A 113,245-nucleotide genomic window follows, 5' to 3' on the forward strand; every position below is an offset into this window, starting at 1 on the left:
CCGAGCACCACCCAGGGCTTCCTGCATCCCTGCGGAAGAGGTCCAGCTCCCAGAGAAGATGCAGGGATGGGAACCATGCATGGAGGCAGGTGCTCAGGACCCATAAAGAGTCTGCTCAGAGCAGCCTTGACTTCGGCTTTTCTTACAGGCTAGCTCGCCTGTACCAGCCCTTATACTTCCCCTACCCATAACCCTGGTTCTCCACAGGCACTCTGCAGCCTAATCAGGCTGCGGGACTCAGGAACCTGAAACACAAACGTCACAGCACTGGGACCTTGGAGGTCAGCCCAAACGTACCTCTCACCACCTGAGCAAACAGGCTCCCAGTTGACTGCTGCTGGGCATCCATCCGCTAAAACAGACATAATCTGGAAATCACATTTTCTTTTAATATATTTTCTGCTATTTTCATACTACTAATTGGTTCTACATTATCAACATACAAAGCTACTTCAGTTTTTTGGCTGTCTTCAGGAAATACCTCTGGGTAGCCTTCCAAAGTACCGCTCACCCAGTATTTTGAAGAACTTCTTTTCTTTGCTCTCCATCTATCACACTCTTGTTGTGTCCATCAGTTTGCTGTATGCCAAACTATATGACAGAGGTCATCTGTTATGCAGAGGTATTTGGAGACATAAGACATATTTCCAGTTTTTAAGAAAATGAGGTGCCATGCCTATTTCAAAACAAGGATTTTGCAGGTTTCCAGACAGAGCCACAACCACCCTGTGCTCTGGCCACCCAGAAGGCACCAAACCTGCCCATGCTGAGGCTGTGCCACCCCCCAGCATGTCCCCAGCCATCGGGACCGCTATAGGTGCCCCAGGGCTGGGGTTCTCAAGTACCCTACAAGGCACAGGCTGGACTACGGGGGCTCGGGAAGAGAGAGGAATGGGATCTCCAGTGCTCACTGTTGGACAGCTTCTGCTTCATTTCAGCTCACCAGGAGAGAAAATATCCTGTCACAGCCCACCAGGTGCAAGCCATCACTGGCAGGCTGTTGTGAGGAAGTTAGGGTTTAACATCCCGGCACTGGAATTTCCCGTAAGGAGGGAAAACTGCTTTGCTCATCTCCAAGGATAAGGTCCTTTGAGAGAGGCTGGGCAAAAGGACACGCGTGTTGGTGCACTTCATTGCGGGAAAGGTCCAGTAAACCTTGTCTTGCCTTGTTGAGAGAAATGCATGGATACATGTCTTGTGCCTAGGTCTAGCTAGTGCTAATACACTGAAATAAGGGGGTTGTTTTTTTCTGTTTATTTTTTTTCTTCCTTTTTTTTTTTCTTTTTATGTAAGGGAAACATTCCTGGGAATGGGACCAAGTCATTGCAGAAGCAGCTAGAGTTTGCTTCCTGTATGGAGGTGGAAAACACTGTGCTGGGATGCAAAGATACATATTTAACTGCTTGTTACAAAAAAAATAATAAAAAAAATAATTGTGTTTAACAGTTGGGCAAGAATCTGAGCAGGAAATGAAGCAGATCATTATCATATGCCATAAAAATATCAAGATTTTTGTATTCATTCCACAAAAGACAACGCCAGGATATATTCTGCACAGGTAGTTCAGGCTTTGCATTCAGCTTCTGCCTCTCTCTGTAGCTGTTGCCATGAAATATTTCAGACATGGCAGCGCATTTCAGAAAGAGAAACCAGTCCATTCCAAATCTTTTCAGTTATTCAAAGCATCAGAAGCTTTTTCTTCAGTGCAGGTAGTTCTCCTGATTTATCGCCTATCAAAACTCCATAGTTTTAAAAAATAGGAAAATTCTAATGACCTATTTTCTAGGGTTTTTTTTCACTAGAAAAATTACATGTTTCATGAGTTTCTTGCAGGGATTATTTCTATTGTGTTCTTTTGCAAGTGTATACTTTTTTTAAACCAACGTTTTAGAAGCTTGAATACAGCAGAGTTGTAAACACTCATGAAAAAATCATTTTTACTAAAAATGAAAATCCTGATCATACAACAATGTCAGTATTTGAAAAGTGTGTGTTGACTCCGACAGAGCCACCAAAACATCTTCAAATAATTAGATATTTCCAATATCTGACTATTCTCTGACTTTCCAGACTTGAACATGATTGAAAACAGGCATCCCAAGCTGATTTTCAAGTACACACACAGCTATTTTAATAATTCCTCCTAAATTATCCTCAGATTGCACTTCTTGCTCATCTGTAAGTTTTCTTCAGTGTAGCAGTACCAGCTTAGCATTGATGGATTCAGAACGGACTGTGTAAGTCTTCTGCCTGTGCTGCAAGATGCCTTTTTGTCTTTTTTGCAAAAGAAAGAAACGCCCCATACTAGGGGAGCAGCCCCCAAAACAAGGTGCTTCCTACTGCTGTGAAATACCCACGTTTACAGACTTCGAGTTGAATTCCTCTCTAACATCCAAACAAAGTTACCTGGATATGCCACGTAGAGCATGGCTGAGCCTTGGCAATGCAGGTATGACCAGGATGGTCTGGAGACGCCTGTGGCAAGCCCCACCACAGCTGACCATGCTCGCCCAGAGCAGTGTGTTTAGGCAACAGCTTCGATGGGAAATGATTTGCTTTCTTCAGGTTTTGTTTCAACCCAGCGGTTTCTGCCATGTCACGGTGTCCGTTTGAAGAAAGGGAGCAAAGGCTGGGCAGCAATGGCACTTGAGAGGGAATAGCTGTTTCTTAGCAATATCCCATTATTCCAATAATGATAGTCCAGAAACATTGCTGATGCTGTAGGCCTTTTAGCATGACTTAGGAACTCCAGCAGACACCAAAACCCTAGTGCAATAGGTGATTGCAAGCACAAGGCAACAGAAAACCCCCACTCTTCACTTGAAAGCAAGTAGGCGACTTACACAAAAATTGCAACAGGGAGTTGTACTAATGCTAAGAAGACTTTTGTAGAACTCTAATAAGTATAGGATGCATGGTAACTCATGCTTACACGAAGTTTGCTCTCCCGTTTGCAGATTTTGGGCAGAAGAGTTATCAAAGGAAGAAGAAACAAAGGAAATACCATAAACAAAAAAGCAGTAAAACCAACCAAATTTCATCTCAACAGCTGGAATTACAGGAAAAGAACAGATTGGTTCAGAGAGAACCATAGGGTAATAAAATTTGTCTGCCTCACATCTGCTCTACTGTGGGGAAGATCGTCAAATTAGATGCACTCTCTTACCTTATATCAATTCAGGTGATATTCTTCCAATGCTGAACTCATCATGAGGTTTGCACCTGTGGGCACAAGATGATCTTTGTTTCTTTGGGTCTTAGCATCCAATCTTTAACAACTGTTAGCCAACAGACTGGCCACCTGGTTTGTTTTCAGCTTATAACTTACACAAGTGTCAGTATAAAGATTCTTTTCTATTTATAGAAATTATGTTACATTTTCACTTCTTTCATGTGCTATTTTTATGACATCATTTTACATTAATTTCCTGTATGTTCCATGATTAATAGTTTGAATAAATTTCCTTTAAAATCAGCCTTTCTGAGTACTTTATTTCTCTGGGGCTGGTTCCTTGAACTCCTTGTTCCCATCTCACAGCTGGGACTAAAAGGTCAAGCAAAGCATACTGAGGTGCACAACCCCCTGTTGAGAGGACTCTCTCCGTCGGCTCTCTGGTGTCTCCGTGTTTCCATTTGACAATGTCCTCTCTGATGTTTGCGAAGCCTTCTGGTTGAATAGTATCTTACAGGGGTTGCTAACAAAAATGCAGTGAGCAATGGGAGAAGGGATGGATAAGGTGAAAGCTGGCTGGACTCTTCTCCCCCACTGTTCAAAGGGCTAAGTTTTTCCCTAAAATAAGTATTCCTCACACTTGTCATGATGAAACATAGCCTATGAGTGAGTATGACTTGTTCCCTGTTTCTGCAGGTGGAGAAATCCTGTCTCCAGGCTGGGAGGCCCCTTCTCTTTCATGGGGAACTCAGCAAGAAGCTGGCAAGCTGGTTAGCTGGACAAAAACACCCCTGTGAGCTCATACCTACTCACCAAGTAACAGGACAACATCGATACCACTGACTCACTCTGGGTAAGTCAAGCCTGCAACTGGATTAAGGGAGAAGGGAATATTTCCATCCGTTTTGGCTCCTCCTGCCAAAACAGCCTCCTGGCTGTGAAGGAACCACTTTGTGCTCTGCTCTGCCTTTTACTCCTGCTAGGAAGTCCCCAAAATACCCCCCTATCCCCTAGGAATGCCACCGATCATAAAATAATCCCTCCCCTTTAGCTTTCCCTAACTCGGCTGGCACAACACCGGCTGGACGCGCTGCCAAAGCTAACAGGCAGGCACATGAACCCGTCTTCTTGCTGGAGAGCCTTTCCAGACCTGCCTGAGCTTTCTGCCCGTGGCTGTGTACAGGGGCAGGTTTGTCTCAGGGCGATTCCTCGCAAGCCTGTCCGCTGGGAACGGCAAGCCAGCGCCTCGTCTGAGAGGGCTACGGCGCTCAGAGGCCGGGGAGCAGCTTCGCCGTGCAGCCGGGTGGCTTTTTCCTTTGCAGCTTCGGGTGGTTTACTTTGGCCGGCTGGCTGTGGTAAACATGACACACCACTGAAACCAGGAAGTGCCTGGAAATAAATAAAGAAGTTACGGTTACTAACAGTTCTTCCTCGGGCCTCCCGAGAATTGGCCTTACACGGGCCAGATCCTACCATCCCAAGAGGAGGAAAAGCGGCGCGGGGAGCTGCCGGGGGCGCAGGACACCCCCAGCTGGGAGGCAGCCGGGACGGGGGGACATGCCGGGGGCCAGCAGGGCGCTGCCAGCCGTGGCTCTGCCTGCCTTGCCCATGCCTGGCTGCACAGGCGTCTGGAAATCGGGAGCAAGCTCCAGGCTCAGGGAGATGAGGCGCCCACCACCCTGCCTCGCGCCTCAGAGGCTTCCCTGTCCTGTTTCACCCTTACAGTTCTGCACTTACTGCTCCAGAGTTCAGCCAGGGGTTTTCCTGCCCCTCCGACCCTTGCTTTTCCCTATAATTTTTCAGCATGAAAGAGAACAACTTTGTAGATAAAGCCGTGCCTTTAACAGTGTATTTACTCTCTAATTAGATGGACCCCTACTGCATTTTAAAGAGGAAATCAGACGGCGAAGGCGCTGCGGTGCTGCAGGGCCGTCTGTCTGGGTAGGGGCTTGAATCCAGCCCTCCTTGCTCTGTTCCCCCTCCTCCAGGGCGGGAAGCCAGAAGACGGGACAGGCCAGAGACAGCGAGATCCCCCAGCTCCCCATCCCTACTGGTGGCCAAGCAGCTGAGAGCCAGGTCGCTGCAGGCGCACACGTGTAATGGACATTTGGTGGACAGCAGGACGAGACCGTCCCTGCGTGCAGAGACGCTGCCTTTGCCTGACTCTGGAATGCCATAATCTTCCATCTGAGAGGCTGCAGCAGGGGGAAGTCACCGAGACAAGCTGTCACAATTGCTCCTTTTCCTACGATAAGCACGATACATACAGAAATTCAGGGCAGATACCACATGATTGCTTTGGTCCCATGGCACAGGGGATTATTTTGGAGCCAAAGGACTCCCTAAACCTCTGTAAATGTTCCTACAACTGAGATACAGAAGAAAAGGAGGTGCTACTTTCTACTTTTCTGGATGTTTTCTGAAGGAGCCAGGTGATTAGGAACCGGACTAAGCCTTGCAGAAAAGGTAGGCGGGGAAGATATGAGCGAGAGCTTAACCCCAGGACACCAGCAGAGGTGGCTGGCACCAGCTGCACTGAGAAATCCTGAGCATCTTCAGATGCAGAGCCAGAAGCCCAACAGGAACGGTGGTATCTAAACGCCAGGGCCTCCAGGTATGAGGTACCAGCCGAATACGGGACACCTGAGAACAAAATGCTAAACACTTGCATGTCTAAAGGGGCCCCAGGATCCAAAAATTTGGTTAAGTCTCTTTCTTGGTTGTCCCTGACATAAGACTGCATTGCCTAATTCTTAAAGCATATTACAAATATCACTAAATGTGACTTGCTGACGATCTACCTACCAAAAGAAAGCTGACCTTCTTTCCTTCTTTCTTTATTGTAGGAGGCGCATTAAGGTCTAATGGGTAAGATGGAATTCAAAGAATGAATCCCTGCCATGATTTTTTTGCACCATTTTCAGAAGTGACATTGACCTCCAGCTTCTTGCATAGGCCTTCTGGAAGCTCGACTCCAGGCCATTTTGATGGGGAATGCAGAAGAAAGATATCATTACCAGATCCAGAGGTTTCTTAACTGTGCTCTATATTTCCATCTCCACCACCAAAACCAGGCATTTCAACCAAGCCAAGTAAAAGGCTGAACTCCTTAAAAACAAAAAACTACACACATAACAAACGAAAGAAACAGAATCCCATGTCCTGGGAAGCCAAGCTTCAGGAAGGTGGAAGGAGCTGAGCGTGATGGTGCACACAGCAGCATTCCCCTCTGGAAGCACGGGGTTCAGCTTACAGCGCAGAGCACCGAGGCGCAGGAGGGAGATGGACTTTCAACCAGTGTTCAGTGTTTGTGGAAAGCAGAAGCAGCTGTTTTGCAGGCGCACTAATAAAAGTTGGCATCTTGCATAAGAGCAACTTTTAGCTCAACTGTAACTCTAAAAAAGTCTGGACTCCCAAAGGTTTATCCCAGCTGGGGAAAAGTGGTCTCTCCTACACTCAGAATAAATTATACAACTGGAAAACAGTTTTCAGAATAAACTGTACCACTGGAGAAATCAGCAGTTTGAGCAGCTGGCACACAATTTTCCACCTGCTGCTGGGCAGTGCTGGAGCTCCGGTGGGTTTGGTCGTGTCAGGCATCATACGTACAACGTGTCCAGAGACCACATCGCAGCACAGAGCCAGCTCGTACCAGTCTAAGTCAGGCATGCTATGGTCCGTCTCCTCCCTGGCTTTTTCTGGGAGTTAAAGCAGATACCCACGAGTAAGCGGATTGATCTAAACATGAGGGAATGCTGACATACTCAGCCCCTTGAGGGGACCTGGGCAGCTCAGGGGCTTCCTACCTCTTCCTGTCATGAAACATTCCTCACCAGGCCCTCCCTCAGACCGCAGACTTGCAGGCTTCTCTTAATATCTGCAGTATGTTCGAGGGAGCGCTGGGTCCACAGTAGTAGTAATTTAAAAAAAAAAAAAAAAACAAAAAAAAAACCACCACCAAAAAAACACCAAACCAGAGCAGTCATTAGGCTTTATTCACTGCAGGAATACACGGGGGAATTCGAAATCGGCAAGTCACTCCCATTACTGTAAGGATATATTTGGTCTGTCATCTATTAAAACGCATGGCTGCATGTGCCTGGCAAGTGTTTCAAAGTTGTTCTTTTGATCTTTGCAAAGATAAAACTGTAATATTTTTGTAGGTATACGACAACATTAGTTACTGGACTAGTTAAAAACCACTTAACTTTTGAAACTGGTGCCATCTGTTTCCTATTTTTATTTATAGAACTCAATACTCAGTCTCTTGAAGACTTATCTAACTCTCACTGTAAGAAATATCAGTGATGCTTTGGCCAAGACAGCTGAACTCCTGCTTTACAAGTCTGCAGATGAGGCTGATCAACTGACACAGAACTACTCAGACAAGAGAAAACAAGAAGGACAGAAGGAAGGCCTTGTAGGAGCCTTTCGCTCATCCCTCAAGTCAGCTCTTCAGAAAGAAGAAGCCTCAATTAGGCTTCAGGCTCCTCTGTTATGGAAAATGGCATATGAGGTTCTTGCAAACAAACCTGAACATGCAGCTCATCAAGCTTCAGTCACGTAAGTCACTCTGGAGGATGCTAACAGGCTTATGTTTCACTAAGGAAACTAATAAATAAGAGTTAATGAATACTTTATAGCTCACTTAATGATTCTGAAGCATTTCTTTAAACCGTTACTTGGTCCTCAACAAACTGTGTGACAAACTTTAGTCCTTAAACTGATAAATGATTAAAAACCTCTGAAGTGAACAAAAAGGTTCCTTTCTCAGTAACAAAGCCAAACCAACCCTTCACCAACCAGTGAATGTACAGGCCACCTATAAAAAACACAAAGATATTTCTCCTTAATGATCTTGTGAGCTGAGGGCTTCCAGAAGTTGCACATTGCTGTAGGGTATCAACCTGGGTCATGAGGTTCGGCTATTGCAAGAGAAACTCTTATTCTTGCCTGTGAACCTTGCTCAGAAAGCAGAAATACTTACAGGCAGGAAAAGCTTGTACCACCGTGAGCTCAGCCCGTGCAGGCTGCCCACCCCAGCACGTGTCCTAGCTTTCTGCTTGTCATCAGGAGTATCCCACCCTGTAAGCAGCAGATGACTCAGGCCAAGCCACGCAGAGCTGCAATGTTCAAGGCTGCAACCGAAAGCGTAAGCAGACCCTGCAAGCCAGGAGAGAGGGAGACCAGCTGCACTTGCTGTGACGTGGTGGTGGTGAAAGCAGTAGCAAAGTGCCAGGAGAAAATTGCTCAGCCGCATCTGTGCTCACTGGAGTGACAGTGTGGGAAAATTGGACAACTGAGCTTTGATTAAGCAGAAGATACCTACGGTCTGATTTCTTGCAGCCCTGGAAAGTGCATTTCAGGCCAAGGACACAGAGCTGGGAAAAACTGGAATTGAGTACTCAAGGCCATTTGGTGAGTGCATGGACTGAAGGCCGTACTGCCAGTGGGGGCCTGAAGGCAGGCATGGTGTGTGCCTGATGTCCTTAGCTAACAGGAAGGGGTGGTAGGTGCCTAATTAAAAGCTAATAACCGAAGGAGGAACACAAGCTGTGATTGAGCAGAGGCTTTCATCAGCAGAAGTAAGGCTGGTACCTCCTCCGGTTAACAACTGCTTGCTGCCTGCAGACAGACCGATCGACCCGCAGGCAGCTCTGGAAAGAGCAGATCAACACAAAGCTGCCACCGAGCTCCAGAACCAGCTTAGGCCACAAACTGTGGGTTGCATGGCTCAAAAGCATGGGGGGGACCCCAGGGGGAAAGAGAGCTTTCTCTTTTTCTCTTTCCTGTTTTGTGGAAACAGGGTGGCAATGAGGTCATTTTCCATTCCCTCCCAAGGTCCACGCACCCCATCCTGGAGGTACGCACACTGTCGTGGGCCGGGCTGGAGGCAGGTAACCAGCCTGCGTGCGAGCCGCTGGAGGAAAGCCACCAAGGGGCTGCCTTTCTCGTGCAAGCACCATTGAGTAGAGAGCAGTAAGATCCCACCACCACACCACTGTCTCACAGGTCTGAGGCGAGCAGCGGGAAGGTTACGGTGTTTTCTGCTGTTTCTGCAAGGTTCCCTTATCAGTTTCAGCATCTGGTTTGCGCCCTTCAGCATTTCCTACGCCGCACTGCAAAACACCTTTCATCTAACAAGGCCGCAAATGGAGTGAAACATTTCTCTCCCTAAATCAGAACCAGCAATCGTAGCAGGTTCTCACAGGGTGTTGATGGCCAAGCACGTCACCGCAGCACCTCAGCGCTGCGTGAGAAAGAGGTCCTTTCTAGTTCTGAGGCAGCCCCCACCACAGCACCCGCTGCCCCCAGCCTGCCTTCCACGTCGCCACCCCCCAGCGCCGGCGCGGGCCCAGCACGCAGCTTCCCGCACATCTGGGCTAACGAAGACGTGCGAAAGCCTCAGCTTCCCTTCACAAATTGTACATTCAATCGAAATTAAAACCAAACAAACGGCTCCCAGCGAACTGAGCGCTTTGCCAGCATGGCTGGAGGAAGGAGGTCTGGCAGAGCCTGTCCCCCCGCGGGTACGGCAACCGTACCCCAGAGTGTGGCAGGGGGGCTCGTAGGTATGGTCTGTCACCTCAAAATCACCACATGGGAGCTGGGTTTACTGGAGAGGATGGGGGCTTTTTGGTTGCTCATGGAGTTGACATGCTCCTTCCAAGAGATGTATACATACGTATGCAGAGTTGCAAGCCAAGCCTAGCTGCTAGTAGTTTAGCTGACAATGATTAAATAACTGGTTTATGCTAGATGAGAAGCTTGTCCACACCAGCTAGACAAGCTCATCTGGCACTGGTTCGTACTCTGGGGAGGCCCCTCATTCCAGGCCAGCATGGTCCCCGCTTGAGCAGGTTGCTGGCAGCCTCCGAGCAACAAAAACTCCAGAGGGATGCACGGGGCCGCAGGGGAACACCAAAGCACCGTCACCTCTGTACAAGGCTGCCAAAACTCCAAACAACCCCGGGGGCAGCTCCCACACGGAACCAGGGGAGCAACAAGGAACGGCCGCCCTTCAGAGCAACCTCGGAGTGAGCAAAGGCTGGAGAGGTTGTGCTGCTGCTGCTGCTGTTGTTGTTGAAAGCAGCAAGAAATGAAATACAGCAGAGGTCACAGAAAAAACAAGCCACATGGTGTGCAACTCACAGTGACGAAGGAGGCATTTTTGTCAGACAGGCACGGACCGACAGCTTTTGCAGGAAAACCCGCTCCAGAGAGGGAGGGAGGAGCAGCAGCAATATTCAGCTTTCAGCAGCAGGGGAGCGCCTGTGTCCGTGCAACAGCGATGAGCTGCAGAGGCGGGTGGGAGCTCCCAGGACCTCAGCTGCAACACGGCCTTTTAGGGCTGGGACAATAAATTGTTGTGCTGTTGTCACTTGCCCGGGCTGTGGCAGAGCCCAGCTTGCCCACTGCCTCCCATCCCTCCGCATCCCCCGGCTCGCAGGGACAGGGTGCATCGCGGAGCCTCTGCTGGTACAGGACTGGGCAAGCGCCCCAACGCCAAGGGGCTCCTTCTCCAGCTGGGACACCTGCTCTGCCAGCCTCCCGCCTGCCAGGAAGGCAGGGTGAGCACTGCATTGCCACCAATAGAGAGGACGGCCGCAGCAGCCCCGGGGAGACAGTGAGCCCTCAGCCCACCCAAAGGCACTGCAGAGGAGGACGTGGCGAGCCCTGCGCTGAGCCATTTTCCCTCTAGAAGTGTACGGATGGACTGAACAATGGGATGGGGCAACCTAAGGCACAAGTAAAACGTGCCCATGGTGACAGGGAGGAGCTGCTGTGCACCTTTTCCACAAATTGCTGAAAGCAAGTAGGTGAGGAGGGTAAAAGATGGTGGTGACTCAGTGACTAAGAAAAATAAACAAGTGTTCCCTGAGGCTGGCAGCGATGAAAGCCAACGCTGGAGGGCCATGCCCAACCTACTACCGCAAAGGCCAGCCAAGAGCTCACCTGGCAGGATGACGAACGTGGTGCTGGCTCTGCAGGAATCTCAGTGCTGCCAAGGCCGCGGCTTCCCGGGCGGCACTGGGGCTTCTCCTGAGCCCGAGAGAAGTTGGGCGCTGGAGCTGAAGGCACTGCCAGCCCCAGCGCAGGTGGGGAGCACCTCCCCAGCTTCCTCCCCTTCCGCCTCTCCAGCTGACTCAGATGGTTGACAGCTCTCTTTGATGATCTCATTTGCCCCCTGGCAATCAGATCTCGCAGCTGCCCTAAGAGCTTTCAGGCTCATTCCTGCAAGCGCAATAGCAAGCCGATTGCTGGTCATTGCTCCTTCGAGCGGCTGCAACAGTCCTGCACGCCCAGGTCCAGCTGCAGGAGCTGTAGGACAGACCCAGCAGTTGCCATCACGCTCCTGACATAGTCCTGAGAGCAACAACCGCGCTCCGACGGAGCCTGCCTTCGGGAGCCTGCCTCTGCCCACACGCCTCAAGCCTCCCAGGCAGCATCCAGCACCCGCAGCGCAGTCTGGGCAGCCCGTTACCCCAAGCAGTTTGCACCCAGCTCCCAGGCCAGACGGGTGGCTTCTCCCTGCAGAAGCAAGCTCAGCACCGCATCTGCCCCGCTCACCAAGAGACGGCCCCAGCAGAACGCTGCTCCCTCCTGTGGGGAAGCTGCTTGGGATGCTCCTCTTCCCTTGGCTCTCCAGCTTCCCGCGGTGAGGGGCTTGCTGCAGCCTGGTGAGGCTAGGGCAGCTGAACACCCCTGCACGGGGTGCTGCCTTTGCCCAAATGCTGTCTCTCATACGACCTATAAACCTTCACAAAATGTACCAGGAATATTCCCTGGCTCCAGGGTGGGAATACTGGACCAACCAGGCAGGCTTGGCCAAGATGCCCTCTGCAACTCAAGGACAGCGGTAGCCTGGTACCCCCAGCTCCCAATGCACACGTAAGAAGGCACAAACCCGCTGGGCGCGGGGAGCAGGTGTAGCTGTTGTTTCTCCCATGTCTCTTACAGGGAAAACACTGAATGTCCCCAGTTCACGTAACATTTGCGCTGTGACAGAAATTAACATCGAACATGGGGAACGGCCCATGATTTCTCTTCCCCCTCCACCACCAGCCCTATTAGTGTGAACTGCACAAGCTATTGCTCTTTTATACTAGCATTTTTGTTTTTCCCTTTGCGCTTTTTAACATTCCTTGGGTTAACCGAGAATTTACTTTGCTGAAATTTCTCAAAAAAAAATTCTAAAAATGGTACCATTCAGAGAGATCCGTGAAACTTCTGATCCTGCTATAATGAACTCCTGACACAAGGCAAGAAATTAGGAATTATTTTGATCAAGACTATGAGATACCTTTAGAGCAACCTCTCCCATTTCACTCCAGAATTATAATCATTTTGGTACAAAGAAATACACAGTAGAATTATTTATTTCATCCTCCCCTTTACTGTAGGAAGAATGATTTTTAACCCAGCCCAAATTCACTTGTATTCAGTGGATTGCTAATTAAGATACAGATGTCTCCTGATGGCAGCAATTATTCCTGGTAACCCTAATGAGCTTGTTACATTCCTTAGTTATTGTTATGAAAAGTTATATGAAATACTTTGCCTAATACTACACAGCTCCCGGGGGAATTACTTCTTGATCCGTTCTGGTTTGATTAAAGAGAATGATTGTTTTCTTTCTTAGCAATATTTCTCAAGTTGTTTGCGGTTCATTTTCTTTGTCTTTTGCTGGCACTCTAACAACTCTAACCAACTTTTTCAGAGAGGTTTTATTTTCCAAACATTTCTAACGTTTTTTTGCTCTCCCTGAACTCTCCGGTGTCTTTGCTAGGTTTATTGCAGGTTTTTTTCCTCTCTCTTCCAGTGATTTATTCTGCCTGGAACATGTATGTTACTTACAACAGGGACTTGGTGCCAATCAGTACGCTGTGGTTTTGTTGCTACGGTTTGCTGCAGATATAAGAAAAGCATCTCCTTACACTGGTACTTGAGGAAAAGCTTCACTTCGGTGCACGGAAAATACAAATCTCCAAAAACAATTAACAGAATGAGCTGAGTAAGCTAATTAAGCACAGTGTTGTACATCCTTTCTTCTCTCCTGTGCCTTTGTACATCAAAAATTCAGTGAACATGCTACACAACAAGCAACATTATCCAGGGAATAAAGAACTACATTGCATTTCAAACCAAATGATGGCTTTTTTTAAAAAAAACCCTCGTGTTTGTTGTGTTCGCACTCCCACTCTATTACTCCTGAAGTCTCCTGCCATAGGCAAGATGTGCACAGAAAACATGTCAGCGGTCACGACTACTCCCCATGGCATTGATTTCACGAGCGTCAAAGTTCATACGAACATGTGAACTTTTCTTCATAACCACAAGTGATTATGATGGAACTCCGGTCAAACAGATTCCTGCCCAGCACAACACATAGTGCAAAGCAGCCAAAGACTCCAGGCACTAGATCCCGGTCAAGCCATTAGAACACCACGGTTTTGGAAAGTATTCATGGACATTCCTGTTTTTCTGCCATCAAAACCAAAGGAGGGCTTAGGGGCACCTTCTGCACGAGCAGTGAAGGCAGGTAAATGTAGCAACCTTTTGAGTCTCCCACCCAGCCGGTACCTCCTCCTGAGCTAACTCAAACACACGTGACAGCATACTGGCAGGGATATCCTTCAGCAGAGCTTTCTTTGCGGGAACTGCTGATTTACTGAAACAAACTTCTTGCGGAAAAGCACCATTTGCGGTGAAGCGTTTCAATGCCTGGGATGGCATTTCTGCGAAAGCCTCAACACCCTGCTGCCAAACACTTCTTGTCGTCCAGTCAGTGTGTGTTCAAAGGGCAAGAGGAAAACAATTGAAGAAGTAAGATGTAAGGAACTTGCTCAAGTTCACAGAATCCTCAAAATGGTGACTGAACGCTGGTGGCCGCTAGTCTGACCTCCCACAAGGAGCAGGACTGCCACCACCACTAGAGCCGCTCACATGTGGCTTCGTTCAGCCACGTCATGAGCACCTCCAAGCGGAGAGCCCTGTCCACCACTTGGGGCAACCTGTTTTCCCACAGCACCGCCCCCCCCCCCCCCAAGGGAAGTCACTCTTCCTCATGTTAAACCTGAACCTCCCACGCGGCAGCCTGTGACCGCTGCCATGGGCTGTAACACCTGCAGCCACCGCACAGGCTTTTGTTCTGCCATCTATACGTCTCTCCTCCAAGCAGCTGTACAAGGCTGCTACTGGATCCCCCTTCATTCCCTCTCCAGGCGTAACACGTTCCCTTGTCAAGGACATCTCTGAATCTAAGGGATGCCTTCCCTTTGACCCCTAAGAGTGAAGATCCCCAGACATGCTCTGCTATGCCAGAAGAAAAGGCTCTACAGGCACAGCACGCAGGGACAACGTGCATGATAGATTCAGCCCTGACACGGGTGGCAGCGCTTCCCTCGTTACCTTTCCCACTACCAAGATTCAGTGTTATAACATGAGCTAATGCAATCCTGTTTTGCTTTGGAGAGTGCTGTGAGCTCTGCTCTCAAAGAAATACTTGTTCCAGTCTCCAAGCTTTGGCATTTTAAACAAGGACAATTAACTACACTGAAAATGCTATTGCAACATGAAGGCTAAAAATATAAACACAAAATGTCAGGAGTCACTCGCAAGAAAAGCAAGAAAATGCCCACTCACCCACACTGCACATAACATCATCCATGTGACAGTTTGCATTCTGAAGCCAGATAAACAAGCCACAATTCAGCCTTTTTTCTACTGCCAGAAGTTTACACCCACAAATAACTGTCAGCAGTAGAAGTGGCACCACTTTGAAAATCTGTGATCTGCACCAACATGTAGGTCCACAGCGTTACTGTTTCACACAGATGCGATTGCTTACGGGTGTAAGTTTGCACCTACAAATGCTAAACCATTCCCAGTTTATACCACAAAATGTCAACTTCAGAAGAAACATGTGCAGTACAGGTTCATGGATGTATTTAAGAACCTAATACTGTCCTTATTCTTGAAAAAAATTGAGTTTTAAATTTATAGCCTTCAGTTCACAATAACAGTGTCCTGAATATGCTTTGCTTTTTAAAATGCACTGAATGCTCAGACTTAAGTAAAAAAAATTTATTTTCAATATAAAAGTGCCAAAATATCCACCAATATTGTAATCTATTCAACAACCAGCTTACTCTAGTAATCAAAATTGCAAGCATCTTTATTCACATTTTAAAATCAAATTCCTTTCACACGTTTCCACAGTAACCCGAGTCCCTCGAAAGTGGGAAATTTGCATTTCGATTGGCTGCTGTAGTCCATATGTCCAAGTTCATGTAGGCACGGAAGGGGTTAAACCTCGGATAGTATTCCTGCTTACACATAACTGCCTGGTTCTCCACGTGGGTTGAGTGCTGGGCTGTGGCACTGACGGGGCAGCAGCTTTCATAAACATCACTCTGAGGTGCCCAGATGGAACCAAAAAGTCCAGACATTGGAGACAAGCTTCGGGTGCTTGAGAGGTAGGGCTGTAGGGCAAGATAAAATCATCATAGGAAACTGCAAAATGGACCACCGACCAAAGAAAACATAGAAATGCAGCACTAAATGGGAGGAAACAGCATTTCTGCAGAGAACTTAGGAGATGCACACGTGGAAAACTACGCACAAGTTTACAAAGCAATATGGTTGCAGAAAATCTTACAGCAGCACTAGTGTGTGCGTGTGTGTAAAGGCACGTCACTAAATGAAGCCATATGAGTCCCTCCCTGCATGGCACTGACATTACTGCAACAGGAATACAACATTCAGTTCTGGTCAGGCTGTTAAGAAAAATAAGGGAGAAATGGAAGATACACTAAAAGCACCATGCAATGTTTTGAGAATTAAAACTAAAAGAGAAGGACGCCCAAGAAATGACAAGAAAAAGGCTGAAGTATGTGTCAGTATTGAAAGACTATGCACGCCGAGAGCAGAGAGGGATATTCAGTATGGAAAAGAGACTATAATTGGGAGCTAGGGAATTTAGTTAGAAAATTTCGAAAGCTTATAAAGAACCTCCTGGAGGGCAAGATGTGTTAGTCTGCGAGGAAGTCTCTCAGAGAAGGTCATGGAAGTCTTGGGACTTTTAAAACTGAATGAAACACTGAAATGTATTGTGGGGAAAAGCTCGCCAGGGAAATGAACTGAATTATCTAACGTATTTTCCAATCTCTACCTTCTGTGTTTCCTGGCATTCCTGAATAAAATATGAAAGAAAGCCACGTTTATTTTAGGAAACAAGTCTTCTACCAGTTTTGCCACTTCTTAACACAGCAGAATTTTCACTTTTGCAGTTGGAAACATTTCTTGCTCTATTTGGTTAGTTTTATTCAAAGTAAACTGACTGTAAATAAAAAAATAGAATTCTAAAATAGAAGACTTTGAAATATATTTAGAGGAGAAGGTGGTTACAATTAAAGACCACCTTGAACTGAAGTCACTCCATTGAACTATGGGATGACATAAACATGGCTAGTCTGGAGTGCAGCAGGTCAAAGTCAGCGTTCAGAAATCTGCACAAATCCTGCTTAAATCACTTGGATTTCCTAGCAAAAAAACCCCTGTCAAAGTCACTGAGAGCAGCTGTCCATTCAGCTCTACAATTTCCAAATCTCTCTGGGTTTTGCTGTCAGCACTTTCTGTGTTTTACGCTCATTTGGAAAGGCTGATTTTGATAGGAAAAAGTCTCAGTAGACTACATAAGTCCGAAATGTTTTTCCATATGTAAGATTATTTCAGTCAATTTTCAGGCAAAAGGATCTGTCTTAGAATTTTACAGACAAGGTCCAGTAACAGCCTTGACCAACAGCTGGGAAAAAGCCAGGCTACCAACGCCAGCGTCAAACACATACAGTAGGCTGCTTGAAGGGTTTGTGAAGTACGTGTGAGCAACAGGTAGGGAACAGACAGGAATGCGCTGGGAAGGCTTTGAAGAGGCACACGAAGGCAGTGCCTCGCCATGACAATACTCACTGTGGAGTTGACGTAGTTGGCAGGCTCCCAGGCAGGTGGCATGTTGGGAGGCGCGTTCCAGGTGGAGGGACAGTTCTGGTCAATAAAGGCTGTATTCTGCACCGCTGCGGTACCTGGGAAGCCACTGGGGTAGTTCATGTTTTCTGCAGTTTATAAAAGCGCGAAGACAAAATAAGGCTTTTGCAAAATAAACGCTACTAACATTTCTGTGAAGGAACACTGAATCTTGTTGGAGCGAGCCAGGCTGGAACTGACCTAAAGCCTTCAGTGACTTCAGGCAGCACAGCAGTGAAGCGTTAACAATTCCTGTTAATGGGACTACCACTCCGTGTTAGGAACCCACCAACAAATTGCTATCAGGAGGACGGGATAAAGAGTTGGTAATCTCCCTACCGGAGAACAGAGTCTTTATTAGCCACAGAACGTGCATGGCAGAGCCTACCCAGGCTTCACTGCCAACATGCCTCAGCTCTAAGCACCCAAGGGATCACTGTGCTGCCTGTGATACTGTAGCCTGACCTTTAATTATTGCTTAGGTAATGCTAAAGAATTCTAGGTTGCTGCCAGTGTGCTTCCCAAGCCAAGAAACTCTAGCCTGGAAAGGTAATTGGTCACAAGGGGCCTTCTGTTTCACACACTGGAAGGCAGAAGCGTGCCAGAGGGGAAACAAAGAAAATTGTGCAAAAAGATTTGTGTAATGCTGCATTCACGAGTCTCTCTCTCTATTCCCTCTTGGAATCCTGTATACTGGCTTTTCAGGCTTAACAACTCCATATGAAGACCAGTCTTCTCATCCACCACATGCAGACATCATTTATTACTACAGAGCACCCAGTCAGCTGGAAACCGTAAAGTCCGCTTAAGCAATGAATGCCCAGATGTTTATAGACAAACTCAGCCTTTTGCTCTACAAAAGGTGAGGGGAAAAAAACCCCATGCTCAGTGATAATTCATAAGCTTTATTTCATCTTACCTTCTGGGAAAGCACCATATTCGTTCATCTCTAGTGGACAATACATGTTGGAAAACTGGCTGTCACAGGCCGCATTCCAGTCAATGAAGCTGTCCCAAGAAGAAGAAAAATCTGCTGTTAGAAACAATTTGCAGAACTTCTGGAAATTATTTGGAAATACTTATTTAATGTTCAGCTATTGGATGCAAAATGTCTGCAACTGATGATGAGGCTTTTCACATTCCGCTTGCCAATTCTGCCCATATCTACTCTGTGCCACTACGCGATCACAGCGGTTTTCTCACTTAGCCCTTTTTCCTCTGGGAGGATGAACAACTTGTAATGACAGCTACCAGCATCCTGCAACACCTAACTGGGTTCAACTTTTTGCTCTGTAATAAGAAAATAATTGTACTTCTTTCCCATAAACATGGAAATAGTAGGTATAAAGTGAAATCATGTGATTTGAAATAGAAGAACATGTAACGCGTTCATTCAAATGCCTGAGAACAGGAATTAAAATGGAGAGAGAATAGGAATTAAAACAAAGATTTCTACTTTCCCTACCACACATGTTTAAGTCCTGTTAAGCAATATGTTTTCCAAACTACACATTACTCTGTAAGGATTACACTTCTTTTAAGTAAAATAATTTCAGAATTTCAAGGCGATCATTCGAAAGTCGTTCTTGAAGATGTCACGAATAAAAAAAACCCTACTATGCAGAAAGCTTGAAGAGGTCCAGGTCTGGACCCAGTCCAAACAAGGTAGGCATATAAAAGGATTTCATGTGAATCTGTGCTAATTTACTTTTACTATTCATGCAAGAAGCTACTATAAGTTGTCACTACTACATATGAATAATTAATTAGATGTATTTTTGCATTCAAAGTCCAAATTGAGTCGGGCATATGAAAGCCAAGCAGCATAATACAGAATCTGCCACAAATCACCATATATTTCATCTGACTTAAGAGTCTGACAGATCGCCGACCGTTGCTCCCAATCATTAGGGCCGCAGTCTGTTGACGTGACAGCTGGAACTGAGGTTAGCAGGCTGGTTGGGATCACAAGACCATTACTGGGGGTTTGTGCGTTACCACTCTGTCATTTCAGATGACAGGGTATGACCTGAAGAACTAGCTGTATGTCACTGCTATGTGGTGGCAGAATATTTCCTCTCACCAGTTTGCGGTGCATCTTTCATTAGTAAAACCTGCAGTGTACAGAGCCACTAAAGTTCATTACCACAATCCAATTCTACACAGAGCCTGAAGCAGTTAGACTGGCTTGTGCCCTTACACCACGTTCAAGTTGGACTATTTGTCCTTATTTAACAATGCCTGTTTATGCCATTAACACGAGAACACACCGCATAGCTTCTGTATATCATGGGGTGTGTTATGTATTTAGCAAAAGGGCAATGCACCTAATAGCCAGGCCCTCTCCACCTGGCCATGCAAAAGAAGTGCAAAAAATTAAAAGCTTTCCAAGAAGTACTTAATTAAATTTGAAAGAAGTTCTGGAATATCTATTTATGAGCTGGAACACCAGTGAATGTGTCTTAGCAAAATTAATCACGAGGTACTAATGGAAGAGCATAAACAACTAGAACTAAGACTAAAGTGACAGCAAGATTTCACTTTAACTATCATCTGTCTTACAAATATTATAAGGCAAGCTCAAGCGCAGTCCTCTGCCATCACAGGAACTTAAAAAAACCATTATCCATACTGTTTATATAAAATGTAACTTGCCTATTGTGGACAGAGGGGGTTTCTTGGATCATGCACGGTATATTATTCTCAAGGTTGTAGTTTAAACTGTTTGTCAGGCAGACTGGCTGAGCAGGCCACAAGTCTCCTGTTGGGTAAAGACCTAAAAAGGGAAAAGGGAATGAAATGCAGAACTACAGGAAGGAGGCTCCACAAACTCCGAGTACCACAATGACACTTTATTCCCAGATCCACAGTAAGGACTGTATGCTAGATAAAAAAAATACAGAGTTACTAACCAAACTATGCTTTTGTGAAGATGCCCATCGTTAAACAAACCAAGATTTTTATTTGTTAAAAAAATACATATAAAAAGACTTGAACCGAGAAGCTGAAATTCAATAAAACAGGGCAAGAAATGCCTAGAGAGAGTCCTTAAGTTATCAGCCGTCAGCACCAAGGCGGCACCCTTCCTCACGGCAGGACAGATGGCAGGGATGTGATCCCCACCAGCCTCCCCCTTGCCCCAGTCTCTGAAGTCCAACCACACAAATGCAGCGGGAACAGGGTTGGGTTTTTAATACACTAGAGCCATTCATGACCAAACAATACGTGAACTCAACACGGCTGTACTTAGCCCCTAGGGCAGATACTCATTGTGCTGCTCTCTACAGAGTACCCTGACTGCCCACAGATACTTTGTTCCTATCAACTCTGTGAGAACAGGCAGCTGGAGAAAGGAAAAAAAATCCAAATTAGCGGTTTCCATGAGACAATTGTTGCAAAGTTGGCTCTATTTCGTTATTTCATATGATAGTTATTATGAATATCGCTACTGCAGAAGTTCAATCAGCATTTGTATCTTACCAGACACAGGTTAAAACCTACAGCAGAAGGGACAGTCACAGGCAGGCAGCTCTGCTGCCTGAAGAACCGTGTGTCCTGACCAGCTTTCAAACTCCACCTGATGCTTTTATGAATCCCACTCAACATGCTAATATTACTTCCCTTTGAGATCCAAACAATGAAAACTCAAGAGAGTTTTAACAGCCCAACCCAACCTCATTCATTACTGCTTTCAAAGAGAGCAAGTCCTGACTATGGTAATTTAGAGAGAAAAATGGTCGTATTTGATTTCATGCCAAGCTTCATTTTAACACAGCAGCCAGTGCTCTTGATCTCCCAACCGCATTACTTTTGGACATAGATCTGTGCAAAGCAAGAAAAAACAAAGAATACCTAAACCATGAGTTGAAAGCTAAATATTGTCTCCACACAGAGAAGACGCAGCAAAAAATCTCAAGGTTATAAGCCTTTGTTTCCTAACCTTCCTCTTAACTTGTTTAGAGGTAACTCAAGTTCTAACAACATGTCTATCAAGTTGGTGTATACAAGCGTTATTAGCAACGTCACTGGAACTACTTGACAAAGTGTGCAAAAACCAGCTCCAGCTGTTAATAAAGTAACTTACCTTTATTTTTGTCAGGATCAGTAGCTATGTCAGTGAAATTGGGACACAAGGTTTCAGGGTATTGGGGGAAGCTCCTCATGTCTCTGCTGAATGAAAACAAAATTTCATTTCTTAAGTCTAGACACACTTACGTTTCAGAATCCGAAGTATTTAAAAGGAAATACACAGAGGTGTAAAAATATTCTAATGAACATCATTGACTGCTATCACTTTCCCACTTTCCCAATTTTTCTGATTTTGAATTACCACTGTGCAATTTTTTCAAGTTTTTTCCCAATTAAAAGCCAGCTACTTATTACACATGCAAAATGAATAAAATTGACACATCTTAATTGCCCCACTTTCATTATCCAAATATCAACCTATTGCAAATTAATTCAACAGCTCTTCTCTAAAACTAGAAAACAAGCTACAGTTCATGAAGATGAGTAGTGTCTCTCCTAACATTTCAATGTTCCAAACAACTTCCAGGCAAGTTTACTTTTATGTCTCTGAAGACACCTAGGCATACGTGAACATCAATTTCATATTTATCAAAACCCATCAAAGAAACTAGTCGAAATGAATGGAAAGGGAACATTTTCAACCACCGGAATCCCAGAAGAAAAGGATTAAATTATTTCTGCTAGTGAAAACAGAGTCATGAATGAGAAGTGAAATGAGGATTCACAGTAATAAAAATTGTAGATGCTACTACAGTAAAGAGACAGAAAGGAATGTGGGGGAGGGGGGGAATCAATTTTCATGCTGTATATCCTAGAACATTATTCCCATTAAAAGAATAGCATCAACTTGAAAGTCTCACTCCCACCTTTTTTTAAAACCATTATTACTTTAATATAACTAAGTGGTAATGGAAATGTAGTAAGTTGCTAAGATCTAGAAGAAATGAGAGGGGAAAACCAATTTCCTTTCCCCCCCCAGTTATATTTTACATTTGGAAGCATTTATCATACTTCTCCAGCATAATCCATTTTTCATGTATCTTTTCATGGACTGAAGAAAATCCTTCTTCTTCCAACTAGTAAGTACAATTCAATAATCACAAAAAATGACAAGACAACAGGTAGGTATAATTTATCAAACTGAGACAAGATTTCAAGTTGGTGGTGTTTCTTTAATGTCTTACAGGAGTAGATTCTAATTTTTTACCTGGTATTGCAGATGTTATGAGACAGATTTAAAGTGATAGGAGTTTCAGATGGAAAATCATTTTGTGAAATATTCTCTCCTAAAGAAAAGAATGACTGAAAATCAAAGATCCTGAAAAAAGTATGCACAGAATATACATACAGACAAATAGAATCATCAATGGTGTTCATCAAGTTCTCTCTGACTGAAGTATCATACTTGCACTGATTTGCAAGTGTGCTATCTGCATCCACATGGTCTTAAATGTATTTTATGACTTATAAGTGATTACCACACTCTTAATGAAGAGGTTCTTTGTTACTACCAAATTAATTTTGAATTTGAAATGACTGACTGACCTTTTTTTTTTTTTTTTTTTTAAGAGGCCTGACAACTTAGAAGAACAGAATAATCATGTACACACAATTTATCTATTAGGTTGCAGGTTCAGATACATCACATACTATCTTTTATACATAAGTACATATTAAGTACATGCTTATTTTTAAATTATTCAGAACAGCTTATTTCAGGTACTCTAAGCTGGGTTTACTTGTGTCACTTTAGCACTTTCTTTAGATTTTACTTCTAGTGCTACCACAGTCTGGATAGTGATGGCAGTGACAGCGTTCAGGCCTTCAACTATTCCGAAGATATTCAGGAATTCAAAAAACTGCAGTAATGAACCACAGTTCCCATTTCTCACCCCAGTCAAGTGGCTCGGGTCTCCTGACTGCTTATGCTTCAAATACAGCTACCCAATCCCAGCATCCTCACATCTGGACTGCTTTCACACATTCCTCATTTGTGGATTTCTTAAACGGCTATAACGTTTTCAAGAGAATAATGTGATGTAGCATAAATTCAAAGGCAGAAATTGCTTTGACTAGCGACTCGCAGTTCTTCCATCTTTCCATGAAAACTAACTGTGCAGCTTCCTCAGCAAGGAGCCTAACACTTTCTCTGTAGCCTGACAACTCATCTGCATCTCGATAAAGCTTGTGGGGCTTTTTTCTCAAGTGTCAAGTTCTTTAAATCTCCTCGTGTTTCTGAGAGGTGCCCCATGCTACGGGCTTTATCATTCAGAAGAAAGGCTGAAAAACCGCCCACTATTGTGCAGAAGTGGGATTTGTAGAACTTACTGGATGGAAGAAAATGCCTGGCAGTAATCATGGGCTTTTTATCTCCGTCTGAACTGCTGGTACTGCTCCAGCTACCCCAGCTCCCACGACTGGCACGAACGCTTCCTGATGAACTTCCACAATCTGAGCTTGAATCGGAACAAAACTTCTCCAAACACTTCTTTTTGGACCGTTGATAAAAGCTTTCTAAAGAAGTTGCAAAAAAGCCAAAAACACACCAAAACCAACAAAACATTTAAGAAAGTCTTTCAGCTGAAGATTCAGTGAAAAGTCATCTGAAACACGAATTTACGTGGATACTCTAAATTTACTGATAGCCACAAGAGAAATGCACCAGCCCCTATCACGAGGAGCTTATGACCTACACATCATCCCCACCACAATGAATGCAAGTGAGGATACAGTGCAGTTAGAGGCGATAGTTTGAAATAGGAAGCTCAAACTGTTCTTTGAAATACATAATTAATATTTGAAGCAGGACATGTATCCTGGCTGTAGGAACATGCAAGCTAAAAGCAATGACAAATATTGCAAGTAATTAATTCATAAGTGATAGACTCCTTTCTTATGATCTCACCAGGGATGCAAAGGACAATCGTATAAACACTGATACCTTCTTTAGCCCTCCTCTTCCCAAAAGCTGGGGAAAATAGCTGATTAAAATCCTGACAGAAAGGCAGGAAGGAGGTACCTAAGCTAGTGGTTTTTAAAAAGGACCTGCCTGTTCTTAAAGTGGCCTTTAAAATACAGCTGCCTCAGTTAGCACCGGCTTTAATCTGAACATACAAGCAGACTGGCATCCTTCACCCAGGACTGATGGATTATGGCTTCAGACTGATTCACCTTCTGATTTGCACCACCAACCAACCCCACAGAGAAAGGATGCAGAGCCCTTCAGAAGCGTGCAGGTATTACTGTTTCAGGCACTGCACTGTGCCAGTCCTGCTGGCTTCACGGCAGGCTTTGAAAGGGAGAGAAGCACAAGTCTCTCAAGGAAGGAATACAGCTCTACCGCCACAAACCCCACATTACATTTCTTCCCATTTAAGACAATTAAGATTGCGTACCTGTTTCTCCCTGTATAGACAAGCTCCCGGCTTTTTGGTCTGCTTTACAATTTTCCCCGTTACCCTGAGGACACCAGGCTCTTATTCCAATATTCGCTCTCAGATCCGGCCTTTCAAATTCACTGCACATATGCTTCAGCTCACTCTGCTCGGGGACCCTAATACAACCACACCCAAAGAAACATGTTTGCATTTTACATTTCAGCTGCACTTTTCGTTTTCAGGCATTAAACACTCCAACCCACAGGGCTATCGAGGCAGGACATGGGGCAAGGAATAGGTTTAGAAGTCTTACTCCCCAACTTTACAGAAACCTAGAAAACCTTTCCCAAAATGCAATATCCCACCTCACAGACTACTACTTCTCAGGGGGAGAAGCAAAACCACCACCACCATGTGTGTTTTAACTCTATTCTCGAATGTATTTGCAGAAGGCAATCAGATGTTACAGTGATAAGCACAGTCCAGCGCTGCACGAGTATCTGGATCCACAGGAAAAACTGCTCTGTGTCTGTTTCACTGGCATAATTATAACTAGAATAAAACCAACACCTGAACTCATCTTAACTTTATGCTAGTAAAACGGAAATATCTGGATCCAGTATCATAATCACAAAGTACTGTGGGAAAATTAATAAAATCCAGCTGTCAAGTTTCTACAGGAAGGAAATGGTTACATCTTAACTCCGAAAGTAGCAACTGCTGAATCAGTTCAAGGAACAGACACCAAATTTCAGTATTTCACTTCAATTATTTTTATCGTCCCTACCTACAAAGATGCGCATCCTACAAAGATTTACACGTGCTGACTTTGCACACAATGAATAGTAATTTGTTTATAATGAGTTATAACAGCCCCTTCAGATTTACAACCTCCTTGTTAAGTCCACTGACCTCAATAGGACCACTTGCAATAAAAATTAAGCCTGTGAAGGCTTTGTAGGATCATGACCTTAATTCAAAGAGCTGGGGGAGGGGAAGGAGGAGGATTTTCTCCTCCCAAGTGTTTCTATTCTAGTAGCAGTTTATAACTGGTATTTTTTAGCAATAATCTGAAGAACTTAGCTTTAAAATACATAAAAAAGTAATGAAGCGTAGTTTACAGCTGACTTTAGAAATGCATTTAAACAAACCTTGGTGTCAGGGGAGGGGAAGTAACTTCCCAGGGTGATCGCAATATTCTTTTGAGCCTAGTGCTGCTCTCTTTTTTTTAATTGTTACAACAAAAATGCAAGCTGCTGTCCCTTTTCTACATATTTCTCTTCCTCTTCCAAAACTACTAGAAGATAACACTCCCTCAGTGACTCGATATAGCAGATGATTCTCTTGAAGGTGGAATGATTTCAACAATTTTGTTTCCCTTTTTTTTTACTGAAGAGAATACACAACTGGATTTTATTCACACAACACACAATAGAAAGGAAGCTAACCACCCAAACTTCAGAGACAGCAAATTCCACTCTGTAACAGACAGCAACCACTGCTATGCAGAATAGGGCGTGCCTATATACACACAGATTTACAAATGGTAAATTTTTCTAATTTTTTTTGCTGGTGATACTTAGTACTGCACATTCTTAAAAATAAAGGCTCAGTCCAGGATTAAAGTGTGTTTATTTAAATAGATAAAGCAATCCTGCCTAAAGTACTATGTAAAAACCTGCAGAAACATTACAGCAACGCTGGATTTCTTCATGATTTGGTGAGGCAATACATACCTTGTAGATATATTAACATTCTTCTTCTTATTTTTTCTAGATGTTCTATTTCTGTTCCAATTCATATTTGGTAAATTTCCTTCCTTCTTCTCCTGAGGTTTCTTCTTCCTATACGCATCTTCTTGCTAAATGTAAAAATATGAGCTGAGACAATACATACATTATAAAATGAAGTTAACTCAGTAAATGAACTCCACTGGATTTTTCTAGCTAAATTTCTCTGGACAGAACGGCTTGACCCAAATGCATAATTACATCATGATTTAGTGCCTTTCCACAGCACATCCTCTTCCCAGCACCATCAATTTGACCAGCCTTTCCAAGATTGTCCTTCAAGCCACCAAGAGATGATGAGAGAGAAATTTTTGAATTCCCAGTGTCAGCATTTTCCCCCTCACAGTATCTAGCTCTGACTTCCAGGGAAATAAAAAAAATAGGGGGAGAAAAAGGAAAGCAGTCAATAAAATTCCCAATGTGCTAAAAACAAAAAACATCTGCCAGATTTATGATCAGTTTGTGAGCAAGTTCAGCAGCAATAAATCCTCCCTTTCCTCAGCAGCTGGGGGGTGGGTGGGTGTGGGTGGGGAAGGCATTCATTTGAATTACAACTGAGGAAATTATGGGGTAAATTAACTAACAAATAATAGTAATTTTTAAAAATTCAAGAAACAAACTGAGCACCATCAGCCACACATGGAAAGAAGTTTGTAACAGCTCCTAAAACAAGACTAGACCCTGTCTTTTCTGATATATACTCCTCAAGCACGGTAAGCAATTCCTCTTTACATCTTTTTGCCATGGGATACCTATCCAGTAGACAGGACACAAACACAATGCAGATTCTTGGGTTTACTAATTCTGTGATGAAGGTTTTTAAGTGTTTTACACTGCCTGCAACAAAGGTACAGTCTGCTGTGTTTATCATGCTCAGAAACCAGGCGTAAAGAACGATCCTTCTCAGCAGCTTCACAATCTTGTGAAGGGGCTTCTGTCTGCATCAGAAAATTTGAGAACACAGCAAAGTCCTGTACTGTATTTGGAGATCCGCAAACGAAGGCCAATATGCCCATCTAGGACACCAGCCCTCCGAAGTACGTTCCCACGTCATCACTGTGGCTGACAGATGGCATTAGATTCCAGCATGTTTCTGCCTGTTCTGACAATAACGAACACTATCTCTAGTTGTGATATGGCTAATATCACAATACAAGGGCTGTTTTAATTTTTATCCAAACTGTTCATCATTCTACAAAGCAGCATTACAATGCAACAGTTGTGGGACAGCACGTCTGCATACTTCCTCATTCATCTGACTTACAGTGTTTCAGATCTGTGACTCTACGTAGCAGTCCCTACACACACATACATACCTGTATGTGTATACATATAAAAATAAACAACAAAAAGATCATTTAAAATTTTAAAAGTAGAAAGATCACAATACAAACCTCAGAAGCAATCTCCTCTTTTGCGCAGCATGGAGTCTCTTCCTTAGGTCCTTTATTAATCTTTTTCTCTGTGGAAGGCTTTATGTTGATCTGCTTTTTTAAAGTCTCACAGTTTTCTGTTTCAGTCCTGAGAGGCACTTGCTGGCTATTCCCTACAATTAAACAGTAGTATCAGTTGGCTTGGGAAGAGAACGGGCTCCCAATCGTAACCACAGTATCTTCCTTTTCTTTAAAAACAGACTTGTGTTCCTTTTCAAATCACTAGGAAAATTACCTTTAGGCTGACGATGCAGAAAATTTCAAAATCAAAAGCTAATGCTGTATAAAAATTCTTAGAGTAGTTGCAAAAAACAGCTCTATATTGATTCATGCTCACGGGCACATCACTCCTAGCACATCCATAAATTACCCAAGTCCTCCTGCTCATCTCATCTAAATTTGAGCTACGTGGGTCCCAGCCATGGGTCTGGAAGGTAGCATCTGAAGCCAGAGAACATGGGGCTAAAAAACAAACAGAAAAAACCCTGCAAGCTGGGTGGGGAGGAGACTTTTCAACAATGGGTAGATTGAAGTAAGGACTGATTTTATTTGGTGCTTTATGTCTCTGAAGTGCCCTCTGCATTCACTATGAACACAAATGGAAGTCATTGTTTCTTTAGGATGGATTCCACATTAAAAGTTCATTTTCTTGAGAGGCTTATGAGCAAGAAAAATTATCGTTGTGTTTCCTATCTACCAACCAACTACAATATCCTAGCTCTGAGTCAGCCACCCTCTCCCCTCTGAAGCAGGCAGTCTTGATGACTGCAGAAGGAGCCCACGTGCATGAAACACCAGGCAAGGGAGGCTACCACAGCTCTACAACACACTCCGCTGCTCTGCAGCATACAAACGTGTGAGCACCCGAGGTCTTGAAGACTCCCCATTTACACAAAACCAAGTCTGTAACTATAATCAAGATACAAACACAGCAACACGGTACTTTTTTAGACTTCATTTACCCTACCCAACTTCTTGAAACACAGGAATACTCGCGTCCCTGCCAGTGCAAAAAAACACAACTGCTAATTGACAACATGGCAGATTACCTGTAGTGCTTTACTAATGAATGTAAGTAACTGTTACTACTCCGGAAATGTTCTTTCAAGGTGGAAGTTTTGTCAGTGAAAGTTAAGTCTAGTATCTCCCAGCTGGCTTACGTATAACCATGATTTCCACCGCCTGTACTCAAAGTTAACCTTCCTGTGCACGCAAATACAATTAAGACATAATTATTTCCTTTCCTCCCTCCCGCCCCTCATCTGATTTCCTAATTCAAAGCAAAGAACAAACACTGCAGTTTAGGAGCACACGAAGAATATCAAAGTACTTTTGAAGTATAAGTGAAATTAACCCACTTTCACCTGAGACGGCACACTTGTCACCTGCTCTATCTCACAGATAACAACACAGCGGGAAGCGACAGGCCCAGGGTAACAACTACACACCGCAGCAGGGCCTGAAATCCCTCTGTGATGGCTCACTCACTAAAACTCTGCCACAGCTGCAGCAAATGCCAGTCTTCAGCATTCAACTACTTGCCAAGTGCCTAACTAAAGTCAAGCTTCCAGAGGACACATTCTCCTGCCCTGCTCTTGATCTCCCCCGGGTGCTCCTGGGCTGCTTTTAAAACTTGAGTTGTGAACCTAAGAGGCAAGACTGACCAGGCAGCTTAGTTCCGCAATTAAAAAAAAAAAAATCATAAAAAACACAGCTATGCAGTTACTAAGAGAAATGTTGATCTGCAGATTCCTACAAAATATAACTTCATGATATTCTGATGTCAGCTTTTGTTATTTTAGGTGGTTTTATGATGAGTTCTGAATATCCAGTACTGAATGTGGCGACTAAAAATCAGGCATCAGATTTTCAGTGGACCTAAAAATTGCAGACTGGGACATTTCTGAATATTTGGAGAAGGGTATTTTGTGGTTTATAAGCATATCTATTACAACAATTATTTTAACCTTTTAAATGCTACAGCACAAGCTTGAAATCTGTAAACCAAGGCAAATTTATGATTTATGAAACAACTTTTAATGCAAGCTGTTTCCTTCGGAATGTAAACTGATAAATCATAGTGAACACATGAGAAACAACACATCTCCTTGTCCCAACAAAAGACAAAATCCTGATCACTGTGAACTCAACAGAAGATTTCACCCAATAATTTCAACTGATGGAAACTGGGAAAAAAAATTACCACTGTTTTTCCTAGAAATTTCTTGCAGTTCTGGCTGTTGCTGAGGTGAATTTCTGGACAAGTGACTTTCAGGTAGTTTCTTGGACATCTTCACAGGACAGAACTCCTGTTCTTTGAGCTCAACTAGATTTTCTGAAGTTTTAAGGTTAGTTTCCTTAGGAAACATACATGTTTGAAGATCTTCCTTCAGATCACACTCTGAAGAAGTATTTTTAATGAGAACTGTATTTTTCAGTGCACTTTCTTCTTTATCCAGAAAGTCTTCTGGAAGAGTTAAATTCTTGTTAACATTTATGCCATTTGCATATTTAAGAGTTACCCAGTTCTCACTGACAACATCAGTGCAAATGTCCTCTTTTGGTGCTGAGATATGGTTCTCCGCAATCTGATTCTGCTTTTCATCAGGAGCTGCAATGGCACTGCCAGCTGCTGTGTTTGGTTTCTGCTTACTGTAGTAAACTGAACATTTGTGTTTCTTCTGAGAATGGCTGTAGGTCGCAGGACTTCTCTTCGCTGCATTCTGACTTCTACTGGAAGAAGCGCCTACAGACAGGAAGCCCTTCCCTTTGCCTTTATCTGAGGAACTATAGGAATCCATAAATGTTTTGCAGCTTCCCCTGTAGAAAAAAATAAATCATTTGTGATTTGGTTTTATCTATGAAGCTATCATGAATTGGTTTATGGGATATTTCTGCAAGAAAAGGGGGGGGGCCTATTCACAAGCTGTGGAACTGCATTAGGTCTTCAATTTTTCGTACCAGCTATGGTACGCACGTGCTCAGACTTCAAACACACTTATATGCTTCACTGAGTAAGTGCCTAACTGACCATCCAAGAGGGTCAGATTCAAGGACCATTAATTTATTTTCCATTCTTTCCATGGCTGCCACACATGATGTATCCTTTACTTCCATCACATAATTTTTAACCTACGTACGACTGACAATACACAAGATGAATAAACCCTTGAGTTCTTCCATTTCTCCTTTATGAAGATCAATATACACCACAACACTGAAAGCTCTCTGAAGGAGGTTGCTTGGAACACAATCTCCTCTAAAACAGCCCACAGCAATATCAAAATACAAACAGACAGAAAGCATCACTCCACAATAAATAGGGTACGAAAAAAGGCAATTTAAAAGAAGAAAAAAGTATTTTTACTTGTAGGAATCAGAGCTGATTACGTCAACAGAGTTGCTGTTCTGCTGCGGTGAAGAACTAGGATTTGGCCTCTGTCTTGATTTCATGAACTCTGCTAGAATATACTGGGCTTGCTGGAAGGCTATCAGAATCACTCCAAGCAGGGACAAACTGCCAAAGAAAACAACAGATACTGGTGTCTACAATTCCCAGGAACATTCTCAGTGAAAGAGCTGAAAAAGCTTCTAACAAGATGCACTTTTCAAGTATTTTTTTTAATACATTCTAAGTGAGAATTTACTAATTGAGAAAAACTACAGTGTAAAATAACAGTTGTAACGCTCTTTTTCATTTTTTTCCTTACAGCCCTTGCTAGTTATTCTCTCCATAAAATCATTCAGGCATGAGCTCTGCCAAGAAAAAAATCTAACAAAGAAAAATATCATTCTAAACCAGCTAATACCTGATCTGAAGATCCGTTAGAACCAAGTCTCACTACAACACAATGGCAATATATCATAGTATGATACCTATTAGTCTTCTGAGTATCTTAATTCATAACAGTTATGTCATTATATTTATTTAATACGATCTCTTTCTTTTCCTAGGGAAAATGCTGGCATAAAATGGGCTACAAATGCCACTGTACTTCTGAACCGAAACGGAAGCTGCAAAATATCCTCTCTGGTGTATTAATTACATTGCATGTAAATCGAACAAAAATCTTTGTAATTCAAACCACTGCCTCAATTATGCAGCATAAAACAGAATGAGAAGATCCTGATTTTTCAGATCCTTGCAGCCTCCTTCTGTTGCATCTACAACCACGTCACCCCGTCATTACTGTTGCTTCATTTGTGCTCTGTTTTCAGTGTCAAAACACCAATGCAAGCAGAAGCAGCGTGCATCAGGATCTCAGCTAGGTATATGCATCGGCACATGTATGTATCACCATGACATTCACAGTCACTGCCTGTTAGTACTGACTGCAGGAGTTCAGGGCTGGTGGGATGAAAAGACTGGATATCATCTGTGACAAACACAAAACATTCAATTCACACTACACAGTGTGGAAGGTTAATAAAGGAAGAAAAAAAACCAGTATGCATAGGATCAGAACCCTTCATTGTTGTAAAAAGGTACCAACCTCTTAAAATAAGTTCATCATGTGCGAGCAATGAGTCAGCCAACACAAGCCAAATAATCTTTCTGGGGTAGCCTATTCAGCAGTGTGCCAAGCAAAAGCTAATAATAAACATGAATATTTTTTAACAAGCGAAAGAAGCAGAAGAAAGCAGGTCTTGACTTGGTTGTCACAAACTTTGTAAGATTTATGTTAATTTTCCAGAATGTTTAATCGACCAGTCTGCTCAATTCTATTCATGATGTTCAGATATTAATATGTTACATGTGGACCTCTACAGTGAGGGAGCAAGTCTTCCAGCAAGGGGAACATCCAGTGGGTATTCCTGTGGGGGTATCCTAGCCCTTTTTCTTTGCCGCCTTAACACTGAAGTTTATCAGGAGGAGCAACAAGAAATGCTTGACAACTCCATCACCAGCTAATGCATCACACCTAAGATGTCACCGTCAGCTGGCAGACTCTTGGGAGACATGTGCAGTAGAGATTTAGGCCTGTCACCACTAAAAATCTAACACAAGCCAAAAGTGCTTGCTGACCTTTCACTGGCAGGTCCCTTTCAAACTGATGCAGGGGCCCTGACATTACCTTACAAAGAGGACTGTGAGCCTCCAGAAAGACTCTTCCCAGCTGGGTCCTGGCACCACATCTGCACACAGCGGTAACAGATGGTGAGGAAGAGTCACATTGAGCGTGAAATGGAACTCCAGGTCAGCAGCAGTCACCAGCGTAAGTTCACGGATTACCCAAGAAGATGTAAAGTCAGGAGTGAATCTGTCAGGAAAAGCAGATAGAACAGGTGTTATTTTTCCACTGTAGGGCTGAATTTCATTTTCTGAAGTCACACTGATACCAAAAAATACAAAATAACTTTTGATTTGATAACATGAAAAAAAGACAATGAAACAAGTGACCACTGTCTGCTTAGACTATGCAGATGGCATCAACAGCTAGCAAAGATTAAGACTTTTGAGGTCATTTTCAAGCAGTAAAACACGTGATTTTATTGTGACTCTTCAGAATACTCTCATTACTGCGCATGTGCATGCAATCAACTCACGAACCAAATGGTTCGTTAACCAAAACACTCTTTACCAAAAGCACAGCTGTCTAATGTACAGGCAGCATTACTTTGGAAACGGGCCAGGTACTACAGTTAAGTCTAGAACAAGGCGGGAAAGATAGGAAAAGCAGAAGGAAACATCAGATTTGTCTCTTCTTCCAGTTACTGCCTTGACCATCTCATTGTTCTGTTTGACTGCCATGGGTACTGCTAGAAGGTATGACTTGCCTTTCCAGGCGGTAGAGGTGACACGCTGTATATGAAACTAGAGTTACTGTAATACAGTAATATTAACTATACTGATGTTTAACTCATGAATTTCACTCGACAGGATTTTAGAAAGAATCAATTCTAGACTATGTGTAATGTTAGGAAAACATGACTAGATTGTGGCCAGGCTACTTGGAACAAGCTAGGGAACCACAATCAAATAAGTAAAAAAAGCCAGTGGCAAAGCATTTCTTAATCTTTTATTGTGACCACTCTTTTGCTTTGATTTATTACTTCATAATGCACTGATAAAAGCACGTGTGCTACTTGCTTTTTAAAAAATGGATTCTTTTAAATAAACATTATTGCATTATCAATTTGTTAGTGTTACCCTTACTGAAAAGGAGAAATTCTTATGAAATCTGTATTCAAAGCTCACCAAATTTTGTGTATGGGTGTGCTACTGGAGTGTCTGTTACTGAAATTAATTATTCAAAATTTCCACTTAAATTAACTTGTCAGCAAATTTGTCAGTGCTTACACAATGCTGATCTCTCGTGATGAGTTCTGAGCCAGGAAAAATTGCTGACAGTCTAACACTTCAAATCCATATCCTTGGCAACTGTAACCATTGATTTTCATTGATGAAATTGTTATAGGAAGAGGCCCGATATTCTCTACTTTGAAGTTCTTCGTAATGGATAGAATTTGCTTGCTGTCCTTCAGTTCTTAAAAGGGGGGAAAAAAAAAGAATACATATTTTAGAGTGCTGAAAAATTATTTTCTTACGTTTATAAATAAATCACTATTTATACTTTCATTCTAATAAAAATTCAGAAGTGACCAGCATTTTAATACAGAGTGTTTTGTAGTAGCGTACTTCTAGAATTTGTAACTATCCTCAGTCAGTGTTTTGAGAAAGAATCTACACCTCTCATGACCAAGCTCTTCACCGTTTTCTATTTCAACATTCCATTTACCTAACATTACTGTACCATATCAGTACCACTATGGAGTAACGCAGCCAGCTACAAAATCAGAGACCTGTTTCTTCTTACTCACGTCGTCTGCAGTCCATTAGCGTAGCTTCTGGCACCTTGAATCGAAGAGATCCTCCTGCACCAGGTAATCTTCCCCCTACTTTAAGCAATTCTTTGGCTCCAAAGCCTTCTACACTGACCACATCCAGAACAGTCAAGTTGTTTCTGCCATAATATAAGAATCAAGCAATCAGCCACTATAACACAAATGAAGCTTGCAAAATCACAGCTTCGCCATCTGCGTAGCAACCCAAGACAACAGTGTTTCAGTAACAGAATCAGCGGCCACACCTGGATAGGTTTCCCCTAAATACAAACAGGATCACTCCAGAACCAGTCACCAGTAGTAAATTTCTGACAGTGAAGGAACAACCTTTGTGACCACTGCCGCTGGATAACAACAGTACCACCTAGTAAAAATGATAGCTTCCTCCATAAACTCCTCTTTTCCTCCCAGGATAACCAATGTGTGGTTGCACATTAGACTCACTGAATACTTAAATCCTATCATTATGGAGTTAAGTTGATAATAGCAAAGCCACGTAATGTGCTGCTCTCTTAACTCAAAATTGCCTCAGTACATATGCATTTTATAACCCACTCATCACCTATTAAGAAAAAAAGGCTATTTTTTAATGACTGAGACATAAGGCACAAAGATTATTTAAGCAATTTTTATTAAACTGGAGGATTCAGGCTTTCAAATTTTGACCATTTGTCTTTGCTCCAAGATTTGGCAAATTCATTTTTACCCTGCGTTGTTTGATTCTCACTTACAACTGAAACTTGGCTTACCTGATTAAAATAAGGGAAGCTACTCTTTTGTAGTCAACTGGTGTAAAAATCACACCAACTTTTCTGGTTTCCAGTGGCTGTAAACTTAACCAAAGCAGCTCAGAACTGCATTTCTTGTTGATAAGATCCTCTTGATGTGCATTCTGTTAACAAAAATGCACTTCTTACTCACAGAAAACATGTGTGTTTGAAGATCTCAACAAAGAAAGCACTACATCTTCACTTAGCACCACATAAGACATTTTTGGCAAGGTGCAATAACTGCTGACTAACATGTCATACTAAAGCATTTCAATTTGACAACATGGATCATCAGATAAGGTAGTTTATTTGAGCAAAAGTTCATATTACTGCACTTATTATGAGGAATGTATTACTTCATTATTTTTTTTTGAAACAGCTCTTACTTGCTCAGATGGAAAAGAAATCATACAGTTCTTTCATATTATAGGGATCCTGAAACACTTCACAATGCAATGAGAACTGACACTATACTGATTACACAGGGAAATGTGACAACCATTATACCCTCAGTGTAAGACCTGCAACTTGATTTAAGTGAGAAAGGGACTGTTGGCAAATATGTTGAGTCACTGGGAACAAACCAAAGTGAACTCGCTACCACATTAATTGAAGACCAGAACTACCAGAAGTTCACTGAGTCTGTAAATCTTGTACATTTTTTTGATTTATTTTTTCAATACTGCTGTTTGTTCTTTTTCTTTTGTTTTTAAAAAAATTAAAATATCCCCAAAACTTTCTATTCCAGAACTTTTTCTATTTTCTATTCCTTTTAGGGGTGATCAGACACCTACAGCAGTCAAAACCACCATAAACATTACAAAATGGGCTCTTGCTTGGTTGTTTTTCAACTTATGGCTGCAGTACTACTGGCTTTTCTGATTTTTTCCAGTCCAAAAGGTTTTTATTCTTAGTCTATTTTAAGAAAAAAGAACATATACAAAAAAGTTTCAGAACCTGCATTTAACAGTCAATATTTATTAAAAGCAAACCATGTATGGCATTTGCAAACTTCACCCTGTCACTCCCTACAAACAAAGACACGCATGCACTCAAATGTGAGCCTAACAATTCATTACACATGTATATAAAGTGACTAGGGAAATGACGACAAATTCAAAAATGTAAATATTAACAACTAGTGATTTGGTTAACAAGCCAAGATTCATCTCGTACATGCTGAATACCTATCTAACCATACATGTTCCCCCTAGCTCTTCTAGTCTCTAATGAAAAACAGATATTACACACATTGATGTAAAGATCTACTACTGTTTTTCCATTTGGTCAAGAGTATGGTGTATGGGACTGTGGTAACTCAGTTCCACCCATCCTATCCATGTACTAGTGGAACTACCTTCTCTTTTTCAGCATGTGCCTACAGGCTAGGATTTATGAACTGCTGTCTCCTCTCTTTTAGAACAACTTTTAATAACTGTTGCCAGAAAGGAAAGGTCAGCTTTGATTACTGTAGCAAACAGTCTTTTCTTTTTATAAGCTACTAATCTTTCACTAAGGTCTTAAAGCCTATATGCAGAAACATGTAACCTACATAGGACATTAAAGATGTGGCTGCAGCATGCCCAGACAGCAAGGAAAATATGTCAATTCCAGGCTTTTGCACAAACTCCAAACCCAGGAAGAAATTCTCTGGGTACCCTGGACAGTACTCTGGTTGTCAGTATATGCCAACATCCCTGATACAGCATCTTCTCTATTTCTCTTATCAATGAAACAACATCTCAGGGTTTAACCACAGCTCAGCCCTGGTGTGACAGAGTCAAGTGTTATCAACGCCCGTGTTATAAATGAGGCAATCAGAACCAGAGCGCACCATAACATTCCAACAGGAATCTGGGAGTTGCAATGAGACTGAGGTGAAGTGCAGAAATCCAGACTTCTCCTCCCTTGAACTATCAGACAGTATTTTCCTCTGCTGAAAAGACTATCAGCTAGGTTCTGACACGACTGACTCAAAAGCCTGTCATTTCGCTAACTGTAAGTCCCAACACCGAACGTAAATTGTGGCCTTTTCAACACGTACACACATGCATGCAGGCATGCACACACTCCCTCATTATAGCTGTTTTTAAAACACTCAAACTCTGGAAAAAAAACAATAACTGCAAAGATACAAGCCTAACAAGAGAATCACAAAAACACAATTAAATTGCTGTAAATAACACTTGGGAACAACTCAGATGTAGTGTAGCTAGAAAAAGCTTTTTCTAGTGTGTCAGACCACTTCTATCAAAATTAGCCAACTTACCTTGGGAGAACATTCATCCATGAGCTTGAATTCAGTGGTTGTGAAATTAATAGCTTGTACATTTATGCCAAACCTGAATAAACCAAAACAAACAAAAAAAAAGCATCTCAAATCAGTCTGTCAGAACTACACCGACTTATATTTAACATGCTGGCATTTATTCTTAAAAAAAGAATGCTTTTACAACTGCATTTTAGCAGATGTGAAATACAGTGGAAATGCAGGCCAGCATTTTAACAGAATACACTACCAATCATTTTAGGTGGATTCTACACATTTGGAAAACAGGCAAATGGCTGGGCACTTTAGATCTCTCAGCAAAGCTGCCGATAAACTGCAGATCACAATAAAGAAACAAAATTTCTAAGCCACACAAACACAAAAGCCCCAAATCTTCTTCTGCTCACATAACTTCTAATAAATAATCATCATCAAATCTCATTAATTTACTCAAATATCCCTCTTGCTGCTCATGATTTTTATGGGACAAATTCCTATTGTCTTTCACATACTTTGTAAATCAACTTCATTTACAGCAGCTGATTATTACCTGACAGCAAATTATAAGCATGTGACATTAAGGCATTAAAAACAGATATAAGAAAACCAATAGGTAAAATTTACATTATAGAGGACTAATGGATCTCCAGCCACTGACTTGGAAATTCACTTGTCACAACTTTCTATGACATTAGCTTAAAAAAGAGCCAGTTAGCAGACATGATTTCTGGTAAACCTAGATCTGCAGAAAGGAAAGTGTGCAGATGAAGAGAAAATGTAATTTCAAACCACAAGAAAAAGGTTATGTGGAAGTTATATTTAGTATGCAAACTGATGTAGTTATTAATGTGTGTGTATATATGCACATACACATATATATGTAAAGAGATGAGGTTAAAGAAGCAATTACTCTGGGATTTGAACCCCCAAGCAGCATGTTACACTTAAGCACGTGAGCAGTTCCACTGGCTTCAACCAAACAGCCAGCCCTACCAACTACACAATTTTTCAAAGTGTGACAGCCAGGGCTTACTTTGGTGAACTTCAACCCACCTCACCACACCCCTTTATACTGTTCATCAAACTTATCTAGATTTCTCATTAGATCTTCTGAGTTCTAAAACAGAAAGTTCAAAACAGCATAAAAACATTTGCTTAGCTGGCCCTAAACATTTACAGTTGGGGTTCCTGGCTCTGGACCTTAATTCTTCTTACTGGCTCCTGTTTCCTCTTCTTCAACTACGTTTTTTACCTAAGAAAAAACTAAGAAAACTTCCTCTAGTGGGAAGGCTGAGTTACCTTCCTCCTCACTGTTTAGTCTACAGACTCTCTAATACTTCCCAACCAGACTTGCAGGAGATGCACACCCCCAATTCTGCAAGTTGCTCCCCTCACCCAGGCAGCTTGCACAAGCTTGCACTAAGCTTCAGATCTTAAAGGATGACCAATTAGGTTTTGGCCGGCAAACAAACTTGCTGAAAACATGCTCAGTTTGGTTTTAAGAATGATCAGGTGCATTACAAAGTCATGCATCATATAGGGAGCTGCTCTAAATGTGATTATGTCTTCCAAAAACGGGTCAGAATGTTGTCTCCACCTAAGCTGCACTTGGAATAATTAAAACAAACAATAAGCAACAATCATAAGGCATGGCAAATAGATCTTCTAAATGGGAAAACAGTACCCTGAAATAGTTATACTCATTACCATTTGTTGAGAAGATTCAGTGAAGCTTGGGGATCAGGGTAGTAAGAAAGAGGCAGAAGCTGCAGCGTAACTGGGAAGGATGAAGGGTTTCTTAGTACAAAGTATTTTACCTAAATGGAGGGGAAAAGAAAAACACAACACACTTGAAAATTGGAAGGTAAAATAATTCAGCACTGGTAACATGTTCTGTGTTTTCAAGGGATCGAATCTGGCTTCTGTCTTAATGCAATATAATCATATGTGCACAAAACTGCATGGAACAGCAGGACACGTCACCACGTCATCATCGGCCAAACCAGCTAAGAGTGCATGAAGAACTGCATGTGCAAAAATACAGATCTCCCCTGCGCCCCAAACAACCCTTTCATTTGGATTAACACAGGCAGACATGAACAATGCTCTTCCACAGAAGAGGGTGATGTTAGTGAAGGGCCACCCTTCCTTACAGAAGTCTGAATGCAAGCAGGTTATACACATTACTATAATGACTAACAATTAAATGGCACAAAAGGAATATTGAGGTAATGCACAACAAGCACATCTGGCCCAGGCTAGTTTAGTAGTGACCTAAATCTGACAAACGAGAAAGAAACAACCATGAGGTGGTTGGAAAACACATTGCTCTGCTGATCTCTCAAGCGTTGTGCCTCTCACAAATGCTTTACCTGCTTCTGCTACGTAAGGCAGCGGCATGAGGAATGCCATTCCATAACCACACGCAGCATTAACGACAGTACACCCTATCCCCAGTCTCTTGTTCAATTATTTTTATCACATGCATGTAAACTTGTACACTGATAGCAACTCTGAACAATTGTTAGTTAAAACTACACTGCTTTACTCCTCTTCCGTATTGAAGTATTACAACTAGGTAGTTAGAGAACTCAAAGAGCCAAAGGGATACAAAACTGGCGTCTTAAATTAGACTTCAAAACATTGACCTACAAGCAGTATGAACACGTAAGCATCACCAAATGTTAACCGCACACTTTGTTATTAAACGAGCTAAGCATACATCAGTTCAGAAAAAGCATAACCACCATCCTCACCATACTACTTTTAACTGCTGTGGCACTGAAGTTGAGGGTAAGGCCAGGTTCTGTAGTCAACCGTGGCAAGAAAAAGGCAAAGGACTCCTCTTTCGGCTTCTTCTGGTAAATAAAGCGAGCTGATCCTAAAATACTTCTTCTGCTTCATTGGCAAAACCAGAAAACTTTGTTAATTTTATTTTCTTTTTTCTTCCAAACAAAGAACAACAACAACAAAAAAGTAAAAAGATGATTTGCCAGGACCTACAATTATGTCAACTAATCTTTGATTGAAAATGTTCTTCACAAAATAAAGCCCATAAAGCTGTTACCTAGTAGTACAGAGTCAGTGTAATTTATGTGCATCCCTTGAGTGTCCACTTTTCCACCTGCAACACGACTAGTTTTCAAAGCTCCACCTCTTTATTCTGGAAAGGGGCCAATGTCACTGATGCGCCACCTTTACAAGAATTGCTCAGTCACAGTGACTGCATCCTCCCCAGCATCCCCAGTATGCAGTATCCATTAGGGCAGGGACTAAATACCATAAAAGATATTGAAAGATCTTGATCCTGAAAGGACTACTATACCACCTTGTTGGACTCACACAATTTCATAAATGACGTGGTAAGACATGCTCTGCCTGCTTTCACACTGGGTAGCTGTGGTGGGGTTATTATACTCAGAACATTATTTACATTCTGAAGTTTGGGAATCTGAAACATTTACTCATGGCTGGCAGCGCCTTGAAATGGAAGCTGGGGGTGTCTGGGGTACTCTGCAACTCCAGCTGCTTCAAAGTAACTAACTTTTAAGTGCAGGTAGGTCAAAAATTTTTTTTCTAATTAAAAATACTTCAGAGCAGATATATTCTTTCTTACAACACTGTACTGGCTTGAATTAAGAACCTCAACAGATGCTATACAGACCTGCAGGCTTCCCCATGTCTTATTTTTTGCCATCTTTCATAAAGGTCACTTGCAAGCTCAGAATCCACATCCCAGGCAGAACGGTCCAGAGAGAGACTCTTTTGCCAAAGCAGATTTGCTAAAAGAATAACAGATTTTTCGTATTTTTACAGAGATAACATTTACTCCTTTCATCAATCTACTTCTGAACATGAGTAATCAGTACCTGCAAAGGGTCTTGACACAAAAATAGAAAAAGGTAACCACTTTCTCCCTTCAAAGCAAGCATATGTGAGGGTATATATATTATTGTACAAATCTGATTCACTTAAAGAAATTATCTGAGAAACAACACCAGTTCTATATGCGAACAAGAGTATGGGTATTGCACAAGCTTTGTATGCTCTAAGTAAGCCCATTTTATTGCTGCTGTTTCTAATGGATGCCATTGATAAGTCATCATGTTATCAGTATTCTTTACACAGAACTCTCCACTGATGCCAATCAAGTACCAAGATTATATACTAGTCCCTACCTAGTGGTACAAAATTATAATATCACAGCACAGCAGGGAGCAAAACAAAGCCCAGTTTGGCAGAAATGGTGTTTTCATTTCAGCTTCTCTTTCTGGTGTGCTGGTAATTGTCTCAAATTCTTCTTAAGATAAAATTGCAAGGCTTTAAATCAGTCTAAAGATTAATGCCTTTTAGAAAGAGTAGACTCACATTGGTTCAAGCATTTTCACATAGCAGAAAGGAGTTAGAAAAACAACTTTCTTCTGAAAGAAAACAGAAATGGCTTATTTTGAAAATACATGCACTATTTTATAATCCTTAGTGTCTGAAGTAACCAATTGAGATTAACGATGATTGGAATAATGCAGTTCTTTAGGTCAGTATTTTCAAGCTTGTGCATTAGACTTTTCTATTTAACAAATACTAGTATCCTAAATCAGAAGGCAGAATATCTGTACGTAAAGATCTGATTACGTGTATTTTTAAAATGGAAGGAAAGTAAGCAGGAAGGACTCACTTCTAGCAGCAACATTCCTTTATACAGATTAAAAAAAAAAATAAATCAACAAACAAAACACTAACACTTGTTTCTAAGATATGTACCTAAGTGTGCATAGATATCAGTAATTCTTCAAGCCACATGTTTCCATATGTCATCTTAATTCTCACCTCAACTCTCCTTTTTACGTTTGACTGATTACTATCGCCTTCTTCATAGCCTCATATGAAAACACATTTTAGGAAAGCATCATCTTGAAAAAACACTCAGCAGAGCACTCAAACGTTTACAGCCTATGGCACCCAGCTGCCTACTGAAAATCCTTACTGAGCAGAGTTTAAAAAAACCTCCACTATTCTGAATCAGCTTTCATCAAATTCAACATTCATCAGGCAGTATCATGCCCGTGTAATACCTAACACTGTATTCTGGAAAATGCCAGCCAGGTATTTAAAACAGCTCCCAGCATTACAGTATCTGGGGGTAGATTCCTCAGTTCCAGAAAGAATGAGACCCCTTCTTTCTATTTCACATGATGCACCATTAAGGATGCTGTCTTATAATCCTGATAATCATCTTTCACAGAAATCTATGAAATTATTGCTGCGAGAAACATATTTAACTCTGGCTAAAGGCAGAATATTGGTCAACATTTGTTTTTCATCAAAGACTTCCCAGGATCTGGACCCACAGTATGCACATTTTCTAATCATACTGAGCTAGTTGACAGCTTTATCATTCTACCTCAACATCTCCAGACAACATGTGTATGAAGAAAGCAAGGAGCAGTACATTACCAATGAGAACTTACAGGACAATATTAAGTCCCCAAAAAATGTTTCAAGACAGAACAATAGCTTAGCATGTGCTATAGAATAAGAGGTATGAAATACTGCACAGTGTACTCAATACAGGTTACTGAAATCGCTTTATATACTCCCAGAAAAGTAGATATTTTTAAAAGACATAAAACTAAGTACTTGTAATGAGAATATTGAGATTGTTCATACAAGTCCTGATACATAAAATGAATTTTCTATAATAAACCTACTGTCAGATGCCAAAAAAAACCAAGACAAGCCTACCTGAATCAGACTTTCCCAAGTAACACTGAATATCACAGTAGGCAGTTGCTTCAAAACGAAGGTCTCCCTGCTGGAAAAACAAAACAAAACCTAAAACTGAGATATGGCAAAACAAGAGGACAAATTCCAGTTTCTCAGTGCACAACTTGGGTTAAGTCAAAGACGACAATGAAGGCTGTGTAGAGAACTGCAGTTCCATCTCTGTTCAGCTCGGGGGGCTTAAACTCTCAAGCTACAGAACGGTTTTCACAGAGAGGTCTGGTACTGAGTTTTTCTTTTGGGACTAAGGGACATGTTTCTGGCCTAAGAAAGAGGCTGCTGCAGTTCAGTTTGCAGTGCACAATCATCATTCAACACAACTGAATACGGTACCTTGGACACAGTCGAATATATCTGCAGAGGTATTTCAAACATTACTCCCACATTTGTGGCCAAACAAATACTAGAAAGCACATTTGTTACAACGTCTTTCACACCGAGCTTCAAAGAAAATACATTCCAGCAGCCTGGAGGTAGAGTCAAAGGTTCGGCAAAGTTCAGAATCTAGAAAGAATCAAATGACAACTGAATTAAAATTGGTACAAGTATTTTTGGTGCAAGCAGTACCTTGAAGAATGTAAACTTTCTCTTCCTTCATGTTTTTGCTGTTATTACACACACATATGTGCCCATAACTGATCCAAGCAGTGCACATATGTAAATCTCCTATCTAAATATACGAAGAGCCAATTAGATGCCTACATCATATGCTTATTCATAAACCAGATTTGCCTGGTTTGAATCAAGCAATTGCACGAGTAAATTATTGGCTTCGCCTTCTAAACTTCAAAGCTCATCTACGTACGAAAGACTTCCATTACCATTACAGCCTATGAAGAAATGCTGAATCCTATAGAGCACAAACACATGCAACAATTCTGAGAACAGAGCAATGGTCTATAATTTGATGCATCTGTAGCTGCAATTCAAATGAAAGAAAGTTGCTAATAAAACAATACAAAACCAAGCCTGACAGTGAATAATTCCTATTGAGAGAGTAAGCTTGTCAGAACTTAACAGTTACAGGTTTACATATACCTTTATTTTTAACTGATTTTAACCAGCTCTGAGAACACAGAGTTCTTCAAACAATCTATTCTGTATGTCAGAGTACTGTATCCTTCATCAAAGACAAAACATCATATGAAGCAGAAATAATACTTACCTTTAAAATGTTCTTCACTTCTCTGGCGATGAAGACTTCATTCAGTTCAATGCTGAAGTCAAAATTGTTTGTAAACCATATGGACCAAAACCCTGAAGTATTATGGTGTGGTTCTATATGAAACAATGCTGCAGAAGGATCTACGTCAAAATACCTGTAAGTAAATACAGAAATAAAAATAAATACATCTGCAATTGTCCTTGAGCACGCATAAGCGGTCCACAGAAGAGAACTGTAGTATTCCTGCATAATAAGGCTCTTTTAAGGTTTTAAGGAGAAAGAACAAAATTATTTCCTTTGGAATACCTACATATAATATCAGAGTAAAAATTGACAAGTACAGTATAAAAGAGGTAGGCAGGTAATCACTCTACCCCCTTGCTATGCTATAGTACAACATTGCCTACTGCTCCGTGATGTGGTAGTTTTGATGAAATTAGCAAAAGATGAATGAAGAAAAGACTACAATTTTTTTCTGTAACTATCCTGCTTCTGCACTGGAGTGGAAATTTTATCACAGACTCTAAGCAACATTTATATGATATGGGCTGCTAAGGTGTCTCCTCAAATTCTTCCTGGATAAACTACAGAACTATTGCTTGAAATATCACAAGTCCGTTTCGGCAAATGACACAGCAACAGTAGGAAGAAGCCTCTTCACTGTCCTTGGAATTGCTGGGTGACAAAGCAAGTTAATCTCATCTCTTAAAAGCAGGGTACAGTATTATTCTTGTAGTATCAGTGAATGTTAACAAACAAACAAGAATCCACTGTCAACCTACCCTTCCATCACAGGACAGGAAAGACAGGCTTTTAGTGTTGCAGTGCCTTCCAACAGATTATTCCTCTTGCTGTCAGCGTAGGGACTTTCCCTGTCACAGGATGCAGCTGGGCAAAGAACAGACACGCAGGAGAACACATCAGCCAGAGCGAAAGCACATCTACAACGATTTTTATGTGAGGATTTGGAAGAACACTACAAAGTGGAATATTTGCTGATCCAATTCTCACATAGGTGAGCAAAGCATCTAATTGCTTATGTCCTAATTTTCAGAGGTTCCAAACCTTGCTTTAAGAAGAATTTATGAATGCTATACACCTTCAAAAAACATGCACAACGAAGTCAAGAAGAGTAACCTGATCAGTTTTAACCACGTGCCACCGGCACAGCAATTCTTACTTATCCATGCACACCACCTCTTTTTAATAAATCAAAACTGTTCTGAAAAAAAGAATGACTTAATATATATTCCCTTCTTCCCTATTTCTTGCCTTTTTTTGCTAGGAAAAAACAAGTCCCCGAGTATCATTATGAAAGCAGCCTGCTTCATAAATGTTTAAAGTCTATGCACTGCAGTCTAGTGGTCAGAATAGGAAACAGGCTGGAGTTAGCAATGCTTAAATGTTAATCTTTGCTCTTCCACAAACATGCCTGGTCTCAGGCAAGCCTCTTCAATGATCCTGCCAAGAAATGTCATAGAAAATGACCACCCAAGCACAATAGCCTTTTTAGAAAATACATTGGAAACAGAAAAATAACCACAAATTACAAAAGTATGCTGAAAAAGCATATTCAATAATTATGCTTACTGTAAAATCAGCTAACATTTTAGCAAACGTTTTCTTCCCCTTTTTGAAATATGTATAGCTTAGAGCCTTCAACTGGCATAAGAGGAAGCGTATATACATAAAAATGGTGGAAACAATTAGCAGAAAGAATTCATCATCCTTCTCAAAAGTTCAGACAAGTTGATTTTGAGATCTTTCAGGGTCTTTATCTGCTGGAAAAAGCTACCCTTTTGTAATCAAATCCTGTTTAATCATATTATCTGTAAGTATACATATCCTGTACCTTTACAAGGAATAGAAGCAACTTTTGTAAAGTTAGTAGATGATGAAGATAGCAGTACTGGCTCAAACTCCACAGGTGATGTGTCTTTTTGTGACAACTGCCGTATTCCCTGCATGAAGACAAGACACAATAATCCTTCTAGCAGTACTACCATTATTATTGTAGCTCCTGTATTAGTGCATCCTCTTGTCATATTTGCAAGCCAATATCTGCCATTTTCTCACATCTTCTAAATCAACCCCTGGATTTTTATTCAAGTTAACAGCTCTCATGTCTTAAAAAAAACAAACAAACCATCACTGAACTACAACTAATCATCTAAAAGATCTATTAGATGTTTGCCACCACCAAAATCAATCTGCCACTAGAGAGTAAGCCAGTGGGCTAATTCATTTCCCAATGAAATTCAACACCCTAAAACACAACATCCTGAAGCCCATGATTACCTGTATATGCACAAGGCTGTTGCCAGAATGCATGACATACACATCTACTGAGGAATCACCTGTCCAAAAGAATGAACATGGAGGTAAGTTCACAAGGATTGAAACATTCTTGCTTTGTCAGATACTCCTATGAGCAGCAATCCTGATCTAAAATTTAAAAATCTTTGTGTGACAGCTACCCTTGTGAAAAGGAGAAACTATTCATGTCTTGAGCTGGCGATTGTTTCATAAAGGAGCAAAAATCCACTCAACAAGGCTTTTGGCCGCAAATATAAAGTCAAGCATCAACAGGGAATCTTCCTTCACGGCATCTTAAATTCAAGATGGACCACAACTCCCCCCCTTTGCTACAGGCAGTGAGACAGGAGGCACAAATGAAGAAAAGAAGGATGGCTGACGCTGCCATAAATTTTCTAAGTCTAAGGGCCACCCTACCAATAGCACAACAGAGGCCAGTAAAAAACTCTTCCGTACATGCACACAGCTATGCAAGATCCTGGCTCACCTCCTTCGAACAGCAAACATTCTCCAGAGACAATGTGAAGCCAGATTTGGTGCTTAACAGCTTTTGGGCTTAAAACAGGAATTGTCCTATCACTTGGTAGGGTAGTGTTGTATTGACTAAAGCAACAGCAGATAGGTTTAACTCAGCTTTCACCTGCTGATAAGGTGGTACAGCTATTTCACCTGCTGATAAGGTGGACTACCCTTTGCCACTGGCAAAGCTATGTTCTCATCCACAAGACACTACGAAGATGTAGAGCACCAGAAGAACAACAGACAACTATTATACCAGGGTGGTCACCACACTTCCATGAAGGAAGACCGAGTTCTAGCCCTGGCTTATACCTGAATTACACCAGTAGGTGCAGGCTGACACAAAAGGACATTCTCTCAATTCACCAGGCACAATTTCTAATAAGGAGAGTGCTTTACTCAGCTGCTTGAAAGCAAAACTACATGTACCAGCTTCCAAAAGAGGGTTCAAGATGTTCACTGAGTGAGCAGATGCTCCACATACCTGAGCTGTTTAAAGCACGTAACTCTTCTTCAACCTTTCCAGCTGGCTAGCTCCCCTGTGCAGACCTTGCCTACCTGCTGTCCCACTCTAGGTGCTAACACGCGCTGTACACTGAGACTAACACAGCACCTTGCCTTCTGTCGTATCCTTCCCTCAGGACCACATCTCCCATTTAATCACACAAGCAGAAGGCAAGCAAGCATTGCTGTTTGATATGGTAAAGCCACCAGCAGTACTGATGAAGCAAGACATGGAACTTTCCACCAACAGCAAGTCCAAAGGGCTTATATGACCAGCCTCTAACACAGCGAGGATTGCATTATACTTAACAGAAAATAGCCTTAAGAACATACTTCTTATGTTATCTTTAAGCAGCAAAAGTGTTAACAGTGAGCACCCCGACATGACAAATATGAACAATCCCCTACCAGCAACAGAAGAGAAGTACATTCACAACTCAACATTAACAAAGCACTGGCATCTCACCAGCAGGAAAACAAGGTTTACAGCAGGCTTTCCATTTCAGTTTCAGCGCTGTCTAAATATCACATCACAGAATAGGCACAGAAGGAACAGTGTATCTTGTTGTGTGACTATATCTTGAACAGAATTTCTCAAAAGACAAAAAGATCCTTATCTTTTCTAACTAGTATGCTAAAAATATTATTTTAAACCGGATTCTTAAGCAGGTCCTTCTTCTCCTTCTTCAATCATAAGTAAAACTGGCAGATATTGTAAAAAAAAAGCTATTCAAACAGACTGCAAAGCCCTACAAATAATTTAAAATTCCCTGGATTTAGAGGACTTCTTCACCCAATAACTGTAGCATAAAAAAACCGCAAGGAGTTGATTGTTTTGCCTGTGGAATTCTAATTTACAAGAACAAATGATGAGTGCGCCTGTATTACCACATTACCCTACTTTCCACAATGGCCACTATCCCCAGTACTGTACAAACTTCATAGTCCTATTATGGTTAACTTAATTAACGGGAAACCAGAAACGCAGTTGTAGAAAATGAAGGACCATGACATCCTTCCATACCATTTAAGCAAATGCATAAGCATGGGGGACTAAAGACTGGAACAGATGTAGCTTACAAGTTTACTATCGTTACCTTTATGAAGACTGTGCTTACAGTAACTGCCCTAAACAAAATGGCTGACAAGCTCTGTTTAACTAAACTGATTTGTCTTCCCTTACTCGCAACATCTGACTCATACTGAATTTGATTCAGTTTAGCCCATCAAATTACAACTTAGGTAATAAAATCAAGCTCTACTACGATTAACAGTTGTATTTAGGACTTACCCGAGGTCTTCGTTTTTACCATTGCTACGTAAACTACAAAAAGATTCTCCAGTAAGTATTGTCTGTGCTCCACAAAATCTTGTTGGGCATCTTCCATTCTTACCATTAAGCTCATTTCTAGCAGCACTGGGTCACCGGACATAAAACAGCAACTCTGGAGCGAGACAAGGAGATATGGTGTGTGTGTGGTGGTGGAGGGAACAGGAAAAATTCATTATAGTAAGATATCTTGAGAAGTTAATCAAAGGTATTATCTAACAAACAAGGTTTGCAGCACCAAAGGGCTAGCAAAACAGGAGTAATTAGGACCTCTGCTAAAATCTCAGCAGAAACCAAAGACAGAGCGGGTACAGACAGCACAGCAAAAACAAAGATGAAAACCAACTAAAACAGACACTGGACCTTGAAAGAATGCAAATTTATACTGTCTTGTTCAGTCTCACCTCAGGGACTGCAAAACAGTTTCCTTTGTAAAATCCTCTGCCTTCAATAATATGTGCCATAAACAGACTGATGCATGTGTCTTAATGGTAGGAAGACAGTTCATGTTCCCTGGTCTGTTTATAGTTAATTTTTCCAAATCTTGTGTTTTTTGTCTCCATTTCTCACTGAAGTAATTTTAAAAAAACAAACATACATGTACAATTCTTAACAGAAAACACTGCCTGGCTAGAATACTTCAGATAAATACAAATAGGATCCTATTTCCTTCTCTAAGTAGTGGCTGCTGTTAAGACAGCGGAGTCTTGGCAACTACAAAGACAGGACAGCATTTCACAAAAAATTAAAGCCAACAAATCAAAACAAAACTAGACAATCAACGGTGAGTAACATAAATTGGTCCTGCGCGGCACCATGAAGGTTACTAAAATGCTCCGATGCCCAACCGGGAGGACTAATTTGGTCGGGTGGAAGAGGAGGAGAGACCCCCGGCCCCCGGCAGGGGGGCTGCTCTCCGAAGCTCCCCCAGAACACCTCCAGCTGACCTGGAGTGCTGCAAGGAGGCACAGCGGGAGTGGGGAAGCATCTCTGGGAACAAGGTGTCCGTTCACCACTCGCACAGCACCCAAGAAATGCTCAGCACTTGGAATGGCTGCCAGGAGCTGGGGCGAAGGCTGCTGTGAAGACCGGAGCGCAGGGATGGGGTGCCCTCGGGAAGCTCGCAACAGAAAGCGGGCAACCACACTGCGCGCCATCTCGGCCGCTCAGGTGCCCTCATGCATGGCCTTACCCACCAACCAACGCAAGAATCACACACGGGACTAACACAGCGCAGGACCCCATGCAACGTGCAACATACAGAGAAACAACTGTGGAGCCTGGGCCTCCTCGCACCTGATGAGAGAAAGGTGCCGCAGATGGCGGCACGGGCCTATGTGTCTGACCCAACAATCACCCCACCGAGCACCACCGTGGCTGCCAGCCAGCGCCCGTCTACTGTGTGAGGACGTTTGAGGAGAGAGGGGAAGAGGAGCTTCCGATGGCACTGCCCAGGAGGAGCAGACCTCCTGTCCTGGAGGCTCAGGGCTTTAGGAGGACTTTTTTTCTGCTAACAAGCTGTCCCCTCCTCAGCTCTGCCCCACACCATGGCCACCCCCAGAGCCCCCTGAGCCCAGACGGCCCACTGCACCCTTCTCGGCAAAATGATCCCAGGTCAGCACGAACCAGAAACATGTGAAACATTTCTGGAGAAAAGAAATTACAGGAATCCGATCACTTTTGTACTCCATGTAAGTGCTGCAACACCTACGCGTTACAACACTTAGCCTGTTTGGCTGGGTTTCGGTTTTTCCAGAGGACTGGGTGTCTTTTTCTACCTCCCCCTCTCCTGAAGGTTACAGTGTGATGTGTGTGACATTTTATTTATACCATAGGGTATGGTTTTATAAAAGCATAGCTAAAAACACAATTCCCCTTTAAACTGAGACAATGGAAATTGCACTGTGGCTAGAACTTCTAGAGTTCTGGGAAGTGCCCCTTTAAACTTGGATTAAAGTAAGATGACTTAAATAGATACAAAATGATAATAAAACACACCTTAACTTGCTGATATGCATCATTAGGTAAACTGCATTCAAGGTGAACACGTAAGAGGCTGGCATTCATAGTTTCTGCCTGCAAGAAAGAGAAGAAAACATCAAGCACATTGCTTCAAAAGACTTATATAAATCTGATTCACACACTGTAATTTATAAAGATAATAGAACTGTTTCCACACATGTGACACAGCAACATAAGGAAATGTTTAAAAATAAATACAATTATTCTGTACAGTAGGCCTCCAATCAATCTCCAGTTCTCAGGAACTCCATCAATATCTACTTACTTATCAAACTATTGTTATACATGATTACTAAATATTTATAGAGCATCAACATGAGCAACCCTTTCATATGCTTTCACATGTTGATGAACTGTGTTCAACACAGTCTTTTTGTGTAATACAAAGGCTTCTTTCCTTGTTTTCTGTGTATTTTCTTTGCTGATTGGATACTGCAATACGGCTGCTAAGCCAAGAACATGATGTTTCTGTTTGATACACAGGCTTCATGCCAAAATGGACAGAGAGAAAATACTTGTTTTGCCTTTTTATTGATTGGAAAGGAAAGAGAAAAGAAAAGATGACATTGATTGTGCCAGCTTGTAAAGCACTCGTAAATCTAACAGGGCAACAGAACTGACAAAGCCAAGCACAGTTCAGGAAAGCTATCTGGAAACCTGGACCACCACATTACTTGCACAAACTGCTCCACCAGTATATTTTAATTCTAAATTAAGAAGACAAAACAAAGTTAGAATAACAAACCTGTCACTCTATCAGTGCCTAATTACAGCAAAATTACCAGGTGATTTTAAGACTGATGTGGACTCCCCACCCCACCCCGACCCATTTCACTTGTGGTGCTGAATTAAATATCTGAGCGGGGTATCTGCAGGTTCAAGTTTCTGAAGGTGTCAGTGCAACTGACTGAAGAATTTCAATAATTTGATGCTGCAAAGCGAAACTGTGAAGAAAAGTTTTGGAAGCATCCAACACCCTATTTTGCATCTCCCTGGGACAGTCAGGAGGGGAAAGGGTGCATGTGCACAGAGTGCAGGTCTACCACACACGTGGCATTTCATGGGGTCTAGTTTTATAAAAGCAAAGCCAAAAGGAAGCCAACATACATTCTGCGTTCCCGATTCAACCAGATTTCATACCAAAATGACTGGGGCTTCACACAAGAGGGCGATGTAACCTCTGCAAAGCTGTTCAGCAGCGACCCAAACTTTGTCCCCGGTGCAGCTCTCCCGGGACAGAAACCCCTGTCAACTCCTTTCTTTTTTTACAAACGCTTTTGTCCTCATCAGATTTTGAGAGAATAAAAAAACCAAAACATTTGATTCCAAAACATGCACCACTTACTAACCTCTCACGGCCATGACTAGTAGTGGAGTTTTAACAAGACACTAAGATCTTATGAAAAGCAACTTTGTGGGTCACTTTCTGGTCAGATCAACGTTTACACTTAGAATCCCCTTCTCTGTGGTTCTTGAGAGAGTGCTACTGCTGTCACGGTCCTAAATAAGGAGTTGTTAGCCCTTATTCAACACTATTGTAGTTTAAAGTAGTTTAAGACCCCACACCCCTAAAAAAAAAAAAAAAAAAATCAATAGTAAGTTACATCACATTTTTCCAACTTTTTTTTTTTTCTTGACCTGGCATGTATCTACATGGGAAGCTGCTGTCACCTTAAAATTGAAGCTCCTAATCTAACACACATGGGGGGGGAAGTGTAATTGGGGTGTATTATGTTGATCTATTTTCTACAGGAATTTTCTGTTTCTCTTTGTGAAGCTATTTTCAGAAAAGGAAAAGGGTTTTCATTTATCTAAGGCAGACAACAGACGCATAACTGCCATGCCCACTATCTTACAACACTGGTAGGATGGCTGTGTTAACCATAAAGAGCAGATAAAGCATCTGAGAAGAAAACACCGTCAGAAGCAGAGTTTCCAAGGTGACAAAACCAGGACCATGTCCACGTCTTCCAGCAGTGCAAGCACTCCGTTTACACCGTAAATACCACTGCCTGTGAATCAGAGCAGAGAGCTGAGTTACGCAGCGTATGTTTGCACCAGAGGTGAACTGAAAAGGAGAGGCACGGCACAAGGGGAAAAGTTAGAAAGACCGCTGCAAAGTGTACAGCCACTGCCACTTCATTACCTGGTGTCTCTGTTTTTTATTAGGTATGCATGCATGTACACATACTTGCACGTATACACATAGTCAGCACCCACAAATCCTATATGAACTGAATACAGAAGTCTGATAGAAGCCACACGAATTAAATTCTTGCCAGTTTTGGTAAGACCTTACATTTAAATTTTAAAACAGAGGCCTCTTTCAAAAAAACTCTAAAACCATGAACCGTCTGACCTGCAAGGAGCCCTGCTGAAGATCTAGGATTCTCAGTGGGGGACAGTACAGTAACCAATTACTAATTGATCCCTCAAAAAAAAAAAAGAGACAGAGCACCAACAGACCAGCTGGTGCAGGCCAATTCAACAACCACCAAGCAACCACAGACCCAAGGTCACTTTTAGGGGTAGAATTCCTTTTTCTGCCTACGGTGCTCTGTCAAGCAGACATGACTCTATACAAGATTTTCACAGAGATATTCCTGCATCATTATCAGGACTGTAGAGCTCAAACCACTTCCTGGGGTTTGGCTACAGTGTAATTAGAAAAGAACAAACATTGAACAAGCCTTCCCTTCTTCCTGCAGGCTGATACTTCAGCTCCTCTCCTGGACAGTCCTTGGCCCTAAAGAGTTATTTTCACTCTGAATGGTGTTAATGAGCTGTCTCTGCAATAATGATTCAGCAGAGTTTCATCAGTTTTTTGCAGACAGTTATCAGGATGGCACACCAAGAAAACCCCACAGTCCTACTACCTTCCTTCTCCACGCCCAAGCACCACACTTGCACGTATTTGTTTCTCTGATTCTGCATACAACAGCACAAAACATAGCTTAGGGAGTCCTGGGTTCCCAACAGTACTTGCATTATTTCCTATGTTGTTTGTTCATAAACTCTGAACGCCTCTGGGAAATCAGCAAAGTGATGCCTGTGTCTCCTAAGGCAAGACATTCTGCCCTGCAGGTCACTCCTCCATTGACACTTCCAGTGTGTTTGCACAGCATTTTGAACACAGCAAAGCAGCGATGTAGCTGCTCTGTTAGTGCCATCCCAATATTAAACAATGCCAAAAAACAGGCAACTGGAACAAAGACTACATCCAGAAGCTGGATAAACAAAGATGACCTATATGGGTTCCACCATCTGTTACAGCTTAGTGGTAACTAGCCAATGCTGAATGGCCACATGGACACACTATGAATTCAGTGTTGGACACAGGTCTTCCTTTCTCACAAGCGAGCCAGGAGCACAGAAATCCTGGGATCCAAGACCACAGCCAGAGCACACCAATCCTGAATCCTTCAAAAGCTGAAACTTTGAAAAGAGTAACAGAGGGTGAAATTCAACAGTGGAAAAGGCAACCTTGTCTTTTTTCTTTCTTTTCTTATTAACCACAAGAGTTTCTGCTAAAAAAAAACAAAACACAACACAGAGGGAATGACACAGAAAAATGAAAGGCCTGCATACCTTTGCCTATTAAAAGGATAAAACCAACATACAACATCAATGGAAGTTAAATTTCCACAAAAATTGCAAACACAAAACCTGTCACATATAGTATTTCCAATGGAAATACTACTGTAGAGGTAAACTTTCATCTATAATCACTGGGGATATATCATATTTCCAACATAAATACTCCGTAGAGGCAAGATTTCATCAACATCCCTATGTACAATTCTGACCATTCACCTTCAAAAGAAATCTTTACAAACTGCAGGAGCTGCAGAAAGCAGTAGTCAATTTGGTTAAAAAACAGACAACCCATCACTGAAGAAAATACTACAGAGCCCAGGCCATTCAGCTTGGCAAAGCAAAAGCTGAAAGATGCGATGCCACCTACGCATGCTTCTGGGTATAAGTGTCAGAAGCAGGAGGAGCTGCATAAACTAAATGTGTATCTTAACAAACAAATATAAACCAGCCACAAAGCAATTCAGACTGGAAGTCAGGTGTAGGTTTCCAACCATCAAAGGAGTAAGAGTAAGTATTTTGGGTTATGGCAACAATGCCTCCAGCAGTTCTGAGGAACCATTTTACCAAGCACATGATGGGACTAAACAACGTTACCTTTCTGGCCTTGATGATCAAGGATGTCAGTATTACCAAACAACTTAAACACAACCACCTTTAAAAGAGGAGACAACAGAGGCGAAACATACAGACACACACCGTGCAGCACTTGGTAAGCTTTACCACAGGTTTCCAAGTAGTATCAGTAGACTTCAGAGGTAAGGACACCTTTAGTCTATCAAACTAGACATTGTCACCCAAGATTATAACTCATTAATCCCAAGATGACAAGGGATGTGTAAATGATGCTTACATTATCCTGAACTTACGCTGGTATTTTACTGTGGTTAAAAATAAAGAGGGGAAAGCAAATACACACAGTTAAGTGAGTATGACTCGTTTGGTTTAAATGTTTTTTTCACTACAAATCTCAATTTTACATTTAATCTTTAGATCTGCACATGTGTAGTCACTCACTCAAGACTCATAGACCTCTCTTCCTTCCACAGCTTCTGAGCCTAAAATAAAACCTGGGCAAAAAAAGAATCATACCAATTTTTATGGGATCTGGATCAGAATATTAGTAGGTTGAATGGAAGGAGGCACTTCTGGAGAGGACAGCTATCTGTAGAGCAATGTCCTTCTAAAAGCAACCTGTACTCGAGCAAAACATGACCTTATAGGAAAACATTCCTCACTATACAGTAAGGGAAATGTCAAATGCTCCCCAGAACTTCTCTACTCAGAAATTCAGACAGAACTGCGAAGCTGCAGAGTCTGCATCCAAACTTCAGACAGTACCTGACAAGAACCCATTGAGCTAGACATGAAGATGCAGACAGACATGTCAGGAACAGCATCCAAAAAACCCTTCTCAGTTCTACTGCTAGCACCCCAAATTACAAAACCTGAAGATGTTTGCTTCCTTTGCAAGAGTCAGTCTGTGCTGGCCCACAAGTAAGCACACCTGTGTGATTACAGGAAAGAGACTGGTATAGAGGAGAGGAAAGGAAAAGGAAGAAATTGTGCATTATCCTCAGGTAGAGGTAAGCTTGACAGGTCTGAACACACTGACCTAACATACAGACTGAAAAATATCTGAGCTGAGAATTTTTCTCAGGCAGAACAGAATACAACATCATGAAGACAATCAGCACAGCTTACATTTAGATAAATGATTGAATTCTGTTACATGCCAAGATATTCTAAATATGGTTTTGAAAAAAATAAAACTGCATACAATACAAAAGGGAATTTGAAAGATCAGTTTTTCCAGTTAAGTTATTCCCTTGAAAGGTTCTGTATGGCCTGAAAGACTATGAAAATACCTGCAGCTGCAACCAAGTAAAAGAAATCATTAAAGCTTCTTTCAATTGAAATAGTTATGCCTCATAAATCCACTTTGTTGTATTCTCTGCTGCTCCCTGGTTTAGTCAAGCTGAGGTAAGCAAAGCTGGGACCTTCTGCACTGATCCAGGCAAGAGGGGATACTCCAGCCTGACTCCCAGCTCCTGTTCTCAGCCACACGGCACGTTGTGCTTTTTAACTGCGGCAAACTGTTGGCACAGCCCTGCTGTGAACTGGCATGGGGAATGGGTCTGAAGTAAAAACTAGAAGAAACCCTAACAGCCCCACCTCTGTGACTTTATAGTACAAAGCTGGGGTTTTTTTAGGACAGATCAATTCTCCAGTTTTGTTCAGAGCAGGGCATCACAAATAGTTTTGTCAGCGCGCCACAGGAGCATGAACAAGGAACAAGTGGGAATAGTTCAAATGCCAAAGACTGTCTCATAAAACCAGAACACCAGTTAATCACAGTAGCCCTGTACCTTGCGACCTCTCTCCTGCAGTCACTAGTCCTTGGACTTTTTGTTTATGTTCTTTGCATCCCAACAACCTGAGGATGAAAATCTTTTATATCTAAGACGATGATGTTTTGTCACCATTTGAAATGTATACTGTACCAGTGTGTGTGATGCCTGGATGTTTTCAATGTGTGGAAGCAGTAAGTAGGCGCTCGCTAGCTGCACTCTAGGTTCTTCTGGAGAAGACGTCAGAGTTCCCATTCCAAAAACCTGGTGTTAAAAAACCAGGACATTACAGCAACATCTAGCTTTTCAGTTATCACAGTAACACAGATAAATGTTTTTTTAATTATAACAATCTTCCTAAGAAACAGATTGGTTTTTTTACATGAGATACTTTTAAAAGACAGCTCAGAAAGTTCCAGTGTGGAAAGTAACTATACACACAAATGGCACCTTAGCATCTTCACTCATTCAGGCACTATTACAAAAACAAAACAAAGCACTCACCAGCAGAGCATTAGGTTATCTCAACAATAAAGAATCTAAACTCTCTCACTATTTTTCAGGCAACTACAATACACATAACACCATTTGGCAGTGCAGTAATTTCTGGACAAACTTTGCTCCCAGTCCAGTTGCATACTGAATTCAATGGCTTTGCCTTAAAAATTGAGCTAAATAATTTTTGCTCATTTTGGTTTTCAAAGTCTGCTGTTTTCAAAGCACTGTAAGATTTGCAAGTTGAATGTTTTTACTGCATTCATATTCCACTCCATCAAGATTAGTTTATGACAATGAGATGCAAGATAATGGGGGGTGGAGGGAATAAATCATTAGAGATAAAGAAAAATGCCTTGGGGTTTTTCACTTGTATGAAAAGATTATTTTTTTTTAATAGAAACCCCCCCGTGTTTTAATTAAGAGGATAATCCAATGCATTCCATGTTCACTGAAGATCTCTGACTACAGATAGAAAGTATCAAAGGGAATATACTTTTTTTTTTTATGGAGGCATTTACAAAGTGCATTTTACTATAATGGTACCTCTTCTCCATTTGGGTAAATTTTCTGTACATACTCTTGCATAAATGCATTAGAGAAACATCAACATGTTTCAAGGCTTCTGGGCTCACAAAAGCACTGTAACGGTGCATCAACTTCTCAAGTTATGCCCAATTTTGAAATTCTTATAAACCTAAGGCAAGCTGAAATCATGGGCAGCTACTGCCTCTGTTTCAGGTGGCTGGCAAAACAGTCCATGAAAACCTGTCCATTACTGATTTCAGCAGCAGTCCAACAGGAGACAAACTGATTTTTTGACGGCACTGACAACTGCTTCCCTGCAACTTGTTGATATAAGGCCCTGGCTGAGCCTGGCAATAAATCACAGGGTCAGAAGGGAGTGCAGGGAGACGACAGGTGTCAAAAAGAAAAGGTCAATCACTCTACAATGCACTCTTCACTCATCCTTGATGAAAAGTTCCTGCCAAATGTTCCTGTTCTAGTAAGTACTAGATAAATGCAACATTTTTATTAAAAATCATGTATTTCAAATGAACTTACCTATGCTTCAACTCAAGGAGCTTTGTTTCCAGCACAGTATCAAAGTGTGGGAATGGAATAGCTGGATGGTTGATTAAAGCTGGCATTGTTTTTAAAATCACTGAATTCAGAGTTAGACTTTTCTTTAACAAATTAATAAAAGCAAAGAATTTGGAGTATATAATGTCCCTTATGAAAATTAGAAAAGCTTAAGACTTGCTTCAATTCACTACTTCATCAGGCAATAAGTGGCTTTAATGCACAACCATTACTTCAACTTTCACGTTTAAGGGCCTAAACCTCTCACCCTGTGTGTCACCCCCAATGTGTTTACATAAAATCCTGCACAATAGCTGAAAACCACCTGAAGTATTTCCTAAATAGGTTTTTCATGACAAATGCATTCCAGCACAGTGCAGTCTAGACTGCAGTATTATATGAAACCAACTAGCAGTGACAGAACCATGCTCTTATAAGTACACATATACCAATACACTTAGTGTTACTACCCCAAGTAGCCCCACTAACCGTAGTAATTTTAACCATACACATGTATGAGGGATCATGAGACTAGCAAGACCAGGTAAAAGGGATGAATTGCAAACACTACCCCATCTGATTTGTACCAGGAATTCAATGAACTCTGAAAGTCTGTAAGTTCAAGATCTATCAAAATTACTTAACACCCAAGTAAATCCAAAACTCAAGCTAAAAATAAGAGCAGTTACCTGATATGAAAGTAGTCCATGAGATGAGGTATTTATAAATAATGAGCTTTCAATACTGCCTTCTTCTGTCGGCAGGAAGAGTACTCTGAAAGAGATTTTTCCCATCACTGGAATCACCTGCAGAGACCACAAAGAAACTTGCTTGCTCGAGCCAGTGATCACGACACCCTCCGTTCAGTCGCGCAGCCCAAGAGACGTTCCCACATGCACACACCTATCTAGATCCCACTAAGCAGAACCTCAGCCCCGAGAAGTTTCATCTGTCCACAACTCTCGACTCTTACCACGGAGAAAAACTGAGACCACACAGCAACTTGCTGGAGTTTCGTGGCTAGCTTGGGCCTTGTCAGTCAAGGCTCCTTTTTGCACAAGAACAGCACCAACAGCCTCTGCATAAACAAAAATGCTTCCCTGCATATAGATACCTATTAAAAAGTGAATCAATGCCCCCTGTGATATATAGTCAGCTGAGTCAATGATGTTTGTGTCTGCACAGTAGATCCATGCAGCCACAGTAAAAACACAAATCAGATGAAAGCACAATAAAAACCCTTTGCACATCAGCAGAGGATAAAATCTGGGCTTCATCAAACTGAGATCATAGTGATTCATTCTTAATATGCCTTATATTGTTATACATTGTTAAAAAAAATCAGAGTTAAAATAATGGTCTTAGATCATAACGCAATTCTGCTCATAATTGCAATACAAAATACATAAAACGTTTCACTGCACTTTTTTGAGAAATATGCAAGACCACTCAAAAGAGTGAAATTCAAGGCTGTAAAACACCCACATGCCTGTGGATTACTGTATAATGCTGCACAGAGCAGAATGAGATTCAAACAGCCTCTTTAACACTGAAAAATTCTCCTCTTTCTCTGTTATTGTAAAACACATTTCCTACTGTAGGTTTTGGATGTCTTCTCCCTTACCCGTCTAAGCAGAAGTGAGGGAAAAAAAGTGCTAGCAAAACAGAAAAGAAGTTGGAGGTCCTACAAAAAAGCACGAAGAGAAAACGCAGAATGAAAAGCTTAGGCCAAAAGAAGCACGAAGGCTTGGCACCTGGCCATTACATAGTTTCCAAAAGTACATCAACACTCACCCGGCTATGAGCAGGAGACACATGAAACTGTCTAGTAGCTGTAAACACTGAATTCACTACAACTTCTCTATCTCTACTAGGGTTGTAGGCCTGCAGCATTTTAGCTCGGGGTAACCCCAGTAATCTAAAGGCAGGGGGGAAAGAGAAAGAAGTTACTCAATTTATAAGCACAGGCAAATACACAAAAAAGGCAACAAACACAAATTGTTCTAAAACATGTTGATATGCAACAATTTCCTATTTGTAATTTCTCTGGAAACATGCCAAACATATTTTGTCCTTTAGTATACAAAGGCAAGTAACATTGGCATGTGAGAGGTACACTTCATCTGAGTCACCAGGAGTCTAAGAAATAAACCACCCATACAAGGCACAAAGTTTGGAATCAAAAAGTTTAAATATCCAAAGTCTTGTTTTGTCAACTAAAGCAACAATTCTCTTAAGGCTTCTGCTTTAGCTAATGCATCCTAAACCCCAGCATCTTATACATTCCTTCTGTGCATCCTCTGAAACATCCCTTTAACTCACAAGGGGCCTGTGTTTCTTTCTAGTTACTGATAAACCAAAGGCTGATTATCATTTGAGAATAATTTTTGAAATTTTCTTAGTAGAGAACTACAAATAAAAATCTCAAGTATTCTACCAGTATGTTTTGCCTGGGACTTTCTGGATTTTTTTTCAGAAGTTAAAGGAAGCAACAAGCTCCCACTCCACTAGGAAGGCAATTTTTCAAGAAATAAACCACCAACACGAAGAACTGGTTTGACATCCATGCAGAATCACCTGAAATGTACCCATAATGTGTTATGGTTCCCTATTCTCTTTTCCTCCTTCCTAGAACTGTGTTGATTTTCATTTACAAAGTATAGCAAGGCAAGAAACACAGCTCCAACTCTGTGGCAATTACTTATTATTTCTCTTTTTCTTTCAGAGGATGGCATGATCTCAGCTAATGCTCTTTACCCAAATGTAGCCCAGTATAGTCGTCCCTCCCCACTTCGTTACTGAACAAAATAAGAATAATGGAAAATACTCACTGCATTCCAAAATGCAGAACTGATGGGTGAAAATGTAAGGCCCTCCCATTTGGAGGCATCTTTGCTGCGAAGCTGAAAAAAGGGAAAGAAGCCACAGTTAATATTTAGCGGGCATGATGCTACACATTGCAGGGAAGGAAGATTACAGGCGCTCATTACTCTTTGTATTCTAATCATACTCTATATCCCAATCTTTTCATACATTCCTCTCACTACCATAGACTGTGCTTTAAAAAAGTTCCATACAACAGCATGTGCTGGAAAGTTCATGCCAAAAAAAAAGTGCAGTTTGATAAGTATCCCATTTTAGAGGCAATGCTGGCTTGGACAACCTCCCTTCCTTGCACACATCCCCTCATTGCTGCCGATATACCCGTTCATGGGGTTGTGCCGTGAGCTACAGAGGGAAAACAACTTTAAAACGAGTCCTGAGGAATGAAAATTATGTCAGCATGGAGCAGATCCTCAGTCTCATCAATTCAACATCCACACAAGCACTGGCACGAGCACACCTGAGACACACAGAGGCAGAGGAGTAAACAGCAGCTTGGGCAAAAGCCAACGTCAAAAAAAGTTCTTGCTTAGCTGTGGCTTTAATGCAAAAGCCAAGTAATTTCTTATATGCAAAGAGAGTAAGAAATAATGCGAAACACATACATCATCATCTTTCCTTTGCCCTAGGAAAATTCACAATAAAATTCCCATCAGTTCTAGCACTTTTTTAGCTTATTTCAACATGAATCGATGCCCTATAACATAGAAATCCCAGGCTATCTTCACCACTTTCTCAATTACAACTTGTCCTCCACAAGTCCCAACAACCACAGTGGTAAAAAACAAGCCCAGCACTCGTTCATTATGTTGACGTAGCCAGTCCTATGCTGTTAAAAACTTCCCCAGAAGCAGTCTGCATGTTGCGTAGCCAGAACCAGTTTCATCTTCACTGCATGATACTAATAAGCATCCTAACAAGGATGAGTCTGAGGAGGGAGGGACGGACCGTGGGCTCATAAGTTACCCAAGCTGCTTTGCATAAAGTGTGGTAGTACAGTTAATTGTTCCCCAATTTAAAAATGTAGTTCTGTAACATTACACCTTTAATATATTAAAGTACCTACATAATTCTGTTGTTACATTCCAAACCAAGAGAGACGTCATAATTTATTACCAGTCATGAAAAATGAGATTTACTATATATGAAAACCTACAGCTTTATGAAAATGTTTCTCATACAAGGAAGCAAACTCTCTCGCTGTTGTAGGGGGAGGCATGCAATATATCCAGGTAGCGTTTCTGGGGAGCTGCTAGCAAATAACGCAAGAGCCGATGATGCAGAACTACAAAGTCTGGGTGAATGACAGTCTCCTTCCAACCGCCTTGTCTCCGGCCAGGCCAACCTTGCTCCATTCCTAGAAACACCAGGGATCCAGAAGGGAACCAGTAGCTTCTTCCCCTTCCAAAAGACAGCCTCGGAGACGTACCCAGGGGGGAAGTCTGAGTACTGTTTTTGTAAACACACACAAATTAAAACTATTACTACAGTAAAGCCCCAGGCATCTGGGGGAAGGCACACTCCTGAAGGATCCTCAGATCCTTTTTGTATATGCACCCACACACATACAGTAAAATAGAAGTTAAGCCAGTGGTTTATGCGCTCCGTAAGTTTCTAGTGTCTTACAGTTACTGCTGAAATACTTTTCCCACCAGAAAAACCTTTGCTGAGGATGAGAAGCTGAGTGCTGCTCTGTGCCCATTGGTGTAACTGGCAGTGGCTCTCCAAGACCCGCTGATCCTCCCCCTGGGGAGCTCTGGCAGCACCAGCTCTTTTCCTCTGACCCTCCCTCTCTGCAACAGGCACCAACGCACTGGGTGCAAACGCAGCGTGGATGTAGGAGACCGTATCTCATTCGGTTTGGATGAAGAAGGCTTTGCTGTAGCACTGGTTCTGAAAAACACACTGCATTACTGTTCAGACAATAATCACAGCCAAGCCTCTCATGGTCAGAAAATGGGAAAAGCCCTATGAGAGCAGCAGCAGGATCCCAGGGCTGCCGTTGCATTCCTTCTGAAGACTGGGATGGCTGAAGTGAAGCCTCAGCTAATAAAATTCTGCAGGCTCTGAGCTGCACGAAGGTAATTTCAGAGCATCCCTACACACCACTCCCCAGCAGCCCCGGGAACCGGCCCATGGTTCCAAGACATCCAGCTTCTGCTCTGCACCCCACAAAAGCTGCCAAATTGCTCCAAGATCCACCCTGGCCCTAAAAGCAGAAGAGCCACATTCCTTCGGCATGGTGCTCCTAACCCTGCCCGCTGGCCAGCTCCACCGCCTCTGCGCTGCTTATCAGCAGCCCCAAAGCACTGCCAAAAAATAACTTGGGAGCCGCATTTACAGAACAGCAGGACTAGTGGAAAGAGAAATCCACCACTCTGGGGCTGTTCCCGATCCCCAAGGAAACAGCAGTTTGGAATGGGAATGGGCAGGCGATCATCTCACCTAACAACCAGGATGCATTTAAAGCCCACCACTACAGAGAGAAAGGGACAGGCAATGTGTGTAGATGTCTTCTACATCTACACACACGCTTCTCCAATGTGTTGCTGCAAGCCTCTTAAACCTAGGTGGAAGCTGGCCCAACACCATGATGCATCCCTGTACTCCAAACACATCAATACATCAAGCTCTCTGCAGGGGACATGGAAATAAACGTCAAAGGAAATTTGTTAAGACATTTAAAAGTTCAAGTAAAAAAAAATAAATATTTTTAAAAGTTAAGAACCTCAACTCACTAATAGATTCACCTCAAATTACGCCAAAAATTTCTCTTTTTGCTGCAGATGACATGTCCAAAAAAGTACACGGGTCATTTCATGAGAATGTTGCAAGGCCTGGGAAAAATACACAAATATCAACCTAAGAATGGAAGTCTTGAAACAACAAATGTAGAGAAACAGTCCTCTCCAGGACAGAAAAAGCCTGGTTTCCAACTACTCTTTCATTGCTTTTGAAATCAGCTAACATCACATTAGGCATGCTGTCTAACAAAGCCACACTCCACAGCACCTGTTTTCTTCAGGCAGCCCAGCTGAACACAGAATTCTGAATAATAAATTCTGATACAGCATGTCAATTCCATTATTTCAGGGGACATTTTTAAGCACAAGTGAACCACACTGGAGGGAAACAGCAAAAAAATAGAAGAGGGGAAGGAGATTCCCAGCAACTACTTTGAACACTTAGTAGTAATTGCCTTTGTATCAAAAAAAGTAGTTTAATTGGTTCGATTATCACTTGCCAGCCCAACAATTCAATGCCCTTCCTCCTCTCCATCTTCACAATATATTTAAAACACTGACACCCTGGACCATCCATCTCCAGGAAAAAATAAGAACAGCTGAACCATTGGGGAAGGCTCCACATGGTCACCCAGGGCAGGGGGAGATGAAGGGCAGGCTCGGGGCGGAGAAGGAGAGAGTGAGCCCACGAGACCGCTCCAGCTCATCACCCCAGTTCCCAGAAAACACCCAGCAGAAAGGGATAAATCCTAAGTGTGCACACAACTCCCAGCACCAGAGATGCTGGCCAGGGAGAAAGGTGGACATACAGCAGCCGAAAAGGGGCTGGAGGAACAGGTGGCATGAGGAAGAGAGGTGACACCAGCAGAGAAGAGCGTAATGGAGGAACGCAAGAACCCCTGACCGCCTATGCAAGCGGAGAAATGTGTCACTCTAGGGCAGAAGTTTTTGGGTTTTTTTTGTTGCTGCTTCTTAAAAGCTGTAAAATCTCAAGTCATCATATTCCCTCCAACGAGAAGCCCCTGAGGTGCTCATCTGTAGGGAAAAGGGCATCAGAGAACATGGAGAAGTTCCAGCCTTTTACAACACATCCTGCTCCAGGAAAGAACATTTTGGTGTCCTGTTGTCGTGGGACTAACAAAAGGGGATGCTAATACAGGGATTAAATGTGGGACTTAAACAAGGGATGCTCACTACACACACGTTGAGTTTGCGGGAATTATTTTGCCCTTGCTTCTTTCAGTTCTGTTACTCTTTGATGTAATTAGTAGAAACAGGTAAACAACCAGGTCAGTATGATTTTTATATATTTACTTACAGCCTCAAAACCTAATTTATATGCAGTGTATATTACACACAAACATTTGTTCCAAATAAGCAAAGACCCTTTTATTTCCCCCGAAGTACAACAGAAAGAGATCCTTCTTCGCAACAGTATTATTTATACTTCACTGGCCAAAATCACAAGAAAAGTGAAAAAATCCAAACAAAAGGCCAAATCTACGCCGAACAAATTTCTGGGGTTTGTGTTGGGGTTTTTTCGGTTGTGCTTTTTTTGTTGATTTTTTTAGAAAATAAAACTTCAAAATTGAGTTAATTCATCTAGCTATATATATAAATAACAACACTCAGCAATCTGCAGAATAAGCTGCATCTGATCAGAAAGGAAGGGAAGTTTCCTGGAACAAAGTTTATCCCAGTGTCCTTTTTTCTCCAAGTCTTCCTTGTATCTTTATTTTTTTACTTTACTTGATTACTTTAGATTATCTTAGGATGCACGTCATCTGATGATTCAGATAGCAACGTATTGCCACTTGGTGCCCTTTCTTCATCCTTCCTTTTTGTGCCCTTTGTTGACAGGCAACCCAAGAAAACGCAAGTCAGGAGGAAGGTATTCTATTGTCAGGGCTTTTTCTTTATGATTGCAGGGTCTTCTTGGAAGCGGCAGGCAAAAAGGACTTTAACGTACAAGAGGTCCTTTTTGAGTGAATCTGCTTAGGCAGTACTGCTTTAATTTTCAGTATATCGCTAAAAGTAAAATTTGACTTGTGTTTGGCATCTTGGCACTTCTTACATTCAGTGCAGTAATATTAATGAACCCACAGAATGAGATTTTGAGATATGGAAGTACGTATGTATTGTATAGGAAAGCAAAAGTTTTATATGTAAACTGAAACACAGAAAGGAAATTTTAAAAAAACTCATTTACTAATTTTAGATTCGTTCCTCTAGACTACACCAGATTAATAAAAAGCAGACTAATAAGAGTGAGATTTGCACCTACAGAAACAACCAAACCCTAATACTTTTAGTAGTTCTGATTACAGCTGATGGAAAGAAATTATTTTGGCAAATGTAAATTGTTAATTAAGAGGAAGTTAACATAGAAATAGAAATGGATCCCAGCTGCAGCTGAACCAGTCTTCTGAAGAGCTGACACAGAGCTTTGTTTTGTCATATCACCTTGTCCCTCGCTTCACTCAACCTCCCATTCACTAAAGGCAGTAAAAGCACCAAGCAGTACTTATGAAGGTTAAACTGAAGCTCCTGGAAGACAGACAATAGCTTTAAAAGACGAGATAAAATTGTTTGGAAATGCAAAATTACAACTTTTGTTTACCATCAAGACAACCCTGTCAAAAAGAAACAGAACATTATTAAATTACAACTTTTTTTTTTTTTTTTTAAACCAAACTTGATTTATTTTTCCTGGAAGCAGAAAGAGTCATCAGAAAGGATTTACCTTGGAACAACACAGCTCATGGGCGAGCTGTATGTACCGCACCTGAAGAACCGTGGCTCTCCCTGGCCTCAGCCCTGCCATGCTCACCACCTCGGCTCTGCAGCCTTGCAGGATTTCTCCCGGACCACCATACCTACGTGTGCTGGTTTTGGCTGGCACAGAGTTGACCATCTTCATAGGGTCTAGCATGGGGCTATGTTTTGGATCTGTGCTGAAAACAGTGTTGGTAACACAGGGATGTTTTAGCTGCTGCTGAGCAGCGCTTGCACAGAGTCAGGGTGTCACCTGCCTCCCACCCACCCACCAGCGAGCAGGCTGGGGGGCGCAAGGAGCTGGGGGGGACACAGCCGGGACAGCCGGCCCCAACTGACCCAAGGGGTATTCCAGACCATATGGCGTCATGCCCAGCATATAGAGCCGGGGGAAGAAGCAGGAAAGGGGGGAAGGACGTTGGGAGAGATGGCCTCTGTCTTCCCAAATAACGCTGATGCGTGATGGAGCGCCGCATCCCTGAAGATGGCTGGACCTTTGCCACTGCCCATCAGCAGGCAGGTGAATTCCTTTGTTTGCCTTGCTTGTGTGTGGGGCTTTCTCTTCACCTATTAAACCATCTTTATCTCAGCCCATGAGCTCTCACTTTTACTTTTTCGATTCTCTCCCCTCCCAGATGGGGGCAGTGAGAACAGCTGCGTGGGGCTTGGCTGCCAGCTGGGGTTAAACCATGATACTACATAAGACTCAGGTGATAACATATGAACCAATCCGTGCATTATGTTTTTTTATTATTAAGAAAAAACATCCAGCGGGTAAAAGAACAAAACTGTGAAATTTAAACACTGGAAACCTAGAAGTTGAAAAAGTCCCTTATTTTTAGCACCGCATTGTTTAGGGAAGAGGGGGAGGACTGACTCACTGCTTCTGAATGCTTGGGGACTGGCAACCCATCCTGAGGAATTCACTTAACGTGCTTTACTAGAGAACCATGCTGCTGTGGGAAGAAGGGTGGGCTGTCTTTTTCTCTGAACCACACCATACATCAGGGACCAAATCCCAAAGCTTGGAAAGCAGAAAAGGCCAAAATGGCGTTACCCATCAAATAACACAAACGCATACCTGCATGCCCGCTATTTTGCATATCTGGGCTACAGGAAAATAGGAAAGAGAAGCTAAACCAAAATAAGCTAGCGTAATGATAAAAACTAAAAACAAGTCCCATGATTTAGGGCCAAAGTCATGATTTAAGGAGGCAGACAGGACTAGCAATCTTTTTCTTTTTTTTTTTTTTTTTTTTTTTAAGCAAAAACTTGTTATATTGGCAAAGCAGCATATAGCCAAAGACTTGCTCACCAAAGTTGCAATGGGCTGCTACTTAGTTTATTTTCAGAAGTACTGAGATAAAAAGGTAGGTAAGCCTAGCTCAACCTGTAAAGCACAAACCATTCTCGATTGCTTCCATCTGGCTCCTTGCACACGCTCTCCTTCAGTAACTGAAGCAGCCCGCTCTGCTTATCCCCTCTAGCCCCTGTGTTTCCACTGCCATTTACTTGTCTTTCTGGGTACCCTCCTCTCACTGCCTGTGCTCCCTTTTCCTATAAAATTCTGCGATAACGTTTATACAAAACCTTTGCAGGATAGTTACCTAAGCCAGCAGTGCTTCAGTTTTATTTACTACAAAACAACAAAACTGCAACAATCAAACTCACAGTATCTCACAGTATCGCACTTAAAAAGTCACATTTTTTACGGGATGGAAATGGCAGGACTCCGATAAAAAAAGTGGGCTTTTCTCCCTACTCTCATATGCAAACAATCTCTTTGGAAAAACCTCCAAAGCAGTTAAATGTGGGCCACGACAAAAATCAGAATAACACTCACAAAGAAACGTAGTGGAGAAGATGAGCAGTGAGGCACGAAGCGCTACAGTGAGCTTCCTGGTGAAAAGAAAAGGCTTTCTTTTCCACATGGGCCTGCGGTTTGTATTTTAGCAGCAGCAGCACAATGAAGTGTGTTTAACAGCAGAACGGAATTATTCCCTGCTATAAATCAGTCCTCAACTTCTGAAATAACTGCAATCTGTACTAAATTAAGAAATTAATTCACAATGACTTGAGTTCATTTGAAATTGTTTTCTGAAACCTCTTCTTTCAAAATCCTTTAGCCACCCAGATTTCAAGCAACAACCCATGCTCTCTAGAGATTGTCCAGGGGGACCCTGTCTTTTTTAGGCATGTTGCACAGTCCACTTAAGTAGGGGGGGGGGAGGGGAAAGGCCGAAATTTTAGAAAGCAAAAGGTATGTAACTCCCTAGAAATCCACAAGCACAGACCTGGGAGAACAATAAGTGGGTTATCGGTGAATTTGGCAGGCAAATCAGGCACCCATATGGCCTAAACTGAACCTGCAACTACTTGTGGACACACAAAAAAAGAAGTCTTGTTTCAGCGAGGCTGAGAAATATCCAAGTTATTTGTACTGGATGAGTGTACAGGGCCCACTAGTTCAATATGCACATCAAACATTTTCCTCTGAAGCATCTCTAGCACTGCCAGCAAATCCCAAATATCCTGGCAAGCAGAACATCCACCTTCATTTACCTTTTTGCTTTAGGTAATTTAGCGATTGCCTATTGGCTTTGCAATATTTCATAAGGTAATCTCTAAGTACTTAAGACAATGATAACTGCTCTGAAATAAAACCTCGTTTGCCTTTTTTTTTTAAGCTTCTTTACAATTTAAGTAGTAGCAATTTTCTGTTAAACTATTAAAATCACAAAAACAATAGAGTTTACTTTTTTTTTAGTTCTTCCCCCAAAAAAATTAAGAGAGTCACTTGCCTAATACAAACACACACTTTTGGCTCCATGAGGAGCCTTGGCATTCTTGACATTTTAGCTTGAATTACCAGGTCCTGGACTTCTGGGGTTATGAGAAAATACTGCATTTCTTGTCTTTATAAAGAATGCTTCTGGCCCATGAGTATGCGAAATAAAAACACAAATCCCAAAGGCACACAAAGCAGCTCCTGCTTTTTTTTTTCTTCCCCCCTTTCTAAACCTCAAAGCTTTTTAGCTGAACCTACTTTCTTTGAGTAATTTGCTTACCCTGTAGTAGCCAAACCCTCCAAGAGAAACCCCAAACCAACAAAACACTAAAAACCAAAACCACACCAAAACCTTTTAAACTGCCTGCATAATCCAGGTTTGTTCTTCAAAAACTGACACTAAGGTCACAAATAATTTCTGAGATGGTCACTTTTGCCTACCCTAATTAAAAAGCATTAAGAAAGGCAGTCAAACCTGCAAGTACCCTGGCCTACTTTATACATGTAAAGAAATGGCTGCTTTTTGAAGGATGCTGCTCAACCCTCACAACTCAGAATTGCTTCAAGAGCAGCTATGAGACTCCACGCCTCTCAAAGATCACACTGTTTATCCAAGCTCCTACCCAGTCTCTAAACTGAAAATGAAACGTTTTCAAGAGATGTGCTGCTCACAGCCTTTTTCAGACCCTCTGAAAACATGAACCCTAGGCACAAGGAGAAGCACCTAGAGAAAAGGCTTCCACTGTCAGCACGGTGCCTCCTCTATGCTAAAGGCAAAGAGCTGCAAACCTTGCACTGAGATACCATGAAATTTAAATGACTGTTCACTACCCACAGTTTTCAAAGCATTTTACTGAAAGCAGTCAAATTTCACAGCATGGCGCTGTGAAAGAAGTAGGATAAAAGACTCTTTAAGAAAGGCAAAGGATAAACCACATACCCACCCTGCCTTGTACCTAAGGAGAGCATGCTTGTTTTTACTTACTAGATAGTATTTCATTCTGTTCTTGCAACGGCAAAACCATGGCAAGAGATTCTAGCAGCAAGGGCTGTTTTTCAGCATAGTCCTCTACTAACATAATTAGGAATCTAACAAAGGAAGAAACAGATATTCAAGAAGAAACAAATAACAATTCTATTACACCTGCCCCAACTAAATTCCCTTAAAAATAACAGTGAGCTTGCTTTCTGTTCCTAATATACTCCGCGTAAGACTGGGGGAAACATCAGCTCTGCTCCACGTTTTAAAACTACATTCTAAAGGGAATGTGAAATTTTAAATGTGAACGGTTGCTACCAACAAGGATATTTTTATTTATTATTAGAAAGAAGCAGAGCATCTATGGGACAATTAGCAGCACAGAAGAAAGATCCAAGTGAAAACAGACCTCGCCTTTTTAACGTATCAATCGTAAATCTGTTTTTACTGGTTAAAATAAAACTTGATCAAGTGCACAAAACTCCATTCAAAAGATCTCCCTAGACTGAAGAGCAAAGGGCCAATTTCTGTCAATTCAGCAGCAACCCCTCCTTCAAGCGTTTCACTTCGAAGTGCCGGAGCAAGGCAGCATTTCTCCATCTCGGGGGCTCCGGCTCCTGCCTGGAGAGCAGGGGGGGCAGGAAGCACAGCGGGGCTCAGAGCTCACAGCAATAGGAAGTTACAGTCTTGTCAAATATCATTGCACCCAACCATTTCCTTTTTCTAATTACAGCCCCAGCCAAAAACGTCCATCTTTACAGAAACCATTTGAAGTTAGAACAGCTCATCAAAATGCATGAAAGAGCTCTGTGGTTGCTGATAAGCTTGACCTGCTTAATAATTAAGAGTGATAATCTTCCTACAGCAATTAAGAGTGATAATCTTCCTACAGGAGCTGCCTTTTGCTGTTTCTGCATTAATCCAAGCGCCTTTATAATGACAGTACAGGCCTGTAGGACAGCTAAGAGACAGATTTACATGGTAGATCTCAAAGCCCATAGGAAACCTTTACACTGAACATGTTAAGTACTAAAAATCCCCTTCCCTTTTTCCCCTGAAACAGAAAAAAGAATAGCAACTGAAAAGGAAACTAAGATAATAGAAAAAACCCTCAGATTTAGGACTTAAAAAAAAAAACAAACCCAACTTAAATTTCTGCTTTTCACGTGTTCCCTTTGGTTTGGACAATGCACCTGATCCCACCCTGCCCTGAAAAAAGCAATGGAAAGGTCAGTAAGGTCAGATCTCCTAAAGCTGCCAAGTCCAAGTTTGACACAACAGTGGAAAACATCAGCCTGGACTCCACATTTCTTCTCTTTTGTGAATTTCGGCCCAAATCTTAAAAAACAAAGTATCATCTTTGTACATCAACCTTTAAGCATAGTAATTTACCTGTGAACATCCACTATCATTCCTTCTTGCAAACATATGAAGAGAAGACAATAAAAATATGTGATTTTCCATATTGAACCCAAGTTACCTACACAGTACTTTACCAAAAAGCTTCAAATGCTACTATGGTGGAAAAGCAAACACTACAATACACAGCTTAGTAAGGCAGTAAATTACATCACAAACTGGTAAAATACTGGGGAAGTCCCTCTTGAAAACCTAAAATACATGCACCTCTTTCAAAATCTTTTTACCAAACATTTGCTTGAGCAAGACCAGCTTTCTCAGTTCTGTTTGAGTTTTATAAGGCAAAAAATTTTACTGCTATTGACTGCCAGACTTATTAAAAACTCTCTTCTCTAACAGATGAAACTTCTGAAGCATGTGCAAACTCATACACTAGCTTTCTAAGAATACTTAATTTTTCCTGTCTTTGAATAGGATTTTCATAAGCCATATTATATGACTGCAAAATATGATGCAAAGAAGAAATATATAAAGAGAAGGCGCAAGGCTACACTTTGCTCCAAGGTACTTTGAGCGTGGTGCACCAGGGTAAAGCTGCGGTATACACAGTCGCCCCGTGTCCAGCAGAGCAATGAAGCTGCTCTCCCACACCCCCCAGGCCACCACCAAATTTTAAGGAGGAAAAGTTGAAGATAAGTCACTAACCAAATAGCAACACCAAAAAAGCAGCTTTGGGCCCAGATCAAAGCCTCCATCTCACAGGAGCATCAGTCTCTTGCTCTTGTTTTCCAACCCTCCCAGTTGGGTTGTATTATACCCTCTTCAGTTCCCCTTCCAAATGTTTCAGTCACTTGACAAAGCTTTTTGTTCTGGTGTGGCAAGATATTGGATCTATGCCATTTTACATATGTGGCTGTATTGTTACTTATTAGATGGGACGTATTTTCTCCAGAGGAGTACAAAACCTTTTTTTAGGAAAAAACTTTTAAAATTACAATAGCAATATAAAAAACTGCAGACTTTTATTGCTCATTCACTTTTTACTAACTGATGGCACTGTGCATTTTCATCTTCATCTATATGCTTCAACAGCATATATATCTACTCTTAAACTAAAAAGTTTTTGTTTTCCAGCTCCCCACACAGAACTCTGCTTATATTTCCAAGTGCACCCCCTCCTGCAGGCAGAAATGAAAGGGGGAATCCTTCACAGCATCGGATCATTTCCACTTTCTCACCTGTAGCCAGCAAACCCCTACGGTGGCAGGATGCCCCGCAGACAAGCCTCCCAAATTCCCCCAGCTGCACCTTTTGAAAAAAGCAGCTTGCTGTGCCCGCCTGTCTTCTGTCACTCGGCGCTCTGGGCCATGGTATGCAAAATGGAAAGACAGTTCCAGGATTTAGAGCTATTAAAAGGAAGCACGCTCACGGTGTATTTGTGACCCACTCCTAAGCACTACTGTACATTTATGTTAGATTACGTTGTCAAAGGAAAACGTAAGATATGAAAAAATACATACCAGAAAATTCAAACTGGCAAAAATTCGGGCATTACCAGGATTAGTAGTTACAACGCGTATTGCAGGAATTACCAGGTCCTTACAAAACATCTGGGATCTGTTGAAGTCAATGCACAGCATATGTTCGGAGCCAATTTCTTCTGACATACAAAATGCTGCAACCTTCTGCTATTAAATAAAGCAGAACCATATGAAACAAACCCTGTTTCACAGGTTTATTAACAAAATGTCTACCACCAAAAAAATCCCAGGTATGTTACAGCTGCCATGTTAGCCTCTGGAGTTCTGACTTCCAGCAAGGGGCACCTTGAGCCAATGAGTTAACATTTGTTTCCTTCAGCAGGATAGCTGGCGGGGGAAGGAAGAGGGGGAAAACGAACTGGGAAAAATAGCAGGAAGTCCGCTTTTGGTTGTTTTGTATCAGTTAAAAAACAGCACTCGCAATCAAGTACTGGATTGGGGCTCTACCTCCCCTGGATTCTTGCATTCCCTCCCTTATTCCAAAGCTACGTGGCTAATCAGAGCCCACCAACTGCAAATTTTCACCTGTGACACTAAGGGCAAAGAATCAGTAACGCTATTTTTGAGTCTCTTAACAGACCTCAGACCAGAGGTCTGCTCCTGCTGCAGGACGGGATGCACTTTGCTCCTGCACGCTCCGCACATTAACCATCTGACACAGCGTTTCTCAAGCTGCCCGCGAGAGGACAAGCTCCCTTTGGACAAGCCAAAGATCTCTCTGCAGCCCAAAGGCATATCATCGCTCCTTCCTCTGCCAGACAAGCAAATAAACGTCACAGTGGGAACCCCCCGGGACCCTGCCCCAAGTCCGGCTGAAGCCAGTAGGGTTCTCGTGGGCCGCGGGGCAGGACAGGTGAGCAGCACCTTGCCCCTCCTTACAGCCGCATCTGTAAGCACGGACACACGCGTGACTTCAGCGCAGAGAAGCAAGCCTGGCGAGGGCATTCAGTCTCTGAACAGGCCTCTGTGTCACTCCACGGCACTATTTTACACAAAAAAAAGGAGCAATGAAGCTTTGTAAGGCAGACCTCTCATCGTTTCAAAATGTTAGACGTGGCTTTGGCAGGAGCCTGGCAAAAAGAGAGGGAATAAGGAAGCACCAACCCACGGCAAGCAGTAGCTAACATATGCGTTTGCAGCTACCACAAGGTCACGTTTTCCACGCCTCACCTTCCCACAGCTTGCAAAATTTCAGTGGATGGAGGGAAACTAAAAGAGACGACAAGTGTTCAACCCAAGTGTCGTTGCCCCCAACCCAATACTCACACCCAGAACAACCTAGCCTCCAAGCCAGACCTCGCGACAAAGCCACAACAGACGTGGGGTGACTTGCAGTTCTCCAAGTCCCCAATGAGCTTCCTCAGTTCAGGAACAGAAGCAAAAGGTGCCCATCCTAAAATTTAGGAACGTACACGCTCTTTATGGCTGGGCACTGCCCTCCCCTCCCTGCACATCAAACATTTCAGTAATTATTCCAAGAAAAAAACCATCCACCAAAACACAGTCCACTGCTTCAAAGACCAGAAAGCATTAATAATTGGTTTTGTTTACAAGGAGAGAAAAAAAAAAATCCACGCAAAACTGAAGCATGGGGACTGGGGCAGGGGGGTGTGTTTGTTTTAAAGCGACTACCCACATCTGCGGGATCAGCCACATTATCCCAGCAACACTGGGAACGCTCACAAAGGCCAGAAATGCCCCCTTTTCAAAAGGGCAGTTTAAATGCTGCAGAAACTGGGTCAGCAACAGGCCACAGAAATACCTAAGCAGGCAGCAGGCACCTCGTGGATTGCAGGCAGCAGGCTTGCGGCAAAGGACTCGAATAAAAGACAGAACACACCAAGACAGAAATCAGACAATAGCTATTGAAGAAAGGCAGTTAATAGCAACAAAGCACGTAAAGCACGGGTCAAGGAGTCGGTCAAGTACAGGCTCTTCAACTCCCTACCCTCCTCCAGTTGCCAGGAATCAAGATTTAGACACAAACCAGCAACGCACATGGTGCACACACTAGCAGGCAAGCACAAAAAATAAGCAGACACATGAAATCCACAAAATGGTAAGGAACTGCAAAACCTATTCTGCAGTACTACATGGCCACTCACTTCCCAAGGGCAGTGCAGTGCTCCTTGTTGTTCTGCTCTCATTTAAAAAAAGCAAAGGGTATTACACGATTTATGCTCACACACGGTTAGTACATTCTTCATCTCTGTGTTCAGGTTTTTACTGTTTGCGCACCTACTGATGTGTTTATTGCAGAGACGTTGATTTTAAAATATCAACCCACAATTTCAGTCGACAGGACAATGCAACCCGGCACAAAAAAAATAAATGTGAGAGGCAACCTACAGTGTCACTAGTGAGGTCTGACTTGCTGACTGTTTTCTACCCTATGTAATGGGTGACATTAACAGAGCGTGCACAGCAGGGCTGTTACACACTTCTGCCAGCCAGAGCAGGGAGACTTGATTCCATTTTGCACAGACTCTTAAAATCATTTTACATGAAGGGAGGTGGTGGCTACACAAGGTGCAAGAAGTTATGAATCAGTCACTCCCTCCTCTCTCTCATTTCGCTTCCCTTTTGCTATTGTGCATCTTTCCTTTCATGGTCAGATTGCAATCTGCTGTTGTCCCTTACCAGTTCTGCCTACCACTTGAAATAAGCAAGCTTTCATTTTACCTTTCCTACCAGTATCTTTGTTCATCTCACATTTTTATCAGGGGCACCTTTTTTTTTCCCCCCCTTTCTTCACAATCTTTAGTCATTTTTTCCTCTTGTTACCATACTCGCCACGGGGCAATTATACCCCGTCCTTCCCCCACTGCCAAACTGTAGCCCAGACAGGTTCAGCATCACATCCGAGTGGTTTCCGGCACCACATTGGGCCAGATGTCTCACCAGCATCACATGCAACTCACCGGCTGCCCAGCCTCCCTCTCCCCAGCCAGGCAGCCACGCGTGGACGGCAGCATCCTGTTTTGGTAGGGTTTTGCCTTAACCAACATGCTGCTCTGAGCTTCAGGAAGAGGAGCAGGCTGAAGAGGAGCGCCCTGTGCACCAAAGCAGATGGGAGCCATAAGCAGCAGCTTCTCGAGAAAGGGCTGATGGTTACAGGGGTGCCCTTTGCTTCTGCAGCAAAGTCCTGCAGTATCCAAGGTGCAAACTGCTAGCCACAGCCTCGGTCCCCGAACACCACAGACTGAAGTTGGGCATCTCAAGCCTCTGGACTTGCATGAAAACCTGAGCAGAGACAGCAGGTCAGACTCACTGTGCAAGTCAGAAACGTTCGGGGGTGGTGGTGGTGAAAAAGCTACTGCAACTTCACTTGCTGCCTGGCCCTCTGCAGCAAGGGGAAGCTGCATGCAACAGGGGAAGCAGCCGAGGCAAGAAAGCTCAGGGAGATGTGAGCACTCCCTCACCCCGGGCTCCGAGATTAGGAAATCCATCATTCCCCCTTCCCTCTGAAGGACCAGGGAAAACCAGGCTGCTCCCAAGGGCAATTCAAAGCAGCTAAATTGAATTCCTTGACCATCCTCTGGTGACACCTTTCTTTCTCACTGCAGAAGGTGCTGGAGGTGGCCAGCCTTCCAGCACCTAAAAGCTCTGCCCTGAAATTACTCCTCCACCACCGCCCAGATGCCCAGGGAGGGAGGTTCCCCAGAGACATACTGGTGGTGAGGATGGATCCTGCCTGTCACCAAGGGCCCACTCCAGGGGCAGGTGACCCTTGCCTGGCTGCTGTCCTTACAGCTTTCTGTTGCTTTGAAACACATTTTTTATCACGACTGGTGTAATCTGACCACCACCATACCCTGTACGTTAATCTGGTTTCAAGCAACAGATGGGCAACGCACAGATGCCACGATGGCACTGTAAGTATGTGGGATGCCACACAACGCTGTAATTACAAGGCAAGAATACCGCAAAATAATCTCACAGCCTCAGTAACACTACTGGTCTTCCCACTCAGCTGTTACCTTGCTGCCACCTCCTCCTCCTCAGGTGCACGGCCCCTCGGGCTCTGGCTCCCCATCACGGAGTGGGACTGGGCTACTGCATCCACAGGGTCTGCAGCAGCCACTCCAGGGAGAGCTCTGCTGCGCCAAGGGTACGATAAGCCCAGAGGGGATGAAAAGGGGAAAACCCAGCACTTCGTGCAACCTTGCAGTGTAGTCTGCTGTGAGATGAACACCACTGGGCACCCAGACTGACAGGGGGCGCTAAATGAGGGGGAAGAAAGCCACCCCTCCTCCTCCTCCCATGTCCCACAGCAAAACCCCACAGCCTCTCTGCCCAGAGATTTAATATCAAGACACTGGTGTAACCCTGGCACTGGGCAGTATTCATTAATTTGAATTAATGAATTAATGACAGTAGCATCGCTACTCTGAAACGCCTGGGACCTGGGGCTAGTGCATTGCACTGGAGCTGACCTGTTACAGCATTACTGCAGCCAGGAGCTGGTGCCTGATGCCCAAACTGCACCAAAACCATGAATGTCCAGTCCTGTGGGTGATGACAGTCATTTGCCAATCAATTTGGTAGAGTCCTATGGTAAAAACACAAACCTTTAGTATTTCAATTTCGGACACTTCTAATAATCCTTGTTAGACTGTTGCTACTTTTCAAGTAGAGAGCAAATAACTTCACACAAATTTCTTCATTGACTCCTGCAAAGGCAACCAAGTTTTTCAGGATGACATCTAGCATCTACAACTCTGCAATTTCATGCAACGTACATCTTCATACTCTAAGCAGTGCCTCAGTAGCACCAGTCACAGAAGTGTATTTACTTTAAACTTTAAAATTACAGCTTTTATTTTCTACCAAATGTAACCAATTTTTCCTTCGTGAATCACTGCAATTTATTCTCAAAGAAAATAAAACTACTGTATTGGAGCTTTGAGCAACCTGGTCTAGCGAAAGGTGTCCCTGCCCACAGCGGGGCGGTTGGAACTAGAGCATCTTTAAGGTCCCTTCCAACCCAAACCTTCCTGTGATTGTCAGGTAATTCAGTAAAATTCAACCCAGTTTGCTCGTTACCCTACAGCTCTTCCAGGACTCAGCTCTGTTGCACAGACAGCTGCTAACACTACAATGGATGTGAAGACGTGTTTCAGAGTGACACGTACCCAATAGCCCCCACCTGTTTATAAAGCACCCGGCCCGAAACAGATGAGTAATTAACAGCTTTTACATATTCCCACCAAGAAAAGCCTCCGAGAACATGGTGCACTTTGCTCTGGCGCTCCGACACAGAGCGGTGAGGAGGTCTGAGCACCTTAAAAAACAACATGTGTGCGTTTTTAATTGCTTGTGGAAACCGTACCTCCCATCTGGGCATACTACAGCGACGGAGTTAAAAGGCAGCACAATATACAGGAACCTCGAGACCTTGGAAACCATACAAAGGATCCTCCTCACAAATAATACAAAACCAAGCATGCATCTGTTTTTTCTCTCTCCAGTGCTAAACACATCACACAGACTGCTGGCGCAGAGTCAAGGAAGTCTCCAAAGTCCCTCTTTGTGCCAAGTATATTCCCAATGGCAGTGCAACACATTGCTCCAAGAAACGCGGATCAGTGTCCTAAATGCCAGGAGATGGCATTAAAGCACATACACGTGTATTCATAGGGCCCAATTTCAGTTTGATACATGACTGCTGAATTTCTGTTCTCATTGATAAGAAACAAATACCTACAGCTGAAGGACTGCAAAGAGTTGCCTGATCCCACAAAACCCACATGCTGCCCATGATGCCAGGTGGCTTTTTTTTGGGGGGGGGGTGGGGGGGTGGGCACAGGGGCTTAATTTTGATAACCAGGAGTTGCAAAAATAATTGAAGCAACTTCAAGACCTCAACATTTTAAGTTTGTTGGTGTATTAAGTATTAATATTTGGATCCACTGCTTGCCAAACACAGGCAGCTCCAAAAGAAGTGTGCAGGAGTTGATGGCAGCACTAGCATGACTCTAAGCTAGTCTATCAAGCTTCTGGAAATCTTAAGAGTCTATATAACAATCAAGTTTTGGACCCTCTCTGAGGACCTGCAAAAGCTTTTCAAGTATATGCCCACCACACGGGTGGCCAGGAAAAGCCTCCAGTAAACCAGGAGGGGAAACAGGGCTGTAAGAACATGGCAGCATTTGGGGGCACAGAGAACAGAACAGTAAAACAAGAGAGATTATGAACTTACCACTAGATCAGGTATAAACATTTGCACATGATTAAAAAAAGCTGGAAAATCCCCAATCCACACAGGAGATAAATATATACGTGCTACCAACAAGGCAGATAGTAGCAGGAGCCAAGAGAAGCACATTACTAACTGGTCATTTGTATCTTTCCCTACTTTGTAAGGCTGAGACTGCCTATTTAATTCAAGTCAACTTTTTTTTGAGGCAGAGTTGCAGAGATACGTAACAACGCTATTCTGCTTCAGTCCCTTAAAGAGAATAACCAGGTTCCAGAGAAACACATTACAGATCTGCAGTTTAAAAAACTGGAAAGCAATACATAATGATTTATATAAACAAAAAACAGTGAGAATGTATGTCAGAGCAATTTTGACTTAAGGTCACTTTTTCTTCGTCATATGTATCATTCAGGTTTCTGAAAGTCTTCCCAGGCATTTAAGTGTGTCAAATTATCACCCTATTGATATACAAGTGTATGCAAAGGCCAGACCAGTTTCCAGTCTTAGGAAAGGAACTGAGGTCTCCTGCAGCGTGCACTCAGCTACAGTACCACATCAGCATCCCATCGCCTGAAAGAACAGTTTCTAGCCTTCAGAAAGATAGTGAGTTTTCTGCATTTCTCATGTTTCCTTAAGGAGCTTGCTGTTGCAAACAAACATTAACAAAACTTTTTTCTGGCTCAGAAAGCACTACTTCTAACTGAAACACAATACTAGCACGAACCAGAGTCAACAGAACCCACGCTTTCAATTGCACCGAAAATGACACACCATCTTAACTTTCTCTTTTTTCCTTCCAAGTTCTTACGGCCTCTTTCACTCATCTTCACAAAGTTCTGAAGTAGAAATAGGCTTTTATCAGTCAGTAACAAAAAGAATTATTTTGCACTTAGAGTTTCTTAATTTTGACATCTGTGTTCTGGTATCCAGGTGGGTGAGATGATAAACCCCTGACTACAGCTCACTGGGTCCAGCAACAGGATCTTGAAGCAGACAGGAGGTTATCAGAAGACAAAAACTTCACTAAGAACAAGAACAGAGGGCTACTTCTCACCCTCCTCTTGAAAAACATTTTCCCTTCTATATTTTCCTCACAATTCTGAGGGAAAAAAAAACAACCAACTTCTTCACAGTGACTGTTTTTGATTGAGAAATTCCTGTGTTTAAAATTTATATAAAGTCCACTTGTTCTACAGAAAGCAAGGTCTGTTTTGTACACACATGGAAAATATCCCGAGTTGTTCTTGTCTAATTGTATTTCCACTGCACTTTCTAAAAGTTACCAAGACACACACACAAAAAAACGCAGCTTTATTTGTACACCACTTTGGGGGCAGGACGTGGAGAGGGAGATGAGGTGACTATTAACACAGCCAGCTTTGCTCTCCATCTTCCTTATCTAAGGTGGCAACCCAGACATAACATAGAATGGCGGACCCCTGAGAGGATAAGCAGACACCTAAATTATTCAGACTAACCACATGTTTCTCCTAGACAATTAGTTTATTTGATTAAAGCAAATTCTTCTACAAATATAAAGCAAGCATTTGCAGTGAGTACTGAGAACTCTGCAAAAGAGTTAATACATGCTGTTGTCACATACAAGTATAATATTTGATATACTTTTCCTCTCCCTGAAGCTGACAGGACCGTTTTGTCCTGATGAAGAGGGGAGGTGGTCACCCTGCAACAACCACAACGAAAAGGTGTATTCCCAAAGCAGCTACCAAAGAAAGTGGATGAAAAAAAATTGTGTTTAAGACAATGTAACCAAGATGGCTTTTAAAACTTAGGCTTGAATTTATAACCAAGACTGAACTGAAAGTGGTACAGATGAGCTATTGGCTTTGTTCTCCTGTCAGTGTTTTTACCTATGTTGCTATGGCAAATGCCAAAATTACTGAAAAGGCTCCTTCGCCTACTTGCCTACGAAGTCCTGCGCTCAGAGCCCCTGCCAGTGCAAGAGCACAGTTTTCCCAGAGCACATTTCCTACTCAAATAAAAACATGTGAGGCATGATAAGCTAGGTTTGTGTTACCTTTGAGCCTCCAGGAAGACGAGCCGCAGGTGACAGCACTGCCTGTAACACCGTATTACACTGCACTGAATAGAGTTCAAGTAAATTTATACTCGGCTTACAAAAACCAAGCCAGCCTGCTGGAGTTGGTAATTCAGAAGTGGACTGCTTGCAACTTCCTGAAATCAAGCAAGCTGTTGTTTTGGGTTTTTTTCTATTTTGTCACAACTTGCCAATCTGCAACAGCAGAAAAACTATGACGATAAACGCTTACAGGGTGTCAGTCTTCAGACTGCTGACACTGGTCTATTCCAGATGTATATCGTTTCACTGCATAATGGTGAAATTAAAATTACTGCAAATTAAGCCTTCTGAAGGGCAACTAAGAAGCAGCTACTAGGGAAGTAAAAATAATTTATTACTAATAAATGTATAGATAAAAACCTACATCTTTTACAGCCCACTGCCCACAAATCAGAAGGATTAACCCAAGATTAACACACATCTAAAATTCTTTATTAGTGTGTTAAAATCTAAAAGTAGAACCCTAAGAAGAGAGTTCCTATTCTGAACTACTTATATGATAGAAGAAGCACGTATGGGCAAAGGGGACACTAAATTTATAGTGATTAGGACAACGACAAACATGCCACAGCAGTTATTTGCTTTTGCTTTTCTTTCTTTTTTGTCCCCCCTCTTCTCTAAACATACAAAACGTGTCCCAACATCCCCTTTTTCAAAACAAGGCAGGTTAAATTTAACAAGAAAAGGGCCATGTTCCAGAGCAGACTTGCAGAGTGCTCACAGCGTGTGACTGCTTGGCACGAAGAGCTGACCCTCCCCATGTGTTTGCTGAATGACTACACTAACAGCCCGTGCCACCACCAGGTCTGCCTCTGCTCCTGCACAGCTTTGCAGCCAGTACTGAAACAAACACAGAATGAGAAATAAGACACCATATGCCCTTTTGTCCCACCTGCTCAGATCAGGATTGTCCCAAGGACCACGCACTCTGGGTGGACTCTGTCCCAAAACACAAGCTACAGGGGTTTACCAAGAGCCTGAAAAAAATTAAAACTGTGCATGAGTGACGTGCGTGTGTGTGCACTTGCCTTCAACTTTCCATACAGCGACAGGCTGTGTGATTCGCCACACCAACCACCCGAAACCCGGCCTCCAAGGCTATCCATCACACCAAAGCAAATGTGTTACCCCCCTCCTGCTCAACAGCCACTGATCTGATAAGGCGTTACTCCTAACACACGACAAGATGCTCTCCCTCCCAGCCCCATACTTTTGGCGACTAACCTGTTCATCTACCTCACCAACAGTGAGCAGAGCAGCAGATGTGGCTGGGCTCCTCCCCAGCTCCTCCTGCACCACGGTAGATAAGGGAGCAGAGTCAGCCTTGGCACCAGTACCACCAACCACCCACACCAGCCGCAGACCGAAAGGCAGGTAGAAGACGACCAGGCACTGGACTAAGGAAAGAGCAGGAAGATGCACGAGGCCTGGACCAGAGCCACCCCAAGACACAGGCAGGCCTCCCTGGGAGCAGCTTGGGAGGAGCGAACCATGATGCTGCCCTGCAGGTGAGCGGTGCTGCCACGCACGGGCTCCGGCACCCATACGGCACAGCACAGGCACAGACCCAGGGAGCCCTTTCCTGCACATTTTCAGCTGACACTGCCACAGATAGCAGCAGGGAAACTATCACAGAATGATTACAGGTAAATGCTGAGCTGGCAAAAAATAAAACAAAAGTGCTTTTAATCCCCAGGAGTCTTCTGATACAACTGCTAGGGCTGCACAAGGCAGGGGACAGCACCAGGGCAATGGAAAGGGCAAGGCAGCCTCTTCCTCTTGCAGTACAGAAACTGCAACCACCACAGGTATGGACCAGCCAGAAACCAGAACTGCAAACCAGAAACTTCTTTTGATGAGATGACATGGAAAGGCATGCAAGAGATCTGCAGAAGAGACAGAAAGGTCACAAAGTGGGAAAAGCGAAGAAATTATTAACCGAAGGTAGACAGATACAGGACACCAAAACATAAAGCACAGTTTATTTGTCCATTTAAAATGGCTCATTACATGTAAAAAAAGTTTACTTTAGTAGCACATGTTCACAAACACAGCTTCTTCACAGACACTAATCCCTGTGCAAACAAGCACCTCACAGCCCCAGCTGGGAAGAGAGTGTCACCGCCTGCTATTTTTACCAGTATAGAAGAAACGGGGGTAAAGACAGCTTGTAGGCTTATGAAGGCAATGTGAGCCGTATGAAAGCATAAGCATCAATTCTCAATTACCACACCAAGATTTTCTTAAATTTCTCCAAGTCAAATTGTCACCCATAGATGAGAAAATCCATTTTAGGTCAGCATACAAACGGACATACAGATCGGTCGCTGATCTGATCATGGGCATCTTTCAACCCAGGAGGGCTCACAACAGCCAGGACAGTATGTGCATACCAGCAGGGTTTTTTGCAGACAAGATTTTCATGATAAGTAGGATTGCAACAGCATATCAAATAGTAATTAAATCTGGTCATGCATCACCTTTAAAGTATTCCAGTTAAGATCAATTAGGACCAACAGCAAGGACAGAAGTCTGACAGCTCTTTGCAAAACGCAGCAGGACTGCCTCATTTGCCATTAATGAAAGCTATGGCTTTAGCTCCTCAGTCTGGTGTGAAACGCAGTGCAGCTGGCCCAGGCCACTGCTCTCACTTCAGAAACGTCTGAAAGCAACTTACAAACAAATAAGTAAATGCATAGCTGCCTCACTTGCTAGCACACAGCACTGCCATGGAACAGTCCCAGGAAAAAGAAAAAACAACAAAACAAAGCAGGTCTTTTTTTACTCCCTGGATAAGCAGACAAGCATCACAATTTTGCAAAAGGACCATTATTTTGGAAGCAGTAATGCACACAAGGGCACAGGTGTCCCTAACAGCACTTAATACAAAGGTCAGCAAGGCAAAGTTCACCAGTGAACGAATGACAACACATAAAACAAGAGATAAAACTTTAAAGCAGCAAGAGTTCAGCCTGCCACCCTGGCCGTGCCTGGCAGAAGTGTAAGGAAGGAGAGGAAGAGGAACAGATAGCTCCTTCCAGAGCAATCTGTTGCTTCATCTACAAGAGACTCCCCCAGCTTTGTTGTTCTTCTAGCAATTTTCTTCAGTAAGCTGATTTTTATTCGTATCTCATTACCCTTTGGGTTCCCTACAGGTGTTTCCTTGGGGATTTTCACCCAAGTGTAACAGGTAGGTGAGGGCATCTCATTTCTACTCCTTTACTGCTAAGGACTGTATACAGTAAGTTTCATTTCTTTAAGCATCCAGTAAAACTTACAATTTAGTAGTCCCTTGGTGAAATTGTAGAGTAGGGTATCAATTAGAAACAAAAGTCAACCAGTATCGAAGCATTTTTTTGGTGCAACGCAGTAAAAACACCCATTCTGTGCATACTGTAGAAAACCTGTTACTTTATGCAAGTGCATTAATCGTGACTAAAAAGCTTTTTCCCAAGAAATGCAGCACATTGATTTCTGCTTTTTTTGTAAAAAAAAACCCCAACTATTAAACATTTAATAAAAGCAACTAACTTTGGCTATTACAATTTAGGACCAAACATATATCCTAGGAAAAGTCTTCATGTCAATTTTCAAATACTTTTGGGGGCTAGGTTTAATGACATAGTGGTACTTGACACAAACTTAGGTTGAAAATATTGTTTTAGGATGGTTCCCTTCAGTTTAAGCACTCACTGGCACTCTGAAAACTACTCTTCAGCTTTTCATTTTGAAACACTTTCTCAAAGGATACTCAGTTTGATTTTAATAAAGGTGTTTAAAAAGGAAACGCTGCATAAAACAATTTTAAAAAATATTTGCACATTTCTTCCGGCACAAAATCAATGTTCCTTTCTATAACATGCAGTTGATCCTAACCTATTTTTTTCTGGCTTAGCCACCACCCAAGCTAGTTACCTGGTACAGGGGCATCCCACCAGTCCCATGCCACTACTTTCCAATAACTTGACTGTCAGAAATTAAGGCACTAAGACCACAGCCCAGCCACAGCACCAGACTCATCTGTACCTCTTGACTGGAGACGAGATGAAGCCGTGGCCAGTAAGAAATGACCAGGCAGGACCTTTGCACACGAAGCAGGCTCATTCTTCCCAGCCAGCGTGGATGATTTCTGAAGCAAACATCATAACTACATCCCTTAAGTATCCGCTAAACCCCTGAGCAATTTTGCAGTCCATGCACTTTAACTGCTTTGTCGTCTCTCGGCCAAGTAGTAAGCTACTCCCTTGCTACCTTCACCTTTCAATTTCTCTTCCGTGTGGGAGCACTATTTCAGACAAAGCAAAGATGACAGATTAGGAGTAATCCCACTTGGCAATCAGGAGAGGTCAAAGTGCCAGGCACCAGCTGTTACTCCCAGGGCTGGACTATCACCATAGCAGGAGCCCACTGGGACCTGATACCATCTACTGCCCCAAGCAGCTCCAGTCCACAAGGTCAAACACTCTCCCAGTGATCAAAGGCAAAGGTTCAACAGATATGCTTGACTTTAGCTAACTGCATCACACATTTTCCTAGCAGTTGATACCTATCTACTCAAAGCAAAATATGCCCCAGCTGTCAGAGGTAAAGGCTGGAAAGTGTCCTCTTACTCACTAATTCTATACAAAACTCTAGTATTGTGTAACTTTCCTTTCTCATGGACTGCTAATCCACACCACATATTAAGCGCACATGCTCCACATTTTGAGTACAGCAGTTTATTCTGGTGCAAGTGCTCTTTAACGTGTCCGCGGGAAACTGGATCCTCAAAGGCCTTCCTCCAGAAGTCCTCAAAACCAAGGATTAAGAATGTCATACGTGTGAAACATTTTTGGAGTTTGTTATTTTTCCTTTTCGTAGTCCAATGTCTACTTCCTTGAAGTGAAAAGCTGAAAATTTTGATAATCATCATTTGTGCCCATCACCTAATAGTACTGTCCCTTGATCTGTGTGCAAGTTCTGTGTTTGACTCGTTCTGCTGCTTTAGCAGAAATGTAATAAAAAAGCAAGCACCTGCATTTTCAAAACTTGCTACTGCCAGCTGTGGCAAGTGAACAGTCACCAGCACAAAGGAAAAAAACCAAAAAAAACCCACAAACAACACCCACACCACCCTTCTGTCATCACCTGTCACTGATTTCCTTCTAACAAAACTTACTGAACCAAAGTTGCTCTGGAAGGCAGCTTTTTACTGCTGAATTTCAAATGTAAGAAACAGGTTTTTAAGGAAACTTGAAGGCTTTTTCAATAGGCTAGTCCAAATGCATGCAGCTTTAATTCTGTCCCAAGACTGAACTGTGGCCTGAAGCAGTCCATCCAGTAAGTCACATATCTACTGTCCAGCACTTCTCATCTCAGAGCCAGATCCAGAGACACACAAGACGGCGAGAGCAACGGCAGTACCACCCAAGCAATGAGAAAGGCAGGAATCGCAGGCTGGAAACTGAGGAGTTGCTAATCACCTTTTTCTCACTCGGGGCAGCTGCAAACCCACAGACCAAATATCAACCACTTCTCATTCACCTCCAAAATAGCTCTTTACAGAAATAGGTATTTTTTGACAATGTCTTTTTACCTCCACGCAAACTTCTGTATTTGTCAAAGGTAAACCTAAGGCAGAAAAAAGATGACATCAATCCCCCTTGCGCACCTGCCACACGAAAACAGCAGCAAACCAAGAAGCCCATCCCAAATGAAAGATCCTGTGATGCCCATGTACAGGAAGTCAATTAACAAGACTTAAAAAAAAAAACCAACAAAGTATCAATAAAAAAGTAGGTTGGCAAGCTCCCAAGAGAGCCCATCAACCCAGAATTAAAAACTGAATAAAACAATGTCTTGGGAAAAGGCTTTCTCCTTTATGCCCCGAGAAGCTGAACTCTACTATCTTCAGCTCTGGGGAAAATTCTGAATTCCCTCTCTCCATTAACATCCCTTCACACCCCTCCTTTAAGGTGCTTTGCTTCTAGGCGCTTCACATCAGATTTCAGTAGCTTTAGCTGATTTCCCTAGGGCATGCTGACAGACAGTAAGATGGAGATGCTGCAGGCTCTGCAGGTTTTGCTGCTACAGGGAAAGGAAATCCCCATGATTTCACCATATAGTAATATAAGCCAAGGGAATGGAAGTTAATCTGGAAAAAAACTAACAGATTCTAGTCTTTCTAACCATACATTTGCTAAGTCTTCTTCATAAAGTCTACACTCTAACATTCCTTCAGTATACAGGGCACACACAGATCAGCGTTTATACACCGCAGCAAAACAAAACAATTTAAAAGATGCTCATAAACCAGCATCTGTTTAGGCAAGTTTCCTGAAGCGTTTCAGCATGACAACAGAAAGATGTTTCCATCCATGCAAGTGAACATCATAAACTTTAATTTCAGAAAATAAGTTAATTTTTGGAAATGAGTAATTACTAGAAAAATCTTTAAGCACCTGAATGAACAAAAAAATTTTAAAATAGTCAAACCACTTTTTCCTATTTCCTATCTGAGTTTCAAGAACTATTTATCTTTCAATATTTTTATTATTGCCATAGTAGTCAGTTACTCCATGCACCTCCAGAAAAAGACAGACAGGTAGAGATTTGTTTTCCCCCTCAACTACGACTGTGCCCAATAATGAGAATCTCAGAAAGCACCTTCAGCACAGTATTTGAGACTGCTGTCTTCTGACTACCTCAATGAAGAAAACCTGCTTGGGCACAAAGTGAAAACTTCACATTAAAACCATAGTAGTCCCCAGCTGAAGGTCAGAAAGTTCTGTACTTTGCAGGGAAAATGCCAGCTTTCAATAGTTTACCCCTCTTTGGGCAAGAGGAGGAGGAAAAAAAAAAAATCCCCTAATGCAGGTAGGACCTGGGGGACATGGGTGATCACGAATGATCAGCACCAGCTGTCAGAGGCAGCAGTAATTCTCCCATCCCATCTCTATACAATCTTTGTCATTCCCACAGAGATGAGGCACAGGAGCCCTAATGTGATTCTGGGTTTGGATGAGAAGGCTCCCGATGGGGCAGTAAGAGGGGCAAAGCCCTGCAAAGAGATGCTGCAGTGCAGGACAGGCGCATCCCCTCCCAGTCCCCCAGCTTACCCCTCCTGCCAGCTCCCAGCATGGTTTGTGTTCCATCAGATCTATTTGCTCTCAGACCCAAGCTAAGGGCAAAGACGAGATAAATGAGAAAAGCATTTCTGGCTACCTGCAGCCATCAGAGGACGGTGGTGCTACACATGTTTATTCTAAGTCTTGTGATCTCTCTGGCTGGCATGGCACTAAAAGCTGTACCCAGATTAACACACACCAAAGGAAGGAAGTGTTTCGCTGGTAGACATCCAAGCATTTTAATCTGAACGCTCAGAGGAAACAAAATGTGTATTTTAAAATATAATCTGTGATGTTATTTACCTAACCCTTCAAAACAGAGGAGGCCTGATATTAACAGAAACAGCAGAGTTGAGGCTACAGTTCTTAACAGCTTTATTATTTATCCAATTTCAAGAAACAAGGCACAATTTTTATTGTTCCACAGCACCGCATTAATAAACCTTTAGCTTCACATCTCCTTTACCTCCCTCCCCACCTTGGTACAAATTAACACTCCAAGACTACTTACTTTTGCAACTTTTGGAGCAGAAAACTGTCCTCTTGTTTAAAGAAATTAATTACAAAATATACAATAAAGCAGAATTAATAAACACCTATTTCTTTGTGTAAAAGCAACGAAAAGTAAATGCAGCTCAGATAAAGTAAGAAAGAGATAAAAGGAGGCATTTCAGTTTTCCATATGTTGCACACCATTTTCTGGGTTTGCTAACAAATTAATATTAACAGTAGTTGAGAAAACTGTAAGCCACAAGTAATGAAAATCTATTTAATACGCAGCAGGAAAAAAAAAAATTCATTTCTAGTAGTCTGCCCAATTACGCTTCAGTACTTCCTACGGGAAAAACCAAAACCAGCTTCAATTCTCTTGTTTTTATTTGAGTTTGGCTTACCTTTGCTCCTGTGGATGCTCTTCCACATCCTCCTCTGATTCAGCCTGATAAACAGAGAAAATACTATGTAAGAATCTCAGAGTTGTGACAGGGTGCACTGGACATTATGTACTACCTTTAACTCTCCAGAGATGGACTCTTACGTGAATGCTTGCAAAACAAACCCAGAAATCTACAATTCTCACAGCAACTCCTTTAATGATTCAAGTAAGGTGATGCTGGCCATCCCATTTGAAGTTTCAGCTCATTTTGCCAAGATAAATGGTGACTTAATGTGGCTACTGCGTCGTTTGTTTGCTTGTTTTTTTCACATGGTGATTGAACAGATTCATTTTCCATGTATACAAATGCATCAATACAAAATTCTGCTCACATACACAATTTCAATTTAAAACTATCAATCGTCCTCAAACTACAGGAAGACCGCTTCGTCCACTTTCAAATTATCTGCACCCTGTCAGTAAATTTCATTAGCCAGTTTCTGAGAAAACAGGATGCGGAATGCCTTGAAATTCAGATCACACGGCAATGCCAAAAGCACAGGCAAGATACACGTTCTAACAGGGATGCGAGATCCCAAACCCAGATCTTATCACTGATCTGCAGCACTTACAGAAATCTGAGAGTAGAAGTTTTAAACACAACAGCTTAGCTCAGCTGCTGGACTAAGGTAATTTCTGAGACATGCAGTTAAACTGCCAGCTTGCAGTTTGCAACTAACTGCTTTGAGCTGCCTACAAAATGAATCCAAGGGCTGGTTCAATGAGCTCCCTGCAGGAAATCCATTTAAAACAAGCAGGTAGCTGCTCTGAACCAGCCAAGATCTCAGAAAAGCTTTAGGTATGACTCGAAGTGGAGCATGTTACAGCCACCCAACCTGCGCTGATGAAACCAGGGACAGCTTTAGGGAGATTAACATTTTTCAGTAAGAGGTTCCAGTTATCCTGCCAGGAACAGTGGGTAAGTGGAACCATCACCTGCAGTAGCTGGGAAAACAAGAAATGAGCTGCAGACCTTAGCAATAAAAAGGTAGGGGCGGGGGGGGGGGGGGGGGGGGAACCACACACCAAAATTAAGAGGGTGCACCATCCACCACCCCTCCTACATGTTTCCCATGTAAGTGCATCACGGAACACACCCCAAGTCACCAGCTTTGACTCTAGCTCCTATTTTTACTACATACTGGAAAAAAAAAGATCACCTTCACTAACACTCAATATATTTCTACAGGCTTCAGATGCTCAAGCAGCCCAGGGAGCCCTACTCGCCTACCCAGCAGGACAGCAAGACTTCTGAAGACCTGAGCCTCATGAAGGGGGAAAAAATGACAACCACATTAAGGCAGCAAATGTGGTTAATATTACTATTAATAAGTAACATCATTATGGCTAAAATAATGGACCTTAGGGCTAATACTATTACAGATCTTGCCAAGAGCTACCAGATGCATCTAAACTTCCATCTTTTGCCACAGGCAGCTCACCCAACAGGCGCAGCACAGGCTTCACCATAGCGTGATCAAATCTGTACCAAGACCGAGAGGAAAGTCCAGGTTCATTTGAGGATGTGCCGGTCTTTCTGTACATCTGCCCTTACAGAGAGATTGGAGACACTGTGATAATTGTCAGGCTCTGCAGCACATCACAGCTCTTCAGCCCAGGTTTACCCACCTAGAGGTCCTAGCACCTGGCCCTTGTGAAGACCCAGCCATCTCCTCTAACAGCTGAGCTAAGCCTTGCTGTTAGACTCTACCAGCACAGCACAATACAAACCCACCACCTGTTTTCCAGCTTCCCCAAGCTCCTTCTGTACTTCCAGGATCGAATTAAAGGACTCCTCATCCACCTCCTCCAGAAACAGCCCCTGTGCCACAACAGGCTGGCAAGCTATCCTCATTTTAAATGGCTTAACTCCTCCTTTAAATGGCTTAACATATGCCAGGCATCAGAAACCTGGGACTTAAGCTCGCCCTTAACACTAGCTATCTTACCACTGCTCCTCTTCACTTGTTCTCAAGCGATGATGAAGAAAACCTTCCCAATCTACGTGCAGCCAGAGCATAAAAATCTCAATTGTGCAAGAAAAAACAGTATTAAAAAAATCACCGACTGTAAGCATGCACACAGAGCTCCTTGTCCAGTTTTCTCGTCTTCTGCTCTCTGTATGCCACAGGCTACATGCATACTTACACTGAAGATGTGAAGGAAGAAGGAAAAAAACTCTCTCAAACTACCATACCACCAGGCAAGTACCACAGGGGGAGGGACAGAAAGGAACGACTCCTGAAGCCAAAATGCAGGTCCCAGCAGCCTATCCACGGCAGGAAAACAATCCCCTTCCTCCAAAACCTTATTGTGAACACAGGCAGGTGCTTATCTCGTGCTAGAAAGCCCCTGAAAGCACCCCTCTCATGTCATGCAAGTCATGCAAGCCTGGGCTGACAGCTTCTGCATAATCTGCATGGCCAACCAGCCCCAAGTCCTATCAGCACCATCCAGAAGCTCAGCTGGGAGGCTGGAGAAGCATTTTAACAGCACAAAGAGGAACACAATTCCCACCCCAAGTCTGTCTCGGGCTTTCACATGAATTGTGCACCTTCAGACAAACCCCGCTTTGAAGTAGGCAACTCTGTACATTCAATTTGCGCATAGCTGATGGGATGTGCCTCTGTTAATGACATACTGCAGTGCGCATATCTTGGATACGTACATAAGATCAAGGTGTTTGTCAGCTTTCAAAACCAGCAGAACAATCAACCTCATTAGACCCTGCTCTGCACTGAAGAACAGGAACTGAAATGAGTCGCTACTACACAGGAAAAGAAAAAAATAATAATCTTCCAGAACCCAGCAGAACCTTTAAAGTTAAAACTCAGGCAGCCGCTCTGTATTTGCCCAGTGTCTGTATATGACTATGATACAGTAAATATTGTGGCATCTTTCTCCAAAATCCAAGCACCTGAAACAATCACAGCAAACTGAAATAAGCAGTCCCTGTCATCTCCTAAGTATCTGCAAGCAAACTGAAACACACACAAGGCTTCCCTCTAACGAAACATCTCACTCATCTACACGCAACACACATAACAGTAGAAAACCCACCACTTCGGACAGACGTGGCACTGACACCAAAAAAAGTTCGGTGTAAGTTGCCTTTGATGACTTACTGTCATTTTCAATCATGGTAACAGGGCCTACCACTTCACCTTCATTATTCCAAAGTAGTTCCTCCGAGCTGAAGGGGCTGAAAGGAAAGCGCGGAATGCCCTGCTCTGCAGGTACCCAAACTGCCCCCCCCGCCTTCAAATGCGCACAGTAACCACCTAAGCAGTTTCTCATGGACAGAAACATACAACTATAACTCTCCGATCCCTCTTTTATGTGGTGTCTACCATGAACAACATTTATGCTTCTTTCATACACTCATGGCCACGGGGCCAGCATGTGGGGGTTTTTTACTGTGCTTTTCCTTGGCCTCTTTCTTCTCCTCTTCAGGAAAAAAAAAGCACAACAAAAAACCCAACAAACAAATGAACACCCCAAAAAGCAAAACCCAGCAACTAACCACCTTTAGCTTTGCATTGAAATGCTCCAACATGGCTGTTTATATTTGGAGCTTTTTCAGCCTTTAATGGTGAAGGACTTGGATGTCAAGTCCTACACAAAGGAGCTTTTCTCCCAAGCATTTTAGTTAAGTAAGCATTAACAAGTTATAAACAAACAAGCAAAACCACAAAATTACAAGGAGTCTGAATAAAAACCACAACTGTTCTAATCAAGCCTCTCGCACCTGAGATTTTTTCCATATCAGAATCCCACTGGTTTTCCATGCATCTCTCAACCGTCAGAACAAGCAAGACTTCACATTTTTCCACACTGAGGACAAATGATGGGAAGAAAAACAAAAAACACAAACCCAGCCACCCACCCCAGGGACGTCTGCGATAAAAAAGAAGGCAAGGAGGAGAAGGAGAGCAAGGCAGGGGCTCTGCGGCTACCCCACACTTCACCTTAAAAAAAAAAAAAAAAAAAAGGAACTGGGTGCAAGGGAATATGGACACATCCGACTGGGAAACCCAGCTTGTCTCCAAGCAAATAGGGAACTCAGGAAGAAACATGAAAACGCTGGAGGAAGCTGCAGACCAGTGGAAGAGTGTCAGCACACTAGGACAGGCAGCTCCTCCTCAGCTCCGGCACACGAGCCTACGCACACCCTCACCAACTGCAACGCTCCGGGCAGCCTTGAGGCTCGGCTAGGGAGCAAGAGCAGTAGGTGAACCATCCCCAAAGAGCTTTGCAGGCTTCAGAGGAAGCCAAAAATCAAAAGATCACAAGTACAAGGAGGGGAAGAAGAAAAAAAAAAAAGACAAGAAAGAAAAAGCACAAATATACGTAAGAGGGAAGCTGGGAGGGGGCATGCGAGAAGCACAAACAATGAAAGGGAAGCAAGAGGAAACAGAAGGAAGAACAACCAACCAGGGTGGAGGCGCGGGGGCCCTGGGCGGCTGCGCTCCAGCATGCAAATTCATGCAGTTCACGTAGACAAAGCAATGCTGTGAGAGGCCTAGAGAGCAACTACAAATATTAAAATGCTTTTTTCCACCCCCCCTTTTCCCCTCCTCCCTCGCCTCTTAACACGATGTCTTTATTTGGTATGTGCTCTTGGAACAAAAGCATGCACAGGCAACCTGACAGCTGAATGGGCTACCAACCCAACCAACTTTCATCCTCTGATTCTGCAGGCAGCAAGGAATGCTCAAAACTGCTCTGTCACAGGCAGCTGATGATGCATGGAAAATAAGATAATAGTGCAAAGCCATGACAGAAAGGGAAAAATATCCGTCAGACAGCACTGGTAACCCACCAGAAACAGGCGAAAGCTGGGCAAACAGGGCAACCTAATGCACATCCCTGCTCAGAGCCCGTGATACACAGGTGGGAGGGAGGCACTTTGGGAGAGGTGCATGCATCAGTCCATCCCTGGATTTTTCCTTTCTGCATGCAAAGTCCTCACTCTCCTGTGCTGCACTCCACCCACCCGGCCCCCTCCAAAAGGGAACAGGAAGAACCAGATCAAGGAACCAGGACACTTCCCAAAGTCTTCCCCAAAACGGATCTTTAAACACATGAATGAAGCAATCCTTGGATATTCCCTGTCAAACGACATTATCCACTCAAACCCAAGGTAGTTTCTCCTCTTACTAGACGGTCACCATCACATCACCACTGCTGTGGTACACAAGCACCGGGCACAACCCTCTATGAGGGTTTAAGTTAGAAAGCCTGTTCCTGCAAGGAAGAGAACACGGACAACACCTCCTCGCAGCCATATGTCAGACCTTTCTCTTTTTTTATTTTAGTGGAGCTTAGAGACCAACAAGCAATAAACCTCTTGCGGGTTTAAGCATCCCTCTAACAAAGAGAGGGCAGTCAAATGTTAACAGAGGAAGCAGTTTTCCGAATCTCTGCAGCTGATGCCAGCACCTCTGCCAATGCCCCTCACTGACCCAGAGCCGTCACCCATGCCGAATTGCCTTCGGGACCTTGCAGACACCACAGGGGACCGCAGCAGGGTGGGTAACGCTCGATTCCTCGGGCGCTCAGAGCCGCGACTGCCCGCGGCAGAGCAGTGCCACCGCTCCATGGAAATGGTGTCGCAAGGGTCCCTCTCCACAGCAGCAGGGACAGAGGGAGGTCTCCTTTCCTCCTGCTCCCAGCCACAGGAAAAGGTGGCTTCAAATTCGGCCACAGGCCCCAAGCCTGAGAGGTACCAGGTAAAGCCCAAGCCCATAAGGGAACAGAAATTCAAGCGCTGGGGTTGGGCCTGGAACCAAGCTTTGGTCTTAAAACCTGTTTGAGGAACCCAGGCCCTTCTGCTCCAGCCTGAGCAGTGGCTGACATGTCAGATGCTGCTGTGGTCCCCAAGCTCAGAGGGAAAGCCATGCAAAGCAGCCGATGCACCACTAGCGCTCGGAGCCCGCTTCACCTGGCTTTGAACGTCTGCCTTTTATTTCAGCGAGCCTATTGCGATTTTCACTTCTCACTCTGTTGCAACTGAAACCAGAAGACCTGTTTTCTTTCCCGCATATCCCACGCAGCATCTACAGAAACAACAGAGGACCAGCAGCCCCAGCTTCACCTCTCACGGCTGCAAGGACTCGGCGGAACCACCCGCTCAACCCCGCCAAGTTCAGGGGCCATTTGTGCCTGGTCTTCCTTCAGCCATGCTACAGCTCGTTTTTATGAGGGTGCTCAAGAACAAAGTGTTTTCTAAGAGGACCCAATCTCCTCAGGAAGCAAACATCACGTCATCATCACTCAATTGCAGCTTTGCTGCGAGAAGTGACTATAAACAACTGCATTACATGGCTCTACATCTAACGCATCTTAATGTCTCCAAGGTAAAGAGCACACAAGCAAAAGGCCGAGTTCCTTAAGCATCCCGGGCAGCCCAGACCCTGCACCCTCCCTTTGCTACAGCTACACCTGCGCCAGGAAAATTATGAATGGTGTGATATATGGAGTTTTTTAATTTATTTATAGATACAATATATCAGACTTTCGTAACACCATGATACAAAAAGCTGCGCCCTGGTAAGCAGCATCAATTGCTAGCTAGCTGAGGGAAGAAATAACCCTTCTGCTCTTTGTATCGGTATCACTGGCTGAGTGCTACTGAGGGAATGATATAATGGCTTAAGAGAAATAAATTACGCTCTTTTGCCTCTCACATAAGATGATATCCCTAAGGACTGCTTCTTCCCATGTACCAGCCCGGTGCCTCGAAGACTCGGAAGGCCCAGCTGAGCATATGGCAGCGCCCGCAGCACAAGGTAACGCGGCCCCAGAGGCCACCAGCCCCCCCCAGCCCCCCGGCCGTGCCCGCACGGCGCCGGCTGCTCCTGGAAACACGGGATTTAACAAACCCTGTTCGAGCCCGGCTACGGCGGGTATAAACAAACCAGACCGGCACCATAAATGATGTGTCATTTCTGGGGGGAAAATGGCTTCACCTGAGCAGGTCTGAGGCGTAAAGAGACGCATATTCGTTATACGCACATCCAGCAGTTACGGTGCGCAAATACGTTCATTTAAAAAAAAAAAAAAAAAGTAAAGAGAAAACAAAAACCCCAGGGAAAGAAGCTAAAGCCCGAGCAGCCACCGCGGGCCGCAGCGGCACGGCGCCGGGGGGGGGGACCCCGGGGGACGGGGCTGCGGCGTGACAGCGGGCGAGGCCGCCCCCCCGCGCCCCGCTCGCCCCCCGCCGCGGCCCCCGGCCCCTCGGGGCCACCGCCGGCCCCCGCCCCCCCCGCGCCTCGGCCCCCCTCGCCCGCCCCCCGCCCTCCCCGCGGCGCCGACCACCGCCCCCCCGGCGCCCCCTCACCTGGGCGGGCAGCAGGAGCTCCCCCTCCTCGGCCTGCCACAGCTCCACCACGCCGGGGATGGGCTCGATGGCTGCGGGGGCAGAGAGAGAAAGCGCAGATGGGCCGGCCGCGCCGCGGGGCCGGGGGCCGGGACCCGCAGGCGGCAGCGCCCCGGGGCTCCCCGCGGGGGGGCAGGCCCGCAGCGACGCGCGGCCCGGCTGACACCGGGAGGGACCGGCCGGGCACCGCGGGGCGCAGGGCCGGGGGAAGCGCGGGGGGGATGCGAGCCGCGTGCCGGCCCCCTTTGTGTCCCCGGGCTGCCACCGCGGCGGCCGCCCGGGGGACGGCGGCAGGGGCGGCGGCGCGGCTCGCACGCCCGGAGCGGGCGGCGGCGGCACCGCGGCTCCCCGCCCCGACCCGCGCCCTCACCTTGTCCCTGCGCCTCCCCGGGGCGAAAGCAGGGCAGGAGGACGTGGAAGACGCCCAGCAGGAGGTTCATGGCCGCGGCCGCGCGGCAGTAGCCGCTCTGCTGCGGGTAGCGCAGCCCCGCCATGCCGTGCCGCGCCGCGCCGTGCTGCGGCTGGGCGGGGCGGGGGCGGAGGGGGCGGGGCCACGGGGCACACAGGCCCCGCCCACCGCCACGCCGCGCGGCTGCGCGCCGCCCCGCCCCGCCCTCACCGGCAGCACCGAGCACATGGCGCGCGGCCAGGCGGGCGCGGCCCGCCCCTCCCCCCCGCGCCCGGTGCGCCCCGACGGGACCGACCCCCCCCCCCGGGCGGCGGGGGGGGACACGGGTGCCTGGCCCGGTGCTCCCGCGCTGTGCGGGCGGCTGGCGGCGGGACCGGGAGCTCGGGGCTCCCTCGGGACGTCGCCGGCTCGTGGCTCCCCTGCTATTTTTAGAAAAAAGCATGAAAAGAAGAAACCCGGGGTGCAGCGCGAAGGGGGAGGGGAGAGCACCGACAGCGGCAGAAATAAAAAAAAACCAACAACAAAGCGACAGCCCCGGCGGGGTGTCCCCAGGGAGCGGCGGGTGCAGGGTGCGGAAGCGAGGGGCCGGTGGGTGCCGCAGCCCCGGTGCTGCGCGGCTGCTTCGCAGTGCTGTGGGCCCGGTGCTGGCACCCACCAGGGCCCCCCGTAGCTGGGGGTTTAGGAGGGGCAGAGCGGAGCCCCCAGCCACATTCCGCTGGCTGTGCAGCTGTAACGTGTGTCTCATGCCCTTCTACTCGTACTGTACCCGCTTGTCCCTTCTGCTCAAAAAATAAACCCTCAGATGCTGAAATCACGGGAAAAACCCGTTGCTGAGCTAGTTCTGCAAACCGCGAGGGAAAAGTGAGCAAAGAGACTTGGCCGGCGAGGTCTGCACGGCCCCCGCTCTCAGCCGGGTCTCTCCCTGCGGATGGTGCGTGACCGTGGTGCTCGCCCCCCGTTGGCACACAAATACCCGTTGGCACACAAATACCCGTTGGCACACAAATACACCCCCGCAAGGACAAAACCCACCTTCGGCCCCGCGCTGGGGCAGCACGTGAGGCCGCCTGACACCTTGGTCCCCGCTGGCAGCAGGATGGTCATGCGATGCCCGCTCCGTCCGGTGGCTGGAAGAGCTTTTCTCACCCAGAGGCGCCCAGCTGTGGCTGGGGACCAGGGCAGGCATGGCTGTGGGGGCATGGCCCTGCGGTGCCCACCCCCCCCCTCAAGGAGAAGGCTTTGGCGTCCACCAGGATGGCACGATGGCTGACATATGGCTGTGCAGCCTCATCTCCCGCCACATCCCCCTCTCCCTTTCTCCTCTTCCCCCTTTTTCCCCGCTCCCTGCCTGCTAGACTGGCCTTTTGTTTCCCACCCTGTGTCCCCCCATGTCTTTGCGGTCTCTCTGCCCCACAGGCAGGCAGGGGACTGAGTGCCCCGGTGGCACGGTGCTCCCCACGGCACAGGAAAGGGGAATGGGAATGGAAAATGGGAATGGCTGGATGAAATGGGAATGGCTGGATGGGCAGCAGACACGCAGCCAGGGGACAGCTGCTCGAACAGCCACTCCAGAGAGGAGGGTGATGGTGGCATAGACCCTATAGAGCAGCCCCACCAGGGGCTGCAGGCACCAGGCACCTACTGTGCATTTGGCTGGGAACTGTTCCCACTGCTCTCACAACCGGTCCCAGTTGGAATACCAGTTAGAGCGGTGGACAGACGTTATTTGAAATTATTTGCTGGGTTTTTTGCCATGTTTTTAAAAGCCCACGTCAGCCCCAGCTGATGGTTTTGCCTGCCCCAGGCTGTGCAGGCAGGGGGCCGGCTGGCCCTGGGTGGGGGGTCCAGCAAAACTCTGCCGACAGGCCTGAGGCTGGTTTAGCCAAACAGGTTTTAAAACATCAGGCGGGAGAGGTGGCCTGAGCTGCCACCTGCGCTGGGACCCGGCTCACAAGCAAGGGGCACGTTTGCAGCTGGGGGAAGCAGGGGCAGGCAGGAGGCTTTCTGCAGTCACGGTGGAGCCACCCCAGCTCGATGGCCCGGCTGAACTTGCTTTCTGGAGGCTTTCGCAGATGCAACGGGCAGGTCTGGAGGAGATCAGGGCCACAATGGAGGTGTTGCGATGGGATGGGGAGGTGGTAGTTGTGTAACAGACATCAAACAGAGCAGGCAACCCACTTACAGTCCTGCTTTTGTGCCTCCTGCATCTCTACCGGCAAAATATCCCTGGGACTGTTCGTGCGTGAGGTGGAATGAAATGTGTGTGCTGCTAAATATGCAGAGATGCTCCTGAGCCAGCCCCAGGGAAGGTTAGAGAGCTGCCACCCCTGTGGTGCAGGGGAACCACAGAATCATTTAGGTTGGAAAAGACCTTTGAGATCATCAAGTCCAACCATTAACCCAGGACTGCGAAGTCCACCACTAAACCATGTCCCTAAGCACTGCATCTACACGTTTTTTAAATGCCTCCAGGGATGGTGACTCCACCACCTCCCTGGGCAGCCTGTTACAGTGCTTTACCACCTTTTCAATGAAGTTTTTCCTAATACCTGATCTGAACCTTCACTGGTGCAACCTGAGGGCATTTCTTCTCATCCTGTCGCTTGTTACTGGGGAGAAGGGACACCACCTGCCTACAACCCCCTCTCAGGCAGCTGTGGAGAGCAATAAGGTCCCCCCTGAGCCTCCTCCTCTCCAGGCTGAACAACCCTGGTTCCCTCAGCTGCTCCTTATGAGACTCGTGCTCCGGACAGGGCAGGGATGATGCTGGCAGGCAGAGCAGAAGGGAGGTGGAATCTTTTCCTCCCAGGCAAGGCTCAAAGCAACTTCTGCAATCAGAAGCGAATGAGTATTTGGGTTCCTCCAGGCTGAAACATCTGCCTTTATTGGCCTTGGTCGTGCAGGAGGGGACCCGAGACCCTTGTGTCTGGCACCAGCATCCATTGTCCCACTGGTTTTCACCTGGACCACGCTCGGCAGGTGCTGGCACCCAGGGAGGGTTGGCCTCCCCCTGCAGTGCGAGGGGGCTGCGCGGGTCCCCCCAGCCGCAGCACTGCCTGCAGCAGGCTGGCATACAACATGCAACCCCGCGCTCTGCCCACGCCGCCTTCGGGCAGCCCTAACGCCGCATCCCTCACCCCCGGGGTATGCGCACGGCACCACCGACACCAGCTTTCCAGCTGCATCCGACCTATGTTTGACACCCTCTGGCTGCCACAGCTCCACGTTGTTTAGAGCAGCCTCGCTCCTCCAGCCTCACTGGGGTCCTGTCGGCGAGAAGGGGCTCGGTGCGCAGGACGCAGCGGGGGGAAGCAGAGGCTGCCGGCATGTCCTGGCTGACCCTCTTTGCCAGGCCACCATGATACTCTTCCATTCCCCAGAAATGAGTGACAAATTCAGAGCCAACAGGTTCACCCTGCCCAACCAGGAAAAGGAAACAACCAGTAAAACACTTGGATGAGGGACTTGTGGGGTGATGCTTTTGGAGGGGGATGGTCCCGCTGCATGAACCCAGCATGGACTGGCCCGTGCAGCTCCCCCTGCTACCTGCAGATGTGTCGGTGCTCTTCCCAGGCTTGCAGACCTATTGACGATGCTGTTCTCCAGCCAGGGAAGATCCTTTTGAGGCTATACACATATTTACTATTCATGTGAAACAAATCCCTGCACTGGCATACCTTAAGATCTTTGATTATTTATTTTTCTTTCAGTTAGTAGGATGTGCTGCTGAAATATTTATTTTTACTGTTTCCCTCGCCCTTGAACTACAAGGAAAAGGAGCTGAGTTTTACCTGCAGCAGTGTGGAGATGCTGCTGTAAACTTCTGCAGATTTTAAAGCACACAGCAATTCATCCAGCCCTAAATGCCATTACAAATCCCCATTGCTTTCAGCAGGGGAATAGCTACTCGCCTTGCATAAAAGCCACGACACTTTAGAGAAACACTAGGCAAAATTAATTTGGGGGGGAACCGAGCCCAGCAGAAGCCTTTCCAGTCAAAGTATGCGATCATTTCATTTGCAGCCACGTACTGTGCCATATGTGGCTAATGCTCAAAATAAGCATACTGGTCATCTATTTAGGGGGTTCCATTAGGTACAGTTTGAGAGATAGTATTTACCACAGGTGTTATATTTTTAAAAAAATAAGCTCCAGGGGAGGGGTGAGCTCGCTCTGGAGTATTATCTTCACCTTGTCATCCCCAGCTGGGAAATCAGCGGTGATAAGCCCCGTTGGCATGGGCTGAAGTACGCCTGTCCTGGGGTCTGCAGCGGTCTCCGGTGGAGCCCAGGGCCTCTCCTCGCCATCCCTGGCAGCCCCCCTCCCTCGGCGGGCTCCGCTTTATCAGCCCCCAGGCTGTACACCCCCACACCCACCCTGCACCCAGGGCTGGCCCTATCGGCCAGTACAGCAATGGCCAGTCCCACCCGATATGGCTACAAATCCCAAAGAGAGACTGGGGGGGATAACGCCTTCACTTGGGTCACCCCCCCACCCCGCTAGCTCCTTCTTCATCAAAGGGGCAGCATTTCCCCAAACACCTGCTGCTGGGCAGGTCCCCGGGCTCAGTCCCACCCAAGGAAAGCCAAGCCCCCCCGACCCTGCCACAGGGCTCCGTGCTCCCCAAAGGCCAGCTCACGGGTGAGCGCACACGGAGGGGGGGGGAAAGAGAGAGAAAGAAGACCTGGCAGGGTACAGCCGTAAATTTCTGTGCTTGGTTCCCTGTGTGACAACAGAAGATAAGCAGCCCCCACTTGCTCCGCCAGGCAGCTTTCTGGGAGCAGGGACTCTCCCAGCGTCCCAGTGTTTGTGTAACTCCCAGTGGAGCGGGGCCACGATCTCCGTCGGGGTGCCTCTGCATCATTAGAATAATAAAACAATACAGGAACAAGAGTGTCTCTCTTCCTCCTGGTGACAATTACTGTTGCGCGCTCCCCCCGCGGCCTTAGCCGAGGTTTTTTAGCTAAGCCGGCGAGTGCAGCTCGAGCTGGGCTGAGCCTAATTCTGTTAGAGACTAATTCAGCCTGATAACAGCGCCTGGGACAAAGCCTGCCCTGGCAGCGTAATTAAAGCAGTACAAATTGTTTCTAAAACCTCATGCTGGCAGAATTTTTACAATTAATGACCAGTTGTCACTGTTGGGGCTTGTCGGGGAGGAATCACTCTCATCTTACGCACCCGATCTGGGTCACCAGCCTATCCATCGCCTGGTTGAGGATGGGAAAGCGAGCGGGCGGCAAGGCACTGCCCCAATAAGCTGTTAATGACACCGTGCTCATCACCACAGATGACAAACATTGCGCTCTTGTTTCTCAGCAGAGGTTTTGCCAGCTCGCTTTGACTTCCTAGGCTGTGATTAAACACAGCCAGAAAAATAGGGTGCCTACCTGGCCTAGGTTTTTTTTTCGTTTTCCCCCTCCTCATGCATTTTTCATCGAAAAAATCTGCACAGTGAAAGGAGCATCTATATGAGCACACAGAAGACTTGAGGAATGTAGGACAATGTTAAGTTATTTTAATAATGCAGCTTATGAAAGACAAAAAAATAATATGGTTACGTGATCTCTTAAAAAAGCACCACTTGCTCTGGAACCTCAAATAAGATAACAGTATACATACACACACGCACACATATATACGTATACATCCCAAACTACTTTGTGTGCTAAAGAAGAAAGGACAGTAAACTTTTTCTGTTTTAAAAAGCAATGTCACCATTGCGGTATCAATCAAATGCTAGGTAATTCAAAAAATATGCTGACATGCTCTGTCCTTTCCTTGCCCTGCTCTGCCTACATTTTTTAGCACATACAGTGCATCCACTTGAAAGCGCGGTGGATCCTTGCACACAGCAGGATTTTGCAGTCTCCTGCGGGACCTACCATGTCACAATAGTGTTCAAAGCTTTATAAGCTTCATTTAGTTTCAGCAAGCCTGTTGGAGCATTGTCTGTGCTTAAAGAGGCATTTAAAACTAAAGCGAAGCTTTGAAAGCTTCAGAGACAATGACGCTGGACTCCCTAAACCCATGAGTTCACTGCACGGTTTGAAGTGATGGCATCATGTAGAAAACATGACACGCTGCTCTGAGAGCCCCGCGGTACCTAGGCAGGAAAGAGGGGGGAGCAGAAAATCTGGGGTGCGCCTTGAGTTCCTGTCACTGAAGGACATGCCTGTACTAAAGCATCCTAAATTTTTTCCTGCCCTTGAGATTTGTACCCGTGCGTATTTACTCTCTTGCTCTGGAATGATTTCTAAGCCATTGCTATGTGCGTTTCTAAGCTATTATGAATAAAAGAAAGCAACGCCCGGAGCGCACCCAATAAAAACAAGTGGCGATGTAGCAGCCGTACCATGAGGAGATGTCCGGCTTCTGCCACTCCTCCGTCCTGCAGTGCTGCGCTGCTGCAAGCGGTTTGCACATCCCTGGGCTGAGCAAAAGGCAGCATTTAACACAGAAATACGCCATCTACGAGCTGAGGGAAACAGCTGCAAACCAGGCATCAGTAAAGCCGTGCTTTCCCAAAGGGCTCTCATTTTTCAATGTGCAACCCCGCCTGTCACCATTCCTAGGCAAGGGCATGCCTTTTTTATAACCACAGTGATAAACTGCACCAATAACATCTGAAGGCGAGAGAACATCCCCCCGAGTCCCAGAAACAAGTGTCCACCCTACCCGTGCCACTTCCCTTGGGCTGTGGGGCTCACTCACCTCCTTGGGCCCCCGCTCCCACCTCGCAGGACTTCCCCAGCAAAAACCCCAGCGCTCAACCTGAGGCAGCAGCCTCTCAGCCACCTCGGCCACCAGCAAGAATGATGAGGAGAGAGGGAGCCCCACAAAAATAGGAATGATCCATGTAAAATAGCACCTTAGGGATCAAAGCTATGTGGTGCCCATGGTCATCGGATGCCCACGGAAAGGACGGTTTGTAGCAAACAGGTGCAATAAACGCTGGCTTTGTGAAAAGCCACTGGGCCTGAGTAGGTTTAGAAGCAAACCAGTAAAATAGGATTTCACAGCCTGTCAATAAAAGCGGGGTGCACCCTGGTGCCAAGGTGGCGCTTCGAGAGCCGTGTTGTGTCCTGTGGGCTGCATCGCGTTCATAAGACCATGGTATTTCATTGGGGTGCAGCTGCAGGCAAAGCTCGATGGAGCGGAAAAGGAGATGGTGTGAGCCATGCCAGAGTTACCCTGTGGTTTAATTTTCAACTCCAATAGCTGTAGAAGGTTTTAATAGGGGTAAAATGTAGTTTTACTTAACCTCAGTCCAGTGGAGCTGTTTTTCACTGCAACTGAAGATAAGGAAAATAAACCAGTTGGAGGCAGATAATGGGTACGTGAAATTTTAGCCCCAAGTGTTTAAGCCTGGTAAAGGTGTAAGGCAACCAGAATCAGTTTAGTATTGCAGTATGTCAGAAAAGTATTGCAGTATGTCAGAAAAAAGCTTAGCCATTAAGGATGCAGCATGTAGATGCATTTGAGGGAGGAAGATGCGCTGATAACATTGAAAAAACACACCACAAAAGTAAGAAAGATTTCAACTACATCTAAATTGGAAACGCTAGTGTTAGCAGCTTACTTAAGCACAGTAAAATACTGTTGTAACAATTTTCGAAGTCCTGAAGTGCTACTATAACAAAAATAAATATGCCGATAAAATACTAGAGAGCAGCAATGCCAAACTCCCGGAGAAGTGAATGACCGATTTGCCCCAGCCGTGCTTCAGGCTTGGCTCCAAAGCTGGCTTTGCAGTCTGCGATCCAATGTTAATGGGGCACAGATGTTCTCCTGTAAGGAAAAAAAAAAAAAAAAAATTCAACGTGTTTGCTTCTTTTGTGGTACGGGCCAGAGGGTGGTTAGGGGAGTGACTGGGAAACCTGCGAGTCGCAGTTACTTGATCAAATAACCCATTTGAGAAAAACCTTTTGCCATGCAAAATTATCACCACCACCACCACCACCACCACCCTTTTCGACAGCAAGTAAGAGTTTCACTTCCATCCAAAACTGAAGGGGAATTTAGGTAACCTAGAAAACCAACGTGATGCACCGTTTGTGAAGCACCAGGGATTTTTCACGCTGCAGCCTCAGTGCCATCTATTTCCTTACAGTCTCAGCGGATGCGGGGTGCTGCCCGCTGCTGCTCAGCTTGGGGCTGGGGCATAGCCACCGTGGGGGTCTGCAGTGGGGCAGGGCTGCTGCCTGCTGGGCCAGGGCTAGGGGGTGGGCATCGCCGCCGGGCACAGCCAGTCTTCTGGGCTCGCCTATCGTCAGCCAAGCAGTGCAGCCACAGCCACCGGTTTGTCACCCAGTGCCCTTTCCCAGCACCTTGGGCTCCATCTCTAAATGGAGGAGCCAATCCTTCCGGGAAAAGAAAAGCCAGGATATTATGAAGGAGAAAATAAATCTGTCCCAGAGCACAAGGACCACCATTCCAAAGGTGCCCTGACCACCCCAAAGCGCTGGCATTTGATGTTGCTGATGTCGGGGCTGGTTGTAATGGGGGACGAGGAGGGGCACTGCCTTGCGCCCCGGCTGCGCACGGAGCAGGGGGTGGGTGGCAGGCTAAGGCAGAGCAGTACAGCTCGCCTGAGATGGCAATAGGAAGGACGAGACCCCAGCCCAGCCCACAGCATCAACAACAGTCCTTTCTGGGTGGCGGTATCACACAGAGCAGCACCATCCCAGGCAGGAGGTACCTCGTGACAGTCCTGCCCATACCGGGAACTGAAGCCCTCTCCAGGGCCCCCCTTCCACAACCACTGAAGTCAAATGTCACGTGTGAATACGGGGCAGTATTCTGCACACCTTCCAGGGGTGGCAGGCATGGGTGCCCAGCTGCCAACAAGCATTCCCCGCAGAGCACAAAACATATGCAATGCCCTACAGCCCCGCGGCAGCACAGCCAGCTCAGTTGAGGAAAGGTGGGGGCAACACCTTGCCCGGGGCCAGAAGCCACATCACCTCCTTGCTTGAAACGGTTTGATTTCTGGAGCAGTCCCTGCGGAAAGCCTTGCCGTGTGGCAGGGGAAAAGCAGAAAGAGCAACTTTTTTCTCTTATTCCTGTAGTCAGGGATCAGCCTAGATACTTACATGACTTTCTCATCTGCTTTTAAATGCTACCTGGAAAAGCACTGCAGAAAAAATCAGATGATTTGGACATTTTGAAGATTTTTTATTATTATTATTATTTTGCAGAAAGCAATTTTAGGCTCGTTCATTTCTTTCCACAGAACATCTACAATTCCCTGTAACTGTAATTGCTGTCATTGTGTTCTGAAAATGACACTGGCATTTGTACAGCCTCCTTCCAAATAACTGCAGGTACTTTCAGTTCCTTAGGGAACTGCATTTTTGATGCGCAGGGCGCTCCCTCACAGCACCTCTGCCCTTTCCCTGGAGATGCACATGCACATCCCGGGGGCTGTGGCACTTACCAGCTGTTCCCAGGGGCACGGCGCTCACAGCTGGGCAGCACAGGCTGGATGAGGAGCCGTGTGGATCCCATAGCCCGGAGAGCTGGGTGCCTGATCCTCTGCGTGCTGTGCCGAAAATGTGCTCTGCCAGGTGCCTGGAGGCCACGCAGGGTCGCTTCTCCAAACCTACCGCATGTGCTGGGTGCTGCTCAAACGAAATGCAACTGCGGTGTGGCTTTGAAGGGCTTGATAAAGCATTAAATAAGTAGACCTCTGAAAACAAGGCATCCGTTCTAGGAAATACATTTTGGTTCCTCTAATGAATTACGTGTTTACGTCCAAAACCCGTTTAGTTTGCAGCAAGACATCAGAAGATGGCCAACATGCGATGTTTCCTTAGATTCTGCCAAAACAAGGCATCTGGCAGCTGGGTAAATGCAGAAGGACCAAGACTTTAAGATCTTAAAGACCATCATACAAATAGAAACACAACCTGTTATTTGTAACCTATGTAAAACTGTTAGCTTTTCCACATTCAACGCTCCGACTTTGCTCACAGCTTTCTGAAGCGTTACTCCTTGTGCTGCTGACTACACACTTGCACCTACATGTTTTCTTATTTTTTGGCTCAGTGGAGCAAGCAGGCAGCTTTTCCTTCATTCCTGAGGGAGATCAGGTTACAGCAAATGTTGTTCTCCCTTATATACTTTACCCAGTGGCACATGAAAAATGCATATTTTCCATTCGATTTTTCTCCTTGCCAGGTCTGGGTTTAATGCCACTTCTCGTCTCCCACTCGCTAGGTGCCACTAACAATCTACTTACTCCCAGGTGTAAAAAGGCAAGGATCACCACATGCCCTGTTTAACCCCGGTTGTGGATACAGTCACAGAAGAGCCAGTTCATTTTTAACTGAGGAAATATATAGTATATCCCTGCAGCTAAACAGCTATTTTGGAGTGTTTTTTTGAGGAAGTTGGCAAAAGATGGGTGTAGGGCAGCTGCCTGGTAATGGTCAGCCTCCTGCAGCAGCCTGAGTCCCTGCCGCGCCGATGGGTGCCACGTGTGGCTGTGGCAGGTCCCAGAGGGGCTGCAGCGCCTGCGGTGGGTACCGCACCTGCTCCGCACACGCCGCCACAGGGGAGCACCCGCTGCGGAACCTCTGGGGACGTTCAGGGCCCCCCATTGCTCTCAGGTTTGTTCCAACTTTGAGATCCGATCGGTTACTGAAATTGAGCAGCAAGTTCAATGGAAAAGTAGCCAGAACTATGGCGGGGGCTCCTTAGAGCTGCGCGCTGATGTCTGCGGGGCGGTGAATAGCCACCTGCCTTGCCCTCACCACCACTGCCGTGGCTCAGTCTGGCAGTTTCTTCTAAGTACTGGAGGAAAAGAGGTCAGGATAAAACACCATGGGGTAGGTTGGACCCCTCACAGGCATCACCTGCCCCCGCAGCCGGCTCCGTCCACCATTCAGCTGCCCAAAGCCCAGTATCAGACCTGAGGAGAAGCCCAAATGCCACAAGGCCAACACGAGACCGTCCTCCTGCTCTCCATGCTACAGAGGGGTGGTTCATCACCCCAGCCCTCGGGCCGAGACACTGCAGTCCCACCTTCATGCACTTGGGGTGACCCCGGCACCTTGTTCTTGGTCTCCAGACTCTTCAGGCGAGTCTTGCATGTATGTTCGCATTCATCAATACAATAAAAAAAACCCCACAACTTACCCATTAACGCTTTTTTTCTTGTTTACAATTAGGTTAAGCACTTTGAATCATTAACTGATGTAAAATACGCTTTTACGAATGCTCTAGAAACTGTTCACATAGGAGTCTCAAAAGACAATTTAATCACTATCATGATTCTTTGAAACACCAAGAGGGGGGATATAATTGCTTTTCCTAGAACAAAAAAGGGTGAAAGTTTCAGCCTGAAAATACATGGTGATTTGGTAATTGCCGTATGCGAAGAGCATGAACTAGAGGACTAGACAGACAGAGAAAGGATGGTAAACCACACAGATGTAAAAGCATGTTACCACTCAAGCTAGAAATACTGCGTAAAGGAATTATATTGTCTGTTGGCATAATATTTTATTTTCTCTTAATCAAGCATATAAAGTAGATCACTACTCAGTGCAAACTTCTGAATTGGTACCCCACTATTTAGATTTATCTGTGGCCATACAATTATGGATGATCAAAACCAATTAAATGCATCATTAAGTAGTCATCTTGCCAACAGAAAACACATGAAAATGAAAAGTAAAAAATGTCATAGGAGAAAATATTCTAGAATTATATTTATATTTTAATATGATGTACAATAGCAAGGAGGACAGGCTGATATTTCTAAAAGATCAGTTATTTGTGCAAGTAACCAGAATCTTGTATTCCACAGGATTCATGATCCTACCAAACCTTTGCAAGCGTTTGCACAGACATACCATAACTCTTAACCTACGAAGGGACACACCTAGGTTTTATGCCAACTCATGCATCTTCAGCAAGTGAGCCAGGCTATCTTTTCTTGCTTTATACAAATTTAAGCATTTCAATTCCATCCATTTGGGAAAAATTCAGAAGACTTTTTATTCTATTTAGCATGACCAACATGTGAAAAGAAAACAGGATGTTTGATGCAACTTCCTCATGGAAGAAGAGTGCAAACTCACCTCTAACTTTCCTGGGAAGCTCTCCCATTCCAAACAAGAAAACAAGGGGGAAAAGCATAATGGACTAAACATGAAACTTTGTTTGTTTCAATTTCTGTTTTAAGGAGTTGAACGTAACGCATCCACCCTTCAAAAGCACCGAAGGAGTTGAACATAATGCATCCATCCTTCAAAAGCACTGAAAGCTGATGAGAACTGAGTCTCAAACTGACAGGACATGAGACTTCTGTCTATTCCAAAACCAGTTATTCAGAAAAAAAAATATTAAAAAAAAACCTGCTTTACTGCTGGTTTCTGTGAGAACCAAGATTCTCTCTGAGGTATTTTGGGCTCTGAAGACAGCAGTAAGCAAAATGACTTCCATCTAGTTTGCATATTCCTGCTGTATCCAGAACCAGGCTCCATTGCCCCTGCAGTAAAGGATGATTTACAATCCTGCTGCCTTTGACAACAGAAAGATGAAGTGAAAAAAGCCTCACAAAATCTCCCTTGCTTACTTGAATTTATCTAGCCACCCTAGGGAAGAAACTTAAGACTAACTCAGGCAGATTTTTAGTGGTCTCCTAAAAGGCTCTGAAGAGACACAGCTTCACAAGTGCCTTGCACGGCGTTTAGCAGAGCCGTACTCTGAACCTCTGGGAACGTTGAGGCAGATGCTGGAAAACATTCAATAACCTGCTGAGGGGCCAGGAGCAAAAGAGACTGTATTGTGCTTAAAGCATGCCAGCAAAGGTTCAGTTGCAGAAATTGCACCGTAGAGCAAGGTCTTTTCCTTAGTTCACAGGTAAAAGTAAAAAAATAATTCATTCAAAGAAAAAAATGTAGCGATAGTGTTTATGATGCTCATGAAAAGATCTGCTCGGGCTGGTCCCTTCCAGAGGCTAGGCTGCGATACAACCACGCTTTAAGTTGTGTTTGACAGAATCACATTTTTCAACAAAACCTCTTTAGTCTGGAAACCTTCTGATGCTGCGGAGAGTGCTACTTTTCTCCACAGCGGGCTAAAGCTGCACCTCGCGTCTCATTTTGACACCAGACAGCTGTTTCTGCAGCAAGACGTTACAAAACACACAGTGTTTGAGGCTTGCTCGCAGAGATCCTCTGCGTGACTAATCGAGGAAAATCAGAAGTTTTCCTCGAGAGAAGCTTGGCAGCGTACAGCAGATCACCGTGCTCTGCCCTGGCATCAAGTGCTCAGGCTGCAACGTGTCCTGGGGCTGTGATGGAAGGAGACAGTAGCAACGAGGGGAAGGCCACAGGCACAATATCCTGCCCCATCTTGCACAACGCTGCCTCCCAGACCCGCTGCAGAGTGCTCCAGCACATTCTGTTCTGATAAAAACCGGGGGTGATTCCGAAAGCTTTAGCCAAAAGGTAAGACAGAAGCCACACACCAAGGAATTCTGCAGCATAAACCTCCCAGATTTTTATCCCTTTAGCGGAAGGTACCAATTTCAACTCAGAAGGCAGAAAGGAGTGGAAGAGGGAGACTGGGGGGCGGTGACACCCAGGGGACACTTGGTGGAGGTGAATGGAGACAAGAGTCCTGATTGCCTAGAGGTGAATAAGGTTCAAGTAAAAAGGAAATTTTACTAGGCTGAGCAGATGATTCCTAAAAAGGAAACAATTTTCCCCTTTTCATCAACAAAAAGATTGTTCCAGTGAGTTACCATGGAAACCGATTTTGAGAACAACAAGAAAGCATTTATGGTACAGAGCTTATTTTAAACGATGGTGAACCAGCAGCACCTCATTGCCCAGTTAACCTGATCAGATGGCCCAAAGAAAATAACCCATTTTAAAGTGCTAGGGACAGCAATGCTAAACGGAGCTGTCACAGCTCCGTATCACGGTGCCTTTACAACCTTCAAAGCTGTGGACAGGGGACTCGAAAGGAAAGTTTCTCCCAGGACGCAGCTTTAGCAGCCCATTTAGGCTGACGGGCACCGCAGCTCTTGGCAAGAGAAAGGCAGAGACCGGCGAGCACCTTTCCTCGAGTTCATTCAATTAGCCTATCGTTTTCTTTTGTGCCATTCGGTTTTGCTATGAAGGAGGGCTTTTTTTCCCCCCAGTAGAATAAAAATTCACAGTTGTCAAACGCAAGGGCACACGCGACTGACCGAAGGGAGGAGGGCAGCACTCCTGCTCGCCCTAGTGCCTTTACACTCACAGAAACCGCTTCGTCCCGCAGCTGCTGCACAGACACGGAAAGTGAGAAATGCCTGCTGCCCCAGGGGCTGCCACGGTGCACAACCTGGTGGCAAATATTTCCCTCACCAGGTGTGGGGAAGCTGCTGAAAAAAAGCAACTAACCTTACCTGTACAAGCCAGCACACACCGAGAGAAGCACACAGTCCGAAACTGCCCGTCTGTGATTTACTCCAGCTGAAACAGAAACAGGTCGTCCCTTCACACGGAGCATGGAGGGGGTTTCCCATTATCCCAGCCCTTGGATTGTGAAAAGCCAGGAAGAGCTATGACCTTTCAGAAGGGCCCACCACCTTGCCAGTCTGCTCGTTACAGCGAGGGGGTTAATTTCTGTCTAGGAGCTGAAGCGCTAAGGACAGAGGAGGAGATACTACCTCTCTGTTCTCAGTGAGAGCTGCCCCTCTGCAGCAGGGAACAAAAAGCCGCTATCGTAACGGTTATTGCAAGCGTGAAGGCACTGGCACCTAAAATTTTCAGTCCCGTCAAATGGAAACACAAGCAAACAAAAGCTACTCATACACATTGCCCCAAGGTTTCCCATCTTGGGAACAGCCGTGTGAGGCTGCGAGCGATAATAACTCATCCTCTGTGAAGAGAAAGTCTGGTTTACATTGATCTGGGATGCAAGCACAAGGCAGAGATAAGGAAAGACATTTCTAGGGCCTCTCGCAACACGTAATATCAAAATGCGGACTTCAGAGTAGAAGTCATGAGGTTTTTTTCCTTCCCCTCATCTTCAGTCTTTGCTCTGTTTTCTATTTACTTTTTATTATTATTGCTTCTCCTAGAACTTCAAAGGCTGAGGGACGGGAGGCTGGACACGTGCATTATCTGTATTTCAGGCTTCAAAGAGAAAGAATACGTGGACATGAGCTCTA

General features: G+C 44.2%; 1 protein-coding gene and 1 long non-coding RNA gene across 5 annotated transcripts; both read right to left on the reverse strand.

Moving 5' to 3' along the window:
• Positions 1-15,244: 15,244 nt before the first annotated feature.
• On the reverse strand, positions 15,245-98,184 carry TMEM131L (transmembrane 131 like). 4 transcript variants are annotated; one of them, XM_037378396.1, is made up of 35 exons: positions 98,035-98,184; positions 97,626-97,696; positions 90,243-90,286; positions 61,703-61,774; positions 60,666-60,789; positions 59,561-59,677; positions 57,447-57,557; positions 51,325-51,402; positions 49,288-49,441; positions 46,956-47,014; positions 46,510-46,618; positions 45,440-45,545; positions 44,658-44,811; positions 43,826-43,996; positions 43,454-43,523; positions 41,376-41,493; positions 40,468-40,606; positions 39,419-39,528; positions 37,712-37,784; positions 35,422-35,564; positions 34,649-34,791; positions 34,128-34,314; positions 32,902-33,087; positions 31,194-31,343; positions 30,030-30,646; positions 27,788-27,939; positions 26,340-26,464; positions 24,622-24,779; positions 23,555-23,740; positions 22,434-22,512; positions 21,282-21,367; positions 19,853-19,973; positions 18,117-18,205; positions 17,144-17,286; positions 15,245-15,657 (listed from the first exon to the last, which is right to left on the reverse strand). In XM_037378396.1, the coding sequence occupies exons 1-35, from the start codon at positions 98,156-98,158 to the stop codon at positions 15,379-15,381; spliced, it is 4,848 nt and encodes a 1,615-aa protein (XP_037234293.1). In that variant the 5' UTR covers positions 98,159-98,184; the 3' UTR covers positions 15,245-15,378. The 4 variants fall into 4 exon arrangements, with proteins under 4 accessions (XP_037234293.1, XP_037234302.1, XP_037234285.1 ...); XM_037378405.1 differs by having other exon boundaries at positions 21,282-21,364; positions 40,468-40,609; XM_037378388.1 differs by having other exon boundaries at positions 40,468-40,609.
• Positions 98,185-103,566: 5,382 nt separating this feature from the next.
• On the reverse strand, positions 103,567-112,876 carry LOC119143793. The gene is made up of 2 exons (XR_005102808.1): positions 112,478-112,876; positions 103,567-105,861 (listed from the first exon to the last, which is right to left on the reverse strand). It is a non-coding gene; the product is annotated as an uncharacterized LOC119143793 (long non-coding RNA).
• Between the last annotated feature and the right edge of the window lie 369 nt (positions 112,877-113,245).

This window comes from Falco rusticolus, chromosome 1 (assembly GCF_015220075.1).
Source record: "Falco rusticolus isolate bFalRus1 chromosome 1, bFalRus1.pri, whole genome shotgun sequence".
In the NCBI taxonomy this organism is placed as follows: Eukaryota; Metazoa; Chordata; class Aves; order Falconiformes; family Falconidae; genus Falco; species Falco rusticolus.

What these genes read in the sequence shown, in the direction of transcription:
- TMEM131L (XM_037378388.1), bottom strand. Translation starts at nt 98,158, where the DNA reads ATGGCGGGGCTGCGCTACCCGCAGCAGAGCGGCTACTGCCGCGCGGCC. An exon ending in CATAACATCTGCAATACCAG is followed by an intron (nt 21,368 to 22,433) that starts GTAAAAAATTAG and finishes GTTTTCATTCAG; the next exon opens with CAGAGACATGAGGAGCTTCC. An exon ending in ACCCCCTCTGTCCACAATAG is followed by an intron (nt 18,206 to 19,852) that starts GCAAGTTACATT and finishes TTCTTGGGACAG; the next exon opens with CTTCATTGACTGGAATGCGG.